Raw genomic sequence first — 144,179 nt, 5'->3', positions numbered from 1 at the left:
AAGCTCACTACAGCGACCAAAATGGAGGTCTACAAGGCATGCGTTCTTAGCACACTACAGTAGGCTACGGCAGTGAGTCGTGGACTACCTACACAAAGCAAGAGAGAAAACTAAACTATTTCCACTTACGCTGCCTTCGAAGGATCTTAAAAATAAAATGGAAAGAAAGAGTGTGTAATACTGAGATCCTCACTAGAACGGGCCTTTCCAGTATCTTAACAGTCCTTAGGCAATGCCGCCTTAGCTGGCTAGGACATGTTCGCCGGATGGAGGACAATCGCATTCCGAAAATCATTCTGTACGGACAACTTGCGTCTGGCTCAAGAAAAACTGGTCGCCACCACCTCCGTTACGACGGTTACGTGGATGTGATATAACGGGATTTAAAATCAGTGAAAATTGATACTGACCATTGGGAAGTTGGAGAGAGACGGTGACCAAGAAAGCTATGGACAGCTAGAAAACATTGGCCTCAGCTCTTGAAGAAAAGCGTGCCACACGGAATCTTTTTTGAAGTAACGTATGTATTATATAAGATAAGATAAGAAGATGTAAAATACGATTATTATGACATTGATCCGGGAAAAATATCTAGTAGTTCTACTTTTTATTTAAAAGTTGAATGCAAAACAGTATTTAACGAATCACAATTCAATGTGATGACTTTCGATCTCTGTAGTCAAGTAGAGTCTACATTACCGCATTAGTCAAGAATCTTGACTCAAGATACATTAGTCTTTTAGGTCATTAATTTAGATCTAATAAATTCTAGTATAATACTAATAGTATTATAATTATTATAATTATCTAGCTACTTAGCTAGTACTAGACACCGTCTCACTAGTAAGTAGATCTACTACTACTACTAGTCCTAGTCACTAGTCATTCTAGTACTGAGTAGTAGTAGTAGGCCTACTGTTACACTGTAGTAGACTAGACTAGTAACTAGTCTCACTCTCAGTAGTCTCAGTCTAGACTTATTTTATCTAGACTTATTTTAAGTGTCTTAACTTGTCTTAAGAATGATTATTAATTAATGAACTGTCATTATCATGATTTATCATATAAATTAAGTTTTTATTAAGAGTAAATTAAGACATTTAATCACATTATTCATTATTATTATCATCAAATGGATCAATCTTGAAATCTTGATATATTATATACTCTAATCTTCAGTTCAATAACTTCAAGTTCAATCTTGGCTTGGTTAGACTTAAATTTACTTTAGACACTTTAACTTTAGTGACATTTAAATATCATTTAGTGACTGGAGTCTAGAATGTCTTGATTCTAGATCTATATAGTTGTATTTATTCTCAGTTAGTTATAGAGTTGAGTGTAGTATTAGTAGTAACTTACTTTTAGTATACTACTACTACTAGTATTACTAGATTTTCAATAAACTAGAAATCAAGATAATCTTTGTCATTATCATGATTTATCATATAAATTAAGAGTAAATTAAGACATTTAATCACATTATTCATTATTATTATCATCAAATGGATCAATCTTGATATATACTCTAATCTTCAGTTCAATAACTTCAATTTCAATCTTGGCTTGGTTAGACTTAAATTTACTTTAGACACTTTAGTGACATTTAAATATCATTTAGTGACTGGAGTCTAGAATGTCTTGATTCTAGATCTATATAGTTGTATTTATTCTCAGTTAGTTATAGAGTTGAGTGTAGTATTAGTAGTAACTTTTACTTTTAGTATACTACTACTACTAGTATTACTAGATTTTCAATAAACTAGAAATCAAGATAATCTTTCTTAAGTCATGGTTACATTATTATGATTATAGATCTAGCTCTAAATCATTTTTTTTTGTTTGTTTTACTTTTCGATCTAAATATAATATAGTCTAGATCTACATACATATATAATATTAATATTTAAGGATGTTCCTTGTACCATTGTAATTCAATTGTAATATGATTGTACCATAGTTAACAAGAAAAAACAACAACTTGAAATGACATTTGGAGTGACTGTTGAGGTCTTATTGCAAGACACACATTTGAATCATTGAATATGTTGCATAACTTGGATCTTGATGCCTCCTTCCATTGCTAAAAACCGGTTTATTTAATTTTGAAAATAAAATAATTTAATGATTTCTCCTATTAAAGATATGTACTTAAATACTTTTATTTACAGTTTGAAAATAAATGTTTTATAAAAATATTAAGATGATTAAAAATGTTCTCTCTTTTTTTTTTAGAATTATCATCATGTAACTGTCTAACTGATGGTTTCATAACTGAAAGAGCAATAGCCCCCAAGAAGGAGCAGTAAGAATGTTGAAACTAAGTTTTCCTCCTTCGCTGTTCTCCTTGAGCTCTTTCAAATTAAGCAACTTACCAAGGCTTTCTAATCGACTGCATACATCATCTGTTGCCTGCAATTCTCAAGATGAACATCCAACTGTGCCCTCTCACTGTAAGGTTGTTATTTGTGGTGGTGGCATTGTTGGATCATCTGTAGCTTACCATTTAGCAGAGCGAGGCTGGACAGATGTTGTTATTGTAGAGCAGGGCAGGTGAAAACATATTTTACTTATTATATTTTAATTTTTAAGGAATAAGAGCCATCATAAAACTACTATAATATAATATAAATTACATGATTAAGAAACCAATTATACATTTCTCAACAATATGAATGTCAATGGATACAACTCCTATAGGTTATGTTGGCTCTTTCATGTAACTGTCTAGTGCATATGTCTGCTCTACTCTGTGCTGTGAAGATATGCCCCTTTGACATATGTTTGAAACAGATGACATTTTTTTTAAACTTTTAATACAGTGATGTCTAAACTAGGGCCATATCTGGTCTGTGATCCAAAACTTTTGTCTTCAGTGCATAATAAAGCCTCCAAAGCATGTGGCATGGGATTTGACAATATTTTGCAATGATGTGGCTTGTGATATGTGTCAGAAAATATATGGCCCTGTGTCTGAAGAAGGATTTAGTATCACTTTTTTTTTTAAAGATCCAGGATGTGATCACTTAACAGAAAATGTCCTAGACATGTTCACCCCTCAAAAGATAACATATATCACTTTTTAGTCATATTTAAAAATCAGATTTTAAAAAAATGCAAAGCCCACCCTATACCTCCCATTCTAGGTATTTATTTATTTTAAATTGCATTAGGCCAGAAAAATAAAAAAATATTTTAGTCATTTTTTCCAAATCCTACAATCTGTCAAATTTTAACAGCTTGACTTGTGGAACAACATGGCATGCTGCTGGTCTTATTGGTCGTGTCAGGACAAGTCCCACAGAGATGAAAATTTTAGATTACAGCAGAAAACTTTATGAAAGTATTCAAAAAACAGGCCATGATGTTGGTGAGAAAATATAGCAAAATAATTATTACATATCATTGAACAAATATAATGGCCCATCTGATAAGATCTATGTGATATGGCTTAATTAAAACTTAATATGTGATATGGCTTAATTAAAACTTAATACAATGACAATGTTAAATTGAAGTAAAGCATTAGGTGTGGATTATTTTTAAAAAGCCATCTAATCTTATCTTATATTCCTCCTTTGTCATAACTTGCTTATCAATTTTGTTCCAAGTGCATGTTTGATGTTGGTGATAAAACAAATCTTCATGAACTTAGGTTATCTCCAACTTGAACTGTCTTGCTGCTCTTTATTTGAAGCCATAATACAACTTTTTATCATTGGTCTATATATGTAATATGTAATAAAAAAAAGTATTGATAGATTTAGGGGCTACACATTGCAATGTCTTATTGAGTTATGTAAGATAAAGATTTAATCAGTTTTAATCAAGTAATTTTAATTATAATGGCTTGTTTGAATTTTGATTTACAGCTCTGGTGGGAGTGAAAAGAAAAAAGAGTTCCCTTATACAATATATTAAAGCTTTTATAAAGCGCTACTTTCATGCTTATAGCTAGGAGAAGGTTTTCCATGCTGCCTTTAGGCGCTCAGTAACCACAACTCTGCTCGAGTCTAGCTTGCCATCTCTAATTATATTTAAAAGTTTTAAAAAATATTTTCTTTACAAGTTGTAAAAGTTTTTAAATAAAAAAATTATAGTAATTTATTAGTGGCTATAGACTGATCATCTTCCTGTTTGACATTAGGTTGGAAACAAACTGGCAGCATAGCTTTAGCTAGAACAAAAGACAGACTTGTTGAGTTCAAGAGAAAACATGCTGTTGCCAAGTGAGTTCAACATTGGAATTTAGTCTCACATAGCCATTACTTGCATTTAGCTTGTTTATATCATAACCTTTTTTCTCTTATTTCCTCCATAAACTTTGTTTTTTTCTTGATAAAAAATTGTAAACTTGTTATTTTCTGTAGGACTATAGGACTAGAGACACATATTATTACTCCAGCTGAAGCCAAGGAAAGATGTCCACTGCTGTTTACAGATGACATTGTGGTAGAGTACATTCCTTGTTCCATATGCTAGGACAAATTTGTATTTTTTTTTCTTTTTTTATTTTTTTTTGGTATTTCATAAGATAAGACACAAGATAAGAGTAATAAATTTAGATTTTTGTTCAATAAATAAATATTTTTATATTCATTATAAAATGATTTCTCTGTTTACCAGTTATCACTATGTTGTTGTTTTTTTTACCTAGGGAGCAATGTGGATTCCCCATGATGGTGTTGTTGATAGTAAATCCTTATCTTTAACTCTTGCTAAGTTAGCCCATGTGAAAGGTAAATGTTTATGTAATTAATTTTAATTTTTGAAAATGTCATTTAGATTTTATAAAATTTCTACATTAAAGGTAAAGTTACTCCTTTATGTAAGGATTCATAACATCTGATGCTAAGTTACCCCTTTTTCTCATTAGTGGTTTAAGTATCCAAGATATTGACTGTCTACACCTTTTCCTTAAGCTAAGTACATATTTCATGTTAAACTCAGGGGAATGTTAGACATACAGTCTTCATCAAATCTCTAAGAAAAGCCTACAGATCAGATAAGCAGTCACAAATTAATTTTCTGAGTCACCTAGTCTTTATAGAATATGTTAGAACTTTGGAGATTTTTATGGAAAGACCGTAAAACAAATTAAGTTTAAAAGTTTTCTAGTGTGACTTTGATCCATGGCCAAATGATTTTTACATTTCTATGATCAGGTATCATTTGTACTTTTAATAGTGGGTTACATTGAAATTTTTGAGTTGAAACATGGAGCAGGTTCTTTGGAAGGATTCTAGATATACAATAGGCAGTTTATTTTATCAGTGATTTTGATGTAATCATATTTGTGTGAACATTGTTCTGCCTTCTACTTGTACATATGTACAGTTACTCTGAAATGTTTACTGGCTTGTAAGTCTTTCTTATTCCCTACACAGGTGTGATGATAGTTGAAGGTGTGGGTGTGACAAAAGTGACCACTAAGAAAGGCAGTGTCAGAGAAGTGGAGACAACAGCAGGGACAATACATTGTGACTATTTTGTTAACTGTGCTGGACAGGTATCATGTTGATTTAAGTTGCCCTGTTGACTAGTCTTATATAAATCATAATAGGAAAAATATGACTTAAGCCCTTTATTACTTCCAAAAAAAATTTTATACTAAAAAGACTAGAATTTCTAATTTTTGGACCTTGAGTATTTACACTTTTCAAAATCCTGGGTTATAAAATATTAAGTGCATTTTTAAAATTTTTCAGCATACTTGTTAATGTTTGTAGTCATTTATTTGGGCGAAATTAAGAACTAATCTAGCTTTATGATTGGCCACCATTATGTATAGATTTTTTGAATATTTTAAAGCTGATAGGGTGAATATAGAAGAGTTTAATTCAAAGAATCATTCAAAGAATCATTCAAATCTTTTGTCATTTTTGGTCATTCCTTTAAAAAAGTCTTGCTTTATCAGTTTTGCTGATTTTATGCAATAACTATATAAAAAAAACAACAACAAGATAAGCAAAGTCAATGGTTGACTTTATAAAGATTGACTTTCCATAATCACAAGCATAAATCAATTTACTATCTACTATTTTTTTTTTTTTTTTTGAATTAACTTACTTGAGCTAGTTACTTCTGGATGACTGTGGTATGTTCTCAACTGTCTCATGATGGTCCTGAGTTAAAACCCTGCCCACTGCCATTCCCTGCCAGAAGTTTTGGATAGGATGTAATAATCTTCATTTCTGAAGGAACTTCCAAAACCTGTAAAACAAACAAAATAACAAAAATAAAAACATTTTGTTGAAGTAGTAGTCCATTCACATTTCTCTATTAAACTAAACTAAAAGTATAAAATGTTTGTTTCATTATAAAAAAGAGTTAGGCTCTGTTCAAGTATCAAGTTTGTTCCTATACTTGACTATAAAACATTGTTTCTTTCTGCCAGATATTTCTAGATCAATAAGTCTTAAACTGCACTTTTCTAATTTTACTTTGAAATTTTCTTTGGAATCAATTGCAATGTCAAGATCATTATTGTGATATTACAGCAGGACTCAAATCAATTAACTCAATTTATTTTACAACATTCTTAAAAGTTACAGATGAACCTTCATTGTATGAAATTAAAAAAAATTTTGAAACATTGGTTTGCATTTTCAAGTACTTTCTTTCTTAATGTGTAAAGATAAAAAAAAAGTAATCTTTAATTGAATAAGTAGAGGCTCCATGTATTTCTAGCCAGAAATGTCCTTTGCATTTTATTTCAGTGGGCTAGAGCATTGGGTAAGAAAACCTTTCCAAAGACAGTCAAAGCACCATTACATTCATGTGAACATTACTATATGGTCACAAAACCTCAAGTTGGAATTGATTCCATGATGCCTGGTAAGTATGTCCTTACACCGCATTCCCAGCAGCATAATCAATTTTTTTTTTTCTCAAAAGGATATTTTAAATTTTGCCTCCACCTTTTTAACAAAGCACAAAGCCTTTATTTTTCCTTTAGTTGAATTGTCCACTCTTATCAAAAATGTATTTTCTAGTACATTTACTGGTCTGCCTTACCCTTTGTGTTTTACAGGCTGGTTGTGAATCTCTGCTTTATACAATTTGAAGTCTAACATTGCATTTTTTTCTGGAATTATCTTAATTTTGATATTAAGTTTCAAACAAACTATGTTTGGAATTTCAATTCTATCTTTGAATGTCATATTATATAAATCTTTATCATCATTTAAATCTCTTGAGTGAGGTTTAGTGATTCTGAAATATCTTCTAAAAGGACCTAGATAAAAGTCTTGTGGTTGCACATAATGCATGTGTATTAAAAGGAAGTTGAGAAGTGCTTCAAGCATAAAAAATATGAAACTTCTTTCAGCTGCAGAGACACTTTGTATCATATTTTGGGTTGAACCTTGCAAACAAAATATATGGGATAATACCATATCCAGCAATTATAGCTAATACACACTGTAATAGCATTTATCACAGGCATGGGGGGGAGGGCACTTTATTTTCTCATACACTCTCTTTAATTCATCTTTCCAACTACTTCCCCTCCTATTCTAACTTTGAGATGAGCATGTTAGATGAAAACTACTGGGTAGTTTAAGAAATGGTTTCAACACTCACTCATACAATCACATTTCTTGTGACTCCTCGCTCTCTCTGGCATTAAAACAGTGGATTTGTTTCATATAAAACCATGATGATGTCATAATTGGGTGACCATAGTCATCATCTTTGTGTAGACTGCAATGCAAACTGGGAAAATTTGAATAGAAATCCTTATTTAGTTATTATTAGAAAAACAAAATGTATTGGTCTCAGTGATGTTGAAGTAGCCTGCCTTACCTTTACCTTTACCTATCCCTTAGTCTGTTGGACCGTTGGGGCACCAGGCAAGATTTGTCGACCGTCTTTCTCCATTCCTCCCTTTTTTTTGCCTTGTTCAGAACCTCTCTCAATGGCAGGCCTGTCCATTCTTTAATGTTGTCCTCCCATCGCTTTTTCTGTCTGCCTCTTCTTCTTTTTTCCCTGGCACTGTTCCCTGAAGAAAGGTCTTTGCGAGCCCCGTAGATCTTGTAATGTGGCCAAAGGCCAAAGTAGCCTGCACTTACAGTTAATTGGTGTCTTCTGACAGTGATAAGAGATTATGATGGACAAGTTTACTTGAGAGAATACAACAGGGGAATACTTGCAGGTGGCACTGTTCCCTGAAGAAAGGTCTTTGCGAGCCCCGTAGATCTTGTAATGTGGCCAAAGGCCAAAGTAGCCTGCACTTACAGTTAATTGGTGTCTTCTGACAGTGATAAGAGATTATGATGGACAAGTTTACTTGAGAGAATACAACAGGGGAATACTTTCAGGTGGCACTGTTCCCTGAAGAAAGGTCTTTGCGAGCCCCGTAGATCTTGTAATGTGGCCAAAGGCCAAAGTAGCCTGCACTTACAGTTAATTGGTGTCTTCTGACAGTGATAAGAGATTATGATGGACAAGTTTACTTGAGAGAATACAACAGGGGAATACTTGCAGGTGGTTTTGATCTTGCAGCTAAACCTTGTTTCCATAAAGGGATTCCAGACAGATTTGAGTTCCAGCAACTTCAAGCTGACTGGGACCATTTTCGTAAGCATTTAAAGTGTTTTTTTCTAATGTGATAGTAGGTGTGTTTATTTTGAGTGGCTAGTAGTGTATTGTGTGTGACTGTGTATAGAAAGACCAGTTGATCTTCATTTTACATGGATGAGTGAACTGCTAAGAAAGTGTAAGTTAGGTGTGTGGAAAAATAGGTCAGAAAAACAACAGGATGCTGGAGTGAACGATACAAATGTAAAACTAATAAAGCAATATGTTCATTGAGATTATAGTTGTTTTTAGTGTCTATTACAATTAGCATTATTTTTTTTTTTTTTTCATTAATTTATTATATTTTTAAAAAGTAAGATAAAAAATATATTTATGTTACATATGTTTGTTAATGTTACAGTATTAATCCAGTTTATGCACCCCAAATAGATCATATAACATTTATCTAGCTTTATTAGTTTCCTCAGCAATTTAAACTTTCTTCAAATAATGCTCTTAAGCTATTTTATAAGCTTGAAATATGGCTATCAGTTTCATATTTTTATCCATTATTCTTCAAATGTTACAGATTAAAAAATATTTTGAATATTGTATGAAAATAATTTAATTCACACAAGATTATCATACAGCAGCTTTAATGGCAACATGCTGAAGTATCTTTCCCCAACATTTTCTTCTGTCATTAATTATAGGCTACCACTAATGCACTTTAAGATAGCAGATATTAGATTTTTTTACTTCACCACTGATCTGCTGGATGAGACGAACATTGGGAAACTTAAATATAAGTTTGTTTTTATGGATTGTATCATTGATTACTATAAGAGATATCAGTTGTACTATTTAAAAGAAATTCCTATTTGTTCAAGACAAATATATTGAAATTAATTTTTTTTTCCTCAGATTCTTTACTTGACAACATTACTCATCGTATGCCAATTCTGAACGAGGCTGAAGTTGATCGCTTATTTAACGGGCCAGAAAGTTTCACGCCAGACTCAAAGTGTATTATGGGTAAATCCCCGAAGGTATGTTACATAGTTCATAACCAATCCGAGGCTTCACCATGAAAACATGTAGAAGTAATTTCCTTCAATTTCTTTCCGAAATAATTTTAAAAAAAAATCAATTTATAACCATGCCTAATATAAAAAAAAAAGTTATGAATTATGAAGATATAGTTAAAAGAAACATTTTAAAATGAACCATTGAATACAATGTTAATTAATTCTCAAAACTGACATTGTAAATCACAAACTTTGTAAGCAATTGTTTTGTTTTTCTCTTTTTGATAGTTGAAAAATTACTTTCTGGCAGCTGGAATGAATTCTTCAGGTATAGTGGCAGCAGGTGGTGTAGGTAAAAACATTGCTGACTGGATAGTTGACGGAGATACCAAATTGAATTTGTGGCCTTTTGATGTTAGAAGATTTGTTCGCCTTCACAACAACAAGAAGTTTTTAAAAGATCGCATTCCTGAGGCTGTTGGTAACTATTAAGGATATGACTTAGTAATCTTTCATAGCACTTATCTGTTATATTTTTTAAATAACTTCTCTATACATTAAACATGATAATACTTCTGCTAGGTAGAAGAGCATGGTCTTTATTATGGGGTTTAAATATCTGATCATGCCATTAGGTAATATTCATTTTTTTTTTGACAACCATGTATTTGGGTGGCTATAAAACCAAAAGACTGTTCTAGGAAATACATGAAAATCTATAACATAGTGATCAAACTCACAGTCTGTCAGCTTTTCTTTACTATTAGCTCATTTCACATAAAAATTAACTCAGATTCTAACTAAGTAGAAAATATCCAGCAAAAACCAACTACCTTCAGTCCTGAATAATATTTCCCTTTCAGCTAACCACTACCAGCTTAAGTATCCCAGAGAGGAATACAAGACTGGAAGAAAGCTGAGATGTTCACCACTCCACACAAGATTGGAAGTAGCTGGTGCTGTATTTGGTGAGACCATGGCTTATGAAAGAGCCATGTATTTTGCCCAGCCATCAGGTAGTGCTTTTTTTTTTACTTTAATCAATAGGTGACCCTTGAATGAGGATAAGTAAATCATTGACCATACAATTGCTTGATTTATGGTTGGCAGATCCTTTTTCTTCTAAGAGAGGTTTAAAGCATCCAGCATGGTAGAGAGGCTAAGTACGCTTGAACTTTGCTTGGCTTGGCTTCCTATGAAGGGGGCTCAAAGTTCGACACCTATATAGAAACTATAATTTATTTTAATTTCAATAACTTGTCTAATGAGAGACAAAGAGAGAAAAGGAAATTAACTCCCTGCAGGTTACTCTAATGTTATAGTGGTGGGGATGAAACACAGATTATAAAAATCCACATTTACATTGTAAAAGGATATTTCCCTTTGCTTAACTTCATCTTGAGTGGCTCTTCCATAGTGTTACATAAAGGTATTAGGTAGTAATTGAGGTGTTTGGCTTTTAGTCTATCTCAAAACCAAAATGGCCCTGACCTTTTCTGGTCTGTATTTGGTGAGACCATGGCTTATGAAAGGCAATTTCTTTTCCTTGTTTCACATTTCTATAAGATTGTGGTCTAGGGTTTTACTAATCTTTTAACTGAAATGCTAAGAAGATTTTCCATCAACTCACACACAGAAATAGGCAAAATGTGAATTTTATATTTAAAATATTTAAGTGTAGGAATATTTGATATACTTATGTTTAATTTTTTAAATTGTATATTTACATACTGACAAGTACATTGACTATACTGTTGAATTTTTTACAGACCTATAGGAACTAAATTAATATAAATTATTGATGTACTCTTGATAATTTTCCTCAAGAAAATAACAATAAATGTATTTTTGTATTACATATGATTTAAGATAGCTGTATTGGTATGGAGTCTGGTAACCAGTGGTCCTGGGCAAAGCCTTGCTGGTTTGAAAATGTACAAGAAGAATATTGGGCCTGTAAAGAAAGAGTTTGCATCATGGACATGTCTTCATTTGCCAAGTTTGATGTTAAGGTTAGTACAAGTACAGAAACTGACCTATTCTTACATATTGAATAAAATGTATGTTTAATTCACTCTTTCTTGCTCTGGCTGACATAATCAGCCAGCTTTTTTCTAAGTTCATTAATGCAGCCCTCTCTGACAGTGTGTTTACTAGGATATCTTTTATTTATATTTTAGATGTGAGTTTTTCAAAAACTTTGCCTCTGGCATGACCTACTTACTTGTCTCTTTTCTTTTAAATCATCTATTTTCAGGAAAAAAAAACTGCTATATATCATCCAACATGAGCCATTTAAATACTAATTTTGTTAAAACTAATTGTTCATTTATATATTTAATATTTTAAGTTAACCTTTTTTTTTTTATGGTTCATAGTCTCAAGGTGATGAAGCAACCAAATACTTGAATTATCTTTGTTCCAACAAAATAGACAATGACCTGGGTACCATTGTCCACACTGGCATGCACAACATTCATGGAGGCTTTGAAAATGACTGTACAGTGGCCCGTTTGGAACCTAACCAGTAAGCTGAATTATTATTCAAAAATAGAATGTTATATTTTGAGAAAAATGTTAATTAAACTTATTTAAAACAAATTATTCTTTTGATAAACCAATAAAATGTGGGTTTTTTTTTAATTTAACCATTTTTCTCTTCAAAACACCAGAACTATTACTATTGATTACATTGAAAGTCTAATACCAGCTTTTATTCCAGTATATATTAGCATGCAAATAGTATTAACCCTACCAGCCTTAACCCACTGAAATTGTCCCCTATGTCCTGAGCCATGCCACTTTTTTACTTACTGTCTTTCAAGCTCTAGATCTATTGGAAATCATATTTTCTTATCAGTCAACCTCTCAAAGTATCATTCAGTGAAAATAAAAGCATTATTCTTAATAAAATTCTGACTCTTTAGAGTCTATATCAACTAAAATATTATCAACTTTAGGCTTATTACAAGCATAGACCTACTTTTTACATGCCTGGTTCATGTTTATTTACAATTTTTCTAAAAATTTACATGTAAAATCACACCGATTCAATGTACATGGGTGAAGCTATTTGCAAAGCTAAACATGTGGTTTAATTACAATTGGTTGGTAATTTTTAGATCCCGACTCATTTTTTCTATGCAATAGCCAAATACTTAAAAAGCAGTGCACTGGTCTGGTAGTGTTAATAATGAAAAAAAAAAAAAAGAAACTTTAGACTCCAAATGCAATATTAGATAATGAAGTAAAAATAAAAGATAATGACATCTTATGCTCATCCATGTTTTAATCTAGTCATAAATCTGATTTAGAGACTATAACTCCACTAATCCTTGGCTGATTCGGAAAACCTAATCCCTCCTCTAATGGCATTAAGGAAGGAAGAAAAAAAATGGTATCTTAACTTTAATAAAAATATATACTTACTGTTCCTGCCTTATATTTTAGATATTTATTGCTTTTATTCTAATTGTTGTGTTTTGTTTCTTTTTTAGTTACTTCATCATATGTCCAGCCACACAACAGACCAGGTGTATAGCCTGGTTGAATTATCACCTGCCTCCAGATGGCTCTGTACAGGTCACGGATGTCACCTCCATGTTCTCTGGGATCAACATCATAGGGCCACATGCCCAGCAGCTGTTGGCTGATGTCTCAGAGTTTCCAACTACCAAGACAGCATTTCGCCCCATGACTTCAAACGTCATTGATGTGGGTCACGCTAGCAGTATCAGAGCCATGCGGCTTACTCACACTGGGGAGGATGGTTTTATTCTCTACATACCTGCAGAAGTAAGTCTCTGTAAATGTACACACAGTCTTCATTGAACAAATTACATGGGATAGTCTTCATTGAGTACTTTCATTCTTTTTTTTTTTAAATTGTGCTGATATGTCAAAATTTCTAATATCAACTTTTTTTTTTCAAATAGAAGATAAAAATTTTTTTAAATTAATGAGCCCACTTTATGAGTTGTAAAACATAGTTAGTAAGAACTGAAAACTCTTTGATACCAGTAATGTTGAGACACAAGATGTCCAACTTTCAATATATCTTCTATTCATTTAGGTTAATTTTAACTCTAAATAACAACTTAAAACCAACAGTTCCTGTTTATTTCAGTTTAGCTCAACTTGGCAGCTAAAAATAAAAAGAGTTGTAGAACTTTATTTAGTTTTGAAATAAATGATTTAATCTCAATACTTCTGCTTTGTACACTAATATTAATGATTTGTTTCAAGTATGCTCTTCATGTGTATGACACACTGATGACAGCGGGGAAAGATTATGGTATCCGCAATGCTGGATATTATGCCTTGCGACATTTGAGAATTGAGAACTTCTTTGCTTTTTGGGGCCTTGACTTGGACGACAAGACATCACCTTTAGAATGTGGTAGAGGATTTCGTACAAAGCTAGATGTATGTTACATTGTAAATACCATAAATAAAAAGCTTTTCTTAGTTTTCAAATTGTTACTTCTATGTAATGAATACTGTAATGATAAGCACATGACCCTAACAGTGCTAATTATTTAAAAAATTATTTCAGTTACCATTCATCATCAATTGTTTTTTTTTTTTACATAATTTATCTCCAGGAACATGATGACTTTATTGGCAAGTCGGCTCTGTTAAGAGAAAGACAAAATGGTGTCAAGCGACGTTTCACTCAATTTCTTTTGGATGACTATGATGTTCATAGAGACTATTGGCCCTGGGGCGGTGAACCAATTTACAGAGATGGACAATATGTTGGTTTGACCACAACCTGTGGCTATGGGTAAGTTGTGTGTTGAGCCTTTTAATAAAATGCTTACAATGTACTTTTACAGAAATGACATTATGTTGGTTTCACCACAACCTGTGGCTATGGGTAAGTTATTTGTTCAGCTTTTTAATGAAATGCTCACAATGTACTTAGCTGTTAATATTATAATCTTATATATGGTAATCTTTACTTTAAATTATTCTAATTCATACCTCAATGGGATATGTTGCTAGTTAGTTATTTATTTTTATTTTACCAGCAAAGTGCCTAGTCCAGCATTCTATAGAATGCACGAAAATGTCAGGCAAAGTACGAAATGAATTATTCTTGATTTCTTACTTCGCCAAGGCATGGTATAGAATGACTAGAACTACTGTTTTAGGCAATGTGTGAAATGCTGATTTTAATTAGTTTATTAATATATATATATATATATATATATATATATATATATATATATATATATATAAATTACAATAATTAATTTTAATTAGTTTATTAATATATTTATATATATTTATATATATATATATATATATATATATATATATATATATATATATATATATATATATATATATTACAATAATTAATTTGACAGCCTTTTATTTACTAACATTTTTAAATTAAATACTTTGTATGTCAAATTTTTAACGTTCACTCAGTCATGTTTTTATCTTCTTTCCTCCTTTGTAAGGCTTTGTTTCTTTTATTGTCCTCCTATGGGTTTTAAGGTTTCTGGTAAGCCTCTCTATACAAGATAATTAAAAAGTAAAAAAGATAACGAAAAAGTTAGGAATTGCTTTAAAAATGAGTATCAACAGAACATGGTACACTGAGGTAGACAGATTTGTCTTTTGCTTTAGCAGCAGATTTTATTTGATTAACCCTTCTAATGATTGAAACATTATTTTATTGATTTTCTATTTGTATTTAAGAAGAAACTAACAAAAATATTAAAAAAATAAGCGGAGTCTTTTAAGACTTTTATGAATTAATTTGATCTTCTTCTGCTGTTACATGTAGACAGTTTTAACCTCTCAATGTTTTGGAATATTTGAATCACTCATTTTGGTCTAGTTAGAAGAAACTAAACAATTTTATATTTACTAATGAATTTTACTATTTTAAACTATGATTCATAGATTTAAAGAATCATTTGATTATTTAAAAATTGAAATAGCTTTTACCATAGGGGACAAAAACATGGGCTACAAAGAAATCCTTAAGAAATCCTGTTTTATTTGTTTTGTTTTTTACTCATTTATATTTAATTTGGAAATTTTATCTTTCTAAATAAAACATTTTCTACTTTGCCAGACTTAGAACTAGTCATTCTATTGAATACCTTGTCATTCTATAGAATGTCTAGGCAAAATAGTAAATGGAGAATCATTTCGTACTCTGACTAAAAACTCTATAGAATGCCTGCATTTTGCACTTTGCCTGTAACGTATACATAAGAGTTCAGTTTATAGCATACACATCAAACAAATGTACTTTATTTTGTCTACATCAGATTTACCTTGGAAAAGATGGTGTGTCTTGGTTTTGTGGGAGACATTGACAATAACGGGGAGTATGTTACTCAGAGGAACATCAATGAGTGGGTCATGAACAAAAATGCCAAATACGAGATAGACATTGCTGGGGTCCGCTTTCCTGCCAGACCTGGAATCTATACTCCCAAAATCACAGTGCAGACCTTGGACCCAATCTTTGTCCCAGCCCCAGACAGACCATCAAAAGAAAGTTGAAAAAGCTGAGATGCTCTATTGTTTCATTCTATAATCTATGCACACAATAATTAGCCAAGATGGAAATGTGTACACATATTTTTGATTGTACAATGTGCTTTGTAGTAAAATAAGAACAAACAAAAAAATGTTACAGCCCCTTCCCATGTAATCGATACTATTGTAGTGTATTATTCATTTACATATAAAATGAATCATTGGCAATAACATTGTCTTGAGTCTTTTTACAAGTTAAAGTTGGTGTAACAGGAAACTGAAGAAGCATCTAGATTGTTTGCATTCTTCTCTTGGACAAAGTTTTAAATGGGAAGTGACAACTGATTGTTGCCAATTAGATTTATGTATTTGATGTTATGATTAATATCTATTTAATGTTATCTTTAAGTAGAAGATAAATCCTTTAAAGAATATGCACAAATTATGTATTGAAAACTAGATTCTTTTGAGATCCTCCCACTTACAAGAAGATACTTTCAAGATTCCCTCACAATTAAAAACAGTAAAACAATAACAAATGCATTTGACAGTGTGTGTGATAGATGGGTAATCCCTTTCACACATTGTGTGAGAGATGGGTTATAAGTAAAAAAAAATGAAAGTAGCCTTTATTTCTAAAGGTTTTAATTTAAGGCAAAAACACACACACAAACATAAATTTATGCCTTGAGATATTTTTTTATTTTACTATGCAAGAAAGTATGTTAGAAACATCTTTTACTTTTTTTATTGTGGAGAATGATGAAAGAATTAGATTGAATCTTGACCCACAGACAGATAGACTAGTTAGTTCTAGACCAAACAAACCCCCAAAAAATTCTGAAAAGTTGTCATTAATTTTTTTTAGTTTAATTTACCTATTTTTTTAAATTGGTGATAAACTTTTAGTTAGAATGCCTTATTTTAGTTTTAACTTTGTTTTAGTTTAATTTTTAAAATTTAGTTTAATTCCATCTATAATGAAATATAGTTAATACAGTCGTGATTTGTCGTGATTTGTGTAACAAATGGTCACGCATGTAGGAGTGTGTCCTAATTGAGATTTATATCCATGTATTCAAACTCATTTTCCCCATAAGATGTGATGTTTAGGCAGTGTCAACACGTTGTTATAACAAAATTAATCTCTGCTGACTTAATGTGGTGACTGGTATATCTTTAAACTCAATGTGGTGCTCTGGTGCAACTCTACATTCTCATTAAAATTATTCAGATGTCAAGCTTAGACTTACTAAAGCTACTATACTGTAATAGTGAAGATGATTAAATGAAATTTCTATGATAGGCTACCTTAGGTAAACTCACTCATCTCATCTCTGCCTGTCTTTGTAATTGTGTATTGTATGTTCTAGTGGGTGTCTAGTAACCCCCCCTGTTACAAGAGCGATATAACATTGAACAAATTTTTTTCTCAATGCATAATATTTCTGCAGTATTTTTTGTTTAACTTACTTCTTTTTTTTGTTTGTTTTAAATTGAAGTATGAGTTTGAGCAATCCAAAAATCTATGCATATAAAAAAATTCTTCTTCTTACTGATTTACATTCAAACTTGCTCTGGTTGTCTTCTTTTTTTTTTTTTTGGTTGTGACTCTTCAGTATTTGTAGAGTTTTGAAATTCGCGCTGATAGAAATTTTGTTTACAATATTTAGTTCTAGTTTGCTTTTTCATTGTTTAATGTTTTTTTCAGCATATATTTTTGATTTCTAAATGTTGTGTCATTGGTAGGCTACTCTATATGTTTTGCAAGAAACAAAACTGTGTCTAGAGTTTTTTTGTTTAGAATTTTTTTAAAATGAGAAATGGACTAATTTTTTAAAAATCTGTCAAAATGAAACATAAAAAAAAAACACCATAGTATTAACTCAATGTAATTAAGTAGTCTGTGCTGACTTATGAATACTCATAGATTCCAATCTCTTTATGATGCAAATCAAAAAGTTGAGGTGAGCTGGTTTGGCTTGAGAGATCAAAATGAAAGATTTTGATTGATACTTATAGTGAATGACTGAAAATAAAGTAATACATTTTTCTTTTGTTCAAAACTTTGTCTAAATCTGGCAAAGAAAATAATATATATATAATAAGTGATTTTAAAAACAATTTTATTATCAATATTTTAATTATTGCAATGCTCTCATTTCATACTGTTTTTGTGTGAGATGTCTGCAACAAGAGATTCTTGAATTAAATAATAATAATAATAATAATCTTTATTATCCGTAAGGAAATTTGTCTTACAATTTGTGCATTACACCAAACAAAAAAAAAATAACTATAAGAAACCAAAGTGTACATTCACACCAGACTCACTCATAATTTAATATGTGACAAAGTTTATACCAGATTGTTCTTATTTAATGATTTGATTGCCAGGGGAACAAAAGAGTGTTTGTGTCTGTTTGTCTTTGCTATCGGTGTCTTGTATCTCTTTTGTGATGGTAAAATCACAAAATCCTGACACAAAGGGTGATTCTTTATTTCGAGGATCTTGTTAGCTTTTTTAGAGATGTTTGTCTCAAACAACTGCCCAAATGGGGTTTGTTTTTTGCCAATGATTTTTACCTTTCTTAACTGAGAACATCCTTTTTCTTTCAAGTGACATACCATGATTATGTTCAACAAAACAGAGCCTCTTTATAACCTTGAAGATGAGGATGATCTACATTGATCTAGCCCATTACAATCATACACCATAGTACTGCCTCTTCAGTCCCAATCTTTCTTAATTTAACTTGAATGTTTGACTTGTGCTCTTTTTATTAGAAGTAGTGCAGTGTAGAACCTTGGAGAAGTCAAACTCTGAAGCTCAAACAGTCAAACTAGTTTTAAATTAAGAACTTGATTGCTTGAACCAAATGTTTATTGGTGATTCATACCATGATGATGTATTCCCTAGTTTTCCTTGTGTCAGCTTATTGTGTGGTCCTATATCTATGTGGTTGTGTAGTAGTAGTGTTTGGGTGTCCAATAGTTGTGTTTGGTTTAATATCTAGCAAGGTTGTCCAGAGGGTGTGTTTGATTCAGTATATACCTAGTGTCTTGTAGTTGTGTTTGTAGCAATATCTATCGTGTCCAGTAGTTGTGTTTGGTTTAATATCTAGCAAGGTTGTCCAGAGGGTGTGTTTGATTCAGTATATACCTAGTGTCTTGTAGTTGTGTTTGGTTTAATATCTAGCAAGGTTGTCCAGAGGGTGTGTTTGATTCAGTATATACCTAGTGTCTTGTAGTTGTGTTTGTAGCAATATCTATCGTGTCCAGTAGGTGTGTTTGGTTTAATATCTAGCAAGGTTGTCCAGAGGGTGTGTTTGATTCAGTATATACCTAGTGTCTTGTAGTTGTGTTTGTAGCAATATCTATCGTGTCCAGTAGTTGTGTTTGGTTTAATATCTAGCAAGGTTGTCCAGAGGGTGTGTTTGATTCAGTATATACCTAGTGTCTTGTAGTTGTGTTTGGTTTAATATCTAGCAAGGTTGTCCAGAGGGTGTGTTTGATTCAGTATATACCTAGTGTCTTGTAGTTGTGTTTGTAGCAATATCTATCGTGTCCAGTAGGTGTGTTTGGTTTAATATCTAGCAAGGTTGTCCAGAGGGTGTGTTTGATTCAGTATATACCTAGTGTCTTGTGGTTGTGTTTGTAGCAATATCTATCGTGTCCAGTAGTTGTGTTTGGTTTAATATCTAGCAAGGTTGTCCAGAGGGTGTGTTTGATTCAGTATATACCTAGTGTCTTGTAGTTGTGTTTGTAGCAATATCTATCGTGTCCAGTAGGTGTGTTTGGTTTAATATCTAGCTAGGGTGTCCAGTAGGTGTGTTGGACTTATATCTAGCTAGGGTGTTTGGTAGATGTGTTTGGTTCTGTATCTCGGGAATGTCAATAATACATAGAGCATGTTAAGTTACGATTATCTTTCATTTCATTCTTTGTTTATTGTGATTTAGTTTGTGTAGACATGAAAAAAAAATACATTAACAAAGAAGTGGTTTATGTACATAAATCTTCTGTGATCCTGGAAAAAAAGAGACTCCCCAGCAATGCAGTCATCACTGATGTGATGTATTTTTTGTTTGTGATACAATTGGCAAAAATCAAGTGTTTATTTAAGTATTATAAATAATGTAAATACAATTCTTACATAGTCTATGATATACAACCAAATCACTCAGAATGGCTTGTAGAATGTCTTTTCTTTCCTGTATATTGTTCATTTACTGGTTGTTAATTATTTTTTTAAGAAATGGAAAAATAAAAAGATTTTGTTAATGCACTGATTTGAAGAATAAACTTTTTTTACTTTCTGAAATTTTTGTTTTCCTTTTGTATATTATATATTTTTTTTTTACTGTAAAAACATTACTTTAAAATCCAAATTGTAATCCAGATCACTGCCTACAATGTCAAAATCTGTATCTAGATTACAGCCTACCAATCCTTCAGAGCTCTGAACAATCTAGAGCTATGGGAATTTAAGTTTAGAACTAGTAACAAGCTCATTTGCATATTTCCAATATATTGTAGTTGTTTGATGCTTGTATTGTCTTTTTTTTTTTTTTTTACAAAGCTTATATCAACTCACTCTGTCTGGTAAAAAGTTTGTACATATTCTCTCCCACACCCAATCTTTGATTTGGCACAATTATTTCTTTTACATTCCAATACACGAATCAATAAAAAAAAGTTAACTATTGGTAATTAACTGTTTTGGAGACGCGGTGGCTGAGTGGTAAAGACTTCCGAACTGGTGTTTCGGGTTCAAATCATGATGAAGACCGAGATTTTTATTTCAGGATCTTAGGGCGCCTCTGAGTTCACCCATCTCTAATGGTAACCTGACATTAGTTTGGGAAAAGTAAAGGCGGTTGGTCTTTGTGCTGGCCACATGACACCCTCGTAAACAGTAGGCTACAGAAACAGATGACCTTTACATCATCTGACCTATAGACCACAAGGTCTGAAAGGGGAACATTACATTATTTAACTATCTATATATATAATTCTCTTCATGGCTCATGAGTTTGGATACCAAGTAATGGAAAGATCACTCTTTTATTTCTGCAAGTCGGACGGACTAGAGTTACCCCAACGAATTTTAGATTCGAAAAAAAAAAGAAGGGGTGGGGGGAGAACAAGTAGTATTCACCCGTTACTAAATAGCAGGGCCGGACTTAACCATTGTGACCAAGTATTCATGGAAAGAGAACAAGTAATCTACTCTGTATTCACCCGCCACTAAATAGCAGGGCCGGACTTAACCATTGTAGGGCCCAATGCGAAACGGATTTCGCGGGGCCCAGTTTGGGTAGGGATACGGATAATAAGTGAAAATTAAGAGTTTGTATTAGAAAATATATTCGTCTTTGCATTTTACTCATTCTTTACTGTGCGCAGAATTACTACACGAGCCTTGCAGTATACCATAAGAATTCTGTTTCCTACATAGATCACGCTCAATAGCAAGAATTACCGAATGTTTCAATCTATCTACGAGAATTGTTGACCTCAAGTAATTCTTCATTAGTTTGAGACGCGAGAAGCTTCTTTCACTAGATTCCACAATTGCGGGTATTGCATAATGCCGTTTTTTTTTAATCGGGCGTAGGATTGGCGTTTTCCATGAATGACACCCCAAAATGACAATTTTTGTGTATATATTTCAGGAGAGTTGTATGAGTTTTCAAAAGATTTTAATAATTTCCGGATATTTCCAGGACTTTTTCGTATATTTTCAATTTCAGGAGATTTCCATGAGCTCCTGGTAAATCGATAGGAGGCGGCGGGAAATCTGTTTTAAGTTATAAAATGGTTGAATTAAATAATTTACACACCTAGAATTAGCGCGGGTCCTATGAAAGTGTGTGGCCCACTGCAGTTGCATAGGTTGCAGTGGCCTGAGGCCGGTCCTGCAAAATAGCGGCGTATGATACGCCGCCGATCGACTAGTTTATTATAATTAACTATTTTGTTTGGTTCGAGGGAAAGAAATTGTACTTGAGTGATGTTGTGGTATAAGTTGAATTAGCTCCCTTTATACTTTGTCACCACTTTGAAGTTTGAAGCTAACAATCTGTATGTCTGTGGCATTTTGCGTCTCGAGAGATGATTTTTTCCCTTTGCAACTTCTTGTGTGACTAAAGAGGCCAGTCCTTGATACACAGCTGCGATCGCAGGTTGGGCATATGTAATCACCAGGCGCCGTTGCATTATCACCCCTCTTTCTGCTTTTGTTGTGTATGGCATCTGCAATCCGAGACCCTTCCTTTATGCTCTCTCTCCATGTGGATCCATCCAGTGCTACTTTTTCCTAGCTTCTAGTTTCGATTTTGAAGAGCCTCAATGTCGCGTTTGCATACATCCGAAGCTAACATTACATAACTATAAAACATTCTATTTTCATAAGTGATTCACTGACATAGCGGTTAGTGTGTTGGCTTTAGGATGCTTTAGCCCTCGAGTTCGAATTCAGGTCTTTCACCTTTTTTTTTTATATAAATGTAATTTTGATTCAGTATTTGTTTTTATTTTTTTTTTATATAGCATGCTCAGTGCTCTATGGTCCAATGTGGACCAGTGGGGGGAGGAGGTCTCTGGGAGAAGGTTTCCATGCTGCCATTTAGGCACTTAGCCAACACAACTTTGCTGGAGTCAGGATTCGAACTCGAATTTGAAACGGTTTTGGGCTCTCAGCCACACATCCCACAGGACTCAATGTATGTATACTTTATGTCTAAAATGTATATATTCTTATAATGATTTCAAATCAAAAACGGTATTAAGTCCTACATAATATTCAAATGTTGATTTATTTGTTCAAATTAAACTCTAATAGGCAAATGGCTCTTATGATAGACAGGAGTATTAATAAGAGTTTGTCCTAGCATACAGAACAAGAAATGTATCTTTATTCTTGTGTTCTTTAAACGTTTGATAAAACCCATAGACTTAGATTATATATAGAACAAATGTTCCCTTCATTCTATTCTATAACTACCCATAGAAAATAGTTACAAATGAAATGTAAAATTCATCACTGTATTGCACCGTTTCTAGAGACAACCAAATGCACATTAAGATGGCTTCAAGGATGTGTGTTCTCAATCGGGGCATCTTTCAATTACTATTTCTTCTTGATATGCACTATTTACAATAGCGTTTGTGTGTGTGTGTTGGACGGTGGGAATAGGTTTACATGTGATACCACTCTAATATAGGCCTACCACTGGGAAAGTTTGGAAGGTGATTGATATCATGTAAGGTATGTGTCTGCATGTATATGTTACCGGTACATAGAACGCCTGGATATCGCACTTCGCAGGTAACATGCTCAGAACTTTCCCTTGCAGCTATCCCTTTTATTTACATGCATCTAAATCTATATGTTTTACTGGAGTGTATTCAACATGTAAAGATGGCCCTGCATAGGTTTCTTGTTTAGCACCAATTTTATTTTTAAAGGTGGTCGAACATGAGTTCTCTACCATTGTTCAAGAACCGTCACTCACTAAGCGATCTCGGATTTTTTTTTTTTTTAAGTCTACCACACCTACATATTTCCCACACTCACCATGTGCGTAGCCGTGACCTGGCGTAGCTCATAGCCAGACTCCATCGTCTTACACCTGGCAGCGTTGGCCTTGGCTTGCATGGCCATTCAAGTCTTTACCGTAAACACTTGTATTTTTTTTTTAAATTACCATTTGTTTTTTATAAAAAAAAAGAAATTAGGTCTACTTTAAAAAAAAATATTAATGATCTAAAGATGAATTATCGATAAATTGCACTTGTTTTATCGAATGTCCTAATGTTTTATAATATACTATATAATACTAATAACTGGACAAAATATTTACGGATGATTACTGTAGTGAAAAAAAAAATAAAGGCTTGGACAAGGGAGGCCACTTCTCTTTAACAAGGTAGACGTAAGCCTATATGTTCTAGCCATGGTTCTAGCACAGTTCTTGATTTCTGCACACATATTTCTCTAAGTGTACCTCAGAATTTCTCAATCTTTTAGTTAGCGGTAAATTTGTTTTGTTTAAAGTACAGCAATCTTTAAAAAGAAAAGCTATAATTTTCAATATTCTTTAAGTAAGTATCGATTTTATGTCATCATTTTACCTTTACCATAGATATTTTTCTTATAGGCCTACTTGGATACAATTAATCCCGTACGAGGGAGTCAATGCACTGTTACATATACACATAAGGATTCAACTGTGCAATAAATAAAATTGTATTATTGCTTTATATTTTTATTTAATAGTTCTTCATAAATATTTTTAAAAGTAACTTTATATTTTTTTTAGCAGACAGATTTTAATTTTTTTCATTTGTGTTATAAATAGCTTATAAACAAACTGTGTGCGCAGACTGGTGCACAGCCTACATAAAACTGGCGTTCTCGAAAACACTGAAGTTATAATATGTTCTCTTTCTGTGTCTGTCTGTCTCTGTCTCTCTCTATGTCTCTCTCAAGCTGCATTTACAAAAACCACACACGCACACACTCGTCCTTCTTACCAGCACTGAAAAGGAGCTTCAACTTGCTGTCACGAAATTAATGAGGCTGTTGCTTTGTTTGGTCTATCAACCTCAGAAAAAAAGGAAGAAATCTCCCAACGGAACTTATTCAGCTCCACAATCGGCCCTTTTGTGTACCTAAACAGCACAGTGACCAGCGTCTCTGAGACCTGGGTGCACAATTTTGTGTATGTCTCTGAGACCTGGGTGCACAAATTTGTGTATTTCTCTGAGACCTGGGTGCACAAATTTGTGTATTTCTCTGAGACCTGGGTGCACACTTCTTTTGTATCTCTGAGACCTGCTTGCACTTTTCGAATAGATAGACTAATATCAGTACAAATAATCATGTTCTAATGAACGCTGGCGTGAACAGTGTAGAAGTGCTAATTATTGTTAGATAATTAGGTTGACCATATGCCTAACACATTTTTTGGGGGGCCGAGCTTAAAGAAAGAGGATAAACAGAATTATCACCGTAAGGACTTAAAAGAACATGTCAGACGTCAGTTTGTCCTCACAATCAAAGCTGCTGGCAGGAAATGACTTCTGAAGAGACACCTGGAGAATTCGTACAAATGTCTGGGACAGACAGAGAAGTCCTTGCCGAAGACAAGCGCAGACAGCGAAAAGAAAGCGTTCATGGACCTCAGAGACGACAGATTTGTCTTCTTCAGTTGTGATAAAATATGAACATCGCAAATGGGTCTGCCATGTCATGTTAAATACTAGACTCCAATCAATCACTGGACTCGAATACAATGTATGCATTATATAAATAATTTAGAAGAATACTTTCGTTATACGGTGAAATACAATACTCTAGATCTAGTTAAACATTTTTATCAGATAAACACAAGCACTAATGACGTAGTTAGCTAATTAAAGATGTCTCTCATTCCGTCTGTAAATTAATTCTTCCCATTTTAAACGTTGTCTGTGTACATCTCAAATTATCTATAGATCTAAAGATTTCATGTTTTCGGACGGATGGGAGAAGACCTTTTTTTAAAATTTTCAATTTATATCAATTTTTTTTTTAAAGTAAACTTTCCAAGCTTGAAGTTAACAGTTCAGATCTAGATCTAGCTCTAGACTATACTTAGTAATACTACTAATACTATACTAGTAGTATACTAGACTATAGCGTATCTAATTCTAACAAACCGAGAACCTGATTAAGACTCTAAAACTAGAGCTAGATCTATTCTATATCAATTATTAAAATGATTTGTTTGAAAACAAAAAGCTTGTGACAATAAACGAACATCAAAAACAATGAACAGACAGATTCCAATATAATTATGGTTAATGGTAAGTCAACAAATGAAGGAATGAAAGTTCAGTTTTAGGTCACTCCGGGTAACCATGGGCGTAGCCAGGGGGGGGGGTTCTTGGGGTTCAAACCCCCCCCCCAACAGGGGGGGTGGGGACGGAATTAAGTGACTGATTTTTGCTTTCATTTTGTTTATTTTAGGTGAGATTTTAATACTAAATCATCACTTACCACAGCACAGCCGAGGCAGTTTTGAGTTAAAAACCCTCTACCAGGGGGTTTTGAGTTTAAATCCCCCTACCAGGGGGTTTTGAGATTTAAAAAACCCCTATCAGGGGGTTTTGAGTTTAAACCCCCCTACAGGGGGGTTTGAATTTTAAACCTCCTACCAGAGGTTTTTGCAGATTAATCCCCCTCTTCTATAAAACAAAACAAAAAAAAATGCAAACAACAATCCCTAAATTCCAACAGCACAGTTGAGGAAGATTTTGATTTTAAAACCCCATCCAAAATTTACGATAAACCCCATCTTCAATATAAAAAAAGCAAATTACACACTTAAAATTATATGAGCGTAGCCAAAGGGGTTTTGAGTTTAACCCCCACCCCCTTTCCAGTTGGGGTTTGAAGCTAAAAAGTACTTCTTCAATATAAAAAAAAAAGCAAATTACACACTATAAAATCTATGAGCATAGTCAAAGGGGTTTTGAGTTTAAATTCCCCTCCTCCAGATGGCTTTTTCTTTAAAGTTTAAAACCCCTCCAGATAATTTTGAGTTTAAAATTCCCCTACAGAGCGTTTAGAGTTGAAAACCTCTCACTTCAATATTATTTTAAAGCAAACTACAGTCACCAAATTCTATGATCGTAGCTAAATGGGGTTTTGAATTAAAAACAAAACAAACAAAAAAAACAGAGATTTTTTAGTTAAAACCCCTCAACAGATGATTTGACGAAAAAACTTTCCTTTTCTATATAAAATCTATAGCGAAATACAGGCATGTAATTCCTAGAGCGTAGTCAAGAAAGGTTACACATTTCTACCAGTGGCTTGGGCTCCATTAATAAAGTGTGAATAGTCTTCTGCCGAAATTGAAAATCATTAAATGTGTCTCAACAAAGATGGCTAAGACAGATTTTAGGAGTCAGTCATAGAGATCGGGTCTAAATCAAAGAAATCATATGCCGAACTGGGAGTCGAACCCTTAGTAAGGTTGTGACAGAGCGTCGCATGAGGTTTTGCGGGACATGTTTTCCGACAAAATGAATTACGCATAATAAGAGTTGCGGAAACAGCTTGCCGGAAAATGCGCCGAACGGCGCGAGAGGGTCTAAGTCAGTAAGAATAGCACATTAGGTTTTTGAAATAAAACTTTTTAATAGCAAGATAATGCACTGTAGATACCTCAGAATATGCATTTTGTTGGCTTTCAATACCAGAAATAGTGCTCGGCGGCGGGACATTGCCCCGCGCTGGGGGAGCGCTGCGAACTCCCCCAGACCTCCTTGCTAGCAAGGGCGGGGAGTCTACAATAAACAATAAACGTCAGAATGTAATAAAGATTAATTATGTACACACACACATATATATATATATATATATATATATATATAATTTTTTTCGGCTAACCCAAAACCCTCCCCGAAAAAAAATCCTGGCTACGCCCATGAAACCCACTCATATCATCTCTACATGTGGTCCAATCTGGGACATGGGCGCGTCACCAACCAGCTTCCTTCACTAGTGTGACCTATCTCTATCTTCTCAGAAGGATATCTTCTTCAATGGGCTGCTGCTTTGTTCTTTGTCACAGTTCCTCATTCGAGATCTTGTCTTGCCAGTGGATCATAAGAGTCTTCCTGAGGCAAATATTGAGGAATACCTGCACTAAGGGGCGGACTGGATGTCAAAATCGGCCCAGGCATTTCTATAAACTACGGCCTATAAATTGTATACCATATGATGGACCTCCAATTATAGGCCTTTTACCTTACCTTTACCTATCCCTTAGTCTGTTGGACCGTTGGAGCACCAGGCAAGATTTGTCGACCGTCTTTCTCCATTCCTCCCTTTTTTTGCCTTGTTTAGAACCTCTCTCAATGGCAGGCCTGTCCATTCTTTAAAGTTGACCTCCCATCGCTTTTTCTGTCTGCCTCTTCTTCTTCCCTGGCACTGTTCCCTGAAGGAAGGTCTTTGCGAGCCCCGTAGATCTTGTAATGTGGCCAAAGATTTTAAGCTTTCGTCTTTTTACAATAGTTAGCAGGTCGTCATGGGCTCCGATCGCTACAGTAACCCTGTCTCTGATTTCTTGGTTTGTGATGCGGTCTTTGAATGTGATGCCTAGGATCCTTCTGTAGCATCTCAATTCCATTGCTAGGATCCTCCTCTCAAGATCTGCATTCAACGTCCACGACTCCCAAGCATATAAAAATGTGGCCATGACCAGAGAGCGCATCAGTCTGATTTTGGTGCCGAGGGCTAAGCCCTTATATTTCCATAAAGGGCTGCTGTGGACTGTGCTATTCGGGCCAATAGTTCGGGTTTTGTTCCCTCATCTGAGACAATAGCTCCGAGGTATTTGAAGCTGTTACACTAGTTAGCTTTTCACCTCCAATACTGATGCCTCTTTTAAAGCCCTGATGGCTGTTGGTCATAATTTGAGTTTTTTCGACATTTATTTGCATGCCATAGGCTGCGGAAGTCTTGTCAATGCGCATCACCAGGTCAGCTAGTTCTTCTTCTGTCCCTGCTAGGCCGTCAATTTCATCTGCGAAGCGCAAGTTAGTAATTCTTCTTCCTCCAATGCTAACAGTACCTTCATAGCCCTCGAGGGCATCTTCCATTATCCTTTCAAGGAAGATATTGAAGAGTGTTGGTGACAGTAGGCAGACTTGTCTTACTCCAACTGTGGTTTTGAACCAGTCCCCAATATTATTGTTGAAGTACACCCCACTGGTGGCATCCTTGTAGAGGTTCTGGATAACTTTGATTATGTTTTTATTAATGTTGTACTTTTCCATTGTCGCCCAGGATGCTCCGTGCCATAATCATCATGTTTTATGATGTATCGATAACTTGTACGCATGCTCTATATCTTCATAAGAAATATAGGCCTCGTATTGCCGTTTAATCACTAAGTGTGTAGGCCCTATAATAATGAAGCCTACTGGTAGCACTGTCTATGGGTGTAGGCTATTACATTATTTTTTTGAAAATGTGTTAGATTAAATTAGTATTACAATCTAGAGTTTGTAAAAGATTTTTTTTTTGGAACATGGCGCTCAGATGGCCCTTTATATAAGAAAATATTATAAGACCTTTAACAGTTTAATACGTGCCAAGTGACATTCATGAGGCCCTTTAGGTGGCCATAACAACCCATTTGTCCGCCCCTGCCTGCACTAATTGGAACACGCTCTGTCTTCCGTCGTATTCCTTAGCTGACCACATGTTTCCACAGAGAAGTGACCATTTCCTTTCCACTATATAGATCTATTAGCAGCATAAAACATAGGGGGCTAATAATTCTCTAGGAATCAAAACACAATATAAAACTTAATATATTCCAGTTGCTACGTTTGGTAACTCCGTTTGCATTATAGATCTATGTAAATTTTGTCTTGCTTACTGCTGGGACTGCTCTAATGCGAATATGAGTTCAGTACACTGTTGGACTATTGTGGGACATTGAGGGAAATGGGGGCGCCGACAAGCTGCTTAGAGCGCCTGGTATCCCAATCTCTCTCTTTCTCTCTCTCTTTTCTCATGCTTTCATTTGCGTCGACAGCCTTCAACATCATCGTCAAATGATATGCTTATATTGTGCTCATGCTTGGTAAGCACGAAGTCAAATACATTAGGTTAAAGAATTGTGAATTTTATAGAGTACAAAGCGTCAAGATGAAGTGTAGAGCCTAGATGTATCAAATTATCTGATTTGTGGAACTCTCTTGGTGCTTGTAAAGATTTGTTTTGGAGAGAATAGTTTTATCTCCCCAAATCGCATGACATGCGCGAGTTCGGAGGTGATTCTATGCCTTTATTTAAGTACACTGTAGAACAAACATAAAATATAAATCATTAGTACATATAGATAGAACATAAAATGACCGACATAAAATACAATCGTTAAATAAATGAAGCACAGAGAAGATACTTATAATCAACTATCCATCACAGAGTAACGAGACTGCACAATCTACTTAGAACAATGACCCCGGGAGCTAGCTCTAGGTCCCTCGTGTAGAGACTTGTCTGGCTTGTATACGTCGTTTTTTTGTCAAGCTTCTTAACCTTCTATCTTGACCTTCTATCTTGACCTTCTAACTTGACCTTCTATCTTGACGTTCTATCTTAACCATGGGCGTAGCCAGGATTTTTTTTCTGGGGGGGGGGTCCCCCCGCCCCCCCCCCCCCTCCCTGCGGAAAAAATTATAAATATATATGTGTGTGTGTATATAATTAATCTTTATTACATTCTGACCCTTTCGGAAGACGTTTATTGTGCCCTAGAATAGGTTCTTCCTGGAATTAGTGGAAATCTTGTAGACTCCCCGCCCTTGCTAGCAAGGGGGTCTGGGAGAGCTCGCAGTGCTCCCCCAGCGCGGGGCTAAGCCCCGCCGCCGAGCACTATTTCTGGTACTGAAAGCCAACAAAATGCATATTCTGAGGTATCTACAGTGCAAGATCTTGCTATTAAAAAGTTTTATTTCAAAAACCTAATGTGCTATTCTTACTGACTTGGACCCTCTAGCGCCGTTCGGCGCATTTTCCAGCAAGCTGTTTCGACAACTCTTATTATGCGTAATTCATTTTGTCGGAGAACATGTCCCGCAAAACCTCATGCGACACTCTGTCACAACCTTACTAAGGATTCGACTCCCAGTTCGGCAAATGATTTCTTTGCTTTAGACCCAATCTCTATAACTGACTCCTAAAATCTGTCTTAGCCATCTTTGTTGAGCCACATTTAGTGTTTTTCAATTTCGGCAGATGACTATTCACACTTTATTAATGGAGCCCAGCCACTGGTAGAAATTTATAACCTCTCTTGACTACGCTCTTGGAATTACATGCCTGTATTTCGCTTTAGATTTTATATCGAAAAGGAAAGTTTTATCGTCAAAATCATCTGTTGAGGGGTTTTAAACTAAAAAATCTCTGGAGTTTTTTTTTTTTGTTTTTTTTTTAAATTCAAAACCCCATTTAGCTACGGTCATAGAATTAGGTGACTGTAGTTTGCTTTAAAATAATATTAAAGAGAGGGGTTTTCAACTCAAAGCGCTCTGTATGGGAATTTTAAACTCAAGACCATCTGAAAGGGTTTTAAATTTTAAAAAAGCCATCTGGAGGAGGGGGATTTAAACTCAAAACCCCTCATTAGCTTAGCTACGCTCAAAGAATTTTAGTTTGTAATTTGCTTCTTTTATATTGAAGAGGTATTTTTTAGCATCAAAACCCTCTGAAGGGGGATTTAAACTCAAACCCCCTTTGGCTACGCTCATAGCATTTTGAGTGCGTAATTTGCTTTTTTTTTTTTTAAATATTGAAGAGGTATTTTTCAGCTTGAAACCCCGCTGGCAGGGGGTTTTAAACTCAAAACTCCTTTGGCTACACTCATAGATTTTATAATGTGTAATTTGCTTTTTTTATATTGAAGAGGTACTTTTTAGCTTCAAACCCAAACTGGAGGGGGTGGGGGTTAGACTCAAAACCCCTTTGGCTACGCACATAGAATTTTTAGTGTGTAATTTGCTTTTTTTTTATATTGAGAGGGGGTTTATCGTAATTTTTGGAGGCGGTTTTAAAGTCAAAATCTTCCTTAGCTGTTTTCTTGGAATTTGGGGATTGTTGTTTGCATTTTTTTTTTAGTTTTGTTGATAGAAGAGAGGGTATTTAACTGCAAAACCCCTGGTAGGGGGTTTTAATCTCAAAACACCTCTAGGGGGTTTTTAACTCAAAACTCCTGGTAGGGGGTTTTAAACTCAAAACCCCCTGGTAGAAGGATTTTTATCTAAAAAAAACCCTGATAGGTTGTTTTTTTTTACTCAAAACCCTCTGGTAGGGGGTTTTAAACTCAAAACCCCCTGGTAGAGGGTTTTTAACTCAAAACCCCTTCGGCTGTGCTGTGGTAAGTGATGATTTAGTATTAAAATCTCACCTAAAATAAACAAAATGAAAGCAAAAAATCAGTCACAGAATTCCGTCCCCCCCTCCCCCCCCCCCCAGGGGGGGATTTTATTTCGGGGGAGGGGGTTTGAATTCCAACCCCCCCTGGCTACGTCCATGATCTTAACCCTCTATCTTGACCTTATATCTTGACCTTCTATCTTAACCTTCTGTATTAACCTTCTATATTAACCTTCTACCTTAACCTTCTATCTTATCCCTCTAACTTGACCTTCTATCTTGACCTTCTATCTTAACCTTCTGTATTAACCTTCTATCTTAACCCTCTATCTTGACTTTATATATTAACCTTTTGTATTAACCTTCTATCTTAACCTACTATCTTAACCTTCTATCTTAACCCTCTATCTTGACCTTATATCTTAACCTTCTGTATTAACCTTTTATCTTAACCTTCTATCTTAACCTTCTATCTTAACCTTCTATCTTAACCTTCTATCTTAACCCTCTATCTTGACCTTATATCTTAACCTTCTGTATTAACCTTCTATCTTAACCTTCTATCTTAACCATCTATCTTGACCTTATATCTTGACCATATACCTTAACCTTCTGTATTAATCTTTTATCTTAACCTTCTATCTTAACCCTCTATCTTGACCTTCTATCTTAACCTTCTATCTTGACCTTCTATCTTAACCTTCTATCTTAACCTTCTATCTTGACCTTCTATCTTGACCTTCAATCTTAACTTCTATCTTCACCTTCTATCTTGACCTTATATCTTAACCTTCTATCTTCACCTTACATCTTAACCATCTATCTTGATCTTCTATCTGGACCTTATATCTTAACCTTCTATCTTAATCTTCTATCTTGACCTTCTATCTTGACCTTCTATCTTAACCTTCTAACTTAACCTTCTATCTTAACCCTCTATCTTGACTTTATATATTAACCTTTTGTATTAACCTTCTATCTTAACCTACTATCTTAACCTTCTATCTTAACCCTCTATCTTGACCGTATATCTTAACCTTCTGTATTAACCTTTTATCTTAACCTTCTATCTTAACCTTCTATCTTAACCTTCTATCTTAACCTTCTATCTTAACCCTCTATCTTGACCTTATATCTTAACCTTCTGTATTAACCTTCTATCTTAACCTTCTATCTTAACCATCTATCTTGACCTTATATCTTGACCATATACCTTAACCTTCTGTATTAACCTTTTATCTTAACCTTCTATCTTGACCTTCTATCTTAACCTTCAATCTTAACTTCTATCTTCACCTTCTATCTTGACCTTCTATCTTGACCTTCAATCTTAACTTCTATCTTCACCTTCTATCTTGACCTTATATCTTAACCTTCTATCTTCACCTTACATCTTAACCATCTATCTTAACCTTCTATCTTAACCATCTATCTTGATCTTCTATCTGGACCTTATATCTTAACCTTCCATCTTAATCTTCTATCTGGACCTTATATCTTAGCCTTTCATCCTTATCTTCTATCTTGACCTTCTATCTTAACCTTCTATCTTAACCTATCTTGACCTTCTATCTTGACCTTCTATCTTGACCTTCTATCTTGACCTTCTATCTTGACCTTATATCTTAACCTTCTAACTTAACCTTCCATGTTTCTTTCTCTAAATATTCCTAGATTACGTTCTCTCGGCTTTCGCAATGATACAAGCTCTCTCTTTCTCTCTCTTTCTCTCTCTTCTGGCTTGTGTACAGACGCGTTAAAGTCCTCACTGATACATGATAACAGTTCTGCATCGACTTCGGAGGTGGACAAAGGAATCGTTATTAGTGTCCACTTCAGTTCACCGCATGTGTCATTATTGTATCCGTACCTTAAAATATACATTGGACTACATGATGTTCACTTTTTGTTTCAGATCTTTGATTTCACCAGGCACTGCGGTGCACCAACAGAGGATCTCACCAAGATATGACTCTATCAACGTAACCATAGAGATCAAAGGATACGTTGTAATATCCATTCTAAGGCAGATCTTGGTCACTGTACCGTTGAGTAATCAAATTACACTAGCATTGCTGCTACAACCTGAGTATTTTGTTTCCCCGAGCCAAGAACATAGCCCCACAGTTAAGTTTTTTTTATCATGAAGTTCTTCTGTTTTGAAAGAGATAACCAGACTCAGTTTACTTCCCCTGGCTCTACTCGAGAAACGTACATGGCGAGTTTTGAGTTGTTCCCCTTTTACGAAGGCTCAGCGTTCTCGCTCTACAAAGGTCTCCTCAACGGTAAAGGTCCTCTACGTGGCGAGTTCTGTGTGGTAAGAACGAAGATGGAAAAAGCAGTGGACCCCATGGTGTGGAGGGCCTACCTCATGCGAGCGGCCGAGGCCAGTAGCCTGGCCTCAAGGTTTAATTTGCAGATTGGCCTGAAGGTAATCTCGTTCCTGGCCCCGATGTTAACCAAAATCGACACTGTGTCCGATTTTTCCTGCCTCTTCAAGTGTTTTGTCCCACACGACAAGCACTTGCACTTGGAAGAGTACGTTGTACTGGAACCTTACATCGAAGGCAAGTTCCGATACAACTTCAACTTCGATCTCCAGAAGCTATACGAGGACTGCTCCGACCTGCTCAGTGAAGAGGGTGACACTGACGTGAGAACAAAAGAAAAGGTGCTTAGAGCCAGCAACTTCGCCCAGTGGCCCAATTTGTCCGAAGCGTTCAGCCACTTTACATGGCACGCCACTCGTTCACTAGTAATATGCGGATTACACGGTATATTCAAGGACATGGTCTACACTCTGACCAACCCAACGATACACTCTTTAAGCCTTCAGTACGGGGAAACAGACAGAGGGGCTGCGGCTATCGCTGAGTTTTTCGCCGACCACCAGTGTAACAACGTGTGCTGCGAGTGGGAAGCTTACAGCCCAGGTCATCCGCTGTCACAAAACATCGTTCCTTTCAACGACATTGCGTGCCAGAGCGAGCAAGTGGCCCCCTTGCGGTGCAATGCCAACCCCAGGCGCCACTCAGCAGCGTTCACACCTTCCAGCAAAATAGCATCAAAGCAGCTCAATCGCATTTCGTACCCAGCACATCCGGATTTACTTCGTATCCCAGACATCGCCCCAACTCTGAACAACCAAAGTGACCAGCACGTAAACTCGCGTAAAATCTCGTGGCAAACTATTAGTCCCAGCAATCAACCCGAACAAGAAATCAACACAACCTACGTCTGCAACAAGTTGGTATTTCCGGTAAAATTCTCAAACCAGACGTCCCACGAGCGATTACTTCCGTCCAAATTTCACAGCCAGATACTGCTTTCCAGCAAACATGAGTCAGTAACCCCCTTCCAGTTCCGCAGCTACCACAATCTTCCGGTCCAGCCTAACTGCAATACGTTTTATACCAATCGTGAGAATGAACCAATCAGGGAACTCGGCGATGACGGGCAGACGACAGACTCCAAGGACAATAAAAGGGTTACACCCGAAGAGCAACCAGTGGTGGAATCTGCACAAGAACAACTCAACCCTGTCAGCTCAGAGCATTCCTCTAAAGACCAAGGCTCCTATTACAGTTGTAACCCAGCTGAACCTTCACGGCTGCTGAGAAAAGACAACGGGTTCCAGATTTCTCTAGTATGAATGCCTTCAATTATCTGATTGAACAAATAGTTTGAGTTTATACAAATATTAGATAGTACAAAAATGCTTTTTTTTTCTATCAATCAAATAGTTTTATTTTTTCCTTGTTTCTCTTTGTATATCCTAGATCTATATACTGCACAGCACCAACGATTTAGGATTAATATTTACAATTCTACATTGTCTATCACAAAAAAAAAAGTTGCATAATAATTACGACCGAGATTAGCCCGTGGGCCCTTTTTTTTTTTTATTTAAAAAGTTCTATAATCGATTTTTTAAAAAAATGTTTAACCTGCAAAACTCAACATCTTGTGTGAATTATATTTACTTTGTGTACAAACAGTTTGTGATATTTGAAGTCATTTTAAGTTATAAATTCTGACTCTCCAAACGTCTCTCACTCTACCCTCTGCCTATCAATGGAAGAGTATTGCCTGGTTTTACTTTACTTAAAGGAATTTATATTTTGTTTATTACAATGTTTTACTGGCTGTGCTTTTTTTTTATCATGACTAAACTGGTGCAATTCATAATATGTGCAATATCTACGCTTTAAAAAAGAGATACATTTTTTTTTACAATTTCTACCTTCTACACGATTTGATTCAATTGTCCACTTTATGTTGTGGTCATTTTCTGGTGACCAGTTAAACACTCTAAGACATTTTTCATGTATTGTTGTTTTCAAATGTTGTATTTTTATCATAGATTTGATCATTTGGTTAATATATAGGCCAACACTCAGCAGTACATACATTTCATTTAGAGACATTATTAGGTCCACATTCATACTTTTGACTTACACACATCAGGTCTACACATATTAGGCCCTATTGGATCTACATTCATTATTAATCATATTGTCTACATTCATTATTCGATCTACACAGATCTACATGAGCTCAAATTATTTTTACATTACTTTCTGAGTTTATAAAATTATAAAATCTTTAAATACAGGCCTCCCTTCAAATAATGAGATTTATTTATTTTTTTAATCGATAAGTTGGTGTACAAAACATTATTTTAGAGCAAATTGTAATTTTATTTTCTTTACGAAATAAAACTCTTTTATTTTCGGGTGCAAATATTATTTTCTTCATTTAGTGTGTTCTATGTTCCTATAATGTATTCTTGTTTTTTTTTAAAAGGGGGTTTCATTAGCCGTTTTGTCATTAGTGTTCAGGGGCGGACTGGCTATATGGGCAAACGGGCAAATGCCCGGTGGGCCGGTACCAAATGGGCCGGTCTGGTCGCAACCAAAGAAAAAAAAATTCCATCCAAACAACTTTAAAAAAAAACTGACAGAAGCAAGACACAAAGGCTCGAACACGTTTTCTTGTTTGTTTGTTTTTTCTTTAATTCTTATTACAATTAATTTTGTTTGAAATTCAACAAAAAAATACACTATAGGCCTACACTGTACGTATTTGCAAAACGTTAGACCGCACGAGCGGCATGAACTGCTCTGATGTCTTCGAGGTTGTGTTTGGCCTAATCATTTTGCTGGTCCGAATGGGCCTTTGATGGCACTCCCATTTTTTTTGCTCCTTCCCTCCCCCGTCTTTTAATGGTTCCAATGAAATTTAACCAAAAAGAGGGATGAGTGAGGTTAGGCTAAAAAACGCAGCAAAAAAAAAAAAGATAGGCGCGACAATTAGCTCTTTAACAATACTTAATAGAAATTAACTTTAACACATACACATTACATACAGCCGCGAATTTACAAACCACCCAACTTATTCACAGCTCAATATGGGTATAAAGCTCTACTTTCTGCAATTTGAAAAGAAAAAGTAAGTTTCTTTTTGTTTATTTTTAATAACATAGATCTAAAAATACTACACTTAAGGCTTACAAAAAAAAACTTATTTAATTAAAAATAAATCTAGATCTAAATCAATTTTTAAACTATTATAATTAATGGCAAACTTATGCTTAGTATGAAGTCATTAATGATGAAAATTTTTACAATAATTTATATAGCGCTGTCACACCCGATATTTAATGAAAGGAGATTTATATTTTAAATAATGGGTCATGGTAAATTCATATACAAATCGCGCTTTTGAGAATGTACTAGGAGGAAGCAAGAGCTTTTCACATTAAGTAAGTGCCTCTTTAACCGTTCTGCATTCTCTTATCTTTTAATGGAATGGGTTGCCTGAGTCAGCCAGGAAACAAATGATTTAGCATATTTTAAGTCACAGATCAACATGCATGACTAGATTGACACATGAAAGTAAGGAAAGTAATACCAAAAAGCTTCAAACTCATTAGGCTGCTATTGTATAGTTTATAGTTTTAAGACTACATACATGAATAAATAGAATACTGTTACGAATCTCACTATCCAGGCTCTCTGCAAACTGCACCATACACCACCAACTTAAAGAACTTGACAAGTCAGGGCTCCAAAATAACGTAAAGGTTTAATGTCCATAAATAACAGCCAATACTGTACAATTGGCAGCACGTAGAACAGTACAAATAGCTCTGCGATAACAAATATCTCTCCGATAACACCGTTCCGCCGTATCAAGTCTTGCACTGGCCTTTCCGTCTCGTTCCGGGCTTGCACTGGGTTCAACAGTTCGGGACTGACTTCACACACTTGGGCTCGTTGTGTCGGACTCGATCACAGACCAAGATCAAGACGCCGTTCGTCTCAACTGTACTTGACAGTACTCCGCACTGAACCGTCGTAATGCTCCGTACAGAACCACACCGTTGAACTGTGCTGTAGTCGACCGTGTTCTGAACTCCTGTCGTGAACCCGTTTTCTGAACCGTCTTGACTGCGACACCTCCGCTCTTATATAGGGTCCCTACTGGCCTTCTCGAACCGGACAGAACGCCGCTCGACGTTTCTAGGTGGTCAGATGACTACAACTCTCGTGACGCTCCTGAGCTCTGTTCACGACGTCGATCCTTCCCGGACCGCCGTCGATCCTTCCCGAACCGCCGTGTTGACACTCGTCTCGGCTGACCGTCGTAACTCGTCACGGTTGACCGCTCGTCTAGCGCTGGCCTGGGGCGATTTGCGTCGGCTGACTACACTCACACCACTACCCCCATCTGTGCTACCACCAGGTTTATAACAATACATTATGTAATCCTACGAATGCATACATCCAGTTTTCGATGCGTTATCAAACTTTATATATTTTATAGAGAATTAGGCTTACACCTATAATATAACACATGGGTGTAGCCGGCAGGGGAGGGTCTTCAAACCATCATTTGCCTCACACCTCATTGTATGAAAGGGAAACTGCCCCAGTGCAGCCAACTTAAACAAAATACAGTCACCAAATTTCATGAACGTAGCCAAAAGGGGTTTGTGGTTTCCCTTCCCCCTCCAATACAAAAACTAAAGCATTTTACCATTGTCTACCAGTCGCTGAACTCCACTGAATAGCAGATATGTTTTTTTTTTTTTTTTTTAGCGGAAGAGTAGATACCTCAGAATATGCATTTTTAAAGCTTAAAATAACTGAAATAATGCTTGGTTTAGGGACTTCGCCCCGGACCCCAGCTCCACGGAGTCCCTAGCTGCCCTTTGAAGGTGTGTACTGTCTTTCCACTAGTTATCGGAAGAGAGTATTCTAGGCTAGAAAAAAACGTATGAAAGAATAAAAGATCAGAATATAATGAAGATTAATTACATATACACACACACACTAATAAAATCACCCCTGCACCGAAAATATATGACATGCCATTTGTGGGCCGGTTTATAAGGCAATGCCCGGGCCGATTTTGATACCCAGTCCGCCTCTGTTAGTGTTAGATCCTTGGTTTTATCAGCCGTTATGTCATTAGTGTTAGATCCTTGGTTTTATCAGCCGTTTTGTCATTAGTGTTAGATCCTTGGTTTTATCAGCCGTTATGACATTAGTGTTAGATCCTTGGTTTTATAAGCCGTTATGTCATTAGTGTTAGATCCTTGGTTTTATCAGCCGTTATGTCATTAGTGTTAGATCCTTGGTTTTATCAGCCGTTATGTCATTAGTGTTAGATCCTTGGTTTTATCAGCCGTTATGTCATTAGTGTTAGATCCTTGGTTTTATTAGCTGTTTTGTCATTAGTGTTGGATCCTTCGTTTTATTAGCTGTTTTGTCATTAGTGTTGGATCCTTGGTTTTATTAGCTGTTTTGTCATTAGTGTTAGATCCTTCGTTTTATTAGCAGTTTTGTCATTAGTGTTAGATCCTTGGTTTTATTAGCTGTTTTGTCATTAGTGTTAGATCCTTCGTTTTATTAGCAGTTTTGTCATTAGTGTTAGATCCTTGGTTTTATTAGCTGTTTTGTCATTAGTGTTAGATCCTTGGTTTTATTAGCTGTTTTGTCATTAGTGTTAGATCCTTGTTTTTATCAGCTGTCTTGTCATTAGTGTTAGATCCTTGGTGTTGTATTTCATAAACTTGTAGTCGCCTTTTTCACATACACCAGGTCAACGGTTGATGAACTAGATCTAGTAGGTTGTAACCTTAGACATAGGTTTAATGGTTGTAACGTTAAGCAAAGAAGTTTGTACTCGCAACTTTTGAGAAGCTAATGTCAATGTCAAGACACAATTTGTTTTCTTATTCAATGTTTTCAGATGAGACGGAAACAAGTGTAGGGTACCGTGGGCTCTCTTCTTGGACTCCATGGCTGTACTATTAGATTTTATATCAAAATGGGTGAACACAATTTGCCAAGGCCCACTAGCTTTTACATAGAAACAAAGTCCAAAAGTTTTATTGAAGCTGTTTTAGCTCAATAACAAAATCATTCCAAAACAGTTAAGCTTAATTTACAAACATACACATCTTATTGATAGAGCCATAAAGCGCGTTATATAAGGTTTGTCTTCGAGTCCAAAGCTTAATGAGGAAAGTAGTATTTCACGGGGCTACACAGCCCCAGCTGCGACTTACATATTTTGCCGCAACCGACGCAGACATAACCATTGTCCGCCGGCGGTCGATCTAGATTCTCTTTTCGCCAAGTCTGTCCCTCGCAGTGGATTTCCTTTTGGTCTCAAATGTGTATCCCGCGGCCTTTGTAAGTGACCTTTAGCTATCTCGTTCCGCAGCAGCCTGCAAGCAGGGGCTCTCTTCCATGCCAGTTAAAGTAAGTTAGCGCCTAAGCTGGTCTTTAAATTGTTTCCGTGTGGCACTTCTGTTACGTCGACCACTTTTCAACTCACCAAAAGAACCGCCTTTGTCATGCGTAACTGTCGGACTATAAGAAGACCCTCTATACTGTCCATACCGGCATTCGCAAGAGAGAGAGAGAGAGCTAGGGGGCATTTAGTATATGATTGATTATTTAATTGTTCTGTTCATTATTATTACTTTGCCTATTAATTGCTTACTCTCTAAATAAATTCTTTGTTCCATAAATTGTTCTTATCAGCTGTTATACTAGAGGATATTTGCCCATGTTTGACCCAGATACTGTGTTTTTATCGCAGTGCTTCCTGTCACAGTTGAGTTTCGGTCCTGAAAGTGTTTAGTTTGTTTTTATTTACCCAGACTCATTTGGTTCTAAGTGTCTAATTGTCAACTAGAGAGAGAGAGAGAGAGCAGAGAGAGAGAGAGAGAGAGAGAGAGAGAGAGGTACTGTTAAGGACGGAAGTACATGTCAACCCTTATTGTCAGAAATGAAAACACTGAACAAATCAAAGAAAATGAAGTGCGCTAGAGAGACGAAGACACCACGAACCCACTACACATCCCTATCACCTCATTGTGCTTCGGGCTGGTTCATGGCGACAATGTCAGATAGACTCACTACAGTTTTTCTCTTAACTTTTTTATTGCTAGCACCAACGCTGTAGGCAAGAAGTTTGATGTTTACCATAGCAAAAACTTGAGATAAATATTAATAACCTTCTGGCCAAAACATTAGATCAAACGAAGCATTAGCAAGTAATATATTTTTTTAAAATCAATTCCTACATTATGAATGTGATAATGATCATTCTATTTATTTCTTTTAATGCTTTTTGAAGAGCTATTGGTCTAAACTGCCCACAGGTTGCGAGGTCGCATGTCAGTGTTCAGGCCTGCTATAACGTTTGGTCTGGATTGAACCCACATCATTAGCATTATTAGTGTGACCCTCTGACGGGCTAGCTAACAAGCCATACTACTATGACCAAGATTTCAGCTTGAAATAAATGATTCTATTTTGGGTTACTTGAGACGTGACGTTTTGACCACGAAAAAAAGTGTGAGCTAATAGTAGGAATCTTAAGATCAGAATACAAAAGTTGTCAAGCTGTGAAGAGGACATCTTGGTCACATCCTCAGAATACCAGTGCTGGATCTACTATAGGCAGCATAAGTTATAGCTTAAGGACCCTTCTTGATGCCCCCCCTCCCAAATATTGTTTTGAAGTAAAAGCAAAGGAATAAATAGCCTAATGTTGATTACAAGGGGCCCCAATTCTTAAATAGCTTAGGGCCTTTCCGAATTTAAATCGAGCCCTGCAGAATACAAAGACGAGGCAAGTTCAAAACAATAGAAGATCAATGAAAGCTGAGGCTGAGTTTAGTGTAATTAAAACGTCTGCACGGACTATTCAATTTGAACTGTTAGAATGAAATCTACCGAACATGAACCAAGAGCGTGTCTTACAAACAATGTAGCCTTCCGTCATTATTTCTTATTCTATGTGCTAGAACAAATTCCTACAAGTGCTCTTTTTTCCCTAATGCTATTAGAGAATGGAGAATCAGCCAGGAATACCAGCAACTTAACAGAGTTTAAGCCACTGATTAAAAAGGCATAATTAGGTTGATTTATGAAATGCGTAGGGCATAATTATCTTCTCTTTTGAAGAAACATCTGTAATCTATAAGATTAGATACGGTAAATATGACCAACATACTTATATTATTTGAAAGAAGGGACACAACTCAGTATTATGATCATGACTGTCTCCCTTTGACCAACTAAAAATATAGTTTCACTATTTTATCACTGTTGATCGGGGCAGTGAAATACAAGACTCGAGGGTTTGAGCTTAGTTATGCCTTAACTAAGTTGGGTTTGAGATTACTTATGCCTTAACTAAGTTGGGTTTGAGATTACTTATGCCTTAACTAAGTTGGGTTTGAGATTACTTATGCCTTAACTAAGTTCATGCTTTTAACCCGATCTTGGGAAGTGTTAATCGGTCGTTGGCTTGTAACCCTAAGCAGCTAGTACAACTAAACCGATGTAGGCGTATCATGGGCGTAGCCAGGATTTTTTTTTCAGGGGACGGGGGGTTTGGGGGGGGGAAGATAAAAATCCCCCCCCCCCGAAAAAAATTATGTATATATATATATATATAAATGTTTGTATGGATGTGTGTGTGTGTATGTACATAATTAATCTCTATTACATTCTGGCCCTTTGTTCTTTTGGAAGACGTTAATTGTGCCCAAGAATAGGTTCCCTCGTGGAGTTAATGAAAAAATTGTAGATCCCTTGCCAGCAAGGGAACTGGGGGAGCGCTGAGAGCGCTGTAATTTGCTTTTGTATTTTGTAGATGGGTTTATCGTACATTTTGGAGAGGGGTTTAAAATTAAAATCTTTCTTAGGTGTGCTCTTGGAATTTTGGGATTGTCGTTTGCATTTTTTTTTATAGAAGAGGGGGATTTAAATGCAAAACCCCCTTGTAGGGGGTTTCAAACTCAAAACCCCTTGGTAGGGGTTTCAAACTCAAAACCCCTCTAAGCCCCCTGGTAGGGGGTTTCAAACTCAAAACCCCCTGGTAGGGGTTTTTAAACTCAAAATCCCCTTGGCTGTGCTAGGGCAAGTGATGGTTTAGTATTAAAATTTCACCTAAAATAAACAAAATTAAAGCAAAAGATCAGTCACTAAACTCCGACACCCCCCCCCTGCGGGGGGGGGATTTCATTTCGGGGGGGGGGGTTAATAAATAAAGTTTAAATAACTTGAACAAACTTCTCTTGTGAACAAAAACCTAGGAAGTAACTCGTGTTTCTCTAAAGAGTTGTGCCACTTTTTGTGTACATTTTTCACAAATCTTCTTTCTATGAAAAAACAATTATCCATGTGTTGTGAATTGTAATATGGCAATCAACAGACACAAATGTTATCTTTTTATCTGATTTTATAAAATACAGACGTTACTTCAAAAAAGAAGGTGATTACGTCCTACGCGTCATGCATCTAGTCATGCATGTTAACCAATGACTTCAATTCTACTGCTATTCCTGACACATCAAGCCACATTTAGTCACACATTTTGTTGGATATTAAAGATTGAAAACAACAACAGTGAAGCACACGCAGAGTTCTATATTTGGGTTTTGATTCTTCTTGAATCTGGATTGATAACTTTTAATGATTCGAAAGTTGGCAATACAGTTTCGCTGTTGTTCAATTTATAAGTTTCAGTTTTTGTGATTCAGCTTGTAAAAATTGAAAAAAAAAGTTGTTTGTTTTTTCTGAGAAAATGTTTAGGCGGATGTTAAAAAAAAAAGGGGGAGGGGTGAGGTAAGAGGTTACACTCATTATGTGACTCATTGAATGAGACAACAAGTTTCCATTGGGTTGTACAAAGACTTGTGTTTCCGACTCGGTCTGTTGAAAGGTAACTAAATGTGTTTCGGCGAAACTAGCCAGGATAGCGGTGTACCCTAATCCTCTTCCGTCATGCTAAACGGTCATTGAAGAATAGAACTCTTTTCTGACCAAAATAAATGAAAAATTAAGTTAAATAAATTAAAAAATTAATCTTTATTTAATAAAAAAAAATTTTAATCGGTGACAAGAAAGGCATCATATTGTTCTTCACATTCTTGAGTCCTATTTGAAAAGACACATCTGAAGGAAGATAAAAATAGAGTGAAGAACTGGAGCATCAACTCGTACAGTGGGTTTCAAACAGAATGGAGGTAAAAGTTCCTTGCACTAAACAATAGCCAATAGGTCTACAACGACCTGTGCAAACATTTTGTTCACGGTGTAAATATCTATCAAGAGATTGGATTGTTAGAAAGTTGTACAGCGCTAAGGCATATCTCGACAAAGCTACAACTGACTGCGGAAATACTCGAAGACTTATACATCAGATAAATATTTTCTCGTTCTCTAGCTAAATTTAAATGTATTTCTTTTTTTTACTTATTTTTTTTACTTCGAAAAAACTATAACGGTCAAACTGTAGTTTTCCCAGTGTGGCCAACGAGCCTGTAATTCATTTCCCATCGATATACATCTACTGTTATATTTCAAGAAAATCTTTAGCTCCAATTTTTTGAGAACCGTGTCCACCCAGGTTCCACACACCCAACCAGAAGTTTCCACCAAGGTAGGGGAAGGTGGGGTGAAATGTCACAAGGGTAAGTTGTCACAAACTCTATATCGATATAATGTGATGCGCTATCAAAAATGTGAAACTACAGCTGAGATGTTTACGGAAACATTTACAAATAGTTATAAAATGAAGTCGATACCTTTTCGCATTTTAAAATTATCACGATTCATTGTTTTTGACTGTTCGGAAAGTGGAATTTTATTTTTGTGTAATTTTGTTGAAAAACACTTATAATTTTGAGATGATTGTCTAACATTACACTGTTTCATATCTCTGTGTATTAGTTACACATTGAAATTAGTTTTTTTCAAAAAGCTCGACCCAATAAAATGTTATTAAAATAAATGTTCTGAAAATTGTTGTGGGGCAAGTTGTCACACAGGTTGGGGTAATTTGTCACAGTTGTGACAACTTGCCCCAATGAAGATTAAGCATTTTGAAAACAAATTTTAATATTAATATTTGTTTATTAATAATTATTTGTTTTATTGATTCCTTTTTATGGTGATACCTAATAGATACCTAAATAGTATTAAGCGACTTTCTCTTTAAATAATGCTGTTTACAAAGGTTATGCCAGCATCAACATACAGAAAAGATGTTCTCCTAGCGCAACATTTATTTTAGGAAAGAAGTTACCTAGTCCTACTATTTAGATAGGTTGGAAGTGGGTGCATTGCTGAAAGAAGTGAACAGATATTTTACAAATATTATATAGAAAAAAATAAACATTATTTTGAAGAAAAACCTACAGCTTTCCTTGTTAGGTCCAAAACTTTTCAGAACCTCTACATATATATCATTCTTTCACGACGGCCAGTCAAGGAAACTACTACAAGAACAAAGTCTTGACTTAATATGCTATTTCTTTTAGACATAGCAAGATATGGTGATTTTTTAAATGTGTGACATTTTACCCCATGCCTGTGTCAACTTACCCCGGTGTGGGGCAAATTGTCACAACCTCAACCCAGCCACTTTTTTGTTGTATAACTTTGATAAATAAAGAGATAAAGTTTATTTCATTTACTCTAATTGTTGTCTGAATGTTTAAGTTACAGCATGTTAAGTTTGGTGAGAATCAATGAATTCTAAATATGTTTAAAACATCAAAATCTGAAAACTGTGACAACTAGCCCAACCTTCCCTACTAGTAAAATAGAGGTACTGTAAATAGAAACACTTCTGAGTTCAGTTTCAATTCCCTATTTTTATTTTATTTTTAAATTTAGGATTAGAACAATATTTAGGTACTACAGTGTGTAAGAACTATTTTGGGACAAGTCTCTAAATCTTTAGGCATCGTAGATGAAAATATTGAGGCATTCACATGTTTTCATAAAATAATTATCAGGAAGAAATAGAGCGGTGTTTCACGGATCTGTTTCATGAAATTCTCTTTGTATATCCTTGTATTTGTTTCGTCGAGGTATTTGCTGTCTTTTTCAAGATATTATTTCAGGAAGTACTATGTTGAACAATGCATGTAGAATTACTTTGTATTTTTTTTAGAGAACACAAAATTGAGGAATGAGGATAATTCCAAGCCAAGTTTAGGCCCAAGAATAGAGCTTCAACTTGTGCATGGGCATATTCCGAAAGTCACACAATGTTTTTAGACCTTAATAATTGTTTTTAAAAAAATGCTAAAAATACAAATTTGTGAGGAAGATGAAACAGAATATGGTGGATATCAAAATTAAATAGGAGATAAACTTAACTGAAATTTGTGTTCTATTCAGTAGAGACGTTTTTACCCCCTCCCATCTTTCCCTTTCTTCCAACCCACAGAAATCCCCCTCAATCATTTTCTAAAACAAAGCAAAACACAAAACTGAAAGGACGCCATTGAGCTTGTTTTTCTCTCCCCCCCCCCCGCAGAGAGAGAGAGAGTTAATCAGACCTGGGTTTGCCTACAGTCAGCCTAAAGCTATGGCTTCCCCTCCCCCCCCCCCACACAGAGAGAGAGAGAGAGTTAATCAGAGCTGGATTTGCCTATAGTAAGCTATGGTTTCCCCCACACACACACTTGTTATGCGACCCAACGCACAAAAATTGTTCCAACGATATTTTCAATCAAATGAAAAATTACATTATGTTGCTGACAAGGGGGACCCATATCTTTAATAGCTTAGGTCCTGATCAAGTCTCAAACCGGCCCTGCAGTAAATGAAAACAACTGTCCATGAGTTGCTGTCACCTGACAATGTTGAAGAACCCTTAGAACAGGAAGATATTTTCTGCTTCTACTGGTGCAACGAGGCGTGTCAAGGGTGTCAATGTTTGGTTGGCATTGTTATTGGTAATTATGAATTAAAAACTGATAAAGATAGGCATGAAATGAGATTAGGTTTGAGATGGTCCTACGGAATGAGGCCAGATAATCTCTCTTTCAATTGTTATTTGTCATTTTTTCACTAGACTATGTTAATGAAAGAAAAGCTAAACATTATGACTAATTGTTTGTCTTTTATCAGTAAAATGACTAGCTAAAAATCTAGTATTACTATTTGATTGTGATGTTAGTGAAGAGACGAATTAGTTATGTCGTTAGTCAGGTGACTAGTTCAAATAAGTCAAGTGACTTGTTCAAATAAGCAGTCAGTCAAGTGACTTGTTCAAATAAGCAGTTAGTCAAGTGACTTGCAGTCAGTCAAGTGAGTTGTTCAAATAAGCAGTCAGTCAAGTGACTTGTTCAAATAAGCAGTCAGTCAGGTGACTAGTTCAAATAAGCAGTCAGTCAGGTGACTAGTTCAAATAAGCAGTCAGTCAAGTGAGTTGTTCAAATAAGCAGTCAGTCAAGTGAGTTGTTCAAATAAGCAGTCAGTCAAGTGACTTGTTCAAATAAGCAGTCAGTCAAGTGACTTGTTCAAATAAGCAGTCAGTCAAGTGACTTGTTCAAATAAGCAGTCAGTCAAGTGACTTGTTCAAATAAGCAGTCAGTCAAGTGACTTGTTCAAATAAGCAGTCAGTCAAGTGACTTGTTCAAATAAGCAGTCAGTCAAGTGACTTGTTCAAATAAGCAGTCAGTCAAGTGACTTGTTCAAATAAGCAGTCAGTCAAGTGACTTGTTTAAATAAGCAGTCAGTCAAGTGACTTGTTCAAATAAGCAGTCAGTCAAGTGACTTGTTCAAATAAGCAGTCAGTCATGTGACTAGTTCAAATAAGCAGTCAGTCAAGTGACTTGTTCAAATAAGCACACAGTCAGGTGACTAGTTCAAATAAGCAGTCAGTCAAGTGACTTGTTTAAATAAGCAGTCAGTAAGGTGACTTGTTCAAATAAGCAGTCAGTCAAGTGACTTGTTCAAATAAGCACACAGTCAGGTGACTAGTTCAAATAAGCAGTCAGTCAAGTGACTTGTTCAAATAAGCAGTCAGTAAGGTGACTTGTTCAAATAAGCAGTCAGTAAGGTGACTTGTTCAAATAAGCAGTCAGTCAAGTGACTTGTTTAAATGAGCAGTCAGTCAAGTGACTTGTTCAAATAAGCAGTCAGTCAAGTGACTTGTTTAAATAAGCAGTCAGTCAAGTGACTAGTTCAAATAAGCAGTCAGTCAAGTGACTTGTTCAAATAAGCAGTCAGTCAAGTGACTAGTTCAAATAAGCAGTCAGTCAAGTGACTTGTTCAAATAAGCACACAGTCAGGTGACTAGTTCAAATAAGCAGTCAGTCAAGTGACTTGTTTAAATAAGCAGTCAGTAAGGTGACTTGTTCAAATAAGCAGTCAGTCAAGTGACTTGTTCAAATAAGCAGTCAGTCAAGTGACTTGTTCAAATAAGCAGTCAGTCAAGTGACTAGTTCAAATAAGCAGTCAGTCAAGTGACTTGTTCAAATAAGCACACAGTCAGGTGACTAGTTCAAATAAGCAGTCAGTCAAATGACTTGTTTAAATAAGCAGTCAGTCAAGTGACTAGTTCAAATAAGCAGTCAGTCAAGTAAATTGTTCAAATAAGCAGTCAGTCAGGTGACTTGTTCAAATAAGCAGTCAGTCAAGTGACTTGTTCAAATAAGCAGTCAGTCAAGTGACTTGTTCAAATAAGCAGTCAGTCAAGTGACTAGTTCAAATAAGCAGTCAGTCAAGTGACTTGTTCAAATAAGCAGTCAGTCAAGTGACTTGTTCAAATAAGCAGTCAGTCAGGTGACTTGTTCAAATAAGCAGTCAGTCAAGTGACTTGTTTAAATAAGCAGTCTGTCAAGTGACTAGTTCAAATAAGCAGTCAGTCAAGTGACTTGTTCAAATAAACAGTCAGTCAAGTGACTAGTTTAAATAAGCAGTCAGTCAAGTGATTTGTTCAAATAAGTAGTCAGTCAAGTGACTTGTTCAAATAAGCAGTCAGTCAAGTGACTTGTTCAAATAAGCAGTCAGTCAGGTGACTTGTTCAAATAAGCAGTCAGTCAAGTGACTTGTTCAAATAAGCAGTCAGTCAAGTGACTTGTTCAAATAAGCAGTCAGTCAAGTGACTTGTTCAAATAAGCAGTCAGTCAAGTGACTTGTTCAAATAAGCAGTCAGTCAAGTGACTTGTTCAAATAAGCAGTCAGTCAAGTGACTTGTACAAATAAGCAGTCAGTCAAGTGACTTGTTCAAATAAGCAGTCAGTCAAGTGACTTGTTCAAATAAGCAGTCAGTCAAGTGACTTGTTCAAATAAGCAGTCAGTCAAGTGACTAGTTCAAATAAGCAGTCAGTCAAGTGACTAGTTCAAATAAGCAGTCAGTCAAGTGACTAGTTCAAATAAGCAGTCAGTCAAGTGACTAGTTCAAATAAGCAGTCAGTCAAGTGACTTGTTGAAATAAGCAGTCAGTCAAGTGACTTGTTCAAATAAGCAGTCAGTCAAGTGACTTGTTCAAATAAGCAGTCAGTCAAGTGACTTGTTCAAATAATCAGTCAGTCAAATGACTTGTTCAAATAAGCAGTCAGTCAAGTGACTAGTTCAAATAAGCAGTCAGTCAAGTGACTTGTTCAAATAAGCAGTCAGTCAGGTGACTTGTTCAAATAAGCAGTCAGTCAAGTGACTTGTTCAAATAAGCACACAGTCAGGTGACTAGTTCAAATAAGCAGTCAGTCAAGTGACTTGTTTAAATAAGCAGTCAGTCAAGTGACTAGTTCAAATAAACAGTCAGTCATGTGACTTGTTCAAATAAGCAGTCAGTAAGGTGACTTGTTCAAATAAGCAGTCAGTCAAGTGACTTGTTCAAATAAGCAGTCAGTCAAGTGACTTGTTTAAATAAGCAGTCAGTCAAGTGACTTGTTCAAATAAGCAGTCAGTCAAGTGACTTGTTCAAATAAGCAGTCAGTCAAGTGACTAGTTCAAATAAGCAGTCAGTCAAGTGACTTGTTCAAATAAGCACACAGTCAGGTGACTAGTTCAAATAAGCAGTCAGTCAAGTGACTTGTTCAAATAAGCAGTCAGTCAAGTGACTTGTTCAAATAAGCTGTCAGTCAGGTGACTTGTTCAAATAAGCAGTCAGTCAAGTGACTTGTTCAAATAAGCACACAGTCAGGTGACTAGTTCAAATAAGCAGTCAGTCAAGTGACTTGTTTAAATAAGCAGTCAGTCAAGTGACTAGTTCAAATAAGCAGTCAGTCAAGTGACTTGTTCAAATAAGCAGTCAGTCAAGTGACTTGTTCAAATAAGCAGTCAGTCAGGTGACTTGTTTAAATAAGCAGTCAGTCAAGTGACTTGTTCAAATAAGCAGTCAGTCAAGTGACTTGTTCAAATAAGCAGTCAGTCAGGTGACTAGTTCAAATAAGCAGTCAGTCAAGTGACTTGTTCAAATAAGCAGTCAGTCAAGTGACTTGTTCAAATAAGCAGTCAGTCAGGTGACTTGTTCAAATAAGCAGTCAGTCAAGTGACTTGTTCAAATAAGCACACAATCAGGTGACTAGTTCAAATAAGCAGTCAGTCAAGTGACTTGTTTAAATAAGCAGTCAGTCAAGTGACTAGTTCAAATAAGCAGTCAGTCAAGTGACTTTTTCAAATAAGCAGTCAGTCAAGTGACTAGTTCAAATAAGCAGTCAGTCAAGTGACTTGTTCAAATAAGTAGTCAGTCAAGTGACTTGTTCAAATAAGCAGTCAGTCAAGTGACTAGTTCAAATAAGCAGTCAGTCAGGTGACTTGTTCAAATAAGCAGTCAGTCAAGTGACTTGTTCAAATAAGCAGTCAGTCAAGTGACTTGTTCAAATAAGCAGTCAGTCAAGTGACTTGTTCAAATAAGCAGTCAGTCAAGTGACTTGTTCAAATAAGCAGTCAGTCAAGTGACTTGTTCAAATAAGCAGTCAGTCAAGTGACTTGTTAAAATAAGTAGTCAGTCAAGTGACTTGTTTAAATAAGCAGTCAGTCAAGTGACTTGTTCAAATAAGCAGTCAGTCAAGTGACTAGTTCAAATAAGCAGTCAGTCAAGTGATTAGTTCAAATAAGCAGTCAGTCAAGTGACTAGTTCAAATAAGCAGTCAGTCAAGTGACTAGTTTACGTCTGCGGTAGTCAAGAGACTAGTTAAAGTCTGCTGTAATCAAGCGACTAGTTAAATTCTGCTGAAAGTCACGTGACTAGTTAGTCGTGGGCCTAGTTGATTGACTAAGTAAATGCCTCTATTAATCATGAAACTAGTTGATATTGATTCACCTCCAGTGAAGAGAGTTAACTGTTGTCACCTCGGGGATGCCTCTCCAGTGCTTTTTCGTTCGTAACCATCTTAACATTTATTACTTTCTATTTTCCAAATGACTTTCTATGTCATCAATGTCTTCCATTGTCGAATTTTCATTTTGTGAATGCGCCTTATTCTTTGTATACAGAATCAAACTTCAAAAAACTATTTACAACTTCTTTTAAATCGTTTAACTAAATATCAAAGTGCTTTTAATTGTCAATGAATCAGGTTTTATATATTTAGTGCAGTAAGAATGTAATTGATTTTAGGAGAAATAAACCTGAAATGGGAATGTATATTTGTTTGTAAAAATGTTTTAGGCTTAAATGTTTCGGATGTTTCCTCGGAGTTGAAGACTGTCTACTTCCTAGTCCTAACCTTCCGCAGGTTACGGGGGCATGGCATGGGGCAGGGTCTGAACCCGGGACCATCTAGACGGCTGAACGACAGACCACTGCGCATATAGCACGGCGATGCATGTTACGACTACTATAAGTAATGACATGCTAGAGGACAACTCCAACGATCAACCGATATATTGAAACAGATTCTTTTTTTTTTCTTTTCAATATATAAAGAGTAAGATTTGGAGAGATAAAGAGAAGGAGAAAAAAGAACTTATTGACCATGCGTTGACCTCATTTTGTGCCACTTTCCTTTATTTATAATAATCTTCCCTGAGGGGGTTATTGATTTCAGAACAGTTGCCAACCCTCGCACCAGATAAAGATTTATCTTTCCCCTAACAATATCACCATGGTTATGTCTAGTTGACTACGACGACGGACTGTTATCACGCAAGCCAGTGCCAGCCTCGCTCTCCTCGTCGACTCGTTTAGTGAGAGTGTACGTTACAGGAGCGCATTTACACAAACACACCTTCACACTCACACACTTATTGATTCCTTCCAGTTGGACCGAATGCCTGTTGCAGACGTCGGTATTCGTATGAATCCCACGGAAGACTAGTGAACCGTTAAAACGGCTTTAAAACAATAATACAGGTATCTAGTTATCTATTAGCAGCTATTATAGTGATGTTCAAATGAATTAATTTTTTGGCCTTACTCGACACTTTATCTGGCAAGGTTTATAGGCCTTTCATAACGAGATAGTTTTTAGATAATTGCCAGCTAAACATGTGAATCTGACCGTGCTCCTAATATTGATCTATTATTTTACATTTTAAACTAGTGTTGTGCAGTACTTGTAGATCTATATTTATTTGATGACACCAGTAGGCATATCCACATTGACAAGAAACAATAAGTGACAGTGTCAGTGACAACACAGGTGTTGTATGGTGTCATACTGGTAGACGCACACTGTCAGTAGGCAGTGATGCATGAGTGGATGAAAATTTAAAATTTACTTTTTTTTTCTAAATACTCACAACAAACGGATATTTAGATTATTTGACTAAAAGAAAGTCTTGTACAATCCAAACGTGTAGATCTAGCCAAGAGTGCTGCACCAAAACAACGTTTGTTCAAGCTTTGTTCAAGCTTTGTGTAAGTTTGTTCATTTCGTTTTGTCTTCTATTTATTTCAAGCATTTAAGTTTTAATACTACATTAAACCTGGATCTAATTGTAACTAATTAAAATGTACTATTTTGTTCTTCATTTGTCTTGCATTGAAATGAAATTGATGATGAGAATATTTTAAGACATAGTGAGATAATAGTGCAGGCCTGTATTTTTTTTTTTTTTACAAGTTTTATTCAATCTAGCCTTGAGATGTCAGTTGCCTTGTGGAAGATAAATCGAAAAAAAAAATTAAATTTGTTTTACTTAATGTACAATGTGCCTTCTAATCCTACCCCACCCCACCCCCAACCAAAAAAATACGATAAATTCATTTTGTGTTTGTGATGACAAGTTTACATAGTTAGCCTGGTACTTAGCTTGGTTCCAAGCTTATGCTCCCTAAGGATTGGATCGTACTTGGATAGTAGACCTAATTTCCCCAACCTTAAGGTTACATTTGTCATTTTGACGGTCACATAGTGCCAGATTTTAAAATAAAAACTGCCAACGGTAAGGTGCCCGAAATGTATACATCGGGCTCACCTAGACATATAAATTTGATGCCCTTCACCAACGGATGCCCATCCATCTTGAATAACAATAACATCTAGCATAACAATAACATCTAGCATAACATTAACATCTAGCATAACAATAACATCTAGCATAACAATAACATCTAGTTCAATAAAAAAAACCGTAAGCACTGAATGATTTTTGCCATGAAAGTTAATAACAGTTGTTGTTGTTGATTCTGAAGATTTTACAATGCTGCAAAGTGAACAAAAAATCCTATGGTTAATTCAAAGACTATGCTAGTCGGTAGCTTCGTAGTCTGTACACCGGATATACCAAGTAGCTTGCTATTTATAGATTTTCCTCCCTGTATAAAAATATCCTATACGAATGTTTACAAGTTTTCTTTTGGCGCCTCAATTTGTAAAACACTTATTACACATGCGCGTGTCATACAACAAGACATACATTGAGGTTGTTGGTCTTCTAGTTCTGTAGTAGAGCATTTCTTTTCTGGTACGCTCCCTTCTATCATCTTGTGGAGTTACATTATTCATGGTAAAGAGAGCACAGTGAGTGTAGTGTATGGGACCAAACGTGCAACTTTTTACAGAAGACAAATGACAAACTAAAAATATAACGAAACGAAATTCCACTTTAAAAAAAACTCTATTGACTCCTTACCGTAACTAAGCAGTTCTATCTCTTTCTTTCTTTCTTTCTTTCTTTCACTCTTTCACTTTTCTTCTTGTTTACAGACCTACACACTCACTGCTTCGTTCTCTTCTCGTACTTTATCTTCTTTTTCCCTTTCTTTCTATCAAATTATCTTTCTCTTTCTTTTTCTCTTTTTATTTATATTCTCTTTCTTACTCTCACTATCTCTCTCTCTCTCTTTTTAAGTGTATTTCTCTCTCTCTCTCTCTCTCTCTCTACATGAAATTGAGTGTGTGTGTGTCTCTCTCTCTCTTTCTCCCTCCCCTCTAAGCCGACTTCAATGAAGACAATGCTTGAAGTGTGCCTTGTCTGATCTAACCTGTTTGAACAAAGGTCTGTCTAATCGCCTAGTGATTGTGAAATGCAGGAAATAAAATGTTCACACTAATCAACAATAAAACACGCTAAAATAAAATTAAACATTATAGAAAATGATTTGTTTCAACAATTTATACAAAATGCCAGCACCTGAAACGTAATTCACACATAGGAATAGTTAAACCGAAGCTCGCCATTCCCACACATGGGTAAACATCGAACATATGAAACTACTAAAACTGTTGTCACTATTGACTATAATATACGCGAGACTACTCTCCGGTCAAAATTGTAGAAATCAACGCTCATTTGCTTGTTTTTATTAAGTGTCTAATTATAAGTGCCTTATTATCTAGGTACTCGGGTCAAAGGTTATCTTTTTCACGCTAATACATAAACAGCCATCGTGTCTTCTACCACTATCTGGCTATGTCTACCATACAAAAATATCCAGAAAACGATTAAGGCACATTTCTTATTCTCTAAGCTAGGTCGAAACCTTGTAAGTACTCTTTCTTCCAAATTACCACGGAGCGTGTTAGCCTGAATCAGACAGGAAGATAATTGACTTGATCAAGTTTGAATCTCTAATTAACATGCACGACTAGAGAATAAACACTTGGTTAAAACGTAATAATTGATTTTTTTTTAAAGAACACTTGTAATTATATGTAATTAGATATTTAAAAAAAAATGAACGAGTTACTTTCTTATTTAGTAAAGAATATAACTGAGCACATTCTTCTTATGGGTCTAGATTACAGATATAGGTGAAATACCCAGTAATATGAACACTGTAATATGAACACTAGACAGTAGACACAGCGTGTTAGCGTGTGTGTCTATGTTTAGAGTATATATATCATGGGCGTAGCCAGGATTTTTTTTTTCGGAGGGGGGGGGGGTTGGGGGGGGTCCCTCCCGCGGAAAAAAATTATATATATATATGTGTGTGTGTGTGTGTGTGTGTGTGTGTGTGTGTGTGTGTGTGTGTACATAATAATTCTTGATTACATTCTGATACTTTCGGAAGACGTTTATTGTGCCCTAGAAGAGGTTCTTTCCTGGAGTTAGTGGACAACTCGTAGACTCCCAGCCCTTGCTAGCAATGGGGTCTGGGGAAACTCGCAGCGCTCCCCCAGCCGAGCACTATTTCTGGTATTAAAAGCCAACAAATGCAAAATCTGAGGTATTAAAAAGTTTTATTTCAAAAACCTAATGTGCTATTCTCACTGACTTAGACCCTCTCGCGCCGTTCGGCGCATTTTCCGGCAAGCTGTTTCCGCAACTCTTATTATGCGTAATTCATTTTTTCGGAGAACATGTCCCGCAAAACCTCATGCGACGCTCTGTCACAACCTTACTGAGGGTTCGACTCCCAGTTCGGCATATGATTTCTTTGATTTAGACCCGATCTCTATTACTGACTCCTAAAATCTGTCTTAGCCATCTTTGTTGAGCCACATTTAGTGTTTTTCAATTTCGGCAGATGACGTTATTAATGGAACCCAGCCACTGGTAGAAATTTGTAACCTCTCTTGACTACGCTCTTGGAATTACATGCCTGTATTTCACTTTAGATTTTATATCGAAAAGGAAAGTTTTTTCGTCAAATCATCTGTTGAGGGGTTTTAAACTAAGAAATTTCTGGAGTTTTTTTTTTTTTTTTAATTCAAAACCATATTTAGCTACGATCATAGAATTTGGTGACTGTAGTTTGCTTTAAAATAATATTGAAGAGAGAGATTTTCAACTCAAAACCATCTGGAGAGGTTTTAAATTTTAAAAAAAGCTCAAAGAATTTTAGTGTGTAATTTGCTTTTTTTTATATTGAAGAGGTATTTTTTAGCATCAAAACCCTCTGAAGGGGGATTTAAACTCAAACCCCCCTTTGGCTACGCTAATACCATTTTGAGTGCGTAATTTGCTTTTTTTTAATATTGAAGAGGTATTTTTCAGCTTCAAACCCCGCTGGAAGGGGGTTTTAAACTCAAAACCCCTTTGGCTACGCTCATAGTTTTTATAGTGTGTAATTTACTTTTTTTTATATTCAAGAGGTACTTTTTAGCTTCAACCCCAAACTGGATGGAGTGGGTGTTAAACTCAAAACCCCTTTGGCTACGCTTATAGAATTTTGAGTGTGAAATTTGCTTTTTTTTTATATTGAGAGGGGGTTTATCGTAATTTTTGGAGGCGGTTTTAAAGTCAAAATCCTCCTTAGCTGTTTTCTTGGAATTTAGGGATTGTCGTTTGCATTTTTTTTTAGTTTTGTTTATAGAAGAGGGGGATTTAACTGCAAAACCCCTGGTAGGGGGTTTTAAACTCAAAATCCCTGTAGGGGGTTTTAAACTCAAAACCCCTGGTAGGGGGTTTTAAACTCAAAACCCCCTCGGCTGTGCTGTGGTAAGTGATGATTTAGTATTAAAATCTCACCTAAAATAAACAAAATGAAAGCAAAAATCAGTCACTGAATTCCGTTCCACCCTCCCCCTCTGCGGGAGGGAGGGATTTTATTTCGGGGGGGGGAGGGTTTAAACCCCTAACCCCCCCTGGCTACGCCCATGATATATATCACAACCTACCGATTACTGACTTTTACTAAAGATTACAAGGAGAGTTAATGTTTCACACAAACTCAGATGCAGCCCCTGAAAGATCCACACATGTGTCATCTGTTTGGTAAGCAATACAGTTTAAAAAAGGTATGAAAGTGTTGCCGGCATGGTTGTATTTTTGACCTGCTGATATTGTGAGTGTTGTTGCCTTGATAATATTCATAAGTATTCAGTCAACTTTTCGTCATTTAAATATGGTTCATTTTCATTATCAGCCTGAGATTTGTCATTTAATCGATTGAAAAAGATACCGGTACGCTTCAATTTTACAAATGCATTCTTTTTTAAAAAAAACAACAAAAGTAACTGGTAAATTATTAGTGACTATCTCGTACAACAGAAAACACAAGAATTAGTAATATATATATATATACAGTGCTTTTTTGTGACAGTACGCACCGGCTACTTTCCTACAGTTTCCAATGTGGGGAAAACATGATTACTTTTCTTGATGATAAATGCGAATAAACTTTTGTTCTATCATTTGTAATACTAATAGTACATAGTTTGTAAATTAGTATATATTGTGGAGAAAAAAGTTTTTCTATTGAATTTTAGAACAGAATAGCTCGCTTTTAGAAGACAAAAGGAAGCTGTTGCAGCAGAATTTTGCAAGCTTCATAATATCATGTTTAATCTCTTTTCTAATATTTAAAATGTAAACGGGACGGACAGACAGATCAAACAAAACTGATAAATGCCTTTCCCCTTCGGGAATGGGGTCAGCTAAACGTTTAAGATACCTAGACCTATATATCGACCCGTTAACAAGTATTCGAACAGGATATTTCCTTTTTGACAGCGCTCTTCATAAAAGTAGATATATTTTATTGGAAGATACCTAAATTTAAACTTTATTGATTAGAATATAGATCTAGTATTCTGAGAAATCAAAATAGGACAAAATATCATATTTTTAAATTCTAACAGCAATACCTTGAAGTCTTGTTGCTGACTGCTGGAAATAACTGGGTATGATAGTATATTGGTCATAAGTTAGTTTGTTGGTATGGTGTTAAGTTGTTATGTTGTATAATTCTACTTTTATTGTCATACGGCGAAATAAACATGTTGTGAGATTCTGTCACAAGCAGATCTTCTATGTGCCCTTGACCTGACAGTTTCTAGAAAATTATTTAGGACAAGTCTTAACATCGAAAAGAAAATGGCGTCTAACTGTAGGTGTCATCAGAGAATTATGTCACTGTTATTGCGTTATTGCCCTGAAGGGACGGATTCAGAAGTGTGAGAGACATTTGAGACAGTAATTCGATTGTATTGGGCTTGATCATTCTCGTGTCCAGAAAGACGTCTTGTAGCGGGACTGTTTTGTTCAAGCAAAAGACGACTTGTAGCGGGCCTGTTTTGTTCAAGCAGAAGACGTCTTGTAGCGGACCTGTTTTGTTCAAGCAGAAGACGTCTTGTAGCGGGCCTGTTTTGTTCAAGCAGAAGACGTCTTGTAGCGGGCCTGTTTTGTTCAAACAAAAGACGTCTTGTAGCGGGCCTGTTTTGTTCAAGCAAAAGACGTCTTGTAGCGGACCTGTTTTGTTCAAACAAAAGACGTCTTGTAGCGGGCCTGTTTTGTTCAAGCAAAAGACGTCTTGTAGCGGACCTGTTTTGTTCAAACAAAAGACGTCTTGTAGCGGGCCTGTTTTGTTCAAGCAAAAGACGTCAACAGAACGCTGGGAGAAATAAGCTTTAACAGGGAAAAGACGCGAAGGTCTGCATCGCATTGGCGAAGACATATTGAATTGTCTTCAAAAGAGAGGTTTGAATCGATCTTATTGATGGACGTCTCTCGCGAAAACTGTATGAAGGGTCTAATTTAAAAGATGAAACAATTTCCCTTAATTAAAATTTTTTTTTAAACTCCTGCTTTGATTAACACTCAAGTATGAATTCATAACTACAATGCAAATTAATCTTATACATTACAGACGTTACTTCAAAAAAGAAGATAATTACGTCCTACGCATTTCATGTGTCAATCTAGTCATGCTTGTTGGTCAGTGACTTAAACTCTGTTAAGTCGTTGGTTTTCCTGACTAGTTCAGGCAACCCATTCCATTCTTTAATGGCACTAGGGAAGAAAGAGCATTTGTACGAATTTGTCCTTGCGTATGGACAATCAAATAGTTTGCTGTAATCCAATAGGGATAAGAGATTTTCCGAGAATTAAATTTTTATAATCTCTTCGATTCACAATAAAAATTTCTTTTCTCCCTTGTCAGAAATCAATAACGGTACCCAGGTCTGTAGAGACCTACAGTCCAACACACGCGGAGATAAGTTAAAACTATAAACACTTGTGACGGTTTATTACTGTATACCCGTTTCATTGTGGCAAAATACTTTTATTGAAGAGAAACCCAATAACGAAAGCATTAGTGATAAAATCATGTCTGGCAGGAATTCCCGATATGTTCACTTACAAAAACTCTGACCCGAGACCAAACTTAAGGTGAAGAGATTATAGAAGTTAGAAATATGAAATACTAGGGCTACTTTCCTACAGTTTCCAAAGTAGCCTATGCTTTGAAACCTTGAAGGTAGCCATTCGAATATATAACAGTAGACAATGTAATTTTTTTTGGTTTAGTTTATTTTTGTTTCCTGTACAAATCCTACTATTAGCCTAGACTTTTTTCATGGATGGAACTGTAGCCCTAATGTTGGAACTTGGTTGGAAACTGAAGTAAAAAATTGAATCATATTTAAAAAAAAAATCTTTACACGTAATCTATCATGAGATAGGTGCACAAAAGATCTAGATTAACTGTTTGTTTTTTTTTTCTGAAATGGATCTGAGAAACTCTTGTGGTAAGATAATTATTTTTATTATTATTATAAGAAAAAATAATGCGCAAGATACAAAAAAAAAACACGATTAGGTTGATTTTATTGTTTTGTTTTAATGCCTGTGCAAACTTTTAATTTAAACGACCTGGAGATGCACATTTGAGGGCAGTCCCATCTAACTTTATCATATGCTTCGTTGCCGTCTTGATGCCTGGTCTTATTAATTAGATTATTTTTGAAAAAAAAAAGCGGGGGGGGGGGGGGGGACAGAACAATAATTTCATAAAAATTAACACAAATTAAACACAAACGCCAAATTTTTTTTATTTTTGAAGCAATATGTATGTAAAGTTTCTCATAAAGTACTATTCCGAGTTATTGCTATTATATTGGTCGTATGGGAAATTTTTATTTTAATTGGGCTCTAGAAACATGTAGCTTTGGATGACTTTTTTTTTTAAAGTCGTAGGCCTAAGCTTGGTAGGTAGGCCTATAAGTTATCTGCTCCTACATATTCAAGTAAATCTTGTGATTTCCAATTTGAGGACCTCGTTTCCTTCAACACATTAGGGGGGGGGCCTACTCGTATTATTTTATTTCTTAAAAACACAACTAGATGTCCTTGGATAGCTTAAATTCAGTAAATTTACACTATTTGGGCACCTCTTGCCGAATCAGACGACACGCATGGCTTATCACTGGTGACTACTTGCGTCCTGTCACTGCTGGTATACCTAACAAAGTGTTTCGCTCAAGTTACCGCCCTTTAAAATTCCTTGATTGGCCATTCACGCAAGTGTATGGCCAGTTGATCAATGGATATTTATCATAAGTCTCTTACTGACTTTTGAAAGCTAATTAGTTGATTGGTCACAGTTTGTAGGTGATCTAAGAACTTTAAAAAAAAACTAATTCAAATTGTGTAATCAAACACCAAGCGGAAATTTATTTAAACACTTCAATCTGAATGTCGTCTGCTCTAACCCTAACAATATGCTAATGAAATAAAACATTTTTTTTTTACAATTATACTTCTTTTCATTGACAATTTTATTTATTGTAAAGTTCATTTAGATTTAAAAAAAAAAAAAAGAAAAGCTTATTCGATCAATTGTCGGCGTCACTTAAAAATAACGTCTATTTATATCGAGCTCTAATAAAATGTCTTGATTTCCCTGATCTCTCACACTCTCGCTCTGGTTGGCTTGAGAAGTGTTGTAAACTAGAATCTCAAGAGTACTACGTGAAACAATCACACATCGGAGCAGCAAACGAGCGTTTTTTTTCCTTTTATAAATATCTGTGTTTAAAGTTTGCCGTTTCTGGAGCGTTTGAGGTTTTAGAGACAATTGTTTGCTTACAACAAATACAGTTGATATTGACACAATCAATTAAATGTGTTAGTTATTCTGAAAATTTAGAAAAATTCATAAAAAGAATTAAGAATATATTTTGTGATTCATTATATAGTCGGATTTAAAAAACAAAATAATTAATTGAAAATCAAAGGTAAGTTGCACTTTAATTAATGTTCAGTTGTTTCATAAATGTTCATTGGTTTCATTAATGTTTCTTTGTTTACATAATTAATCTATGGAATAATTTCTTCTATATTTATAACGGGATATTGACTAGGGTTACCAAACGTCCGGCAAAAGGAGAATATATATTTATTTTCGAGGTTGTGTAGTCCTCTGTCCGACAAGTGTTTGGCTTCAAAATGTGATCATGTCTGGTGCTGTTGGTGACTGCAATTGCATGTTATCCAGCCATCAAATTGGATCCTTCATATCTTCTGGTTACACACACGAATTCACTCATTAACGATCTTACACGATCATGGGTGTTCGTAGATCTTAATACTTGAGACAGAGATATGAAACTGTTTCAAATTAGATATCAGTCTAGTAATATGATACATTATATTGTAGTTTTACAGCCTATGATTTACTTACTGTAACTAAAATATTTCTTCAACTAAATGGTAATCCTAGTTTTTAGATTTTTGTCCTCCCTTGTAACGCTTTGTCCTCCTATGTCCTGATATTAACCTACAGTATATTGCTAGCAAACTTAAAAATTAAGATTTCTAAAGAAACATAGGCCTACGTATCAACAGTAGATAACCCATTCCTTGGTTAGAACCTTAGACGTTAGATCTTATCATGGACTATACTTTAAAACATTTTACAATATTATTTATTGAACAAGTCAAGTTATCTAAATTAGGTACAAGCATGACCAGTCACTCATAATTTATGACAGGCCAGGGGTTAAATAAATGATCAAATCAACCTAAATACGACGAGAGAGTTTATTGATACACATTTAAGTCGTAAAAACAAAAGTGAAAAGTTGAGCAGAAGTAAACCTACATCTTTCCGGTATTAAACGTGCGTCATTTCCTGTTGCTTCTATCAATTCCTGTTGCTTCTATCAAGCACAAGTAGATGTCTTTCTCACTTCATATCTTTATCTAGTTTTTCGATTTTTTTGTCGTGTCCTGACACTCAACATGGTTTTATCTACTTCCATCTCCATCTTTCTTTCCTCTGACTGACTGACTCAACAATAGGGGCCTACCCCCCCCCCCCATTGTTTCTCCAAATATAGTGTTTTTTTTTATTAATGAAGATTTCTTGCTTAAGAGTTGAAAGTGGGAAGGGATATTCCAATAGCTTAGTTAACTGAATGTCAAACTCATTTCAATTAAAACACTTTACGAGTGAGGAGAAGATTCCCACAAGGAGTAGACATTAAGTATGTGACTTGGTGGATGCTGTTTTTGTACAAGCAATATTCAAGACAACTCACAACGACTAGAGTGGTGGAAGGGGAGATCACTGTACGAACATCAGTACATCTACATTAGTAATAGTAGAAAAACAAATGATGTGGGAAAACTGGAAATTGCTAGATCTGGCTTAAAACAATAGTGGATTGTTAAGGGGGTTGGCTTAACGATATAAACCTGCATACAGATGTAGGGTCTAAAATGAATTATTGTGTGTTTTCATATGAAAATGTACATACTACTGAGGTATGAAACACCTGCAGTGGTAGGCCTACATCTTTGTAATATGAATTCGTTGTTTTTCTATTTGATCATGCAATGAATACATTGTAAGTAGTGTTCAATGAAGTTTAATAAGCCTACATCAGACTGTAATTTAGATAATAAAAATTATAAAATAGAACGAAAGTAGGGGGGGGGAGGACAGGAACGCCTAAGCCCTTAGGTAATTGGAAGCCCTAGGTGATGTGAATAAGGTGACCCCAAATGAATTAGAAAAACCAAAATTAGGTCCGAAAAATACACAATTAATTAAAAACCTTCCTGTATTTATTTATATAGGTCCTATCAACTAATAAGTTCAGTTCATAGAGCACACCGATAGCACAAATGCACTTCATGAACGATTTATGACCGTCAGGCTAGAAACTAGACAATAGCGGTTCACCGAAAGAAAGAAACAATAGTCTTTAAACATTTGTAGTCTAACAAATAAATCTAAACACTCGTGAAGAAGAGAAGATAAACTTTGAAGTGTAGTAGAGACTTAGATATGGGCATGTAGACACAGAGTTGCTTCTATAGTTGAAATTGGATCCATGTTTTGTCATTTTATTTCTCTAAAAAAAAAACTTGTTTGAGTCCTGTGCGAGGCCCCCTCCACACCAATCGGAGGCCCTTGGCAGCTGCTTAGTTTGCCAATGCTAAGGCCGGCCCTTGGGGTTGCATTACACACTTGGATTTAAATGCTTGTTTTGAATAGTACTTACCTTACTTAGTGTTAATGTATAATAAATATCGTTTTAAATAGTTTCAATTAAGACTCAGCCTTAGTGGAAGAACCTTTGTTTATTTGTTTTTATAATTCTATGTATTTATTTGTATATTACGTTGTGATGTTAACTTTTCCCCCCATACTGTCATAGACTAATAATGAACGAGATCACACAGTAAACATAGAGATTTGTGAGCAAGAAGTGCTAATAGAGCCGAAGTTTAGATTTGGTCTAATAATTGTCTGTAAAACAGAGAAAGAAAAGAGAGAGGTAGAGAGAAAAATGAGGGGAGGTGCTGTGACTGAGTGATTAAGCTTACAAACCTGGGATCCTGGGTTCGAATCTCGGTGAAGACTGGGATTTTGAATTTTGGGATTTTTAGGGCGCCCCTGAATCTACCCAACTCTAACGAGTACCTGACCGTAGTTGGGGAAAGTTAAGGCAGTTGGTCGTTGTGCTGGCCACATGACACCCTGCTCGTTGACCATAGGAACAGATGACCCTAACATCATCTGCCCCATAGATCTGATGGTCGAAAAGGGGAACTTTAACTTCTTTTTTTTTTTTAGAGAGAAAGAGAGGTGGAGAAAATGGATGCTTTATCTCTATTCATTGTTTGGCTCATTGCAATCTACGCCTTATTACTCTTAATCTGTAAACTATTTTACCAAAAGATCGAATCGATGTGTCATAATAAAGAGTTCTCCTTTCAGACAGATTCTATTTCCATTATCTAATTTGTATTATAGACAACTCATTGAGTATCACATTCAATTAATGAATACAAGAAAGCTTTTTATGATAGAAATCTACATTGCGCTTTATTTTCTCTTTCAGTTTTCAATGCAGAGCTTGTGAGATTTTTTTCTGGCTAAACAAGACAATAGCAACATGGAAATAAAAGTGGACAACACAACTGAGTTAGCTAGAGACCGAGGGAACGGGGAAAGTTACGAGGCGAATTTCGAATTCTTCCCATTTCACGAGGGAGAAACGTATTCGTTGTACAAAGGAGTTCTCAACGGGGAATACTTCGCCAGTGACAGGCACGGCGAGCGGTGCGTTGTTCGGACGTTGAAAAAGAAATCTTCCAATAGTTACGCTGACTGGGATACATTTGTGCAGGTCGCATCGAATGCGGATGAGCTAGCCTCACAATTTCATAGAGAAACAGCCAGCATGACATTGTCTTTCCCTCGGCCACTTCTGACTAACGTGAATCAAAAATCATCTTTCGTTGGAGTGTTCCGTAAATTTAACCCCCACGAAAAGCGACTGAAGATAAACGAGACGGTGGTTATTGAGCCATTAGTAGGGAGACCCTTCTTTCAGTTCCACAAACAAAATGTTGCAAACAATCAGCAAAGTAAACCTCATGCAGAGCAATGCGCAGTCAAAGGAAATAAACAGAAGCGTACCACAAAGAACAGTAACTGTGTTTCTAGAGAACAAAACAGTGAAGAGCAGAGTTATCCCGTAGAGGTTCTGCCAACTCTGGCTGCCTTCTCTCATTACACTTGGCACGCAACGAAAAAATTTATCGTGACCAACTTTCAGGGATCATTCAACCATGAGACATCTTCATTAACTTTGATCAATCCCACAATTCATTCCATCGATCAACGCTATGGCGAAACTGACAGAGGCTTGGCCGGAATAGAAGATTTTTTTAACAATCATGAATGCTATAAGGGTCTCTGCTCTACTTGGTGCAAGTATGAAACCCAAGATCCTAACGGCAATTCTTCAGAACCAGTTACATCTCTAAATCAGCCGGATTAAAACACTGTCCTCGTCCACTTAATTAAAGTCGTTGTCAGGATTCATTGCCCACATTGATTAGACCTCGTTGCCTTCGTTGCTATGCTTCGTCTTAAAATGGCGAATACTTAGAGAGGCGTTAAAAAAAGTGAAATCTTAAGACTGCGCCGTCAACAAAAAACAACAACACAACAATAACAAATTGTGTACGTTTGAAGTCTTACACGGGTAAAACAAAACACCTCCACACAGTTGATTTATTATTTAACTTCAATGACTTATAATATTATTGATAAAAGTAAAAATGTATAAGATCTATTTTTGAATTTTTTTTTTTTACAATTGTTACGTAGACGTAGTGATTCTTGTTTTAATGTTAACACTGACTTTGTGACCTAGACTTTTAAGCAGTTTTATATGTACACCATTAACACCAAGACAAAGAAAATGTTTTGTTTTTAATTCTAGCTATGAAATAACATTGAGGAATATGTGACGATACAGTTTATTTTTTAATTTTATATTAACATTAAGACCATAGCACGAAAATTAAGCTTATATTTTCATTCTAGTTTTATATTGACGCTTTAAATAGATCTAGATGAATGAAAGCAGAATGTATAGATCTAGATATAAATGCATTTTGTTTGTTTGGTGTGTGGGCCTGATGGTGGGGAGACTACAACACAAAAGAACTCAGACAAAGATTAAATTCTGTCAAAACTTTTGGTTCATTCAATCTTATGTATCAATATACTGTTTGGTGTTACCAGTCACAAGCTTGAGAATAAAAAAATACAATAGCAATAGAAATGGATTTATTCAAAAACATAGGTTGTACAAAAAGAGATGCAAGATGAGTAAAGTTGAATTAAACAAAGTTTATTATCAACAGCTAGAAACAGATGGTGTGTAGTTTTTTAATGATTATAGAATAAAAGCAGACAAAAAAAAAATATTTTAATATGCGAACTCTGGCAGACAACTGCATAGTTAAATACCCCACTTTTCCTTAATTTTCAGACTTGAAGACAATGCCTTATTGTTATTTATTGTAGTACCGGTATAAAAATCAAGCAATTTAAAAAGCTTCATAATCTAACAGTGCCCTGTAAATACGCAACTTTTTTCTTCTATCTATAAAAGCTAAATTCGGATACCAACTAATGCATTTGGAAGATAACTAAATATTTTTTTTAATTGGAGAACACAGTTGTAATATGTTATAAATGCTGCCATGGGTTCATATGTGTTTGAAGTCTTGTAGAACATTTAGTTGTGAATATTTTCAAATTGTTATAATTCTTGCTGAAACCATATTATAATGAAACCATGTTTTGGTAGTTTTATTTCATACGAAAAAATTAAAACAGCCATAGCATTTATTTTATGTGAACATACTTTTACAGTTTATCTTTATCATCAACATTAACAAATAGCTTGCTAGATGGATGAGTTTTCATTAGCATGAGATTTATACTTATACTGTGATGTGGAGTGTAGATTTTAATTTTAAAAAACTTTGATGCTGAGTACTTTATTGCTTGAATTAAATCAAGAAAAACAAATAAAAAAACAAAATAACAAAACCTTGTTTTAAGTTGATGTATAACTTTACTGTAAAGACTTGTATAGAAATACTCAAAAATTTACAGTGGAATTTAAATTTATAAAATATGTCATTCTAAAAGGAATTTATTGCATCAAGGCTTGAAAGTCAATTGTTATGTAAATATAAATTACAATAATGACATGGATAAATATTTTTAAAAATGTAAATTGTTTCCCGTTCATTTAACTCACAAATGAGTTTGTATATAAATCAACACTTTGTAAAAATAAATGCCCATTTTCAATATCCCTAAAGCAACATTCTAAAACAACAGGATCAATATAATGACAACAGTTTGATATGAACATTTTTTTTCAGTCATGCACAGTTACCTTCAAGCACTTCTTTAATAAAACCTTTTGATTTCTAAAAGCTATTTCAACAAAAAAAAAAAAAAAACATTTTATTTTAGAAACACATACAAATGAACCATTCATTTAAAAAATGACCTACTGCACAGATAAAAAATGTTTCTCAAAGGAGCTCAAGGTTTCTCGGCATAGAAGAGACCCCATCTCTGATCTCCTAGTTCCACACGGACAAGTTTTTCTTTCCAGCCATCCACAATATAATTGTAGCCGTCTTCATCAAACTGCTAGGAGAAACAAAGAAAAAGGATACAAGAATGATACTCTAAAAGTACATTTGATCTGTACATCTTTAAGTTTCTTTTTGTTGTTTTTTTTCATAAAATAATTGTATAAACATAGCATAGTGAACTCTGATTTTCAATAGCTATTTTATTTTGCATGTAAATATAACAGACAGTTCATAAACAATAGCAACTTTTCCATAGGTGGACAACTAAAAAAAGTTCCTCTTTCCACATGAAAATTAATTTTAAACATATTTTCCACATTTAGGAATACATACAGCTGTTATGTTAACTTATTAATTAATGAACTCATCATAACATTTGTTTAATTTGAATCACACGTTTTGGATGTTCCATCAGAAAAGAAAATGATTACTCCTTAGCTTAAAACTCCTGCAGGATGCAGGGCATAATGGCAGTCATGATATGAGCTCAGGACCATAGTGAAAACAAAGTGCATACTACTCAACCAGGCCACAATTCAATATTATCAGAAAGGGGTAAATGAAAAAAGTTGTCAAATTTTATGTAGTTACAATAAAAAAACTTATTTTCAAGACATAGGACATTTTATTGTTCAAAACTTGTGTTACCAATACTATATCAGAAGGAGAATGTTCAAAGATACTGAAACAAAGGTAATGATTAGGACATTTTTTTTTGTTGCTTCCTCTATTATTATTATAGCTTTTATATAACGCTACTTTCATGCTTATAACATGCTCAGAGCGCTTTTGGTCCAATCTCATTTGTGGACCAATGGGAAAGGGGGGGGGGGAGGGGCTATCTAGGAGTTGGTTTTCTGTGCAGCCCTTAGGCGCTCAGTAAACACAACTCTGCCCAAGTCGGGTGTCGAACCTCGAGCCCCTTTCTAGGTAGCCAAGTTCAAGTGCACTTGAACTCTCGACCACGCTTCCCACAATGGACTAAGGTGCCCATCTTACCCAGATATTAATTTTAATTACCAAAGATGATTTCATAACAACTGATATGTAAAATAGCCTCAATATGTTTTATCCATCAATCTACTTCTTTTAGCAGAATCTGGGATTTCTAACTCTAGTTGCTTCAAATCTGATAGAACAATATACATACCACTTGAAACAATTTTGTTTACTGCTGCCCTACTTCCAGGCTGACAAGCTGGAGTTTGTTGCTGTTTCAATCCCAGTCTTTTAAACAATGCAACTTTCAATAGTATCAGCAGTGAACACTGGTTGTACTATTTAATGAGATTGTTTATCACAGTTCAGATAGTTACCTTAATGAACTCCTCTTTATTACTTTCTGTCCTCTCAATTTCTATTTTTAAAATGTCTGCAAACTGTTGTGTCTTGTCTTCAGCTTTCACATTGATAAAGCCAGCTTCTTCTAAAACCTAAACAAAAACATGAGAAAAACTGCATTTTTTTTTAGATGTAAACAATAATTAATAACATTCAAACAAACATGCAAACATGCTGGAAATATAAATACATATGACAAATCATAACGCAGTTGATGAATTTAACATTTAAGAAAACAAAATGTGTGTTTGATATTGTCCTATCATATTTTGTAAATTCAATATTTCAAACACTAAAGGTAATGTGTAATGGTAGTTTGCTTTTTCTTCCCTTTTTCCCTATTACAAAATATAGGAAGAATTAGTAAAACATGGAATGCTTTGAATTTTCTAATTATCCTCATTTATTTAGTAATATTGGAAGAAAAATTCCTGTAATAAATTAGAAGGCATGTTTAACTGTTGCAATATACAAGCATAAACTGTTTATCAAAGTGATATTAATCAACTGTTGCTGTCAATTACTTTTAAAAATGCTGTGTCACATTGGAAAATCAGGGTTCTTTAAATGGACACACAGATGTAAAAGAAATATCAAATATTCGATGGATTAAATTTAAAATAATTATATTGTTATAAATAAAGATAATCTAAGCAAACTGGCTTACTTTTCCATAAGCAGCAGGTGATAGAAGATTATAGCCTCTCTGTTGAACATAAGCTTTAAATAAATCTGAATGTTTATTGGGACTACAGCAGTAATCTGAGATGAGAACTTTTCCTCCAGACTTTAAACATTTCTAAGAAATAAATATAAAGTTGATATATGCTAAGCTTTTATAACATAAGCCAAACTTTCAAATAAGAAATAATTAAACATTTCTAGGAAAGAAATAAAAATTTGATATATGCTCAACTTTTAGCAAACAGAACTTTTCAAATAACAAATACTTAAACTTTTCTAAGAAAGAAATATAAAGTTGATATATGCTTTACTATTAACAAAGACATAATCACTAAAAAGATGTACTTAAATATTTTGGTAAAAACATTAAAACCTACAAAGAATTTTTTAAACAGAGACAATTTGTCTGCAATATGTAGTATAACATCGCGGCTGTAGACAACATCAAATGACTCCGCTGGATATTCTCTCTTTGTGGCATCAGCTATTTCAAAGACAACTTGATCTGGACCACAGCCAACTTCTTTGGCTCTCTCCAGTCCAATTTGTGTCATGTTAAATGAAAGGTCAACACTGACTACCTTCACACCATAGGTCTTTAAGGAAACAAATTCAAAAAATGATATTAGTTCTGATTACCTTCATTTCACAGGTTTTCAAGGGGTATAATCAATACAGTAGAACTTTATTTTGATATTCATTTCAAAAGTAATCAAATTGAAAATAAAAGTTGAATTTCTCCAGACTACTACTTATAATACAAATGAACTTAATTCAGATTAGTTTAAGCCAAAAATCAGAAAAAGGGAGAATTAATTCTAAAAGTCCTCAAAACAAAAAAAAATCTGTACTACCTATTTACCAAATGTTGAACATAATTCAGATTACAATCCCTGATGACTTTAAGCAAAAACATGAGAAAAGCGTAAGTAATTCTAAAAGTTTTCAAAACAAAACAATCTGTACTACCTATATACCAAATGTTGCCCAGGGGATCAATAGAAAGGTCATTATAGTTCCCATACAAACCACACTAGAATGTAATACTGACCACCCCCCTACATTGTTCAAGATAGATATGTAAAATATAGTGAAAGTTAGTCATGACTATTAGAGGAAAATGAGAAGTAGGCAAAAAAAAAATCATAAAAAGTTGTACAAAAAATCTTAGAATTTTTTTTAAAAAAAAGGTAAAATAAAAACCTTTGCAAGAGTGATTATTTTGCTCTTAATAATTAATGCATGATAGATTTAGAAAATGGACCTATTGAACCCTCCCCCCCCCCCTTTTTTTTTTTTCATTTCACACATTTTCAAGGGGCATAATCAATACATTAGAACTTTATTCTGATATTCATTTCAGTTTAATTTTAATTTTTACTAATAGTAATACAAATAAACATAATTCAGATTGCTATCCCTGATGACTTGTGGCCTATAGATCCAGACTTAAAAGACAGTGTGCAAAATGTTCTTGAAGTTTATTTACTTATTACTCTTTAATGAATAGAGCCTACATTCAGAAATATCCAAAGTTTAGTCTGTTCAAGATAAAGATTTTTTAGTCCTCTAGCCAAATTTTTTTTTTTAATCTGTAAAAAAATTTAACAATCGAAAGTGTGGTCAACGAACTAGTAATTCTTCTCCTAATGATATATATCAACTGTCAAATTTCTAGGGAAATCATTTGAGCCATTTTCAAGAACTGTGTCTACCCAGGATCCTTTTCTTTCCAGGATCCATTTGTTTCTAAGAATGTGTGACCTGAATAGAGGAAGTGTAAAAATGAAAACCAATAAAGAACAAAAAGTTCACCTTTGCCATATAAAATGCACCACCTCCTATTCCACCACCAACATCTAAAACTTTTTGGCCTTTTTGCAAATTGAGTAATTGTAGAAATTCCTGTGAATATGAAAACAAACAAAAAAAAAAAACAATAATTAATCTAATCCACTGATAAATATAACTGAAGAAATACAGCTAAAATATACAATAAACCAAACAATTTGATTAAAAATAATTTTCTGTCATAACAAACATAAAAGTGTCTAGTCTACAGTAATATTACTTAACTCCACAATAGAGAATAACAACATAAGCAATAAACCAAATTTTATAGTGAAAAAACTTTGCTGATGTTAAGCCATTTCAGACTAAAGTATTGTTTCTTAAAAATGTTTTTTTTAAATCAAATTTATCTTAGTCTGTAAACAGAATATCTATTAAAATGACTTGAATTAGAAAAGTTTTACAGATGAGTTTAATATAATCATAATTGTCTTCATTCTAAGATAAATATAACAAGTTCTTGTACAAGGTTTGACTACTATCATGTCTTACCTTAGTTGTATCTATTCCACCAGTACTGACAAAAGTTCTTCCAAAAATCTTTTCATAAAGAAGTATACCTCTTGTTGAGTACTGTTTCTTGTCGAGGAACTCTCTAAAACTTTGGAAACCATGGGCTTGAGAGTTATCTTTCTTTACTTTCTCTAATAACCAGATCATATCACAATCACCATCTTCCTGTAATTTTGAAACTCTAGTAATAATTGTAAGAAAATTAAAGGCTTAATTTGGATATCATTTTTTTTTTATTTCTGCAAACTTACTTACTAGAAATCATTTATTGCTAATTCACAAATCTGTGATTTGTTTATAAAACAACTATTTTCATGTATTGGGTAATAATTCAAAATATGTTTTGGATAGGTGGTAAAGTACTTGGATTCAAAGCTAAAGATCCTGGGTTAATTATTGAGAAAACAATTTACTCTGGGTTTATGTTGAAGAATTTTTTAAAAAGTTTAGCAATAAATTTCTATTAGAGAAAATTGACAAATTGGTAAAAAAACAACAACAACCAAAATACAAAAAAAAAGTACTTTTTTAAAAAAAAAAAGCAAGTGTACTTGTATTAATTAGTTTGGATCAGTCATGTTATTAAATTTGTAATAGATCTCGACAAGCAATAACAAGTCTGTGCGATTATAAATATTTTTACCAATTGTTTTAGTTTAGTGCAATTTCATGCTTTTAGCTTTCTCAGTACGTTATGATAATATCACTTGTCTTGACCAGTTGGAAAGAGGTAGGAGGAGAAAGAATGGGGGTATCTGGGTGATCACTTTTTAAATTTGAATTTTTAAAGTGAGCAACCTGAATTCTGAATTCAAACTCAAGTGCTAAGGCCTTCTCAAGAAAATATGGTAACCTCTGTGCCTGGGAGCTGCTTATGAAAAGGTATAAAAGTTATTTACACATTTTTCTTTCTACAAACAATAAAGGGGACTAATTCAACTTATACCACCTTATCAGTCAAGTAAAATTTCTTTTCCTTGTTCGAGATACCAAACAAAATAATTAATTACCAATAGTTATTTAAAATAATTGTGCAAAATTTCAACTTAATTTAATTAGAGATTGTGTGTGGTAGAACATGTACAAATTTTTTAGCAGACAGACAGAGTGAGTTGAAATAAGCTTTGTAAAAACAAAATTAACATGGATGTCAGGAAAGTGGATTTTTATGAAGTAGCAAAAAAAATTTTCTAAAGAACTAAAATGGTTCTTACATGAATTTTTGGGTGGAAAATCTTAGTTTAGATCTTTAAAATTAAAAAAAAAATATACAGAGCCTTTTTAGCATTCAATTTACTCAAATAGTTTTAAAACTATTTCTCAATAAAAAACTATAGTTAGGAATGTTCTTCTGATTCCCACAAGAACAACTGTTATGCTTACCCCAACCTAGTGCAATGTTTTAGAGTAAGCTGTTTAAATTGTTAAAAAAATTAACTTAAAAATCCACACACTAAAATTATGTAATATTTTATGGGTCTATCAAAATTAAAATGTCAAATCCTTGAATATTACCTTTAAAGTAGCTTCTGAAGTTCTTGATAAAACAAGATCAAAACCATAGAAACTATCTGAGTCACATGGTACTGAGACTGATGAATAGAAAGCCTCATAAACTTCTATCTCCCGTATTGGTATATTGTGCCCAGAAGAGTCCACATCTGAAATGTGCAGTTCAAAGTAGCATATCATTTAATTGTAACGTACAAAATGAAATATTTATAAAAGTAATTCTAACACAGTGGTTCCCAACCATTTTGTGAAATTAAAACAACAGTAATACTTAATAAAAAGTCACTAGAAAAATTCTTAAACTTTGATGTCACAACTAATGGATTTGGGAACCACTCTGCTAAGTTTATCTCTTTACCACTTTTAGACTTGCTGGTTTCTACAAAGAATAAATAGCCATCTGGACGTAACCAAGATAAAAAATTTTGGAAAACACTTTGCACTTGGTTGTCTTCTAAAGTGAATACTTGTTTAGTAGCTACTATTATATCTACACTGAAAATAAACAATAATCTTAGTGTTACTCATTGGAAAATACCAATTTCTAAGAATTTTTTGACATCATGTTACCTGACATTAGCAATCAATGAAATTGAAATAGAACTCAATAAATCAAAACACTGATACTTTTAACTTTCTTGGGTTTTTCATTCTGCTTTTGTTTTGTTATATATTTTAAATGGCATCTATGCTATTTTAATATTTAAAATCTATGTCAAGATCATATGTCTAATTGACCTAAATGTAGTAAACTCTCTTGCTGTAGGGAAACTTGACATATCCTAAGATCACAACTTTTATCTAAAGAATGTTCATGCCAGGTTTCATCTAGAATGGTCAAATGGATTTGATATCTTTAAAAGACATGCATACATCTTACATTCTACTTTATCTGTTAGATACAAATCTAGCAAAAAAATATCAGACATTGTCTAATAATACAATTCCTGTTAATGGGATGTCATTGAAATGAAAAGAAATAGTCATAGATTCACATAAAATGGTCAGCAGAAAATTGTTTTAAGTGAAGACTTACCTCTCATTATCTAAATTTAGTTTTGTTACATCACTAACGGTGAATACAACATTCTCTAAATGTTGATTGACTTCTTTGTTCTTCGAAATAAGATCTTCAGAATTATCAATTGCTATAACCTTCTCTGCTTTTTTTGCTAATTCAGAAGTGAGATTACTAGAATACAAAAAGATATCAAAATGTAATGTTAAAGATATTTCTTTATAATTTAAGGATGATTATAACACCATTTACCAACGTTGTTTTTTTTTTGTTACAAATACTTTTTTTGGGTATACAATCAGTTTTTGTAATTTTACCAAAATAATTTTTTAGATGCACAGTTTACCATTAGGAAAATGTTTTTGAGGTGCTTAAATTGAGAAATGATGCCTTTGAGAATTAGATCTATAGAATAAATAAGAATATATCTATAGATATAAAAAAAACTAATTTAGCCTATTTAAATTAAAAAAAAAGTGTTTATTAAAAACTGACTCCATCTGGATTTCAAGAATATACTTAATGAAACAACATGAAGTTTAAATGATTTTATAAATAAATATATAAAACATAAAAATGCATAATTACCCAGTTCCAGCTCCAAGCTCTACTACTACTTTACCATTGCAATCTGGCAAATAAGATAAAATCTCTGAAACTTCAGCGCTGGTCATTCTTTTTTTTAATAAGTCAGAAGTTTTCTAAGAAGACAAAAAAATTAGAGAAACTCATGTGAAATCAAATGGCATGTGAAAATCAGCCTTTTTCAAGATAAATACATTCGTAGTAATTGTTTAGTTTTAAATTTTATATAACAATTTTGTCATTTTAACAGAGAAAAAAAACAAAAAAAAAACAGCCTATTTAATTTGCCTATAAATAAAAAAAAATTAAATTCCATTAAATGTTGAAAACATTATTAGACAACAAAAATGAAAATGGATCATGTTTTACCCAATTTTGATTAGAAGTTGAAACTCTAGACTACATAGCCTCTAACATGCACACACAAACACAAAGAAAAGATAAGAACATCTGTCGCCTTTCAGATTTAGTGATTATTGTTTTAGATAATGAATGCATAGTTCAAATGTTCCTTTGGCTAATTTATCTACATTTATTCAGAGTGTCACATGGCCAGCGAAGTGACCGCAACCATCTTTACTTTGCTTAACAGTTATAGAGCCGGGTGGACATCTTATAATCAGAACTTAAAAATCATTTTTTTATTTTTTCCTTAAATGTTAAATATTATAATACATCAATATCAATTTTAGGCATTTCGTAGGTTACAAATGCTGTTTACAACAACTCATTTAAAACTAAAGTAGGAAGTAAAATTAACTGATGTAACCTAAGTCTGATGTAGCCAAAACAGAAAGTCCCTGAAGTATATTTCTAAAACTTTTATGGATATTTCTCTTCCACTCCCTGCATTTTTCTTGTATTTCTTGCATGACTTGTATATATATATATCTTTGTCTTCCTACTCTCTTACATTTATAGACTACATCCTCACTTTTGAAAATAGTAAATGGAAGCTTATCTACTAAAGTTTGTCAGTGATGGCTGCTTGTCAATGTGGTAGACTCTTTGGAATGTCATCACAATAGTCCATAATTCAAACCCCACATGATGCCATTCCTGCATCCTGAGGTGGGACATAATATATCTTCATTTCTAAAGAATCTTCCCAATCCTTATTATATGTAGGTCTGTAACCTTCTTAATATAATTAGGTGATGTTGAAAGCACACATTTGAATAGCTTAAGTAGGTCATAATTACTCAAAATGTTTTTCATGTTTCGGATGTTCCTTCAGAGTTGAAGATAGTTTACTTCCTAGTCAAAACCTCCTGCAGGACGACAGGGGATGGAAGAGGACAGGGTTTGACCTGGGACCATCGATAAGTCCAAATGACAGTCAAGCTCGCAAATCACACAACCTGGCAGCCATTCTCACTTAACAGATATATAAATGACTCTTAACGTAAGCCTAAATCATAGTTGAATCTAGTCTAGTTCTAACTATACATACTGAAATTTAAAATTGTTTTGACAACTACTGACTTTGTGGTGCTAACATCAACACACTGCAATAAAACATTTAGACAATATCAATATTGAGTGTTGATTGAATGAAATAATACTATAATTATAATACATACATGTGTATATATATAGATCTAGATAAATAGGTCTATCATAGATCTAGATCTATATTATATTTATTAAATTTACCTGCTGTATTCAATATTGTATTGATATTAATACTAATATTGATCATCTAGATTCTAGAAATTATATTAATTTTATTAGATTTAGATATAGAATCTAGATCTAGCTCTAGAATATTCAGTCACTATATATACTAATATAGCTGTATAATAATACTGTAGTATCTATACATATAATTCTCTTCTTTGCTCAAGAGTTTGGACGAGAAGAAGTAAAGAAAAGATCACTCTCTTATTTACGCATGTCGGATGAACTAGATTTACGCCACGGATAATAAGTGAAATTTAAGAGTTTGTATTAGATAATAAATTTGTCTTTGCATTTTATTCATTCAGAACAACTTTATGAGCCTTGCGTGTAGCCAAGTCATACAGTATATCATAAAAATTATATTTCTTGCATAGATCATGCTCAATAGCAAGAATTACCAAATGTTTCAATCTATCTACGAGAATTGTTAAACTAAAGTAATTCTTCATTAGTTTGAGGCGCGAGAAGCTTCTTTAATCAGATTCCAAAATTACGGCCGTTTTTTTTTTCTTATCGCGCATAGGATTATTGGCATTTTCCATATTGAATGACACCCCAAAATGACAATTTTTGTGTATATATTTCAGGAGATTTGTATGAGTTTTCTAAAGATTTTAATAATTTCCAGATATTTCCAGGACTTTTTCGTATATTTTGCAATTTCAGGAGATTTCCAGGAGCTCCTGGTAAATCAACAGGAGGTCGCGGGAAATCTGTTATAAGTTAAACAATGGTTTATTTAATAATTTATACACTTAGAATTAGCGCGGATCCTATGAAAGTGCGGGTCCCACTGCGTTCGCATAAGTGCGGAGCCCACTGCGGTCACCTAAAGCCGCCCTACAAAATAACAGCTTATGCTACACCGCCGGTCGACTAGTACTTTTTAATAGTATATAGTCACACATACTGACTAACTATAGTAGTATAGTGAAGTATTTTAGTATAGTGTCTATTAAGTATTTATAATATATAATTATAATAATAGATCTAGATCTAATTAATTATAATTTAATAATGAATAATATACATTGAGTCATTGACTCAATGAATGATGATTGACTGATCTGGAAATTATAATATAATATTAATATAATATAATATTTTAATTATATAAAATCAACAGATACACTACACTCTAGCTAGATTGGCTAGATTACTAGTGATAAAGTAGTTAGTTAGTTAGTAGATGATCTAGATCTAGATTAATCTAGAATCTAGAAAGAATATATAATAATATATTTAAAACGTCTAGTGTCTAGATAATCAATGTATCTAGAGCTAGATAATAGATTAGATTTAGATTAGATCTAGACCTAGACTAGAATATCTAGATCTAGATGTAAATGAGTATACACATACACACAAGTCACAGACTAACAGAGACACACTGCATATGTTGAGGTAACAACGTACGACAATAATTACAATAAAGTAAATTCAAGTCAGCTGTTTTTCAGACGCCGTAAGATCAAGTGCAAAGGTTATCACTAAGTTAAAGGTCAACTTTACCGGTACCCTAGCCCTAGGCTAGTAGGCTATCACTGTCAGCATTTGTATTGCTAAGTTAGTTAAGTTCTGTTATAGGCCTACTAACTATTACATTTACACACTAAAAATCTAATTAGTATGCATATAAGTTGGACATAATTTAAAACAACAATTAGTAAAGAGTTTTTCATATTATCGCGTGAACTGCAGCGTTGCCCTATATGGCAATTGAACACTGAACTAAAGGAATTTTTTTTCTTGAGGAAAAAGAGATTATAAATTGTCCCTTTACAAAACTATTAGAGCAATTATATATTATTTATAAGACATTAGTTAGGCCAGGTTCACATCTAACTTACACATTCACTTTCACCCATTCTTTGGTCTGTGGACCGCTGGGGCACCACACAAGAGCTGGCAACCTTCTTTCTCCATTCTTCTCTGTCATTTGTCTTTGATAGAATTTCATTCTGAAGTACTTTCTGAAAATATTGAAACCTGCCTTTTTACCTGCCTGGGTGGACCACTTCGGGGGCGGATTGTGAGTTTTGTGTCTCCACACAACTGTCTTTGTAACCTTGTTTGCTTTGATTCTGTTTATTTTAGGTGATATTTTAATACTAAACCATCACTTGCCACAGCGCAGCTAATGGGGTTTTGAGTTTAAACCCCCCCCCCTACCAGGGAGTTTTGCAGTCAAATCCCCCTCTTCTATAAAATGAAACCAAAAAAAAAAAAAAGGAATGCAAAAAAAAAAAACAATCCCAAAATTCCAAGAGCTAAGGAAGATTTGTATTTATTTTAAAACCCCCTCCGAAATTTACGAGTACCCCTCTTCAATATAAGACTATCCATACATCAATCACCAGATTCTATGAGCGTAACCAAGAGGGGTTTTGTGTTTAAACCCCCCCCCCCTTTTCAGCGGGTTTAGAGCTAAAAACCACCTCTTCAATATAAAAAAGCAAATTACACATTCAAAATTCTACGAGAGTAGCCAAAGTGTTTTTGAGTTTAAACCCCTCTTCAGTGGGATTTGAAGCTTCTTCTTCTTCGTTCTCATTTTTTTTTATGTTGGAGTGTTCAGATGACTAGACCAATATATGAAATGAACTGCGCTTTGGTTTCCAAATCATTGAACTCTCTATATAGGTTTCTTTCTATTGGGGTGTTTTTGGGGCCAGTGTGGATTTGAAGCTAAAAAATACCTCTTCAATATAAAAAAAAGCAAATAGCACACTCAAAAATCTATGAGTGTAGCCAAGTGGTTTTGAGTTTAAACCCCTCTTCAGCGGGATTTGAAGCTAAAAATACCTCTTCAATCAAAAAAGAAAAAGCATATTACAAGCTCAAAAGTCTATGATCGTAGCCAAGCCAAGGGGGGGTTTGAGTTTAAACCTACTCCTCCTGAGGGCTTTTTTTTAAAGTTTAAAACCCCTCCTGGTGGTTTTGAATTTAAATACCCAATACAGAGAGTTTTGAGGTTGAAAACCTCTCTTTTCAATTTTATTCTAAAGCAAACTACAGTATCAAATTATATGAGCGTAGCTAATGCGGTTTTGAATATAAAAAACAACAAACAAACAAACAAAAACACAGTTTTTAGTTTAAAACCCTTCAAAAATAATTTTGATGATAAAACTTCTCTTTTCGATATAAAATCTAAAGCAAACTACAGTCACCTAATTCCAAAAGCGTAGCCAAGAAAGGTTACAAATTTCTACCAGTGGCTGGGCTCCATTAATACAGTGCAGTGAATAGTCATCTGCCGAAATTGAAAAACACTAAATGTGGCTCAAAAAAGATGGCTAAGACGGATTTTAGGAGTCAGTTATAGAGATTGGGTCTAAATGAAGGTAAACCTATGCCGAACTGGGAGTCGACCCCTTAGAAAGGTTGTGACAGAGCGTCGCATGAGGTTTGCCGGACATGTTCTCCGACAAAAAGAATTACGCATAATAAGAGTTGCGATGACATGTAGGCCATTACGCGGAAACCGCAAACAAGGACATCCTATTACAACTTGGCGCCACACTTTCATGGAGGTCCTCAGAGCAGGTGGGAAAGGCTTCAGACATTGCCAGTGACAGATTTTTGTGGAAGCAGCTTGCAACCCAATGCGCCGAACGACGCGGGAGGATCTAAGTTAGTAAGAATAGTACATAAGGTTTTTAAAATAAAACTTTTTCATACTAGGATAATGCACTGTAGATATCTCAGAATATGCATTTTGTTGGCTTTTAATACCGGAAATAGTGCTTGGCGGTGGGGCTCTGCCCCGCGCTGGAGGAGCTTGCCGACAATGGCGTGGAGTCTACAATTTTCCCACTAACTCGAGGAAGAACCTATTCTAGGGTACAATAAACGTCATCCGAAAGAATGAAGGGTCAGAATGTAATAAAGATTAATTATGTACACACACACACATCTATATTTTTTGCGGGGGGGGGGGTGGGACCCGAAAAAAAAATGTCTGGCTACGCCCATGATCCATTCATTTACTAAAAGGAAAAATGGATATCATATCATTGCAAGTTTGTTTTTTTTTAAATGTGATTTTCGTTAAAATCAGTTCAACTCGTTAACTTAAGTCCACTTGAATTTGTATTTCAAATAAAAAATAGTAGGCCTACCAAAGCCACTAGCGGATCCAGAACTTTGGAGGGGGGGGGCGATTTGTTTCCAAACTCTAACCCTAACGCCCAGTAAACCCTAACCCTACGCATAAACGTGCGTAGAGCGCGCGCGCGCGCGCACACACACACACACACACACACACAAACACAAACACACACACACACGCCAAAAGCGTTTTCTTGCTTTTTTTCACTGCAAAAACGTATTCTCCTGACATCTACAGCTCATTATTCATCAATGGAGTTCGGGGCAAAGCCCCGATGCTAAAAGCGTTTTCTTGCATTCCTCATTGCAGAAACGCATTCTCCTGACAAGTACAGCTCATTATTTAACAATGGAGTTCGGGGCAAAGCCCCGATGCCAAAAGCGTTTTCTTTCATTCTTCATTGCAGAAACGCATTCTCCTGACAAGTACAGCTCATTATTCATAAATGGAGTTCGGGGCGTTCGCCCCGAAGCCAAAAGCGTTTTCTTGCATTGTTCACTGCAGAAACGCATTCTCCTGACCTAAGGCTCATTATTCATACTATTAAAAAAGGACCTTTCGAATAATGTTGTACTTGAAAAATATTCTAATATGACTTTATAGGCCCATAATACATTGCAAATAAAACCGATTTGTTCCTTGAAAAGATAGGATACCCCATATATTTAGATTTTTGCTTTGAGATCGCCGCCGAAAAAAAAAAAACTTATTCGATAAATAGTATTCAAGAAAACTCTAGTATAAATTGTGAGTTATAGTCCCAAATTTAATTAGCTAGAAAAATATCAGATTGAGTAAAGGTTGGGAAAAGGCGACTATGAAAACACTATTTGAGTTTAGAACTCATCTCAATCATGACTCTTATACTGAAAAATTTCGTTTGAATTTTAACTTTTCCAATGCAAAGTCTTTCTTAAAATAATTATGATAAATTCATGTGAAATTACAAAACTCTGTCTGGAAATGGGAATGGCGGTAGAGTGAAAACGATTAATCCTCGCTCCTTTAATAATTTCTGCTAAAGATTGCATTTTGCATTAAAGAATAGGGGTGGGGCTACTCTATATAAGAATTTAATTTATAGTAGGCCTATATATAAATTATATTAGTGACAGATTTTTTTTTTAATTTTGTAATTTCTTAACTATAATATAAAAAGAAAAAGTATTGATTTGTCCGATGGGGGAAATGCGATTGCATGTATCGCCCCTCCCACCCGGTACAACCCTTTTTCATTTAAATTTACTAATGATACAATTTGAGATTAGAGTGTGGTACGACATAATATACAATGGGTCACATATCAATACCTAGTTTATATTATATACATATTCAACTAATTTTATTCACAAACTATGATTCTCCACAAAAATAGGACCGCCCCCCCCCCAGCACTCAGAGGGCTAGAGTGGGGAGGGCAGTACATGCAATCGACCCCCCCCCTCACCCCACCGAATCAGCCAAAATATCAGAAAGGGAGCGACATAATATAAATTTTATATATTAATTCAACTAATTTTGTTCACAAAGTATGATTTCTCCATAAAAAACGGACCGCCCCCACCCCCACTCAAAGGGTTTAGGTGGGAAGGGCAGTAGAGGTATTCGCCCCCCCCCCCCACACCAATTGGCAAACAGGGAACGACATAATAAAAAGATCGGTTAAAATATCAATAACAAGTTTAAACCATAAAGATATTTAATTGATTTTGTTAGCAAGCTGTGATTTCTACAAATAAATTTGACCGCCCCCCCTCACTCGAAAGTGTAGGGGGCGGGATTGATATCATTGCCCCCTCCCGACCCCACCAAATCAGCCAACATACTAGAGGGGGGGGGCGAAATAATCTAAAAATAGGTTGAAATATAAATAATTAGTATATATTTTTAACATAAGTAATAAATTTGTATACAAATTGTGTGAATCCTATACTAAAGTTCGTCCGCCCCCCCCCCCTTTCGGTGTGGGGGGAGGGGTCGGCCGAGTGGGGGGGGGGGGCGTGATCGCCGATCCGCCAGTGAGTCCAAAGCACGCATTTCTTTAGACATGTAGGGCCTACTTATAATGAAAAAAAAAAAACTAAATGAAAAAAAAAATGGTTACATTATGTTTCATATTTAGCCCAGCGCCCCGCGCAGTCCAATTCTGGCCCCTCCTCTTTGGTCACAGTTATGTTGTTTTTTATTTTATTTTACCAAACATTTAGATCAGAAGGCCTACTCATTATAGTTTGTAATGAAATGATAACGACTAGAATACCAATAACATGGCTTTATTCGACAAAATTAGAATACAGTAAACAGTGAATGAAACCAGCACGTCTAGCATACCACTGATGCAGTCTATACACACACACACACTGGACATGAAACACAACAATGGCCATGACCTTCAGACACGCTGGACGCACGCAGAAAATCAACTCAGTTACACTACAATCACCCCGCCTAAAAGTTATAGGAACATAAACATGTAAATAATAGTGAAGGACAGCGATATAAGAGGCCTTAGTATCCCTACAGAATACTTACAGATTTACTCTATTGAAAAGCATTGTATAACTATAAACAAACACGTTATACACTATAAAATTATCAGTCCCTTATGCATACAAATATTAAGACCAGTTGTCTTGAATAATAATGTAATTAGTAATACAATACAAAAAGTCTAACTAGAAAAGCTATACATATAAAAGATCAGTTCAAAGTGTGTCATATTAAGCCTACAATTACTGAGTTAGAACTTGTGATATGAAAAAATAATTAAATAAATGTTAGACCTTATAATTAGGTCTGCTTGTTCTTGGTCTTAGGTTATATCTACCAGGACCAATACTGCCGTCGCTTGGAGTTGGTGACATCGGCGGCTCTCTAACAGGAGACTCAGCCCCTGCATTTACTTCTTCTTGATGTCCATTTTCCCCTTGTTGTACATATGTGTTAGGAGCAGCCATTGGTTCTATAGTCACATGGTCAGTAGGCACCTGCATCTGTGTTATAGGGTTTGTCTCCGGCTCAAAGTCTTCATGTTCCATATGTTGATACACCTCTGATTCTCCCTCTCTTGGAACGGGGGCCAAATGTCGCAATGACACTGTTTCTTCTCTTCCATCAGGAAGTCTTACAATGGCATACTGTGGGTTGCATGTAATTAAGTCCACAGCTATTGTACCATCGTCATATTTTGATGCACGGACTCCCTTTTTTAACAACACTTTTCCTGGTTGAGCTAACCATGTCGGGAGTGATTTGCCGAAGGTGGACCTGCGATAGAACTTGAATATTCTCTCGTGAGGTGTCTCGTTTGTAGCGGTACAGAGCAGAGAACGAAGAGAGTGCAGGGCTTGGTTTAACGCCTGCTCCCATTTGGAAACCGGGAGTCCTTGAGTTTTTAAGGCCAGAGTTATAGCTTTCCATAATGACCCGTTTAGCCTTTCTACTTGAGAGTTCCCTCTGGGATTATAAGGGGTCGTCCTGCTTGTGGCCACCCCTTTCTCGTGTAAAAATGCCTGCACCTCTCTTGACATGAATGAGGTACCTCTATCAGAGTGTACATAGTCAGGCATTCCGAATAGTCCAAATAAATTATCTAGACATCTGATTACTGTTGAAGCCGACATATCAGAACAGGCGTATGCAAACGGGAATCTTGAAAATTCGTCAACTATAGTTAGCAGGTATGTGTTCCGAGATGTAGAAGGGAGCGGTCCTTTGAAGTCCATACTTAGTCTCTGGAAAGGTTGCATCGCCTTAATTAGAGTTCCATTAGAATTACTGAAATATCTGGGTTTTACTTCGGCACAAATTCTGCACTGGTTGACAACCAGCCTAACATCTTCACAAGAGAAAGGTAAGTTTTTCGCTCGCACTAAATGCCATAGTCTTGTTACTCCCGGATGACACAGAGAGTCATGGAGCAGTTTCAATTCATTTCGACTCATAGCTGACACACACCCGTTTCTAGAAAACGTATCAGCCGCTACATTGTGTTTGCCTGGTCTATACAAGACATAGTAGTGGAAACAGCTCAGTTCCAGTCTCCACCTTTGAATTTTCTCATTCTTTATTTTCCTTTTGCTCTGTTTGTCATACATGAAGGCCACAGAGCGTTGATCCGTGACAAGGGTAAAGCGATTTCCTACTAAGTAGTGGTGCCATTTCCTTAAAGATTCTACAATGGCATAAGCTTCTTTTTCTATAGCTGAGTGCCGCCTTTCACTTTTAGAGAGTGTTCTTGAAAAGAACGCCACGGGGCGCCATCCTGGTTGAGGGTGGCAGCTATTGCAACATCCGAAGCGTCTGTTTCAACCGTCAGAGGTCGAGTATAGTCGATGGTGAAGATGGCAGCTTTCTCCAGCTCCTGCTTTAATTCGTTAAGGGCTGTCTTTACTGTTTCTGAAAGAGGGAACGACGTGTTATTTGCCAAAACATTTATTTTGTTAGAAAAATTTGGGATCCACTGTGAGTAGTACGCCAACATGCCCACGATCCGTTTTTGTGAGCGCATATCATGAGGGGGAGGAAGGTTTCTTAAAGCCTGGAATCTTTCAGGGTCTGGCTTGAGAAGGCCTTTAGAAATTTCGTATCCCAATAGGCAAACTTTGTCAGTGGCTATCGTACTTTTGTCTTCATTAAATGTGATCCCATACTTTCTAGAAGCATCTAGAAATCTTTGCATATTCTCATCGTGCGACTCTTGATCATGACCACATACCGTTACATTGTCCACGTATGCAAAGGTGTCCTGCAACTTTTCATTCTCAATAATTTGATTTATTGTTCTCTGGAAGCATGCAACTCCGTTGGTAACACCGAAAGGGATGCGACAGAACTGGTAGAGTTTGCCACATGCCTCAAATGCAGTAAACGGTCTTTCCTCAGTCTTGATTGGTATTTGATGGTAGGCACTTTTGAGGTCTAGAGTACTAAAAACGGAATAGTTGGATATCCGTTCTACCAGTTCATCGACTCGGGGCATTGGGTATGCATCCATTAAGGTGAAGCGATTTATTGTTTGACTGTAATCAATGACCATCCTTCTTTTATGTCTCTCGTTTGTTGTCACAAGCACCTGTGCTCTCCAGGGAGACTTTGAAGGTTCAATGATTTTGTCCGAGAGGAGTTTTCTAACTTCAGACTCAATAAATTGTTATCACCTATAGAGTGCTTTCGGGACTTAGTAGCCACTGGTCTGCAGTCAGAAGTTAGATTACTGAATAGGCTCGGTGTTTCGACTCGTGCTGCTTTAAGACCACAGATGTGTAGAGGATTGCGTTTTCCTCCGTACGGTATGGTCAATTCCTTATGAAGACTTATAAAGTCTACACCAAGGATTACATCCGAGCACAATCCAGCAAGTAGAGAAAGTTTGACCTTTTTGTAGTGTTCTCCCTTGTACTGGACATCGGCAAATGTATGTCCTAATGTCTTTTCAGAAAGATGTGTAGTGGCCATGAATATTCTGTTTGTAGACGGACGTACTGGCCATTTATTTCTCTTGACGATGGCTTCTGATATGTAGCTTTCACAGCTGCCAGTGTCTATGAGAGCTTGCAACAGCAACCCGTTGACGTTCACTTGTGCCGTAGACTGTGTAAGCCCAGAGAAATGCGTTGATGACAAGGTACATAGAGTTATCACACTGGTCAGTGATATTTTGCTGTCAGCTTTGTTAGCTGTTGTTTTACTTGATTTACAAACAGTTTGGAAGTGTCCCTTTTTACCGCACTGATGACATAATGCATTTCGAGCAGGGCATTCAGTTCTAGAGTGTCTCCTCCTACCACAAAAGTAGCATAGCGACTTAATGGCATTTAATTCCTGGTCTTCATTAGAAATGTATGTTTCTAGATGGGAGCTAGTTGGTGTTTTTATTGCCCCACAGTAGATTTCGTTCGTTGAATTGTAAGCCTGAGCATGCGTTGTCGCTGTTTCTAACACTCTAGCTTCGTCAAAAGCGCTTTGTAGAGTAATAGATGTCTTTTCCAGTAACCGCTGTCTAATAGTGTTGGATGCCAGACCCGTTATGAAGGCGTCTCTAATACAAATGTCTCTGTGCTGTTCAGCAGTTACTTCTTTAAAGTCACAGTCCCGGGCCAGGCTTCGCAACTTTAGCATAAAGGACTCTACCGTTTGGCCCGGCTGCTGTTTACATGTAGCAACCAAATGTCTAGCAAAAATGTCATTCTTTACCTTAATATAAGTAGTCTTGAGTGTGTCTATGGCCATCGAATAGGACGATACATCACTGATGAGCATATAAACCGTAGCAGATACGTGATTCTTCAACAACTTTAGTTTAAAGTCTTTGTAAATATCCTTGATGGACGAAAGAAAATTCTGAAATGTGTCATACCAGTGAGTCCATTTTTCTGAGGCCAGAGGAGCATTAGGATCAATGTCCAACTCTTTCGGTCTGAGTAATTTATCCATTGTAGATTAAGGAATCCAACACTAATCCAGATACATAATTTTGTCGAATAAATTGTAATGAAATGATAACGACTAGAATACCAATAACATGGCTTTATTCGACAAAATTAGACTACAGTAAACAGTGAATGAAACCAGCACGTCTAGCATACCACTGATGCAGTCTATACACACACACACACTGGACATGAAACACAACAATGGCCATGACCTTCAGACACGCTGGACGCACGCAGAAAATCAACTCAGTTACACTACATAGTTTATACTTTTTTTTTCTTCACGATGGATCGGTTGAGTGGAAACATTATAACGTGGTGGGGGCTGCTATGTGGGCAACAACGTTCTGGCTTTAGCTAATACCCATCAGATTGACAGATTCTCATATCCTACAGGATGAGCCATAGTCGTTTTACGACAGAAGGCGGCCAACTATAACTACCAATGCACAACTCAAGTAACCAAACCAACGACTTAGGCATTACATTTTATCTAGAAAGTTAGATTTGCAATTGAGAGTTGAGCATATACGCTCTTATAACCTGTACATTCTAAGCGGCTATCACTGTTTAACATTTCACCTTGGCATAAAAAAAACCCAACAACAACACGTAACCGGAAATTACCAATCAATTCAAAATCGTTTATTTCGTAACTAAAGAGTCATACGTTACTGTTATGTCGCATTACAGTATAAAAATAATTTCTACGTATACAGTCAATATACTGTTAATTAGCCCGGGACCATCGAGACCACCGAACAACAGTCCAACGCGCATACCGCACGGCCATGCAGCCATCCATACTTATCATGTGTCAGCGTGATTGGATTAAGCTCTGAGAATGTCCAATGGTAGAGCAATGGATGACTTGATGCTAGAACAAATAAGAAAAGAAAAACTGCATTGACGCACGGTCTTAGCAAGAATTCTAGCGATCGTTCAGAACCTTTTGGCAAAAAAAAAAAAGCGCATTAAGTGGAAGAACAGAGAAACTGAATGAGCCAAACAACGGTCAGTTTTTAGACTTGGTTAAGATGCTGATCATTTCGTGGGAGAACAGAGAAACTGAATGAGCCAAACAACGGTCAGTTTTTAGGCTTGGTTGAGATGCTGATCATTTCGTGGGAGAACAGAGAAACCGAATGAGCCAAACAACGGTCAGTTTTTAGACTTGGTTGAGATGCTGATCATTTCGTGGGAGAACAGAGAAACTGAATGAGCCAAACAACGGTCAGTTTTTAGGCTTGGTTGAGATGCTGATCATTTCGTGGGAGAACAGAGAAACTGAATGAGCCAAACAACGGTCAGTTTTTAGACTTGGTTGAGATGCTGATCATTTCGTGGGAGAACAGAGAAACTGAATGAGCCAAACAACGGTCAGTTTTTAGACTTGGTTGAGATGCTGATCATTTCGTGGGAGAACAGAGAAACTGAATGAGCCAAACAACGGTCAGTTTTTAGACTTGGTTGAGATGCTGATCATTTCGTGGGAGAACAGAGAAACTGAATGAGCCAAACAACGGTCAGTTTTTAGACTTGGTTGAGATGCTGATCATTTCGTGGGAGAACAGAGAAACTGAATGAGCCAAACAACGGTCAGTTTTTAGGCTTGGTTGAGATGCTTCACAAATTTGACCCAACCATGTAACGTGATGAGGCTCACGACCAGTTCCTCGGATACAGGATTCAAAACGAGCTTATAGACCTGATGGCATATTTTTTCGTCATCCTTGATTGCCTTCTTGATGTTAGAGACAAAGATCACACGTCTTTTACATTTTTGTGGATGTATCAGATTAGAAGTTAAGGTGGAGAACACTTCGAGAGTATGTAGTTAAAAGGCCAAAAGTACTGTACTTACGTAAGATAGTATAATTTGTAACAAAAATATGGCCTTTAGCGTTAGAGGCGGACGATCCCGTTAGCGTGACGTGGTACGATACATATCGTCTATTCTTACGGCTCAGGCCCCGCATGACATTCGCCCAGGGCCCCGCGCACTACTAAGGCCGCCTCTGAGTGGTGTCACAAGGGTCGGTGTCACCCGGTACGGTTATCTCATGGTGTAATGCTGATCATTTATAAATATTTACAATGTCCTGAATGTTCAAGTGTGCATATTGATGGATATGAATCAATATTCAATTAAACATTCCGCAACTTGCGGTTTCACTACCCGACCGCAGAACAGCACAAGACATGTTCAATACTTTAGCTCAAACGTCCACCCCATCACTAGCTGCCTGTAGAGACACTAGGGACAAAGTCCTTGCAACACTACCGCACAAAACTATAGAGCAGTGATTCCCAAAGTGGTCTATATAGACCCCCAGGGGTCTACGAAGACTTCCTGGGGGTCTACGAGAGTGAAAAAATAAATTGGGGGTCTTTGAGATGTCCACGGGGGTATACGATAATAGATTTCATTTAAGCAGATCGTGACTTTAATTTTTACATTTATTTAATGTAATTATTTTATACACTAATATATGATTTGTACCTTGGTGAATCCTTTAAATATTTATCCTGCTAATCAAACCAAAGAATTGTGGTATTTAGTCTCAATCCTTATTTAAAAAGCTTCATTTTGTCTACATGTAACAAATGTTTAACAAAAAGAAATGTACACTGTCCAGCGTTGATTATTTAGAACTGGGATTCCTTCCTTCCTTGTCAAACAAGCGGTTGCCTAAGTGACTTTTTTTTAAAAAATGATACGAAACCAATTACGCTAGAGGATCATCTGAGACAATGTCACCCTGACAAAATAGATAAAAATTTAAAATGTTTTCTAACACTCAAAGAAAAAGTTTTGAATAGACCCACACAATCTCTCTTCAACATTGTATAAAGAAGATGTTGGTTTATGAATGTCTTTACAATATCTCTTAACTTATAGCAAAATATGGAAAACACTATTGGTAAAACATTGATTTTACCAGCCGTTGTAGTTGTGAAAACTGTTTTACACACACCTACATCTGATATTATTAAAAGAATTTCTGTAAGCAACAATACAGTTCAAGGACACATCGGTGGCATGGGCTATTAAATTAAAAGCTTCTTATGGGATTCTTTGCAAAAGAAGTAGCCTACATACAGTTTGGGATTAGTGGCGTCACAGGCTCTTACAAGGTGTAGTGCTGTGTGCTGCAAACTGCCTAAGGGTCACCAGCTCCTTATTTTTCCCCAGGGTTGACCCACTACAGTTTTACCATGTTTGGGAATAGTTGCAAGGCAGCAGAGTTTTGAATTCAATTTTCCTTCTGCTATGTGGCTAATGAGCCCCTCCTGCTTGAAGCCTACTGAATATGGCGCTAGTTACTCGCCTTCGCCCCTTCTCCTTTAGTGAAAACAGTTCGGCGGATACGTGAAAGATCCAGGAATACACAAGAAACTCTTTGCGAACACTTTTACAATGATACTTAAAACAAATTAATTAATTAATATTTAATGTTTGAATGTCTTCATTATAGAATATATGAAACATAACATACGCATGAACAGATGATAAGCCTAGGTAAAAAAAAACATTTCCAGTGTGTTTGATGATTCCAGCAATACATATTGATTGTTAATTTAATTGGTTAAATTTGAATTTTAACAATAAAAATTAGTTATTATTTAATACTTAATATGTAGTTTTAAATTGCATTTTCACTCTTCAACTCACTAAAATTAGAAATTAGTTTTAAAATAAATTGCAAAAAAAAAAAGCAATATAGGTTATTAAGCCGGGGGTCTACCGAAAAGCAGAAAACATGGCAAGGGGTCTACGAGACAAAAAAGTTTGGGAACCACTGCTATAGAGGCTAAACGACTGCAAAGTTGTAGTAAACAGTTCTCATACTAATCGGGAGTAAACTGTCCCACAAGGAGACGTTAAGAAACCGAAAAAAAAAACCATCTACTATAGCGCAAAAGAGGCCCAACAAAACAATAGGCAAAATAGCATGGTACAAGGTACGCACCATCGACACTCCCTAGTGACGCCACTGTATAAATCTTATTACATGTATTTGAAAAACAAAAAAAAAACAATACAAGTGCTCAGAGAAAATAAAATACAATTTATTATCATTAAAATATTGAAATGAAAAATGGAATGTTTTACACAAGTTTTCACAAGACTATGACAGCATTTCTCTGAACTTTACACATGAGTTTGACTTAAGTATTTCTAATTAAAAAGTGTAAAAAGAAATAAAAATCTCGCATCTTCGAGAAGTCAATGTACAAATAAAATTCTTGTTTAAACTTCTCTTGCAATTTTGACACATATACCACGCGACACGCTCCATCCCATAATATCAGCGTCACAATTTTATACATTTAAATTTTTTTATTTATTTGCCCATAAAATGCTTTCGATGGCATGCATCTTAAACAGCCTCTGGCAACCAGTCCAACTCTTGACTAAGATATTGGGTGCCAACGAACTGTTATCACTGACAGGAGAAAGGGTAAAGACAAGTAACTAAAGCAATAAGCTTCGACAGGAGAGCTCGTTAGCCTTAGCAAGGAGAAAAAAAACTTTGCTGGATTGCAGCTATATCCAAAAATGGGAATGGCTTCGGGAGTCAATCCTGAGGAATAATCAGGAGCCGGTGACCCTTTGGCAGCTTGCAGCACGTACTGCTATGCCATGGTAGATCATGCAATGTCGCTGATCCCAAACTATATCGGAACTCTGGACACATCAGCTGAGTGGAGATGGGTAATTGGTGTGTGAGCGACATCGTGCCGACCATAGCTAATCTCCAGGCATATTAATGATCCATCCTCGGGATGATAATATATTATCAAAAAGTATTCTAAATGTCCTGTATCCTTGTGTAACTTTATCTGAAATCTTCACAATAATTGCAGCACTCAAATAAAACTGTTGAACATGTTGACATTGTAAACCCGTATTAAAAAAAGAGTGAGAAAGAAAGAGAGAGGTGGTGAAAGAGAGAGAGAGAGAAAGTTGAAAACATGTACAATGCACGATGTCAATCAAGCAGTTGGCTTTTCTGCATAAAACAATCCCCATCTTTGTTCCCCTCTTTGAACACGACTCTGCTTATCTTTCCATCCATCCAAAAGATCTTTGTAGCAGTCTTCGTCAAATTCCTGTCAATAAATACATCAACAAATGAAATTAGTAAAATAAAAAAAAATATCATTTGAATTTAATGTCAAGTTAGACCAATACCTTTTTATAGTTTCGAAAAGTAGTCAGTCATTTGTTATTCAAAACCAACAAAATAAATGTGTATCTTAAACCCATGAAATAAAAGATAAAGACCTACTCCTTTTTGTGAAAGCGATGACAATTTTGTAAATACCTTAAAATACTCTTCTTTATTTCTCTCAGTTCTTTTGATTTCTTTTCTCAAAATGTCTTCAAACTGCTCGGTTCTGTCTTCACTCACAACATTAACAAATCCTGCCTTGTCCAAGAGCTGAATGGGAAATGTGACAGGAAGATGAAAGTCACAGTCACAATAAAAACAAAGATTTTTTTAAAATTAGAAGTCTAATAAATACTAAGCTAACATCTTATCAAAAAAATCATCAGAAGATTATTTAAATCAATGTATAATTTTAATCAATTTATAATGTCCATCTCTCTCTCTCTCTCTCTCTCTCTCTCTCTCCCTCTCTCTCTCTCACACGTTTTGTATTGGGGTGAAACTTAGAAGTGATTCTCATGAATTCACACAATGTCGAATAACATTAGTTTGTAATCTCATTCACAACTGAAAATGATTATTATACAAATGTGTAATTTCGAACTATTGACCAACCTTTCCGTAAGTAAGTGGCGGCAGAAGATAATAACCTCTTTGTTTGACATATGCCTTAAACTCCTCTGAATGAATGCCAGGGCTGCAGCAATAGTCTGAGATGAGAAGTTTACCTCCAGGTTTTAGGTAGTTCTGTTCAACAAATGTAAGATTAATTTAGAAATGCAAACATTGATTCTGTTTTAGTCTTTCATTATTCCTAATAAAGATTCACGCGTTCGCAATGAAGTAATCTTAGTAGCCTATATCTTTGCATTCATAATACTTCTCTCTCCACTTTCTCTATATTGTGGAGCTGGCTGTCAAAGATTACAATGCTGTTTGAATTTTAATAAAAAAAATATTACAATTGTATTTTCAAACCAAAATTAAACATTAACTCGCTTGTGGCTGAGTGGTAAAGAGCTTGGCTTTCAAACTGGAGGATCCCGGGCTCGAATCCTGGGATTTTTAATTTTTGGATATTTATGGCGCCTCTGAGTCCACCCAGCGCTAATTGGTACCTGTCATGAGTTGAGAAAAAGTAAAGGCGGTTGGTCATTGTGCTGGCCACATGGTACCCTCGTTTACCGTGGGCAACAGAAACAGATTAACTTCATCATCTGCCCTATAGACTGTGCGGTCTGATAGGCGAAATTCATTTTATTACAGGATTAAATATAGATAATAGTCAAGACTGGAGGATAAAGAACTTGGGCCTTCAGATGGGGGAGACCAGGTCAGCGCCCTTCTCTCGGGAGGAAAACATTTCACGTTGGACGTTAATATGTATAATAGAATGTACAAAATTAAAGTATCGATTTTGTTAGCCGCCATGTTGTTAATTCTGTTACAAGTGAAAACTCGTCATTCTTGACTTGTATTGCTGACTTTTTACACAAAAAAAAATTCGGTAGGTCCCATCAGTAGCTAGGACATATACCCATAAACACTCCTGGGACATATACCTATAGACACTCCTGGACATATCCTGGACATATACCCATAAACACCCCTAGGACATATACCTATAGACACTCCTGGACATATCCCCATAAACACTCCTGGACATATCCCCATAAACACTCCTGGCTCAAACAACTCTTGCTAGTGAGTTGCCTACAAAGAGTGCTTTACAAAATAAAACAAGCAGTTTTGAAGCAATAAAGTACGTCCAACTCTTGGAATGTGACAGAAAATATAAGAAATGTAGCTTCAGTATCAGAAAAGTCATTCATTTGCTTCGAGTAAAAAAAAAAAAAGACTTTATCATTCACTATTCTATAAGTTAGTTTTTATTCGATTTTTCCAAGTAGCTTATATTTTAAAATTGTAAAGTTCCGTGGCATAGCCTCCCTTTGACTGTTTCTAACTTACGTATAGTTTTTTAAAGAGAGACAATTTGTCGGCTATATGCAGTATCACGTCACGGCTGTAGATCACATCAAACGACTCGGCTGGATACTCTCTCTTTGTGGCATCGCCAACTTCAAAAACGACTTCATCAGGACCGCAGCCTACTTCCTGTGCTCTGTCTAGAGCCATTTTTATCATGTTGGATGACAAATCAATCACTGTGACTTTCACGCCAAAATTCTGGAAATTTAGCAGAATTAAATAATAGTTATTGGCTTAGGCTAATCGTAAATGACTAGTAGACTTTCTCTACATAAAAAGTGCAACCTTGACCTAGTTATTGATCAACATTTCCATAAGTGATGGAAGAAGACAATAACCTCTTTGTTTGACTTCATTATTCTATACTTCCAAATGCAAATACATTTTGCCTAACAAAAATGATCTTGTTTAAATATCCGTCTAAAAATAGTGCAAATTATATACTGACCTTGGCCATGTAGAAAGCGCTGCCACCTATGCCCCCTCCAACATCCAATACACTCTGACCAGGACACAGATTGAGCATATCTACAAATTCCTAAAAGAAAGAACAGTTTACAACGATACTTCAAAGACGAGACACGATAGCCTTAAATGACGATCTATATTGTCTTGAATACCGATATTTCCAGGCGTTCATGTGATCTGTGTATGGAGTAATGCTGTGCTCCAGCAGTATCACCAAATATTGAAATTCACCTCTACTTATAACAAATAATAAGTTACATACTCTCATTAGCCTGGTCTATCTCAAAATTGTATGAAAAAATGTTACAATAAGAACTATTTGTGGAATAATAGGCGTGATGATAATGAGACATACATAGTCTGTACACATCCACAACACTTCCCACACACTTACAACGTTTCCCACAAACACACATCCACAACACTTACCCCACATATCCTCAACACTTCACCATACACCCACAATGTTACCCACACACCCACTTCCCCACACACCCACAATATTTCCCATACACATCCACAACACTACCGACAACGCTTTGCACATGAAGAAGAAATAAGCATTCTATACCTCAGTTGTCTCTAGTCCCCCAGTACTGACAAAAGTTCTACCAAAAATTTTCTCGTACAAGAGAATACTTCGAGTTGAATACTGTTGTTTGTCAAGAAAGTCTTGCCAACTTTGGACTCCAGGTGCTGGCGAATCAATCTTTTTGACTTTCTGTAGGAGCCAGACCACTTGGTTGTTGTTGTTTTTCCTCTACAGCAGGCCATGCAATTTAGCAAAGAGAAAGGGAATGCATGTGAGTATATGTCTGAGAGGTACAGAGAGAGAAGGAATGTGAGATGTACAATCTTACGCTTGATTATTATTATTATTGGAATAGATTATTTTAGTTGCTATAATTATTTGCAGTGTAAAGATAATTATAAAATACCTTGATATATGTTTGAACCGCCTTGGAAAACAACAGATTAAAACCGTAAAGCCCACAAGGGGAAGTAAGAGACTCATAAAAAGCTTCATACTGTTCGGGCTCTCTGTAAAATGTAGGATTGGCTCCCCTAGTCTTATTACCTTTAATGACACAAAAATGGTTTTAAATTGGCCTACTTTGTATACTAAATCAGATAATTAAAATCGTATGTTTTTATTTTGTTTTTGTTTTTACAAAATTGATATCCGTTCAAAAGTGAAAGTGTCAAATTAAAAAAAAAAACGTCTCACCCGACTGACATCTACATGACTCTCTGATAAAGAGTTGACCCCTGGGTTTTAACCAAGACAGGAGTTTACCAAACAATGCTAGGACCTCTTTATCTTCCATGTACATCAGAAGCCAGTTGGAGAAAATGAAGTCAACACTATCAAGCAAAAATAAACTAAAATTATAACAACTTAATTATATTACCGTCTACGTCTTAGTTTATCTGAATAGCTACTACTGATGGGGATAGGGTTAGGCCTATTGATTGATTACAATAACTACTTCTGGATTAGATTACCTTTTACTTTGAGGGTTCTCAACCTTCAGGTCGCGACCCACTTGGGGATAGTATGAAGATTTTCCAGGGGTCTCTTAAGGCCTATAGGAAAATATATTTTTTGACTGTCTATGCTAAGACAAATTTGTACAAATGCTCCTTCTTCCCTAGTGCTATTAGAGCATGGAATGAGTTGCCTGAGCTAGTCAGGAAAACCAGTGACTTGGCAGAATTTAGGTCATTGGTTAATGTGCATGACCGAATGCATGACGCGTAGGACGTAATCACCTTCTTTTTTGAAGTAACGTCTGTAATATATAAGATGTATGTATGTATGTGTCACAGATGCCATAATAGATTTATTTGTATATTTCACATTTAAAAGCTTATGTGTAAATAGAAATATAAACCCTTGACTGAGCCTCAGGAATTACCCCACAAATCTAGATCCTTGACAGCGCCTCAGGTTTTACCCGAGACGTAATTACGATGTTGCAAATCTATTGGTTGATTTAAAAATAAATAAAGACATTTTAGCGCCAGAGAATTGACGAGAGTAGAAAGAACGCCAGTCGATGAAAGAATTTCCTAGTAGACAGTCGCGTTTTCTAAGAGCTCTGATTTAAAGCTTTTGTAATGTTATTTGTGCTTGTCGATCTGTAACTTGTACATAAGCTGTACTTACGTTTTATATTTAAATAAAGTTCCTGAGTTGTGTTTTAACAAAGAATCTTTTATTGTGAATCCTAGATCGTCATTTATTCAACTATTTTAATTCAAGTGAAATCCCCGGCACCACAACACACGTTGTGACATCTGGCACTCCGACTAATAAAAGTTTATGGACAACTTCTAACGAAATTTATTCAAGATCTAGGACCAATTTCTAAACTCTTCAAAGGAACTTCATTCTTATTTAACGGAGGACAGAATTTCTGTGTTTAACAGGTCATTTGGTTATCGATAATTCTTTTATAAAGATTTTCGTTAGAGTTACGTCTAACTCACGAAATCTATTATTATATGTAATTGGCAAAAGGAATAAGACCAATATACATAATAACTGGCAATATAAAAGACCAGTAAAGCAAATAACTGGCATTATAGTCATTATAAAGAAGACCAGTAAATAATCATTTGTCTGGCACAAAGTAAACAGAAGACCAGATTTAACCAACTGTTAAACCAGTAAAAAAAAAAAGTACTCGGCTCAATAGATTTATATATCGAAGCTTACGACTCCAGTGAAATACAATTTTACTGTCAAGCATTATTAGCAAATTGAGGCTTCAAGAACTTTGTCACTATATTATTATTATATCTGAGATAAAGCCAAAATCCAGATATTGTACATTTTGCTCCAATACAAGAAACTAACAAAAAAATTAAATATGGCTTCCGGTTCTAGAACACAGCGACTCCTTGAATTGATGGAATTAGCAAAAGAGAAGCAAATTCCTAAGCCAGACCTGTGGGCAGAACGCCAAGAAGAGAAAGAATATCAAGAGCAAGAATCTGAAAAACAAAGGCAAGAAGCTGAAAAACAAAGGCAAGATGAAAAAGAAAAAATGGAATTCGAAAAACAAAATAAAGAAAATAAAGAAAGCATTCCAACTCAAGGTCACTCAAATATGTTTGACAAATACAGATTAATGAACAAAATATCGGCTTTCAACGAAAACATTGACAATATGGACTCGTATCTCATAAGATTTGAAGAAATAGCTACAACATCCGGTCTACCTGAAGCACATTGGTCGAGCTCACTCCTCACCCTATTGACTGGCAAAGCTGTCAACATTTGCTCACAACTGTCCATCAATGAACGCAGCATTTACTCTGATATCAAGGAAGCTTTACTGCGCCAATACGGAGCAACTTCAGCCAACTATAGAAAGAAATTCTATAATGAAAGGCCACAGCAAAATGATGATCCTCAAATTTTTGTAGGTAATATGTCAATGTGGTTTGATAGATGGGTATCCATGGCCAAAATAGAAGAAAGTTACCAAGCTCTTCGTCAACATATTATTATCGACAACATCACCCTTGCTCACTCAGAAGATATTCAATCCTACATTATAGAGAGAAATCCTACTGATATCCAGACATTAACCAAGATCATCAGACAATATAAAGCAGCCTATCTAAACAAGTCAGTCAAACCATCTGTTGAAGAAAATTTTGTCTGCTTTGCTCAAGACAAAAATGCAAGATTTAAGTCAGATGACAAAATCAAATGCAACAAATGTCATAAACTAGGGCATTTCACGTCTCAATGCCGCAGCAGAAACACAGAATGTTCATATTGCCATAAAAAGGGTCACCAAACTCATGAATGTTGGAAAAAACAGGCAGTCTCCAAAAATCAAAATTTTGATAGACCCACATCACCAACTCAAAGATACAGCAACAGAGAGCAATACAATCTCAACAAAGCACCTGGAAATAATAAACCAGATAACAAACCTCGCTACAGAAGTCATTCACAGGACTCCAGACCACAATATATGCTAAACAGAAGCTCATATAACAGAAGATATTACAATGAGCATTCAACTATGACAGTCATTGCAAAGTCCAATGGTCTCAAATTTTATCCAGGCTTTGTAGGAGACAAGAAGGTGGAAGTTCTTCGTGACACCGGAAGCACGTCCACATTAGTACATGAACGCTTCGTACACGCAAACCGTTTCACAGGCAACCACGTCCAAGCCACTGCCTTCAACGGAACTGTCAGCAAGTTACCTGAAGCCATCATTTATGTTACTACACCATTCTTCAGTGGTCAAACAAAAGCATTAGTAACACCCAATCTACCAGTGGACCTAATCATTGGAAACATAGAGAGAGTTAAAGAATGCACTCCTCAAGAACTTACTGAATGGACAAATGCCATAGAGCAAGGTCAAAAATGTTTGGCAGTAATGACAAGATCCATGTCCAGACAACAAGAACATTTGGCACCTGAACAAGCTAGCCAAAATAATCACATGGCTACCTCAGTTACGCAAGTTATGCAGAATGCAACAGAACCAGTTACTAGTCCAGTAGCCAGCAACAATCAAGAACATTCAACATGGACACCCCCAGTTACATCAAGCCCATCCCTACCGGTCATAAGTCCACCTCCAATTCCCGAATGTCCATTGTTGAACTTTGAAGAACAAGACTATATGCCCAGAATCTCTAACAATGATACAAGAACTTTAACTGGTCAAACTGAAATCCATCAAGACAAGTCATATTTCACACATGATGACTTCAAAGAAGAACAGAAACGAGATCCAACATTGCAAATACTTTATCAGAAGGCACAAGCAAACAAACAGCTGAATCTACCAAATAAACCATATTTTCAAGATGGCCTCCTGGTGAAAAATGCCATGCATAAAGACAATACCATTCAGCAAATAATAGTGCCACGGAAATACAGGAAAGAAATACTGGCAACAGGACATAACATTCCACACGCCAGCCATATGGGTGTAGTCAAAACTAAAGCCAGAATCCTCAAAGAATTTTATTGGCCAAGTATCATTAAAGACGTCAAGAAATACGTGAAGTCATGTCATATTTGCCAAGTCAAAGGACCTAAGAACAACAAATCACAGGCACCAATTCAAGATATGGAATTGACAGACAAGCCATTCCAAAAAGTCTCAGTTGATTTGATTGGTCCTATGCCAGTAGCCTCAGCAAGAAACCATCGATATGTCCTGACATTGATTGACACATGTACAAGATGGACAGAAGCAGTACCTCTAGTCAACATTACAGCGCTTGACATCACCAGAGCTTTGTCAGAGATATTTTCCAGAATTGGTTTCCCAGAAGTTATCCTCTCTGACAGAGGCACACAGTTCACAGCTGACATTACCAAAGACTTCATGAACATGTACCACATCAAGATGAAGTTCACAACGCCCTACCATCCCCAAAGCAACGGGCTTTGCGAACGATTCAACGGTACTTTGAAGAGGTGCATTTCAAAAATAGCACACAACAATCCGCAGAATTGGGACTTATTGCTACCAGCAGCTCTGTTTGCATACAGAGAAAGTCCTCAAGAAACCACAGGATTCTCACCTTTCGAGATGGTTTATGGCGCCAACCCACGAGGACCGATGGCAATCCTCAAAGAAGCTATTATTCGCCAAAACTCAATCTCATCAGAAACCAAGACAGCGTTTCAACATGTGCAAGATACCAGAAACATAGTCATATCCGCATGTGAAAAAGCAAATGAAGCCACAGCCATAGCAAACTCCAATACCAGAATGAGAGTCAATAGAAACAGAACACTGAAACAATTTGAACCAGGAGATCAAGTATGTCTGTTACTACCAGACAAAAGCAACAGACTATTCATCAAATGGCAAGGTCCATTCTCCGTACTCAGAAAGATAACAGATGTTGACTATGAGATAGACATACACAACAAAAAGAAAATCTATCACGTCAACATATTACAAAAATATAACACAATAACAGAAGGTACCACAAGCCCAGAACAAAATGAAAGAGCCATATCATGTCTTGCAGTCATACCAGAAGAAGATGAAAATGACACGTCTGAATTTGACGACATCAATATGCCACAAACAACTACCAAACAAACTGAATTTTGGCAAGACATCAAACTCAATTCAATGACACCGCAAAAGCAGAAAGAACTGACTACCATTCTCAAAGAAAATTCAGACATATTTACAGATGTTCCAGGCAAAACGTCAATTACGGAACACAATATAATACTTACTGATCCCAAGCCTACAAAAGCAAGACCTTACCCATTACCAGTACACTACAGAGACTTTCTTAAACAAGAAATTAACCAACTATTAGAGCAAGGAATCATTGAACATTCCAACTCTCCATATGCCGCACCAATAGTTCTTGTCAAACGGAAGCAAACGACAATTCCAAGAATGTGTGTCGATTTCAGACAGTTGAATAAAATAACCCAACTCGACTCATATCCTATGCCAAATCCTGAAGATCTTATGACCAAATTTTCAGAGGCAAAGTTCTTCACCAAAATAGACCTGTCCAGAGGTTATTACCAAATACCAGTCAGACAAGAATGCAAACAGTTTACGGCATTCACCACAGCTTATGGGCTATTTCATTTCAACTTCATGCCATTTGGTCTAGTCAACGCCAGCAGTACCTTTAATAGAGCCATTCACAGCATACTAGGCAATCGCTCTGACACAGTGTCATATATAGATGACATTTGCATATTCCATAAGACATGGAAGGAACATATCAAAGGACTACAAGAAGTTTTCAGCATACTGAAACAACATGGTTTTACCATAAAGCCTAGTAAGGTAGAACTAGCCATGTCAGAAATATCCTTCCTGGGTTATAGAGTCAGCTACAATTCGCTGAGACCACAAGAGAACATTATTCAACGCATACTAGACATCAAAGTCCCCACCAGTAAAAAGCAAGTGAGAAGTATTTTGGGTCTGTGTAATTTCTACAGACATTTCATACCAGATTACACAGCACTCATAGCTCCATTGATTGAACTCACTAAGAAAGGACAGCCAACGAAGATTCCATGGTCTACAAAGTTACATACCACTATTGAGAACATTAAAGCTGAATTCTCAAGAGACACTATTCTCAAACTTCCGAATCCAGAGAAGCAATTTTACCTCGCCACAGATGCTTCATCTTCAGCTATAGGTGCATGCCTAATGCAGAAATACCAAGACACTTCACAGAAATGCCAAGAGACTTTGCACCCAGTATTTTTCATCAGCAGGAAGTTGTCACCAGCTAAAACCAGATACTCAACCATCGAACGTAAATGTCTAGCCATTGTATGGGCCATAGCCAAGTTCTCCAGATATCTACTAGGTGCTCATTTCACACTCCTAACTGATCATGCACCACTAGCATTTCTGAACTCAAAGAAGTTAGCGAACAGTCGTTTAACTCGTTGGAGTCTTCAACTCACAGACTACCAATTTGAGGTCTAGACAATTCCTGGACGTGAGAATGTTTTCGCTGACACACTTTCCAGATGTATTTAATTCTTTACATAATTGTGTATATATTTTTCTTCCACAGGTGTAGTATATCAGTTTTGTATTGTCATATTTTAATTTTATCATGAAGCACCATGAAGAGAAGTAACTCATTCAATTCAAGATTTAATTCATTCAAGTATTATGCTTTGTACAACTTTTGATATTGTCTCATTTTCATAACCACTTGAATATTGAAACAGGTGTTCTAAGTCATCAATAATTTTGTTCTCATATACCTGACACTGCATTTACATTTTTTTTTAATGTTATCTTCAAGTCGACTTTATTTTTCAGAGCATTGTCATATGTTACCTCAACCATTTTTCTATAATTTCATGTATGGTATCTTATGTATATTTAAATATTTTAATACATATAAGCATTTCTATTACCATACAAATGCTAAATGGAGGGGGGGGGGTAATATGTCACAGATGCCATTATAGATTTATTTGTATATTTCACATTTAAAAGCTTATGTGTAAATAGAAATATAAACCCTTGACTGAGCCTCAGGAATTACCCCACAAATCTAGATCCTTGACAGCGCCTCAGGTTTTACCCGAGACGTAATTACGATGTTGCAAATCTATTGGTTGATTTAAAAATAAATAAAGACATTTTAGCGCCAGAGAATTGACGAGAGTAGAAAGAACGCCAGTCGATGAAAGAATTTCCTAGTAGACAGTCGCGTTTTCTAAGAGCTCTGATTTAAAGCTTTTGTAATGTTATTTGTGCTTGTCGATCTGTAACTTGTACATAAGCTGTACTTACGTTTTATATTTAAATAAAGTTCCTGAGTTGTGTTTTAACAAAGAATCTTTTATTGTGAATCCTAGATCGTCATTTATTCAACTATTTTAATTCAAGTGAAATCCCCGGCACCACAACATACGTTGTGACAGTATGTATGTATGTATGTATGTATGTATGTATGTATGTATGTATGTATGTATGTATGTATGTATGTATGTATGTATGTATGTATGTATGTATGTATGTATGTATGTATGTATGTATGTATGTATGTATGTATGTATGTGTGTGTATGTATGTATGTATGTATGTATGTATGTATGTATGTTTGTATGTATGTATGTATGTATGTATGTATGTATGTATGTATGTATGTATGTATGTATGTATGTATGTATGTATGTGTATGTATGTGTATGTGTATGTATGTATGTATGTATGTATGTATGTATGTATGTATGTATGTATGTATGTATGTATGTATGTATGTAGGCATGTATGTATGTATTTAGGCATGTATGTTGTATGTATGCATGTATGTATGTATGTATGTATGTATGTATGTATGTATGTATGTAGGCCTATGTATGGTCTGTGTGGTGCAGACAGAATGAGATTATGTGTGTGTGTGTGTGTGTGTAAACAGCGTAGCAGAATGTTTATGGTATTTATGACTTATCTGATTACCTTTCACTTGGTATGTTCATCCTGGTCACATCTGCAGCAACGAAATCAATGTTCCCCGTTTGCTGATTAGACTTCATGTTCTGTCGAATGAAATCTTCAATAAAATCAACAGCAATCACTTTCTTAGCCTTCCTGGCAAGTTCTGCCGTGAAACGTCTAAAAATATAACAGTAGCGTATGATGGTTTGGTAGATCTGGACAGATTTGCAAAATTAATTGATATTTGATCTGATGTAATTGTACATTTTCTAACAATATGACTTTGTCATGACATTGTCTAAAGGTCAAACCCAAACCATTTGCGAAACCTTAAAATGTGGTGTGTATTATGAAATAGAATTATGTCCGGTATATATAGTGCACTTGAGGACTAATACAAACGAACTTTTAAATCTTCTTTTAGAAATGTGTATATCTGGTTTTACTAAATATGCATTTGAATTTTTATTGTTTATAAAAGGTGAACGTTCTCGGAAGAGCATGAAACGTTGCTTACAGATGACAGAAAAAAAAAGTAAAGTTCCCCTTTTAGACTGTGTGGTCTATAGAGCAGACAAAAAAAAAGACAGAACAGAATACAAACAGTATGAATATTTCCCATACAACGAAGTGACACAGACTGTCAATTACCATTATACAAAAGTAATTACTCTATAAGACTTTTGGCCAAGCTTCTATTAACTCGCTCTGTCTGTCTGTCTGGGTGAAATCTTTTACACGTTATTTCTCCCACTGCCCAGTCTCGGATCAAGTTGAAACTTTGCACAATTAGTCATTGTCTTTGACAACCCATGAATCAATCTAAAAAATTAACACATTAGTTATTCAATTAGTCTAAATTAATTAATTTTATTTTGTATAGAAAATTGAATATGCTAAAAGGAGATAGCCTAGTGTAGAAAATTAGGTCGTTCGCTAACAATTCTAAACTAACTATATAACCTTATATATAGCTCAGTGGCCAACGCCTCGTCCTTCCATCATGGAAATTCGAGACCTCGAGTTCGAATTCAGACTCAAGACACTTTTTTAAAAAAATAGCTTTTGAAAAAGCAGCACGGGAACCTTCTCCCAGATACCCCTCTCCTCCCCAACTGGTCCACAAAAGTGATTGGACAAAGCGCATGAAAGTTTCGCTAAACAAAAACAATAAATAAGTATTTCCGATTGCACAAATGTGTTATTGTTAATCTAGATGACTAGATCTAGTTAAATGTAACTGCATGATTGACTCCAAATAATCGGTGCTATTTCACTCAGTATAAGCCAAGTTTTTTAATAAAAGTTTAAAAAAAATATTTTGTACTTGTTAATCTTTAAAAGTGCTGTACGGAAGCAATAACAGATTTCCAACCTAATTTTTTAGACTAAAAGTAGAATTTATAGCAGTGTGGGTCCAAATATTTTTTTTTATAAGTAAAAAAAGAAATGCAAGAGCTGATGAGCTGTCATATTTATATTTAGAACGCATCATATGATCTTTCATGCATTAAAAAAAAAACGCAATGACAATTTTCATATTTTATTGATTTTAAAACAACAGGTTTCGCTAACAGAAGACGAAAAAAAAAATTACAATGCAGGTAATAACGCAAGTTTCAATATTTTCAGCCCAATTGCCAGAGCTATGAAATACAAACTATTAACAACCACAATCCTACCTGCCTCCATACGACGTGATTGTGTTGAATTAAAAAAGAAAAAACTGCTTTCAAAAGATAAAAAGTAGTCATTGCACCTAAACGTTGCAATCAAGAAATCGGATATTTGTATTATCTTTTGTAAATCTAGTTTATGGGATCTAGACTTGACGGACGGACAGATAGACAACAAAAACTAATAGTGGCTTTTAACTTTTCGGGGCAGCTAAAACACATCCCAAAAAAAAAAAATAGGCCTAACTGCACAATTGAATATGTTTAAAAGTGTATTTTAATAAAATAAAAGGAAAAAAAAAATTAGATATATCGAATGTCTGATAAAAACAACAAGGCAGTTTTTGCATTCAAATTTCGTTAAATCAACCTAAACTCATACTAAATTTTCCTTTAAAATTTGGTTGATTGAAATGGGACCTTCTAGATTCACCAGTACAATGACATACCCTATGCCAGCTCCAAGTTCTACGACTGTCTTCCCTCTAAAATCTGGCAAATAAGATAAAATCTCTGGAAGTTCTTCTTTTGTCAGTTCCTCGGCACATGTGTCCAGCATCATTTCTTGAACAGAGGCTTCTTTGGAGTGCTCCTTCCAATAGTCCAACATGGCTTGTCTTGTGTCTGTCGTGAAATAAAAAGACATGTTTTCATTGGATGTGGATGACAAATATATATCTTCATAAAGCTAAGATTTTTATGTATAAGTTAATGCTCTATAATTTAAATCTTTTTACCATACTTCTATTCAACTCGTAACTTCATGGAAGCAAAAACCATATGGGTGGGCAAAAACTGAACACGGATCTCGAAAACGGCTCTAACGATTTACCTAGAAATTTGACACTTGCTGTATATCGCGTTGGGAAAATAATTAATAGCTCTTTTTTTAAAGGCAATTCCTCCTTTAGGCGACTTTAGAGTGATTGTTTTTCAATTTATAACTAAGGATTAGTAGGCCTATATTAAATAACAATGGAGCATTATTTATCCCGTTAATAAAACTTCCGGTGGGTCGAAAGGCTTACCAACATGGCAGCTTTAAAGTGCAAACACCTGTTATGTATGAACTACTCTATGTCGATTTTTTTCTTGTTGAAAGAGTCCAATCCCAGCTATTAATATGTTAATTAATATATCTATCATCTACCATTACGCTAATACAGCTAAGAACTAGTCTAGTCTTTTACATTCTTGAAGCTTATCATATTTATAGTAATAAATGAAACTCAAAGAAAACTATCGATAAAACTTGTAGATATGTTTACATTGATGTAGATAACATTGGATGACCTGTTTTGAACAAATCTGACTTGAATAGAGGCATTGTAAAAAAAATGATTTCCTGATCATTGAGGGACTTAAAGGCAAACCTATTCATTATATATCTGTTTCTTGTCATGTGCATTCAGATCGACAATATATAAATCTAAATCAATCTAGAACCTGGCACTTGAACGAATAGCCCCAAAAGGAGTATAGTTTTACACACACAAATATATATTGATTGTTATTTCTATTTCAATACACATTTATTTGATCTATATATCTGGATATATGGGCATTTAAATTTTTGTGTGAATTGCTTTTGTATAGCGCAATTTTCATTCTAATAGCATGCTCAGTTCGTCAAGATTCAATCTCTTTTCTGGACAACTGGGACAAGGGGTATATGGGAGAAGGTTTCTGTGCTGCCTTTAGGCGTTCAGCAAACACAACTCTGGTCTCGAGTAGGAATTCGAACTCGAGTCCCCTTCATAGGTAGCCAAGCGCTATTTTAAAAAAAGAAGCAAGGTTATAAAGACAGTTTATGTGGAAACACAAACTCAAAATAGGCCCCCGAAGTAGTCCACCCAGGCAGGTAAAAAGACAGGTTTCAATATTTTCGGAAAGAATATCAGAATGAAATTCTATCAAAGACAAAATGAGAGAAAAGAATAGAGAAAGAAGGTTGACAGATCTTGTGTGGTGCCCCAGCGGTCCAGCAGACCAAAGGATAGGTGAAAGTGAATGTGAAGTTAGATGTGATCCTGGCCTAACTGATGTCTTATAATGAATATCTAATTGTTTTGTAAAGGGTCAATCTCTTATTCAAATCCTCAAGAAGAAAACATTTCCGTAAAAAAAAAAAAAAAAAAAACTTTAGTTACGTGTTTTATACTTAATATCAGGTGGCCGATCAGGTGGCCGATCAGGTGGCCGAGCCTCGCTCGGTGAAATAATTTCCTAAGAAAGGTTAAATACCCGAAGTCATTTTGGGAATATTTTTGTAATTATGAAAATGAACGATCAGATAAAGACTACAAATCTGAAGAGTTGATTTAGTGTTCTGTTAGTTCTAAATGTAATTGTACATGGCGATTAATATAAAGTCTCTAAAGTCCTCATACAGTCTAGACCAGGGGTCTCAAACACGTGGCCCGCGAAACTATTTTGTGTGGCCCGTGACCACGTCCGCAAATTAAAAAAAAAATTAGATAAAATTTACAATGACCACATATAAGCCGTGAAATGATTTACAACTGCACAAATCAGTAAATGGGGTGTCACTGTCGCCCACCGACCGCTTAGGCTTTCAGCTGGGTGAACGGTGGCCTGATTCTTACCGCTGGCCGATAGCGGCTAGAATCTGGCCACCATTATATCACTGCTCCGACCGTTTGGCCGCGCGGCTAGCGAAACAGGAGAAAGAAAAGGAGATGGGGAGGGATGGGGTACATGTGTCAAGATTCCGTGAAAGCAAGCTTTCTTGTTAGCGAGATGATAGCAAAGGCATCACGACCATTCACTGAAGGCCAGTTTGTAAAAGAGTGTATGTTACAGGCGTGTGAAATTATCTGCCCCGAGAAAAAGAAACTCTTCGAAGGCATACGTTTGTTTGCGAACACAGTTGCAAGCAGGATCACCGAGTCAGCGACAAATGTTCAACAGCAACTGATTGCCGCTGCAAAAGACTTTGTAGCATATTCCATTGCACTGGACCAGTCTACTGGCGTAACAGACACCGCATACTGTGCCGTATTCATTCGTGGGGTCGACGAAAACTTGAACATTGTTGAAGAGCTATTGGACTTACTAGCAATGAAAGGAACGACGACTGGACGCGACGTGTTTCAAGAACTGGAAGCTTGTATTGACAGGTGTGTGGTCTACGTGGGAAAAACTTGATGAAGTGGCTACGGATGGTGCACCAGCAATGTGTTCAGAGAAGGTTGGTGTTGTTGGATTAATGGTAGAGAAACAGTATTAGCTCAGCTTGGCGGGACCTTTTGCAGCCATACATTGCATTCTGCACCAAGAAGCATTCTTTGGCAAAAGTCTACAAATGAAGAACGTGATTGATGTTGTCCTGAAGACGGTGAACTTCATACGTGCACGGGGTCTCAACCACAGACAGTTTGTATCATTTCTAGCTGATTTAGAAACGGAATACGGAGAGTTGCTGTATCATACGGAAGTCAGATGGTTGAGTCGTGGAAAAGTGCTGCAGAGATTTTTTGAACTGAGACGGGAAATAGTATTGTTCATGGCAATGAAAGACGGAGACATACCTCAGCTCAGTGACCTAATGTTTTTGTCGGATCTTGCTTTTCTTACTGACATCACGCAACATCTCAATGCAATCAATTCACAACTACAGGCCACAAAGCAGCTGATTACCGTGATGTTTGATTCATTCAGATGCAAGCTGACTTTGTGGGCCACTCAGCTGGCAGATGGAAACCTGGCTCATTTCTCTTTTCTACAGAGCATAACGGTTGAACCACAGCGCCTAAATGACTACGTAGACATCCTCTTCAGACTACTTGAAGATTTTGAACACCGCTTTCAGCAACTCACTGCTCTCGAACCACAGTTTTTCCTTGTTGCCACTCCGTTGACGTGAAAAACGTTCCAGTGGAAGTCCAGATTAAACTACTTGACCTGCAGTGTGACACTGTTCTGAAGCAAAAATACGCTGATGTTCCAGATTTCTACCAGTTTCATCCCAGAGAGAACTTTCCAAACGTATTTTGCGCAGCTGATAGAATTATTGCGATGTTTGGGGGGTACGTACGTTTGCGAACAGTTTTTCTCCAGAATGAAGATCAACAAAACAGCATTACGATCAAGATGGGAGACGAATCTCAGACTAACGCATGCCAAAGGCAGTCATTTTTGGTGAGCTAAAAAAAGTGGTCGATAACACCGAAACGCTTAAAAGACCAGCTTGGGCGCCAACTTGCCTTAGCTGAGATAGAAGAGAGCAGATGGTTGCATGCGGCCTCAGAACGAGACAGCTGGAGGGCACCAGCAAAATAAACAACAAAGTAAAAGGTATCTCCACCGCTCTACGCAATTAAAGAGTAAACAATTTATTAATCAATTAAAACACAATAACTAATCATTACTAATCATGCATCGGCATATTTAATTTCATTACTTTTCTTTCATAGTTCTATAATAAATCAATCTAAAGTAAGATGGTGCGCAAATGTTTAATTAGGTCTATTGATTCTTTAAAACGTGTTCTTGTTTGCAAAGAAATATTTTAGTGTACTGCGGTAAGCCTAGTGACGTAAGCAGCGTTTTTCCCGATTTCGTCATGGAAAATTTTCATTCATAAAACATTCTAGCCAAAATTAATTTTTCGATAAGACATTTTCAAACCGATATAACGGTCGAACTCGAGATTTCCCGATGTGGCCAATGAGTTAAGAATTTTTTTCTCACTAATATGCACATACCCTGAAATTGTTTTAAAAAAAACGTTAAAGCCGTTTTTTGAAATAAAATTGATATAAATATAAATATATACATACATACAAGAATTGCTCGCTTGATAGTATGTGGTTTAGTAGCGTTGCAGTTCGCGCGATAATATGAAAAACTACTTATTAATTGATGTTTTAAATTAGGTTCTTCTTATATGCATACTAAATAGATTTTTCTCTTTCAAAAAATAAACACTTTTTTTTTGTGTGTGTAAATGTAGTAGTTAGTATGACAGAAAAAAAAATATAATAAAAATAGCCATCTCCCCTTCGGACAGACATTCCACACAAAAACTAATAGCGTCTTTTCCCCTTTCGGGGGCCTCTAAAAAAATGGTAGCCTACAATAATAGAAAACAGACTGACCTGCGGGCATTTTAATTTATCTAGAGTTATCCCAGTTTAAAATTTTCTCCTTCTGTGAAATTTTAAAGACAAATAAACGTAACAGTATTTCAATGGATCTAAATCGCTGACCATTAGAATATGGTCTCAACTAATCAGGTTCTCTTCAGTATAAATAAACCAACCGCTGTAAATTTCCGCTGTGAAAATTTTCCATGAAACCTTGGGTTGTGGCTGTAGCGCGATAGTTCTAACGGAATCTAACGAGATGGAAATAATGTTGATCAATAAAAGTACTTGTATTTAAAAAAAAAGCCTTTTGAATTTAATTAGGATATTATAAAAAAAAGCATCGCTCCTCCCTCTTTGAATTTTTCTCTTTTTTTTCTATTTCTCTCTTTCTCTTTCTTTCTCTCTATCTCTCTTTGATATGTATGTATGTATGCAGGGCCGGATTAAAGCAAGTGGAGAGCCCTTGGCAGGATTTTGTGGAGGTCCATACACTTTTTTGAAAGCTTTAATGAAAATCGACTTCTTAATAAACATGCTTCTATCTAAAAGCAGGCTATACTTCAGAAGAAAGAAATGGATGACTTGTAGTTTTATTCTATATAAGTTAATTAAGTAGAGTGAATGCATGCTATAGATAAACAAACAACTAAAAACACTAGAAAATGTTAGAGAATGGACAGGAAAGAAGTGTGTTTTTTTTTTGTGTGTGTTTTTTTAAATCATACTGCCCCTCCATTACTCTAGCTCGAATATCTATATTTAAACACGGAAATACAAGTCCAATGTAGGTCACCTACTGACCTTACATTTCTGTTCAACAATATTTATGTTGACGTAGGGGGAAATCTCAAGGTTGAAGGCACTATAGACTCACATGTAAACTACTACGACTTGGAGGTAGGAAGTGAATAACGAAACGCCCAGATTTAGTAGTAATTAAATAAATGTCGTGAAAAAATGACTAGTACAAATCCTAACCTTAATTTGGACACAAATTTTTTTTTTTTTATTTCCGGATAGAATCGATAGATAAACAGTTTCCTATTGCGTGGAATTTTCCATTCTGCACATTCCATTTTAGCCTTGTCCAGTGTAACAGTACTGATGGTGTCTTTCTCTTATAGCAGTAGGCCTATTTAGTCTCTTCTCTAACCATGGCTGTATCAAGCAAGCAAGGTTTATAAAACACTCAAAGGAAATCATGGGCGTCGTCGGGGGGGGGGAGGTTTGGGGTTCAACACGCCCTCCCAGCGAAATGAAATTCCCTCCGCGAAATGAACACACAGGTCGGAGTTTAGTGACTGATTTTTTGCTTTGCTTTTGTTTATTTTAGGTGAGATTTGCCCCAGCGCAGGCAAGGAGGATTTTCAGTTTACCCCCCCCCCCTAACAGAGGGTTTTGCCGTTAAACCCACCTCTTCTATAAAACAAAACAAAAATAATGTAAACGACAATCCCCAAATTCCAAGAGCAAAGCTAAGGAAGATTTTGATTTTAAACCCCCCTCCGAAATTTTTAGTTACGATAAAACCCTGTCTTCAATATAAGACTAAAGCATACATCAGTCACTAGATTCTATGATCGTAGCCAAGAGGGGTTTTGTGTTTAAAACCCCCTCCAGCGGGGTTTGAAGCTAAAAACCACCTCTTCAATATAAAAAAAGCAAATTACACACTCTAAATTCTATGAGCGTAGACAAGAGGGTTTTGAGTTTAAACCCTCCTCCTCCACAGGGCTTTAAATTAAAAACCCCTTAAGATAGTTTTAATTTTCAAACCCCCTCTCCAGCGGGGTTTGAAGCTAAAAACCACCACTTCAATATAAAAAAAAGCAAATTACACACTTAAAATTCTATGAGCGTAGCGGAGAGCGGTTTTGAGTTTAAACCTCCCTCCAGCGGTGTTTGAAGCTGAAAACCATGTCTTTAATAAAAAAAAAAGCAAATTACACACTCAAAATTCTATGAGCGTAGCGAAGACGGGGGGAGGGGAGTTTATGTTTTGTTTTACATGTTTCGGATGTTCCTTCAGAGTTGAAGATAGTTTACTTCCTAGTCCAAACCTCCCGCAGGACGACGGGGGATGGGAGCGGGCAGGGTTTGAACCCTCGACCGTCGATAAATCCGAACGACAGTCCAGCGCGCAAACCGCACGACCAGGCAGCCATAATAATATATACATTTTATATTATGTCGCTCCCTTTCTGGTATTTTGGCCGATTCGGCGGGGTGAGGGGGGGGGCGATTGCATGTACTGCCCTCCTCACTCTAGCCCTCTGAGTGCTGGGGGGGGGGCGGTCCTATTTTTGTGGAGAATCATAGTTTGTGAATAAAATTAGTTGAATATCTATATAATATAAACTAGGTATTGATATGTGACCCATTGTAAATATGTCGTACCACACTCTAATCTCAAATTGTATCATTAGTAAATTTAAATGAAAAAGGGTTGTACCAGGTGGGAGGGGCGATACATGCAATCGCATTTCCCCCATCGGACAAATCAATACTTTTTCTTTTTGTATTATAGTTAAGAAATTACAAAATTAAAAAAATTGTCACTGATATAATTTATATATGCTATAAATTAAATTCTTATATCGAGTCGCCCCACCCCTATTTTTTAATGCCAAATGCAATCATTAGCAGAAATTATTTTAAAAAAAGCGAGGATAAGTCGTTTTCACTCAATCGCCCCTCCCCTTTCCAGACAGATTTTATGTAATTTCACATGAATTTATCATAAGTATTTTAAGAAAGACTTTGCATTGGAAAAGTTAGAATTCAAACGAAATTTTTCAGTATAAGAGTCATGATTGAGATGAGTTCTAAACTCAAATAACATTTTCATAGTCGCCTTTTCCCAACCTTTACTCAATCTGATATTTTTCTAGCTAAATAAATTTGGGACTATTACTCACAATTTATACTAGAGTTTTCTTGAATACTATTTATCGAATAAGTTTTTTTTCGGCGGCGATCCTGAAAGCAAAAATCTAAATACGTGGGGTATCATATCTTTTCAAGGAACAAATCAGTTTTATTTGCAATGTATTATGGGCCTATAAATTCAAATTAGAATATTTTTCAAGTACAACATTATTCGAAAGGTCGTTTTTTAATAGTATGAATAATGAGCTTCAGGTCAGGAGAATGCGTTTCTGCAGTGAAGAATGCAAGAAAACGCTTTTGGCGTCGGGGCTTCGCCCCGAACTCCATTTATGAGTAATGAGTTGTAGATGTCAGGAGAATGCGTTTCTGCAGAGAAGAATGCAAAAAAACGCTTTTGGCGTCGGGGCTTCGCCCCGAACTTCATTTATGGGTAATGAGTTGTAGATGTCAGGAGAATGCGTTTCTGCAATGAAGAATGCAAGAAAACGCTTTTGGCGTCGGGGCTTCGCCCCGAACTACATTGTGTAGAAGGAGCTGTACTTCTCAGGAGAATGCGTATCTGCAGTCAAAAAAGCAAGAAAACGCTTATGGCGTCGGGGCTTCGCCCCGAACTCCATTGATGAATAATGAGCTGTACTTGTCAGGAGAATGCGTTTCTGCAGTGAAAAAAGCAAGAAAACGCTTATGGCGTCGGGGCTTCGCCCCGAACTTCAACAGAAAACCTTATAGCGCTGCCCCATTTGTTTTGTTTTTCGCCGAAGGTTGAGAAATGCTGCTTTTTTTATTCTCATATTTATATCTTATCTTATCTTATATAATACAGACGTTACTTCAAAAAAGAAGATGATTACGTCCTACGCGTCATGCATTTAGTCATGCATATTAACCAATGACTTAAATTCTGCCAAGTCACTGGTTTTCCTGGCTAGCTCAGGCAACCCATTCCATGCTCTAATAGCACTAGGGAAGAAGGAGTATTTGTACAAATTTGTCCTAGCATATGGGACGAGGAATGTGCCTTTATCTTTGTGTCTTTCAGAGTATTTTATTAAATTTTGTTTTTGTATTTGAAGATTATGGTTCAGTGTTTTATGTATGATTGCTACTTTACTTTTGAGCCTTCTGTCCTGAAGGCTTTCTAAATTTAGTGATTTTACTAAAGGTGTTACTCTAGTCAAATGTGAATATTCGTTTGTTATGAATCTCACTGCTCTATTTTGTGTCTGTTCCAGTTTCTTAATGTTTTCTTGAGTTGAGGGGTCCCAAACGGAGGATGCATATTCTATTATTGGCCTAACCAAGGTTAAGTAACATTTTAGTTTTATGTTCTTATTTGATTTATAGAAATTTCTTTTAATAAATCCTAATGCTTTGTTTGATTTTTTTGTAGTTTCATCAATATGTGGATTCCATGATAGTTTTTCATTTATTATAACACCTAGGTATTTTGCGTTTTTAGTCTGTGATACTGGTTTGCCATGAATAAGATAAGTGGAATTAATTTGTTTTAGTTTTTTTGTTACTTATATATATACTAGACATGTGTTACCCGCGACCCGCGGGTCTTTATTTGCGCATTACTGTCGATATAGTCACTGAGAGTGTTTTGTAAACAATTAAACGAAATAATAATGTAATAAGTAAAGCGAATGTGTCGATGTAAAAATAGTGTGAATGAAGCTATCAAATCAAAATAGCTAATAGGCTTAATTAAATCCATTTTTTTTTTCAAATTAAAACATTTGCTTGTAGGCCTACATATATTTGATTAAAATTTGAGATGAATATACTAAATTTTGTATGTTCATGTGTATAAAGTATAAAGTAGATCTTGAGGTAGACGTTCATGTGTATAAAGTATAAAGTAGATCTTAGTAGATCTTCCCTAGTGCTATTAGAGCATGGAATGGGTTGCCTGAGCTAGCCAGGAAAACCAGTGACTTGGCAGAATTTAAGTCATTGGTTAATATGCATGACTAAATGCATGACGCGTAGGACGTAATCATCTTCTTTTTTGAAGTAACGTCTGTATTATATAAGATAAGATAAGAGGTAGACGTAGATCTAAATCTACACTAATTTAGAGTTCTGTGCTGCGCATGCGTGAACTTTTTTTCATGAATGAATATAGGCCTATCTCAACACGGCTACGCAGCTTTAGCGAACAGCGAACGAATGTATTAAAAATGCTTCAGAAAAACAAATTTGAATGTTAATTTGATTAAAATATCAAATGAATGGACAATAATTAGTATGTTTATGTGTTAAAGCATAAAACTATCTTTGCGAAAAGAAGTTTTATCATCTTAGAGTTCAGTAAGAGTTTTAGACCTAGGCCTAGGAATAGACTCAGACCTCAGAAGAGAGATGTGTTAATGTGTAACCATTTGGTAATGTCTAATGAAAGAATGTTCGCCAGGAAATCTGTAGATATCAGGAACTAATTTATGTAAAAAATGCTTTTGAATAATCTAGTGGATTGGATTTATATGTATGTTAAACTTAGCTAATGATCCTTTCACGTTATTTCTCTTTCGCTACGAAAAAAAAAATTAGGTTTGCGAAAATGGGTTTACCCGAAGTCGATACATTCTTATCTATTAAAAACGAAAAGAGCGATAGCTTTGTTAAATGAATGGGATTATAAAGTGAACAATTAAACGAAATTATATTTAGTACGCGATTCATGAATGAATGTAGATCTAGGCCTATCTCAACTCGGCTTCGCAGCTTTCATAGGTGAATGTAGCTTTAGAAAACCAAATTTGAATGTTTATTTGATCAAAATATGAAATGAATGGACTTTAATTAATATGTTTATGTGTTAAAGTATAAAACTATCTGTGCGAAGAGAAGTTTTATCATCTTAGAGTTGAATTAGAGTTTTAGATCTAGGGATGGGATTATAAAGTAAACAATTAAACGAATTAATATGTAGTACGCGATTCATTACTGAATTGTCTAATGAAAGAATGTTCGTCAGGAAATCTGTAATCACAGATATAAGGAACTAATTAATGTAAAAAATGCTTTTGAAACACAAAATTGAAGGTTAATTTTATTATATAATGAAATCAATGGATCTTCTTTTGTCTTTTCATGTGTCAAAGTAAAAAACTATCTGCGCAAAGTGTATTTCTTAAAATTAGATCTAGGTCTAAATCCTTTCTATCTTTTCTCATGTCAACATTGTAGACATGGCCTAGATCCATAAAATACTATAGCTGTAATAGAGTCGGACAACTTTATTTTTTTTGAGGGTCTTAAGTTTGTTTTAGGGCTACAATACATACACTACGGTCTAAGTTGGTACCCAAGGAACATTCCTGCCTAGTTTTATCAAGATTGGTCAAGCGGTTTTGATGTCTAAAAGTAACATACATACATACATACATACATACATACCCCTCACATTCTACTTTATAATATAGATATATATATATATACATATATATGTGTGTGTGTGTGTGTGTGTGTTTGGTGTGTGTGTGTGCGAGCGCGCTGTATGCACGTTTATGCGTAGGGTTAGGGTTTACTGGGCGTTAGGGTTAGGGTTAGGCAGAAGTTTCATAGGGCCACATTTCGGGCTGGATCTGGCCCTCGGTTCGTAAGCTGGGCAACACTGACATACACCACATCACTGGCGATCTGGAGTGAGAAAAGGGATGAGGGTGGCGATCAAGTTTGAGTTCTCATGGTGACTATGAATTTGTTTTATTCGATATTTAAGCCGAGTAATGTTTGCTTCGCTGTTTCAAGGAAATTCAAGCAGCACTGAAATGTTGTCATAGATGGCCTACTCCCCAACATGCCCTCAGTCAAAACAAGTATTGTCAAAAAATAGTTGCCATTTAATCGAATTTTACTTTAGGCTTCATATTTATATCTATCTATGATGGTAAAGTAAAAGTTCATATTTTATTTATCACTGAAACATTAAGAGAAAAAAAAAATGGGTCTATGGCATTCGCGACTATTTAGCTAACCAAATACATCCTACACTACTTTTAGCTTGAAGTAAATGATTCCATTTTTTTTTTACTTTAATTTTTCGGCTTTTGACCATACAGACCAGCTTTTCACTATGAAGATAGTGTGATTTAAAAATAGGAACTGGAAAAAAAACGAATTAAAGCGCATTGAGCAGGATTTAAGAAGCATGGAAGTAGGCTATAAATATTTTTTTTTAAAAAGGCATTAATAAACAATGATCACTCAAATTAGTTTTTTATTTTTATTTAAGCATTTATTCCATTTGCTGATAACATACTGCCAAAAAAACTAAAACAAATTAATTCCACTTATCTTATTCATGGCAAACCAGTAACACAGACTAAAAACGCAAAATACCTAGGTGTTATACTCAACATGAATAATGTTGGTTGGCCTTCATCAGTCGTAGAGCGACTATGGTTCATCTCGAACACTTTTTCATGTGGCTGTGGAGCCCTATTTTGAAGAGACACTCTCGTTCATATATATCACGGATTAAGGTGGCTTTCGCTTTGGTGGTAGAGGAGCCGGCCATTTTTAGTATGGCACGCTTTTCTTCAAGAGCTGAGGTCCATGTTTTTTCACTGTCCATAGCTTTCTTGGTCACCGTCTCTCTCCAGCTAGTGCGGTCTAGGGCAATGTCTTCCCAATGGTCAATCTAAATGTTCGCCTTTTTATTACATCCACATAACGGAGGTGGGAAGCGACCGGTTTTTCTTGAGCCAGATGCGAGTTGCCCGTAGAGAATGACTTTCGGGATGCGATTGTCCTCCATCCGGCGAAATTGTTCGAGCCAGCGCAGGCGGCGTTGCCTGAGGACTGTAAAGATGCTTGGAACACCCGTTCGCGCCAGGATCTCAGTATTGCACACTCTCTCTTGCCTTGGGGAAAGAGTTTAGTTTTCTCTCTTGCTTTCCGTAGGTAGTCCATGACCCACTGCGATACAGTAGTGTACTCAGAACGTATGCTTTGTAGACCTCCATGTTTGTCGCTGTAGTGAGCTTCTGGTTTTCCCAAACTCTTGGTCTGAGTTGAAGTTACAAATTACATGAATACTAGGCCTACAATAAATAATGGGAACAATATAGATCTAGATCTAAGGATTCTGAATAGTTCAGTAAAATATAGCATTTATCAGTGGGTTTTTTTTTCTGACAAACAGTCCACTTAGCCTTCACTAAGGTCATTTCCTAAGTGTAACTTTAAAATAATAATTCATAACAAAGTCTTGCATATATATTTCTACCATTTTTTTTTATGACACGCCTTCTACAAAGGACAACAGAGTGTAAAATTGAACACTACATTAATCCCTTTTGGCCACTTATCCGGCGATAATTGGTTTGATCAAGTATTTTTTTTTTGAAAAAAAAAAAGGAAAACGGGGGAGGGGGGGAGGGGGGGAGGGGAGAAATAAAATTGATGCATAAGACGAGAATCCAAAAAGGGGGGGGGGGGCGGATTGGTTTGACGTTTTTTCTTTTCCATTTTATTGAACGTCATTCGCTGTTTTGTTTCGGACTTTCCTTCAGAGTTGAAGAGAATCTATTTCCTAGTCCAAACCTCCGAAAGGAAGACGGGGGAATGGCAGCAGGCAGGGTATGAACTCGCGCGGGACCATCGAGAAGTCCGAACGACAGTCCAGCGCGCATACCACACGACCAGGCAGCCATCCTGTTTCTAATGTTTAGTAGAATTACAACGATATAGATATCTGAATCGTTACTACGCGATATTATCAGTTAATAAAATCAGTAGTCTAATCTCTTTTTCATTTCTTTTTAAAGAGGTCATCCATTATGAACAAATCTTTAATTTAATGTCACGTGATTTGGAAACACCGCTGTATTGATCAACATAAAAATATTCGGTAAACAAAACACAATTGTTAATGAAAAAGAAAATGCGATAAAGTTTCTAAAACAAATTTTCCATACCTTCTGTATCTACTAACGTGTAAAAGATTAGGCCTATATAAGAAAGGAATATTTCGTCTTAAAAAATATGGATCGAGTGTCAAACATTTCTGATAAGTAGCTGCTACTTGTAGGGCCTATGCCACTTTTTTTTAGTTTGCTTTTTTTTTAAAAAAAAAGATAACAAAATATCTAAAATGTCTGGTGCATATTTAGTGATTTTGTGACATGTTTTGATGACAATCTTTAAATGAAATATTTTGAGTGATTATCTTTTATTACTGATTTTTGTTTGTTTCAAATAGTATTGCCTAGAGGACCATGGGGAAATGTTATCAAGTTCCCTCGTAACCTAAAGGCCTATGAGTCACATGTTTTCACTTTCCTTGGAGCTAAAGGTACCAATAATGTAAAATTTCCTCCCAGTCAAGCCTAGTCTTGAAGGCGTCCAGGTAAAAACAACCGAATAAATTACTCAGACCCTAAATTTCTTTGCCATTGATGCGTAAACTGTGCCTTGAAAGTAAAGTACCCCTTTCAGACCTTGCGATCTATGTGCATTAAATGTTGTATTTGGTTAGATTTGTTTCTATTTTATCCATCTCATTATGTACAATTAGGAAAGAAAGACAAGTCTGCATACAGCAGGGCCGACTTAGGCATAGGCATACAAGGCAACCGACTAGGGCCTCCAATTGTTTTGTGCCTTTGAGAAGTAATAGTGAAACTTGTGACATATGTTATTGCCGGAGTTCAATATGTTTAAATAAAATGCGTTTTTTTTTTTCGCTGTTTAATTTTTATTTTTCTATTTCATTTGGGGTCCACCAAAGTCACTTCGCCTAGAGTCTCCAATTATCTAAGGCCGGCTCTGCCTACAGTTATCGGTGTGTATGAATAAAGTAGTCTGAGAGCACAGTATCCCACTTCATCGTGGTTTCTATCTGCTGTAGATAAGAACGGCTCATAGAAGACTGGTTGCTCCCCACAGCTGCAAATACCGACTGCGGGTGTAAAGGTAAAAATAAAAGCGATGTCCAGCTACCTCCTATAGTGCCTCGAAAAACGGCGAGTAGGTAGAAAAGCTGTAAAACTGTGACACCTTTCGGGTATGGTCCTGGGACATCACTAATTTGCAGTCTTCCTAATGGGCAAAGCTGGGCTGACTGGCATTGGCTTCTTACCTGAGCTTGAGTTTACATAACTCTTCCCCTGCGTTATGGGAAAGGCTCGTTTTGTCCAAGTAACATTGAGAATATCAAAAATCATCGTAGGATAATTTTTCTCTGCATCCGGAGTTTATTTGTGATTATTGTGCGATTGGGCTGTTAGCAGGTCGAACAGAGCGCTATTCGGGGAGGGAGAATCAAGTAAAAAAAAAAAATAATAAAAGAGATTTATACAAATAATAGTAAATTGCTGAAATTAAGACTTATTTGCTCATTAGTTCAATATCGTAGTTTCTCTTAAATTGAGTTTGTTAATGTGCAGGTGGTCAAAGTTGTTATCTGAATATCAGGCCTTTATATTAGTTTTCTTTAAAATGTAGAAATACAAATTTTAAGTTGACCTACATAAATACACATTCCATTTAAAACACGCTGACACACCAAGGACGGTCCCAAGCTCAGCTGAAAATGGAGAAAGTTGCGCGTTGTAGCTGGTACTACGCCTGGTAGAATCACCAAACAGTTAATAGACAGCTTTGAACTGGGAGAAGATTGACCTCAGGCTGAAATTGAATGTTTTCTGAAAGCCCACAGGCTAAATACCATCGTCTCCACTAGGCAAGCATGTATTCAACCTCACAAGACAAGCCTTCAGGTGGAACACGCAAGGAAGGAAAGAGGAAGAAATAGGCCTACTTGGCGACGAGATTTTAATGCATACGCGGGGACAGTTAGAGAGACTCGCCCAGGTTGGTGCCATGCCCCAGGTGGGACAACAGGCATAGACTAGACCAGTGATGCCCAAGGTACGGCCCACGGGCCAGATCCGGCCCGCGACGTGGTTCTATCCGGCCCGCCAAAACGCCAAAACAAAATTAAGAAAATCACCCACACCCCCCTGCCCAAAAAGAAAAGGTTGAAAAATGTAACTTTACCTACATTAGGGTTCTCTCTTTTTTCTAATGGATTGGTACCACGACATTGAACACTTTAATGTACAATGTAACTTTACCTACATTAGGGTTCTCTCTTTTTTCTAATGGATTGGTACCACGACATTGAACACTTTAATGTACAATGTAACTTTACCTACATTAGGGTTCTCTCTTTTTTCTAATGGATTGGTACCACGACATTGAACACTTTAATGTACAATGTAACTTTACCTACATTAGGGTTCTCTCTTTTTTCTAATGGATTGGTACCACGACATTGAACACTTTAATGTACAATGTAACTTTACCTACATTAGGGTTCTCTCTTTTTTCTAATGGATTGGTACCACGACATTGAAAACTTTAATGTACAATGTAACTTTACCTACATTAGGGTTCTCTCTTTTTTCTAATGGATTGGTACCACGACATTGAACACTTTAATGTACAATGTAACTTTACCTACATTAGGGTTCTCTCTTTTTTCTAATGGATTGGTACCACGACATTGAACACTTTAATGTACAATGTAACTGAAAAAGTGACACGGATCTTTACTTTTTTTTTGTGTTTGGAACATGATACTAAGCCAACATATTTGTTTTATAAAGAAAGTGTGGCTGTTTAAACGGCATATGAACAGCATTATGAAGCAAATATAGCGGTATTGATGGGAATATTGAACACAAAGAGACAAGAAAATTAGTCGGTGGTAAAACTTGCTAAAATGTTGCTCACATTTGAAGTAGAGAAATGAACCCATTTTCCGACGCGTGAAAAAAAAAAATCAAAATTCCAATTTGTTAATGTAAGTATCCATGGGTTTCTCATAAAATTAGTTTAAAGTCAATTTCATTTCTGTTTTTATTTTTGTTACTTTTTCGGTCATGTGGCCCGCGACACGAGTGTCGGAAATTAAAATGGCCCGCAGGTCGAATTAGGTTGGGCATCACTGGACTAGACGAAGAATACTTCAACATATAGAATTGGACCTATGCATTAAATCTTGTTCACATGAATCGTAGATCTATAAATCTATTCTTTAGAACTTATATTAACTTGGATTGTTAATTGTGTAGGCCTACTTATAGTTACGTTATATGTATAGTTAATGCATTCAGCTTTCTAGTTCTGTCTAAAGCTTGGGTCTTGCATTTCTGCTTAGGGTATTATTATTATATATTTTTATGGATTTAATTGACGAAATATTATTGAAACGAATGTTAACAGAGAATTATAAATGTTAAGCACTATTAGGCCTATGTACAGCGGTTGGTTTATTTTTTATTAAAAAAAAAATTGCAAAACTAAAAGTCAGCGGAATATTGGAAGTTCCTTCATGTCCCTATATCGGTTTGTTTTTTCAATTAAGGCATATATAAAAAGTATACATCATCCCTGGCGGGATTCGAACCCGCGACCTCTGGATTAGAAGTCCAGCGCGCTATCCTCTGCGCTACAGGGACTTATCTAATGATTAAGTAATTAATTCTTTGAAAAATAAAATTGTTGTACAAATTCGAGCAAAAAACGTCATGGCATGCTTGTGACATTGTCATTAATGTTTTGTATTGGTGTTCGGACTCTGATGTACAATGATGAAAGTTTAGATAAATGTGTAATAGTGTTCTAAGTCAATGACTTATTATATAGTAAAGGTAAATTATTTCATTTACATGTAGTTATCAAGATTTTAAAAAATACTTTTTGCTGATTTGGAAATGTTTTAGCCAGTTTTGCTACAGCACGTGAGTTAATCACCTCTGGCTCACTACCTACAACCTACTTATCGTCATCTAGTATAGTTTCTAGTTTAATATTAGGGTGCTAAAAAATACTATTCCTCTACCTTATGATTAAACCCAGGTCTGCCTGGGCGTGCGGTATGCGCGCTTGACTGTCGTTTGGTCGTCTCGATGGTCCTGGGTTCATACCCTGCCCGCTGCCATCCACGGTCGTCCTGCGGGATGTTAAATTTGGACTTAAAATGCTGATTATCTTCAACTCTGAAGGAACATGCAAACATTAAACAAACTCACAAGTACTTCTGTTTCGGATCGTTGCGTCCATTTCAACGTAAAATGTATTTTGATTTTGTGATGTAATATTGGTGGCCGATCTGTTTTCGTTACAATGACGGAATCCTGTTTGAACCTTATATTTTTTTTTTATTGACTACATTTTGGTATCCTATGTCTATGTGATATGTCCTCCCCACAGAGTGAATCGCGCGCCCAAACATGCCGAAACGAAGAACATATAGGAGACTGCATGCGCCGCAAGGTGCGGGAGGATCAAAGTCGTAAGTTAGCAAGCTCTAGCGGTCAATGTTATCAAATGCTTTAGAGAAATATAATACTACTAGTCGACCGGCGGCATAGCAGACGCCGCTATTTTGCAGGGCCGGTCTTAGGCCACTGCAACCTATGTGACCGAAGGATCCGCACTTTCATGGAACCCGCGCTAATTCAAGGTGTATAAATTATTAAATTAAACCATTTTATAACTTAAAACAGATTTCCCGCGCACTCCTGTCGATTTACCAGGAGCTCCTGGAAATCTCCCGAAATTGCAAAATATACGAAAAAGTCCTTAAAATATACGGAAATACATAGAAAAAAATTGTCATTTTGAGGTGTCATTCAATATATGGAAAACGTCAATCCTACGCGCTATTAATAAAAAAGGCATTATGCATTAGCCGTAATTGTGTAATCAGGTGAAAGAAGCTTCTCGCACCTCAAACTAATGAAGAATTACTTGATGTCAACAATTCTCAAAGATAGATTGAAACATTTGGTAATTCTTGCTATTGAGCGGGATCTATGTGGGAAACAGAATTATTATGATATACTGTATGACTTTGCTACACGCAAGGCTCGTAAAGTAATTCTGTACGTAGTAAAGAATGAATAAAATGCATAGACGAATTTATTTTCTAATACAAACTCTTAAATTTGACTTATTGTCCGCTTCCCTACCCAAACTTGGCCCCGCGAGATCCGTTTCGAATAGGGCCCCACAATGCTTAAATCCGGCCCTGCTATTTAGTGTTTGTAAAATGTTTTAGACCTACATGTTTCGGATGTTCCTTCAGAGTTGACGATAGTTTACTTCCTAGTCCAAACTTCCCGCATTAGATGGGAGCGGGCAGGGTTTGACAGTCCAACGCGAAGCCATCCGTAGCGAGCTGTGAAAACGTGTTCTACCCCCCCCCCCCTTTTTTTTTTTCGTGGGGTGACTATCCGCAGAAATAAGAGAGAGATCTTTCCTTTACTTCTTGTTTGACCTGTTTAGAGAAGAAGAGAAGTATATATATAGATAGATATCTTTTTTGCTCATTGAACAGTTCTCAAATAGACCTATTAGTTGAGCTTCACCGTAACAGCAATGTAAGCCTGTGTAATCTAAGTTTACGTACCTCGGAACTTCAGGTCTCTCACTTGACCAAAGATAAGTTTTGAAGTGTTTCACTGTGACTAGACTTTGACAATATGAGACTACAAAGATATTTGTAAATCATGTTCGTGGGATCAGCATCCTTTAAAATGTCAATTTTCTTACAGAACTATTTTTCGTCTAAATAAAATGCAATAATTAATAAATGCCAAATACACCGTTTTGTAAAGAAGTTTATAAAGCACTGAATTGTACTCATATTATAGACATAAATATGTCTATGAATGTACCATAGACATACATAAATATAGACTGGCCGAAGGAAGTAACTTCATGTAACTTGAAAACATGTATATCTATTGTATTCGGATTTCCGAATTATGAATAATAGCATGATCTTCATTCTTAGAGATTAAACAAAACTACACTGCCTCCTTATTTACAATATATATATAGGTGTGTGGCTGAAATAGATATGAATACTTAGCTTTTATACTATTATACTAAATGCTATATTATAGGCCTACTATATAATAAAGTACACAAAATTGCAAGTCACAAATTTTCGTTTCATAAAACTCTTTAATCGGCCAGTCTATATTTATTTGTCTATGGATTGTACTTAAAGGGGCCTTAACTCACGATTGCAGAAACTATAAAAATAAATTGATATTAAATGAAAAATGTGTAGGTGTGTAATTATGTATGTTTTATAATTTTTATAGGAAATTTTTATAATATAAGAGCTAATTTAAGATATAAATCTCTAGATATAAAAATCAGGAGCCGAATTTTACTAGTTTATTTATATATCTTTTTTTCAACTTTCTTGATAAAAGCAGCAGTTCAATAACATAAATTAGTAAAAAAAAATAAGAATAGAGTAATATTGATACAAATTTTATTAAAATATTTAAAACAGCAAGAACTATGCCAAGTAGGTTACAAAGAATGCACATAATGAATAATGCAAGGATTTCTAATATACTTTGTATTTAAGGTAAGGATGGAATGTTTCTATGTGGAGACAGGCCTACAGTCATTAATCATGGCCAATTCAGCAGTTGTATCTTCCTTACCTAAATAAAAGCATCTTGAGGCATGCCAGCCTTGAAGTCCCCAAGAAAGATGGAGGTTTGCCATAAGCTGATTGCTGATGTTAACAAAATACATAAATCCCTGAATGTGAGTTAGGAAAACAAGAAATCCAGATCATGGACTCGCTGGACAATGGAAACATTTTTAAAAAATATTGATAACTGTCACCAAGTAATACAACCTGAACATTTCAAATGCATATAACATTCAAAACTACTACTTGATAAGCTATATGATGTGTAGAAAAATTCTAATCAATGCTAAAGCAAACACAGAAATAAAAGTTTACTGAACAAATAATTAAAACATTGGAAAACAAATTATTTTTGTCTCTTCAGATAATGAGAATTGTTTTCAGTTTACATTCATGAATTGATATTTCTCATATAAAAATTAAAATAAAATCCTCTAAAGTTTATCAAGCACAACAACACTTTGATAACAATGTTATATTTTTTAAAAATAGTAAATAGCATATAAAATAAATACTAGCACCAGCTAATATTTATTGATTAGAAAAGACAATTTAATGTAATATGAAGTAACTGTCATAACTTAGTAATACTCTCATATATTTACACAATGCCCAAGATTAAGTTTGTATTTTTTTATGGAAGACAAACTTGTAAAATACAACTAATCATTGTCCCAGCATATATTTAACATAGTCATGTGGATTGCATTGAACACTTTTCAATAATAAAAAATGTATATTATTCTATCACTAGAAAACACCAGAAATGTGTTAAGCTTTTTGCAAACAATTTTAGCAAGCATTTAGCCATACCAGTATAATAAATGCCGGTAATATAAGCTAATAGTTGCCACTGAAAAATGCCCATATGGGTGCTGTAATCATGTACCATTGTAATCATAACAGTAGCATTTGAATGTGAAAGTACTATTATAGAACAGACTAGAAACAGCAAGGTGCAGAGTTACTTCAGTTTTGAGGTTTCAAGTTTTAAAAAAATGCCTTGACATTCATGGTTTCACAGCATAAAACAAAGCCCATCTTTGATCACCTCTTTCAACTCGATGTTTTTTCTCTTTCCATCCATCCACTATTGTTCTGTAGCCATCTTCATCAAATTCCTTAAGACAATGAAAAGAAAATATTGAAATGAATCATTGAAATATGTAACAGAAGATATAAATATTCAAATTAACTACATCATTTTTAAACAGAAAGAGAGAACAAAATGGTAATTGTACAAAATTTAATATTAAAGATTGTCAAGAAAAGGTTTGAAAATTAAAAGCAAAAGTACCCGGTAGCTAATTCTTTTGAATGTTTTCAATATCTTTTTTTTATTGATAAAAAGAGCCCTTGTATTATAAACCATAGTATGCCTTTAATTCAATATGAATTATTAATAATTTAGTTAAGGCAAGAAATAAATAAACAAGTTAAAAAAGATATTAAAACATAATTTAACAAGCATTCAAACCTTGATAAATTCATCTTTAATTCTTTCTGTTCGTTCAATTTCTGTGTTGAGAATATCAGAAAATTGATCTGTCTTGTCTTCTGCTATAACATTAATGAATCCAGCAGCTTCCAGAACCTGGTGAAATTGAAAGGTGTTTAGTTTAAAAAAATTGAATAGCAGACACATAATTCTTAACATGAAATGTATTCATGGAACTTTTCATAAATATTTCTGAACAAAGACTAACCTTTCCATAAGCAGGTGGGGACAGTAGATAATAACCTCTTTGTTTGACATAGGCCTTAAACTCTTCTGAATGTGAATCAGGACTGCAGCAATAATCAGAGATAAGAATTTTGCCTCCAGGTTTCAGATATTTCTGTAAAATACATACAAAAGTAAATTGCTTGCTTTTCTTTTTTTTTTTCAAGAAAATTATATATATATATATATATATATATATATATATATATATATATATATATATATATATATATATATATATATATATATATATATATATATATATTATAAAAAATAGAAAAATATTTGTTATTCTTGAAAATATTTTTTTTTCTTTTAGATTTATCCTTGAAGAAATGTTATTGACATATTAAACATCACAAATTCAATTTAAATGAATGAGCTTTAAAACATTTGTTAAATAAAGTGGAAAGACCACAAAAGTATAATATTTGACAAATATTGCCCATCCAAAGATATCCACCCAAAATAGTCTTGGGAGAACAATTGCAAGATCCCCAGCACTGTCAAATAAATCAGTAAGTTTAATGAACAGACCCATTTACTGTGTCACAGCATCAGGCCGAGAAAACTGTCCCTACATCCCATTGAATAATTGCAATTAGGCTATTAATGAAAGTTTGTTTTTTGTTTAATAATTCACTGAAAATAAAATAGCGACTAAACATTTTGTACTTAACAAATAAATTAGACCTTTGAGCAAAACTTAAATGTTAAAATGTTTTTCATGAACAAAAAGGACAAATGAAAATAATGTAAGCTCAATGTACACAATAACTTACAAAAAACTTTTTAAATAGAGCCAGTTTGTCAGCTATGTGAAGGATGACGTCACGGCTGTAGATCACATCAAATGACTCAGCTGGATACTCTCTTTTTGTGGCATCTGCAACTTCAAAGACGACTTCATCAGGACCACACCCTGCCTCCTGAGCTCTGTCTAGGCCAATGTGAGTCATGTTGGAAGACAAATCTATGATCATCACTCTGACACCAAAGTTCTAGAAGAAAAAATAGATTTTCATAAATTTGATAAAAAAACAGTTGAATAAAATCTAATGCTTTTATCCATCACTTTTTTTTACGCGGTAAAATGATTGAATTAAAACTGACCTTTGCCATATAAAAGGCACTTCCACCTAGACCCCCACCCACATCCAATACTCTCTGTTCAGGCTGCAAATTTAACATCTCCACGAATTCCTGCAATGTGAACATATTACAAAGTCAACAATATATATTATATAAAATGAGTCTCCTTTCTAATCAAAATATGTGATGTTTATAAGTAGATCAGTACCTTAGTTGTTTCTAGTCCACCAGTACTGACAAAGGCTTTGCCATATATCTTTTCATAGAGCAGAATGCCTCGAGTGGAGTATTGTTGTTTGTCGAGAAACTCCCTGAAACTTTTGAAACCATGAAGTTGAGAGTTATCCTTCTTAACTTTCTCCAGAAGCCAAAGCATTTGGTTATTGTTCTTTTTTCTCTAATGGCCAAAAAATAACAAACAATAAATAATTATAATAGATGTCTAGTGGTGACAAATCATTACTACATATGTATGTAAAGTAACATTTTCATCTTTATAGCAATGCATCAATAGAAAGAAAAAAAAAAAGAGATCCTAACATATGTGTTTATCCTAGATTAGTTAGAACTAGATTTAGATTGGTGATAGGGTTAGATGTATAGTTACCTGTAGGAGAATACTTAGGATTAAGTGAATATTACACTGAACTTTTAATGCTGTTTATCCTTTTATATAAGTGAGCAGTAATTTTAAAATGAGCTGAAGGCATTTTTTTAAAACTCACTTCTAAAGAATCTTTTTGTTTTTACCTTGATGTATGTGTGGACAGACTTTGAAACAACGAGATCAAATCCATAGAAATTATCTGCATCACATGGTAGGGTGACAGATGAATAATATGCCTCATACAATTCAGGCTGTCTGTATTGGGTTGGATTCACCCCTCTGTCCTTGTCACCTAAAAAAAATATTTAAGAATGAAATTTTTGTTTAAATTAAAATCAAAGCTATAAATAAAGACCAGTTATTAAGGTTCAAATCTTGATATAACCTAGGAATTTTAAATTTAGCTAGCGATGAGTTGTATTTGAATAGCAAATAAAGACAGCACAGAAACCTTCTCTCAGATTATTATAATTAATAAATTATTGCTATAAATAGCGAGTCTCCTATGCTTCAATAACTCATTCAATTCCCAATGACTCAATCACCTCCTAAAACTTGTTAAGTTCCCTCTGATTCAATTATCTCCTATAACTTGTTCAATTCCATCTGATTCAATCACTTTTTTGTTTGGGAGGTTTCTGTGCTGGCTGATGTCAAATCTGTGTAATGAAATTGCATAAGTCACACTGTGAACTATTTCAACAATCTCATGTCCCTAACTAAAATCAGTCACCCAAGAATGCAACAGATAATTATTAAGTTTTGGTTTAGTTTTCACAATAACTCATCAAGGAAATAATTAGACAATGGTTATCAAATTGTGCAGTATGCCATTGGAGAGTGCCCAGCTTTGTTATAGGGGAATAATAACACTTTCAGATATTGTTTATTTAATATTACAGGCTTGTTTAACTTTAATAAAAATTTTGTTAAATGTTTGACACAGAATGACAATTTTGGATGTGTTATTGTTATATTTGTTTGATGGTTTACAGTTCAATCCCTTTTTGCTCCATAGACTGTCATTTTGCTTGAGGTTTAGTTTGAATATAATAATCTTTCTTTGTATAAATGAACATGTTGATTTAAAATAGATTGTATACTAGCAAGTTACTTCATTATTTTTTAATTCTTGAAAACAATGTTCTCACCAGACTGATGTCTACAGGATTCTCTTATAAACAATTGACCACCAGGTCTGAGCCATGACAAAAGTTTGCCAAACAGATCTTGGACTTCTTTGTCTTCTAGATACATCAGTAGCCAGTTGGAAAAAATAAAGTCAACACTAAAGAAAAAAAGAAAATTTATTTGACACATTACTTAAAATTGGACTGAATACTAACAGTATCTTATATATATGTAGACTCTATTGTAAGACTAAAATAAAATGTAACTAAGTAAAATTATTTGCTTGCTATCCAACTCTAAAGAATTAACTTGTCACTCAAAGGCCGTGGAAAGCTTTTAACAAACCTGGGAACTAAGTTGTGTGTTCACCCCAGATCCAGTGTATGAGACATAACAGAACAATGCATTAATCCTCACCTTTCACTTTGCCTTTCTATCTTGGTTACATCTGCAACAACAAACTCAATATTTCCAAAGTGATGATTTGCCTTTCTGTTCTTTTCTACAAAGTCTTCCATAAAGTCAACAGCAATCACTTTCTCTGCCTTCTTTGCAATCTCGGCTGTGAAACGCCTGAAAAATGTTGTCATTTTCTTTTACACAGACCTTTTTATTTGAATCAAACTAATATTATCTAACTATTTTTATAATTTATTTGTGATAAAATTCAATAATAAAAATAATAAATGTATGTTGCTGTTTCTTTACCCTATGCCAGCTCCAAGTTCTAGGACTGTCTTCCCTCTAAAATCTGGCAAATAAGATAAAATCTCTGGAAGTTCTTCTTTTGTCAGTTCCTCTGCACATGTGTCCAGCATCATTTCTTTAACAGAGCCTTCTTTGGAGTGCTCCTTCCAATAGTCCAACATGGCTTGTCGAACTTCTGACGATAAAAAATGTAACTTTGTAATTTTAATGTAAGTCTAAAATGTAAAAGTAATCATTTAAAAATAAAATAAAAGATTTAAGTTGGATACAAAATATATTTCATGAAATTTTTTTTTTAATGTTCACCTACTAGATTCTAGATCTTTTTCTTACAGTAACAAGCAGCACCAGGTTGACACTATTCTAGACCTATTAAAATCTATTTGTGCTTAACATAATCAGAAAACACCATGCTTACTAAGTTTTGGTCAAAATCATAAATCTAGTTTTGAGGATACAAACTATTTTATTAGAGCAAATTTTAACTGATTCCTTGATATATGTATCAGGAGATCTCATAAACTGCTGTACAGGTTCAAATGAAATTTTGCAAACAGGTTACTTTACTTCTAAAGTGGTTGCAAAGATGTGGTTTTGACAGATTTGCGCAGCTTAAACAACACAATTTGAGAAAACCATCAAGCATTCTATAAATTAGTATTCTATTTTCTGTATTTCCCCAAAAGGTTGCATTCTATATAAAAGCATAAATAGAAATTGCACAAAAAGTAAGACTATTATATTTTAAAAGCATATTTTCTTTCTTTTTCCCAAAGTCAACCTATTTTTAATTTGTCTTATGTCATTGTATTTTCATTTCCACCTCCTTTTAGTAAAGAACAAAACTTAGCCTAAAAGCATAAAAAAAAGATAGTTCTAGAGTCTTTTTCTTTTTCAAGAGAGAGCAAGGAATAATAAGGATTTTTTTTGTGGAGACATTCAAATGAGGGGCTCCAAAAATTCATTTTCCCTCCTTCAGACCTAAAATTGATGGTGTGTGGTGTCTATTACAGTACTTTATACTTGCCTTATGATTGAATGATGCAAAAAATACAAAATAAAATAACCAAAGGTGCTATATATAGAATTCAAGAATAGAAAAGTGAGTAGGGAGGGGTCGATCCCTTGGAGGATGCTAAAAAAAAAGTTAGGGGGTGTCACTATAATAAAGAAAGAGCCAATAATATTGTTAAAGCGGGGGTGGGGTTCCGTTAGAAAGGCAATATTAAATTACGAAGCTAAAGAAGAAATTGTACATAGAACTTTTTTGTAGCAGGGTAGGGGGGAAGTAAAAGTGATCATTTAATTTATGGTGAAAAGTATGTATGCATGTGTGTGTCGAGGAAGGTACAAGAAAATGGAATTAAAAAACTATTAGCCAACACCAAACCAAATAAAGCTTCTGGACCTGATGATATTCCAGCTAGATTACTCAAAGAACTAAGTAATGAGCTAGCCCCAGTGTTCAAAATACTCTTTCAGGCTTCACTTAACCAGGGCAGAGTACCAAAGGACTGGAAAGAAGCTAATGTCACCCCCCTATTTAAAAAAGGAGAAAAATCTGACCCAGGAAACTACAGACCAGTATCACTTACCAGCATCACATGTAAAATCCTAGAACACATAATATGTAGCAACATCATAAACCACTTAGACAAACATAATGTTCTCACACCATACCAACATGGCTTTAGGAAATATAGATCATGTGAAACACAACTAATAGGACTAATTGATGATTTTTCAAAAGGTTTAGATAATAGTGAACAAATAGATGCTATCTTACTAGATTTTTCTAAGGCTTTTGACAAAGTTCACCACCATAGTTTGCTTAAAAAATTAAAATATTTCGGCATTAATGGTCCACTGCATCAGTGGATTAAAGACTTTCTGATAGGGAGAGAACAAACTGTAATAATAAATGGCTCTAAATCAACACCGATAACAGTAAACTCAGGTGTACCTCAAGGAACAGTCTTGGGTCCACTACTATTTTTAATTTACATAAATGATTTACCAAATTGCATTACTTCAGAAACAAAAGTCAGATTATTTGCAGACGATTGCATAATATATAGAACAATAAAAACAACATAAGACACAGATATTTTACAAAGAGAATTAGATGAATTACAGAAATGGGAATCAAATTGGAGCATGTCTTTCCACCCAGAAAAATGTCAGTTGTTAAGAGTAACAAAAAAACTAAAACAAATTAATTCCACTTATCTTATTCATGGCAAACCAGTAACACAGACTAAAAACGCAAAATACCTAGGTGTTATAATAAATGAAAAACTGTCATGGAATCCACATATTGATGAAACTACAAAAAAATCAAACAAAGCATAAGAATTTATTAAAAGAAATTTCTATAAATCAAATAAGAACATAAAACTAAAATGTTATTTAACCTTGGTTAGGCCAATAATAGAATATGCATCCTCTGTTTGGGACCCCTCAACTCAAGAAAACATTAAGAAACTAGAACAGACACAAAATAGAGCAGTGCGATTCATAACAAACGAATATTCACATTTGACTAGAGTAACACCTTTAGTAAAATCACTAAATTTAGAAAGCCTTCAGGACAGAAGGCTCAAAAGTAAAGTAGCAATAATACATAAAACACTGAACCATAATCTTCAAATACAAAAACAAAATTTAATAAAATACTCTGAAAGACACAAAGATAAAGGCACATTCCTCGTCCCATATGCTAGGACAAATTTGTACAAATACTCCTTCTTCCCTAGTGCTATTAGAGCATGGAATGGGTTGCCTGAGCTAGCCAGGAAAACCAGTGACTTGGCAGAATTTAAGTCATTGGTTAATATGCACGACTAAATGCATGACGCGTAGGACGTAATCATCTTCTTTTTTGAAGTAACGTCTGTATTATATAAGATAAGATAAGATAAAGAAGGAGCATTATAAAACGTTGTTTCAATTCAAATCAAAAGTCTGTCAGGGAACATAACAATGCACAGGATAAAGAAAATACAAAAAGGAGGTTCCAGAGAGACAGAGAAGGAGAACTATACATTCGAACCAGAGTTTTCCAGGTATGCCATTGATAGGTAAATCAATCAAGCCGTTTTCAGAGGATTCTACTTATAAACTAGATTTGCTGGTATTTAGATTTAAAGAATAGGATTTAGATAACAAAAGTAGCTTTTCTGTAGCCGTGTGGCAGGAAATTCATACCCATGTGCCTAGTAAACGTAGTACATCTAGATCTATATAGGACCTATACGTATTAATATTTATCTAGACATAGAATTTCTATGTCTAGATCTAGTTTACAAAGTGATTGATAGTAATGATAGACTTGAAGTTGACGTCAATGACAGTGTGAGTGTAACATTATAGTTTAGAACGCCTAGTCAGCCTAGATCTAGGTTAACCTTGATTCATATTATAATTATGATACTGTTAAGTCAAATGATAACAGTATCAGTTATATAAGGATCCCTCGTGTGGTCCTGTGGGGTAGATCTATTCATATACATCAATAATCTATGAGCGATGTCGGTTTCTTATTTGGAATATTCATTATCTTTTTTCATAGTTAAGTTTTTAAATCTTCGTAGCTCTTTTATCGGGCTTCTCCGAAATCATTATCATCTATTTTGAGCTTCAATACAAAGGTGACAGGTCAAAGGATAGTAGTGTATGGTCTGAGAACTGTGCAAAATGATTGGCTCCTTACACATCATGAGAGTGGAGGCAGTGAGAGGGGAGAGAAAGAGACGTAGATCAAAATACAAAAATAGCAAACCTAGGTCTACTAGATCTATATTATAAAGAAACAGCGCTCCTAACTAAAGAACAGCTGATATATGACCTAGTTCCAAAATAGGTCAAAATTTACGCTACCGGCGAATTACCGGCTAAAAGAATAATGGCGTAGACATATACTATATTATATATACTATACAGTATACATATGATATAGATCTAGAAATATATCATGAGATGCATATTGCAAATAATTTTCAAATAAAGAACCGATTTTTGTTTTGTTCTATACATGTATCAAGATTTTAGCATATTCAAATTTCCATCGACACAGAAAAAAAAAAAGTCTAGACCTTGGTGGTTTTTTTTTTTTACCCATTTATTATCATTTAATGTTTATAACACTATAAATACTAAAATAGTATAAAGTCAGGGTATACGACTTAGCCTTACTGCTAATTAAATGTTAACTTTTAAAAATCTTAAACTTAAAGCCTAAAAAAATATAGGCCTACGTACTTGTAACACAACTGAAATAGATCTACTATTATCTAGTCTAGAATAATATACTAATACTAATACAGTTCCTTATATAAGCTGCCCTTATGTAATGGGTTTCAATGACATTTGGCAATTAGATCTATTTGTATTGAATTTGTATAGCCTAAATAATAGATCTACTAAAGTTTCTAAACAAACAAAAAAATATCTAAATCTATGATTAGTATGATTATGACTATGATTAGTAATAGTATGATGATATCTCATTAATCTGTAATCTAGATTAGATTCTAGTAGATCTTCGAACTACACTACACTTGTCTACAGGGTAGTACAGTCACAGTCTAGTCGCTCACTGTACTATGAGAATATTTTGTTACATTTAATAAATAGATCTAATCTAGGCTATTCTATATCTAAATATGTCGGTCTACTCTAATTCTACAAAATGAAAACAAAGAGACTGACCTGCCGGCATTCTGTTCTGTTTACTTGTGTGGACCGGACGAAAATATTAAATAATCGATGACTGTAATGTTCCCTTGGTAACCGTTGTTTGTATTGCGAATAAAAACCAGACACAAACTTATTTATACAGGTTACTCTAAAATCTAAAGCCTATTTATAAGGTCGCCTAATAATGTAGTCACAATGCAAATCTAATTTTAGTCATACACTAATAGATCTAGATCTAGTTAAATCTAGTAACAGACCTCTCTAACGAAATTTTCCACGTTTCACAGGCTCCGCCTTTTCCTAACTCGCTGCTTTCTCATTCGCTCAGCATATTTTGCTGACAGCGCATGCGATTTTTTTTTTTTTTTAATTTTGAGACTAGAAACGGACCATATATTTTTTTTTCCTTCCTGAGTGGGTTTATGTCTTTTTAAATGATAGTCATTTTTATCATTTGTTAAGATTACGAGGATTAAAACACGCACACACAACAAAATGACATAACATTTGGCTTGTGCGAGGTACACTCATGGAAGTCATGGTCAGTTTGAATGTAGGTCAAGCAGTGACCCAAGGCTTTTGTTGTTGATAGCCTCACCTTATTCTTAGATCAACATCAGACGAAACGAGATGGGACGCCATTAATAACCTGGGTGGATTGGGTAAAAGGGGGGGGGGGCAATCAGGGTTGATCAACTCAGAAGCACCTGTACAGGTTTTCCGTATCGGATGTGTTCGTTATACTAGCGTGTGTGTGAATAAGGTTGGTTTTTATTTTTATTGTTCAAAGGATCTCATCTTGAAGTCGGCTGTTTACGGATGAGGCATGAAAAAAATATTAAAGGTAGCACAGACTAGAGAACTTCTTTATTTGTCATCCCAATGTCACAGACTAGAGAACTCCTTTATTTGTCATCCCCATGTCACAGACTAGAGAACTCCTTTATTTGTCATCCCCATGTCACAGACTAGAGAACTCCTTTATTTGTCATCCCCATGTCACAGACTAGAGAACTCCTTTATTTGTCATCCCCATGTCACAGACTAGAGAACTCCTTTATTTGTCATCCCCATGTCACAGACTAGAGAACTTCTTTATTTGTCCCATGTCACAGACTAGAGAACTCCTTTATTTGTCCCATGTCACAGACTAGAGAACTCCTTTATTTGTCCAATGTCACAGACTAGAGAACTCCTTTATTTGTCATCCCCATGTCACAGACTAGAGAACTCCTTTATTTGTCCCATGTCACAGACTAGAGGTGATGAATCTCCACCCTGGGACGAAAGCCCTCTTCCTACTATAAGGGACCATATTGAAAACATAAAAAGAAAATCTGATTACAGAGCTCAAGGAAATAGTGAACTGTTTTCTACATACCAATTACCCTAGCAATCAGTGGATCAGAGTTTACACGGATGGCTCATCCCATAAAGCCACCACAAATGGAGGAGCTGGAATACTTATCGAATGGCCAGATGGAGGAAAACTAGAAAAATCCTTTGCAACTGGAGAGCTCTCTGACAGTCACAGAGCAGAAAGGGAAGCACTAGCACTAGCTGCTACCATGCTAGCAAATCATCCAAGTTCCCCTCACAGTCAGATTGTCTTTCTAACAGACGCAAAAACAACCCTCCAAAGCCTGCAAAACTCTGATTCCCCTTATATTAAAAACCTCAGAACAGCACTCACAAAGCTCAACCCCAACAGCAAAAAAACTGTCATTCAATGGATACCAGCTCACATACAACTAGCAGGAAATGAGAAGGCTGACACACTCGCCAAGAGTGGGAGAACAAACTCACAAGTAAACTCTGCTCTCTATCCAGAAGAAATGAAGAAATTAATTGTAGATAAAATAAATGAGAAATGGACGAGCTCCCATCCAAATCACAAGAAAGATGATGCTTACTATAAGCTATCCCGACAAGACCAACGTCTAATCTTTCGACTCAGGACCGGACACAACAGAATGCGACAACACATGTTCCGGAAGCTCAAAATTGGAACCAGTGAAATCTGCCCATGTGGAGTATCACCAGAAAATGCCGACCACGTCCTCCAAAACTGCTCTCTCTACCAAGAGGCCCGTATAAGACATTGGCCCCAAATCACCCCAATAGAAAGAAAACTGTATGGAGAGCTCCCTGATTTGGAAACCACTGCGCAGTTCATCTCATGTATTGGTCTAGTCATATGAACACTCCAACATAACAATGAGAACGATGAGGAAGAAGAAACAGACTAGAGAACTCCTTTATTTGTCCCATGTCACAGACTAGAGAACTCCTTTATTTGTCATCCCCATGTCACAGACTAGAGAACTCCTTTATTTGTCATCCCCATGTCACAGACTAGAGAACTCCTTTATTTGTCATCCCCATGTCACAGACTAGAAAACTCATTTATTTGTCATCCCCATGTCACAGACTAGAAAACTCATTTATTTGTCATCCCCATGTCACAGACTAGAGAACTCCTTTATTTGTCATCCCCATGTCACAGACTAGAGAACTCCTTTATTTGTCATCCCCATGTCACAGACTAGAGAACTCCTTTATTTGTCCCATGTCACAGACTAGAGAACTCCTTTATTTGTCATCCCCATGTCACAGACTAGAAAACTCATTTATTTGTCATCCCCATGTGTAATTTTTCCCCTACTCCAGAGATAAAGACGTAATCGTCATCTTTTTTTAAGTAACGTCTGTAATTTATAAGATAATAAGATAAGATGGCACTTAATATTTGTTTCAACTGAAAAGTCTCGAGTGTGTCTTAGTACAATTATACGAGGTCATTTCTACTTTACAGTTAATACTTCTGTATTGCTTGTGCCAGTGCTGCTTTTGGCAGACTTCAAGAACAAGTGTGGCAACGGAGAGGACTCAGCATATCTACAAAACTGAAAGTCTACAGTGCTGTAGTCCTACCGTCACGCCTATATGCATCAGAGTCCTGGACCCTATATTCCCGCCACTCCAAAAAGCTAAACTCCTTCCACCTACACTGTCCAAGGAGTATCCATAAGGTGCGTTGGTCCGACAACATACCAGACACAGAAATCCTAAAGCTGTCCAACATGTAGTCAGCATGCCAGACAAACGCCTTCCCTAACGACTTCTGTACGGGGATTTATGTACAGGAAAGCGCTCCCAGGGAGGTCAGTACAAGCGCTACAAAGTACACTCTCAAGAGCTCCTTTAAGGAATGCTATATCGACATTCACGGCTGGGAAGCACTAGCTCTCGATCGCTCCTCATGACTTGAAACTGTGAGTTTCGGAGTCTCAAGATTTGTAGCGAGAAGAGTGGCCAGGGCGAAAGAGCGCCGAACCAACAAAAAGCCGAGAGAAGAAGTAGGCCTATCTGCAACTGACCTAACTCACTCATGCCACGTATGCGGCCGTCTTTTTAAAGCGAGGATTGGATTTAACAGTCATCTTCGAGTCCATAGTAAATGAGAAATGTGCTCATCTTCGACCACGAAGGAGGAGCTATATATAATCAATACTCAAATATGAAATTATAACTATAGCAAAATTCAAATATGGCAGAATCAGCAGGTCATGACTCATGACCCCAAGGGAGACGCGAACTAACTTTGAGAACCGCTGCCCTATAGTTTTATTTTTTAAAATATTTTTTTGGGGAAAGGGGGGGGGGCAGCAGCATCATAAGCCGGGACTCCGAAAACTTGGCTATACCATTATTGTTATGTTGTTGTTTCCTCAGTTAATATACGTTAATTTCCTACATACAGTTCTTTAGCATCTATTTCAATTGGTCAGTTCCCACTATATTTCCTCTCACTATGGTCATAGTCAAGAATGAAACATTGAAATAATCTAGTTTGACAAATTCTACTAGCCAGCTGAAATTTCACACATGGAACTATGTTTCACACACAAACTCGTGCTGCTTGACATTATAGGCCTATACAGGGGCGGACTGGCTATATGGGCAAACGGGCAAATGCCCGGTGGGCCAGTACCAAATGGGCCGGTCTGGTAGCGACCAAAGAAAAAAAAATCAATGCAGACAACTTTAAAAAAAAAAGTGACAGCAGCAAGACACAAAGGCCCGAACACGTTTTCTTGTTTGTTTGTAATTCTTATTACAATTAATTTTGTTTGAAATTCAACATCAAAAAAAAAAATACACTATACACTGTACGTATTATCATTGCAAAACGTTAGACCGTTCTTTCTGCTATGCACGAGCGGCATGGACTGCTTTGATGTCTTCGAGGTTGTGTTTGGCCTAATCATTTTGCTGGTCGGCATGGGCCTTTGATGGCACTGACATTTTTTTTTGCTCCTTCCCTCCCCCGTCTTTTAATGGTTCCAATGAAATTTAACCAAAAAGAGGGATGAGAGAGGTTAAATTAGAAAACATTGATATAACGCAGCATACAATTAGCTCTTTAACAATACTTAATAGAAATTACCTTTAACACATACATACAGCCGCGAAATTGCAAACCACCCAACTTATCACTGCATAATATGGGTATAAAGCTTTTCTTTCTGCGATTTGAAAAGAAAAAAGTAAGTTTCTTTTTGTTTATTTTTAATAACATAGATCTAAAAATACTACACTTAAGGCTTACAAAAAAAAAATATTTAATTAAAAAATAAATCTAGATCTAAATCAATTTTTATACTATTATAATTAATGGCAAAGTTATGTATCTTATCTTATCTTATCTTATATAATACAGACGTTACTTCAAAAAAGAAGGCTCTTCAACCTGGCACGTCTTAAAGCCAAAACGAAAAGGCGTCGTATCTTGATAAGGGAGCTGCTGTTTGCCGATGACGCGGCACTCGTATCTCACTCACAAGGAGGTCTACAGAAGCTAGTGAACGCCTTAGCAGCTGCTTGTCAAGAGTTTAGCCTTACTATAAGTCTCTCCAAGACCGAAATCCTGGCACAAGACGTCGCAGAAATACCTATAATACAAATTGGGAACCACACCCTTTCAGTGGTGCAGGAATTTACCTACTTGGGTTCAACAATTGTCAGTAACCTAGACTTAGACATCGAGCTGACAAAAAGGATAGGAAAAGCTACCACAGCATTGGCAAAACTCTCCAAGCGCGTCTGGGAAAATGGTAAATTAACCACAGCGACCAAAATCCTAGTCTACAACGCCTGTGTTGTGAGCACTCTCCTTTATGGCAGTGAGAGCTGGTCAACATACATGTACCAAGAGCACAGATTGAATAGTTTCCACTTGCGCTGCTTGAGACGCATAATGGGCATCTCTTGGAGGGACCATGTCTCCAATCAGGAAGTTTTAAGATTGGCCAATATGAACAGCATGTATGCTCTCCTGACACAAAGAAGATTACCCTGGCTCGGACATGTCACCCGCATGCCAGATGGCAGAATCCCGAAAGATATCTTATATGCTGAGCTTGTGGAAGGAGTCAGACCCAAGGGCCGCCCAAGACTAACATATAGAGATGTCTGCAAGCGAGACATGAGAGCCTCAGGCATCAGCGAAAGTATGTGGGAAAACATAGCCAAAGACCGGAGTGCATGGAGACAGACTGTGCGTGCTGGGACAACCCTTGCTGAGAACAAAAGAATTGAAGCGGCTTTAATCAAGAGGGATAAAAAGAAAGCTGCCCTGTCTGCTAGCCCTAAATCAGAGGCATACACATGTACGAATTGTGGCAAAGTCTGCCGTTCTAGAATTGGCTTGATTAGCCACACCAGATTCTGCCCCGTCTCAAGATTAAGCCAAAACCAGTGACTCATTTGGGCGCATCCATTGCCTTTCGAGACAAAAGGAGCCATATATATAATACAGACGTTACTTCAAAAAAGAATATGATTACGTCCTACGCGTCATGCATTTAGTCATGCATATTAACCAAAGACTTAAATTCTGCCAAGTCACTGGTTTTCCTGGCTAGCTCAGGCAACCCATTCCATGCTCTAATAGCACTAGGGAAGAAGGAGTATTTGTACAAATTTGTCCTAGCATATGGGACGAGGAATGTGCCTTTATCTTTAGTATGCTTATGCTTATTATGAAGTCATTAATGATGAAAATTATTAGAATAATTACAATAATTTATACAGCGCTGTCACATCCGATATTTAATGAAAGGAGATTTATATTTTAAAGAGTCATGGTATATGCATATACAAATCGCGTTTTTTGAGAATATACTAGGAGGAAGGAAGAGCTTTTCACATTAAGTAAGTGCCTCTCTAACCGTTCTGCTTTCTCATATGGGAAGCGTGGTCGAGAGGGCAAGTGCGCTTGAACTTGGCTTGGCTTGGCTACTTAGACTCGGGGAGAGTTGTATTTACTGAGCAGCTAAAGGCAGCACGGAAAACCAACTCCTAGATACCCCCTATTTCCACTAATTATAGGAAGAGAGTATTCTAGGGTAGAAAAAACGTTTGAATAAATGAAAAATCAGAATGTAGGCTAATGAAGATTAATTACATATACACACACACTAATATATATATATATATATATATATATATATATATATATATATATATATATATATATATATATATATATATATATATATATATTGTTACGATCTCTCCTCTACTATCCAGACTCTCTGCTCACTGCACCACACGACACAACGAACTCAAAGAACCTCACAACTCAGGGCTCCAAAGTAACAGTAGCAATTTAATTTCAAATACAATACAACACTGTACAGTTGGCAACAATATTACACTGTCTTTACAAAAACCTAGTCTTGCTCCGCCTGACTTCACACACCGTGCTGGTTCTCGCCTCGTACTGATCACATTGCGAGGTAACGTGAAGTCCAGTCTTTCTGACACACTCGCTCTTATATAGTGTCTCTACTGGCCTTCTAGAATCGGATGGAACGTTCTTGACCACTCAGAATGATCACAATCGCCGTGACTTGCGTGCGTAATATTTACACACAGGTCGTTGCCGAACTGGCGTGTACTGTCACTGGTCACAGTTGACCGCTCTTCCTGCGCTGGACTGTGGCAATTTGGATAGGCCAAAAACACACAGCACCACCCCCATCTGTGTCAACACCAGGTTTACTACAATATATATATATATATAAATTGCGAAGTGGGGTAAAAAAAAATCCCCCCCCACACCGAAAATATATGACATGACATTTGTCGGCCGGTTTATATGGTAATGCCCGGGCCGATTTTGATACCCAGTCCGCCCCTGGGCCTATGCCTATTTCATTACATTAAAAATAAAAAATTATACGACTCAAAGGAACTAACAATGATATTGTACTTTCCTTATTATTGAGTAGAATTGAGTATCATTAATATCCCTAACCCTATCGACCTCAGGGCAGCAAGCTCTCTCCACAGATATCGACCTTAGTGCAGCAAGCTATCTCAACAGAGATCGACCTTAGGGCAGCAAGCTCTCTCCACGGAGATTGACCTTAGGGCAGCAAGCTCTCTCCACGGAGATCAACCTTAGGGCATCAAGCTCTTTCCACAGAGATCGACCCTAGACGACTTCCACGCTCATGGTGCCCATTGCTATTCTTCCAAAAAAGACGAAGGTCTTCTAAAAAGGTGCGATGCCATGTTATAGGACGTGGGCAGCCTTGTTTCCGTTTTCCTCTTATCAGCTTTCGTGTTATGTCTGACTTTGATAAATGTGTTTCGTCCACATTATTATAAAGCATCCAATCAGTTAATAATTCAAATAATGCTGTGGCGTATGCTGTGAGTTAAAGAGACATGGTCTTCAATGACTATAGCAAGATTTTAGTGTTCAACCTACCAAGTGCAAAAGGGTTAACGATCCTCACCATAGGCTAGTATGATAGAGAAGATTAAGTTGAATCCTCCTTTATTTTTGTACTATTGATATGTTCACTAAGCTTGAATATATCCCACATTGTG

At 35.6% G+C, this 144,179-nt stretch overlaps 6 protein-coding genes and 1 non-coding gene across 19 annotated transcripts; 3 read left to right on the top strand and 4 right to left on the bottom strand.

Annotated features, from left to right (window-relative positions):
* Positions 1-2,235: 2,235 nt before the first annotated feature.
* LOC106069058 (pyruvate dehydrogenase phosphatase regulatory subunit, mitochondrial-like) lies at positions 2,236-16,885 on the top strand. Its single transcript, XM_056035289.1, has 17 exons — positions 2,236-2,553; positions 3,240-3,370; positions 4,148-4,229; positions 4,371-4,452; positions 4,658-4,739; positions 5,388-5,509; positions 6,720-6,837; positions 8,428-8,580; positions 9,445-9,569; positions 9,837-10,029; positions 10,412-10,564; positions 11,418-11,560; positions 11,927-12,075; positions 13,046-13,343; positions 13,794-13,973; positions 14,153-14,334; positions 15,842-16,885. Exons 1-17 carry the CDS (start codon positions 2,312-2,314, stop codon positions 16,077-16,079), a joined length of 2,673 nt encoding a protein of 890 aa, XP_055891264.1. The 5' UTR covers positions 2,236-2,311; the 3' UTR covers positions 16,080-16,885.
* Positions 16,886-24,001: 7,116 nt separating this feature from the next.
* Positions 24,002-36,738, top strand: LOC129927482 (uncharacterized). Of its 2 annotated transcripts, none has more exons than XM_056036960.1 (2): positions 24,002-24,164; positions 33,917-36,738. In XM_056036960.1, the coding sequence occupies exon 2, from the start codon at positions 34,145-34,147 to the stop codon at positions 35,651-35,653; it is 1,509 nt and encodes a 502-aa protein (XP_055892935.1). In that variant the 5' UTR covers positions 24,002-24,164; positions 33,917-34,144; the 3' UTR covers positions 35,654-36,738. The 2 variants fall into 2 exon arrangements, with proteins under 2 accessions (XP_055892935.1, XP_055892934.1); XM_056036959.1 differs by lacking the exon at positions 24,002-24,164 and adding an exon at positions 25,472-25,910.
* A 15,747-nt stretch (positions 36,739-52,485) lies between these two features.
* On the top strand, positions 52,486-67,701 carry LOC106069103 (uncharacterized). 7 transcript variants are annotated; one of them, XM_056035515.1, is made up of 3 exons: positions 52,515-52,635; positions 53,085-53,142; positions 64,751-67,701. In XM_056035515.1, the coding sequence occupies exon 3, from the start codon at positions 64,805-64,807 to the stop codon at positions 65,693-65,695; it is 891 nt and encodes a 296-aa protein (XP_055891490.1). In that variant the 5' UTR covers positions 52,515-52,635; positions 53,085-53,142; positions 64,751-64,804; the 3' UTR covers positions 65,696-67,701. The 7 variants fall into 7 exon arrangements, with proteins under 7 accessions (XP_013084154.2, XP_055891490.1, XP_055891491.1 ...); XM_013228700.2 differs by lacking the exon at positions 53,085-53,142 and having other exon boundaries at positions 52,486-52,635; XM_056035516.1 differs by lacking the exons at positions 52,515-52,635; positions 53,085-53,142 and adding an exon at positions 59,694-59,786.
* Positions 66,536-78,508, bottom strand: LOC106069080 (uncharacterized). 6 transcript variants are annotated; one of them, XM_013228678.2, is made up of 12 exons: positions 78,376-78,508; positions 76,784-76,838; positions 75,334-75,446; positions 74,764-74,919; positions 74,086-74,222; positions 73,731-73,876; positions 72,195-72,380; positions 71,667-71,756; positions 70,229-70,447; positions 69,835-69,966; positions 69,143-69,259; positions 66,536-67,878 (listed from the first exon to the last, which is right to left on the bottom strand). In XM_013228678.2, the coding sequence occupies exons 3-12, from the start codon at positions 75,417-75,419 to the stop codon at positions 67,771-67,773; spliced, it is 1,377 nt and encodes a 458-aa protein (XP_013084132.2). In that variant the 5' UTR covers positions 75,420-75,446; positions 76,784-76,838; positions 78,376-78,508; the 3' UTR covers positions 66,536-67,770. The 6 variants fall into 6 exon arrangements, with proteins under 6 accessions (XP_013084132.2, XP_013084117.2, XP_013084110.2 ...); XM_013228663.2 differs by having other exon boundaries at positions 66,536-67,881; positions 78,442-78,508; XM_013228656.2 differs by having other exon boundaries at positions 66,536-67,881; positions 78,376-78,507.
* A 13,114-nt stretch (positions 78,509-91,622) lies between these two features.
* Positions 91,623-111,090, bottom strand: LOC106063257 (uncharacterized). Its single transcript, XM_056036776.1, has 11 exons — positions 110,952-111,090; positions 106,281-106,455; positions 104,177-104,332; positions 96,430-96,566; positions 96,140-96,279; positions 95,773-95,961; positions 95,182-95,271; positions 94,713-94,931; positions 93,357-93,488; positions 92,895-93,011; positions 91,623-92,679 (listed from the first exon to the last, which is right to left on the bottom strand). The coding sequence occupies exons 1-11, from the start codon at positions 110,959-110,961 to the stop codon at positions 92,563-92,565; spliced, it is 1,482 nt and encodes a 493-aa protein (XP_055892751.1). The 5' UTR covers positions 110,962-111,090; the 3' UTR covers positions 91,623-92,562.
* Positions 111,091-123,237: 12,147 nt separating this feature from the next.
* On the bottom strand, positions 123,238-123,310 carry Trnar-ucu (transfer RNA arginine (anticodon UCU)). The gene has a single exon. It is a non-coding gene; the product is annotated as a tRNA-Arg (tRNA).
* A 2,817-nt stretch (positions 123,311-126,127) lies between these two features.
* LOC106067231 (uncharacterized) lies at positions 126,128-136,539 on the bottom strand. The gene is made up of 11 exons (XM_056036373.1): positions 136,287-136,539; positions 131,577-131,751; positions 131,286-131,441; positions 130,889-131,025; positions 129,881-130,029; positions 129,339-129,527; positions 129,152-129,241; positions 128,821-129,039; positions 128,022-128,153; positions 127,793-127,909; positions 126,128-127,436 (listed from the first exon to the last, which is right to left on the bottom strand). Exons 1-11 carry the CDS (start codon positions 136,294-136,296, stop codon positions 127,326-127,328), a joined length of 1,485 nt encoding a protein of 494 aa, XP_055892348.1. The 5' UTR covers positions 136,297-136,539; the 3' UTR covers positions 126,128-127,325.
* Between the last annotated feature and the right edge of the window lie 7,640 nt (positions 136,540-144,179).

Source organism: Biomphalaria glabrata, chromosome 7 (genome assembly GCF_947242115.1).
Source record: "Biomphalaria glabrata chromosome 7, xgBioGlab47.1, whole genome shotgun sequence".
NCBI lineage: Eukaryota > Metazoa > Mollusca > Gastropoda > Planorbidae > Biomphalaria > Biomphalaria glabrata.
This window is presented reverse-complemented; position numbering and strand designations above follow the sequence as displayed.

Bases quoted from the DNA above. Each gene is read 5' to 3' on its own strand.
- LOC106069058 (XM_056035289.1), top strand. From the start codon at position 2,312: ATGTTGAAACTAAGTTTTCCTCCTTCGCTGTTCTCCTTGAGCTCTTTC. The intron at 4,740-5,387 runs GTAAATGTTTAT...TTCCCTACACAG, and splicing joins TAAGTTAGCCCATGTGAAAG to GTGTGATGATAGTTGAAGGT. The intron at 12,076-13,045 runs GTAAGCTGAATT...TTTCTTTTTTAG, and splicing joins GCCCGTTTGGAACCTAACCA to TTACTTCATCATATGTCCAG.
- LOC129927482 (XM_056036960.1), top strand. From the start codon at position 34,145: ATGAAGTTCTTCTGTTTTGAAAGAGATAACCAGACTCAGTTTACTTCC.
- LOC106069103 (XM_013228700.2), top strand. From the start codon at position 64,805: ATGGAAATAAAAGTGGACAACACAACTGAGTTAGCTAGAGACCGAGGG.
- LOC106069080 (XM_013228663.2), bottom strand. From the start codon at position 75,419: ATGACCAGCGCTGAAGTTTCAGAGATTTTATCTTATTTGCCAGATTGC. The intron at 71,757-72,194 runs GTAAGACATGAT...TCATATTCACAG, and splicing joins GTGGAATAGATACAACTAAG to GAATTTCTACAATTACTCAA. The intron at 69,967-70,228 runs GTAGGTTTTAAT...TTTATTTCTTAG, and splicing joins CTCTGTTTAAAAAATTCTTT to AAATGTTTAAAGTCTGGAGG.
- LOC106063257 (XM_056036776.1), bottom strand. The intron at 95,962-96,139 runs GTATTTTATAAT...GGCCTGCTGTAG, and splicing joins CGGTTCAAACATATATCAAG to AGGAAAAACAACAACAACCA. The intron at 92,680-92,894 runs GTATTTACAAAA...ATTTATTGACAG, and splicing joins ATAAAGAAGAGTATTTTAAG to GAATTTGACGAAGACTGCTA.
- LOC106067231 (XM_056036373.1), bottom strand. The intron at 131,026-131,285 runs GTGAGGATTAAT...TTTTTTCTTTAG, and splicing joins ATAGAAAGGCAAAGTGAAAG to TGTTGACTTTATTTTTTCCA. The intron at 127,437-127,792 runs GTTTGAATGCTT...CATTGTCTTAAG, and splicing joins TTAAAGATGAATTTATCAAG to GAATTTGATGAAGATGGCTA.